Below are 144,179 nucleotides of genomic sequence, written 5' to 3' on the forward strand. Positions count from 1 at the left end.
TTGATTAATGTAATGCAGATTTTGATGATACATTATAAAAAAAGTTTTTTTATATGAAGAAAAACGAGACGCAATAAGCGATTGAAGTTTGTAATATCTTATGTAACATTATATTACATACCATTAAAATTCTTATAGAATTAAATAAAATTTTAAATTCCTTTTATTTATGTATTTATTATAGAGCGCGTCTCATAAATATATAGTTTTCCATTATTCAATTTGTTTATTACACAATCATACGATGAGAAAGCCTCAATATTGTAAGTTTATTTCATCGTGATCCATGTGTTAACCCAACGTCCAGCGAGCTCTTTGTCTTTTGTAAAACTATTATTTAGTTTCAGATAGAACAAATCGTCGCAGGATATTTTAAAACTTTTTTTTTGGATTTTTTTCCAAGAAAGAATTTCGCAATAGTAATGAAAAAATTGTTCTCCGACGAGGCAAGGTTCGGATTAAAACTCGGCGTGGAATGAGTTCAATACCACCAAGTTCTTTGATCGTATTCCGCGTAATTTTCGTGGTATGTGGTTCAACATTATCCTGCTGTAGGAGAACCCGGTTTTGGCCAATTTAATCCGGATGTTCCTTCAATAAAACTTTATCCATTCACATCAGCTGCTCCCTATATACCTCGGCATTAATAGTACAAGCATCTGGAATGATCTTGAAGTGCATCAAACCTTTAAAAATTCACCAGCAACACAACCAGACTTTCCGCTCCAATCGACCTGTGTTTCGACAAACCAGAAGTTTTTAAAAATTTAATCATTAAATGCAAGTCGCTCAGTAACCGTCACGTTTATAAAACTCAGCATAGTGGTTGTTTTATCCTTCTTTATAAGAATTCTTAAAATATATTATTTAAATTTTGCTCCAGATTTTAAGTACATGAAATATAAACACTGTTTAATTAGACATTTACTACTCTTCTACTAATTAATTAGACTTAATACAAACTTTTTGAAGTACTATTAGTTTAATTATTACCTTTTACAATTAAACGGACTCAAACTAAGCATTTAATTTAATATAACACATTTCATGCATACTAGTGCGGGCATTAGTGAACCAGAATTATTTGATCACTTCTCGTAACAAGCCAGACTTATCACGGAAAATCTAGTCAAATTGTTGTAGACACGATATGCGACACTAAACTTATTTTATCTTCTTTGTAATTTTGTTTCATTAAAACCAGAACTTGCGTCATCACACCATTGTGAGCTGTATTATAATATAAATGTAGTGCTTTGATTATACTTATATGTAAGTAATTGTTTGATTAAAATGGAACATTTTTCATTTTATATTTTCTAACTTTTATTAATATTTTAAACTTAAGCTCATTTGATTTGGTTTAAAAGTAGAGCAATTATTTTTCCAAAAACTCACAAATTGATAAGTACTCTATCTATTGAACACTTCTACTTATTTCTATTTAGCTGTCTGTTCTTTTCCCCAGTAGGCGACGGAAAATTTCTTAGAAATCCTATTGTTTAGAGCTAATAGATTGTTGTTTTACTTTCTTCCACAGTTATACGACTGTCGTTAGAAATTTATAAACATCGTAGTTTTATGTGTGTTTACAACAATCCTGGCTGTTATTTTAAGTTCACCTACAAATTGTGTATAGCTAGTTATGCCGGTTATATAATTTATTATGTATTTGCTATAGTATTCACAGGTGCATGATAGCACCAATCATTCACGTACTGATGGGGTGATGTTTACACTCGCTTTCATAATATTTTTACTTTTATATTAGACTTATTACATTCATATATGTTCAGAATCCTTAACCCATTATAATAATTTATCGGCTTTTCTTTTTCCATAATAATATTAAAATTGTTTTTTTTATGACCATCTTTAACCGATCAAGGCAGATATTGCAGTATTAATATATTCTTAATATTTTTCCTTATCATCTTTTCCAGATTTAATTCCAAGTCACGATATTGCGTTCATAATTTTACATGTTACGTCTTTAGTAATTTATTGTAAGACAACTGCCTTTAGTACATTTGTAATAATCTATATAAAATTAGAAAAAATATGTACAATGTATATAGTAGAGTTATAAACGTTCAACGTTCTGATATAAGATCGGTATAAAATAGATGTCCGAGCTGTGTCTCTTTGGAGAAAGGTAAAGCCAACCCATAATACCATTTGTCCTTCCATTTAATTCATAAATCCAGAACACTTATGGGATAAAAATTATTATCTGAATTGTATTTCCTTTAACTTTAATCAGAAAATTTTCTGACCATCTAACTGTGTGTCGTTACAAAGAATGATGTTTTATAAATATTAAAGTAAGGACAGTGATTCTATAAAATTGGTAGACAATAACGTAATTAAAATTTAACTTTAAATTTTCTTGATAATTTTAATAGACAATCATTTCATTACTATAATTTTACAATTATTTAAGTTGTTGTTATTGTGCTTGTAGTTTCCTCATGTCATCCTTTTTTTGGCTATTTAAGAAATATCCTAATATTTTTCTCATACAAATATATATTATAGTTACAAAAAATAAATAAAAGGGGTGTATACATAACATTTATGATAAATATTTCACTTCAAAATTATACAACATTTGTTTGTCCTTGTCAACACGGGAGGTTCCAAAAGATATTACTTAAATTTTAATATATTAATATTCGTAGAGACAAATGGTGTGAGCAGTGGAGCTTTAAATATAATTATAACTCAAAATAGACAATGACAGATGAGGGAAGCCCACCCAAATCACATCTTACAGCGACACTAAAATATGTCCCTTGAGAATATCAACTGTTAATCTCACAGATCACAAGCTACTAATAAAATACATTATCCGCGTGTCAGTCTACTCACATCTCTTAAGAATAAAAAGGTATATAGTAATTTAGTTGTCAAAAACACCAAAAATTTCTTTTATAAAAATTGCTTTTTATCTGCAATCATTAATATTTTACTGTTAATTTGAATAAAATTATTTTATACAAATTCAAATATCAATACGTTTTCCATGATTATTATTTTTCTATAATTGCCTATTTTTTACTGAACCAACTTCGGGCAGTACTGGAATTTTTGATTTAATATTTCTCTCGCACAATACGATATTAAAACTTACATAGTAAAATAGAAATACGTTTTATAATGGCAAGCGAATTGCTAATCGATTGGACAATATAACGAATATACATTGAAATTATAAAATTTTCTTAATTATCAAATTATTCTCGAGGATTAGGACTTTCAACGTGTTTGATATAAAGGTTTAAAAGAAATGATCTGAAGAGATTTCTACGACTGCTAGCTATCTTGGCTCCCGAATACAACATTAAACTCATCAAGCTAGGATCGGTCAAGGTTCAAAATATATAACGTTCTATCAGATCAGACTTGTAACTTTTCTTTACAGATAAATAAGTTAGGAGAATGTTTTATAAATAATTTGTTATATTGATCACGAATTAAGTATTGTCTAATGATTTGCAATAATCATATTGTTTTAATCATAATTTAAAACAAAGTAAATCACAAAACAATTAACATAGTCAAACATATTTCTTAAAATTATAAAATTTATTATATCCTGTACAAATGTGGTAAGCTTAAGTCATGTTTGCCACTCATAACGAACAACGATACATCACTATGAGAGATGACCATTTGTTGTTGTACACTGCTTCTCCTGAAAAGTGCCGTTTTTGAATCAGTTCCTTGGGTGATACCGTTTGAACAAGAGAAACCAACTGTTCATTAACAAGATCCAAGTGCGGGTATTAATACTCCTGCTGGAGGCATAGTTCTACCTCGGTCGGATGTGGAACTTTGTCTTATTATTTTATTTCGTCCCAATAACCGCGACTTTATTAACAGAAAAATATTCACATACTTTAATAAATAGAACTATATACTCCAGCGAGTCATATTTTAAGCAGGAGGGTAAAGTTGATACCACACTTCTCTTGAATAATAATCTGATTATTATATTGAGGGATATCGCTAATCTGAGCGTTTTGAATTGAATTTGAATATATCTACATTTACGAATAGAAATTAAAAAATATATTAATATAAAATTAAAATATAATTTTATATTTGCGAAATTTAAAGAGCATACGATTCCTTGGGAAACCAACATCCCCAAAGACCATACCATCAAGGTCAATAAATATTACGAGCTCACAAACGAGCTCAGTAAGAATATGTTCACCGTAAATTTGTACGCGGTAGAAGTGGGAGCGAGGGGTATAACAGCAAAATCTCTCTAAAACTAAAATACGGGGGCCTGTCCAGAACTAATATCAATTCAATCTCGGAACGTACTTCAAAAGCAGCCCTAGTAGGTTCGTTTCAAATTTGGTTAGGTAGAAAGAGGAGCTTGGATGGTGAAGGTGAGCGTTTGACGCGCGTTAGATAGGATAGGCCCCTTAAACCTACACCTGTGTCGCAAGTCCGAGGCACAGTTGAAGCTCGTCTCCTTGCGACGCAATGGACCCGGCATTCGCACGGTGTATCCATGGAATGCTTCGTCTCTTTATCTTATATTAAATTTCAAGTACATAATTTAAACTCAATGTGAATATGATTTTTTTAAATATTTTTTTTGTATTTTATTTTAAAAAAATTAATGAAAAGTTTTTATATGTCATCTTACAATTTCGTAATTGGAAAATAAAAATTTGACTTCGCAAATCTTGTTCTAAATCTGTTTTAATTTAAATTTCTCAGAATTGAAATGTAAGTCACAATCTACGTTAGCCTTCAGGACAAGAAGAAGTATACGGTTAAGTTGTAATTTTATTTTACTAATAAAACACTTTTAATTGAGCTATGACAGATTCGTAATCCAGTAAATTTGAAAATAGAATTTCAATAAGTTATTAAAATTTCGCAAAACTATAATTACTTTAAATATTGTATGGATATTACGGAAATACGAGTATGTACATCTAGATCTAGAACAGAAATATCTTTATAATTATATAGAAAAATTATTTATAATGAAGTGAATAGATTATAATCTTGTGATTTTTATTATTCGATACAGGAAGCATAGTATTAAAAAGTGTTATATTAGTATATATACAGCACTCATCGATTAGCTAAAAAAGATATTATTTAAATAAGTAAATCAGAATGTAATTTAAATGAAACTAATGTATTTTCGAATATCCGTGATATACCTTGATCACGGTTGCTGAAAAGTAACCGAAACGTCGGGATTATGTAGTTTTAAAATAATAAAATCCGCGTAGTATATCCGAAAATATATTAATTTTATTTAAATGTATAAAACTCGCGAAAGTCTTAGATCTCATTATAATCGGAATGTAAGCCAGGAACTTGATATCTATACTTATAATTTATCCTATACGGTTATATTTTCGAGATTATAATTTAAGCTCATAATAAGAATGATTATTTTATAACAATTCTGTTTTCTGGATCCGCTGAAATCTTATTAAGTGGCAAACTTACTTGTAATTTTAACCGTGCCTCTGTCCATTCTTGTTTCTAGCGTTGCTGTAATTTTCTCATTAGTTTCATTTGAGATCGTAACACGATCTTTCTGCGATTGCTACTGTCTTGGACGTTAGCAAAATTCATCATAATAATACCGTTTTATTTGCCCTTCGTGTCATTACTTTTAATTTGATTTAAATCTTACCTTTATTTAGAAACGACTGAATATATTTTGGCAATTAATATAATGTGTATTATAATGACAAGAATTTATAAAAAAATAAGCCTATTCTATTAGTATATTTTTATTTAGTAAGAAAATTATATTTTTATTGATTGCATCTCATTAATATTAAAATAATTAAATCTTATGAAACATAAAATATATTTCAAGTATCGTAACTTGCAAGTTTAATTATTTTAATTTAAAAATTGGTTGGGTACCAAGGACATTTTAGGAGAATTTTGTGTTAAAGACGTTAAGATTTATTTTTTTAAAGTTTGAGTCTCATATTTTATTCTATAGTTTTCTAGGAATCTGAATTTACTTATTAAACACGGTTACTTTTCTTTAATAATAAAATTGAAAAAAAGTAATTTTAAATTATATATATTTTTTGTCCTTAATATTATTCAGTCCAACAGATTGAAGTGGCAAGTTTAGTCATAAAAGTTTATTTGACTATATGATTATTTATGTTTATGACTTTCTTATATTCGTTTCCACTTTATGAAAACAAATTTTTAGTGGACTTATACGTATGTATATGCATTTTATTATACAAGCAAACATAAAATATAAATTTTATATACATAAGTACACGACGATGTCAGCCATCTCTCTAAAAAGCTTTTTGTTTGTTCATTTTGTTTTTCGTGATGATAGAAAACATGTCTTTAAATTTATTTCCTTAAAACCACTTTGCCTAAAAAAAAGATATACGTTTTTTACAATATAAGCAAAATAACATCATATTATGGTTAAAAATATATGCATCATTATATTTTACTTAAAGATTACATGATAAACATTTTATCTTGTTTTATTGTCAATGTATTTAGTTCTAGATGTCAAATTGTCATCTTAAAATTGAATTGTTTTAAAATCCTATCAGCTGTAGCCAACAGACTGTATTTAACTGATTTTAATATAAAAGTTACAGCTATGACCAATCAGTTCCTATTAACTTATATTTCTGAAATATTTATGCGCATTGCTTGCATACAAACCAAGGCTCTGAACTCTCCGACGATTGTAAAGTAAGACTGAAGACAAATACGAATAAAGTGAGACTGAATTTAAATATCACTTGTTTCAGATATATGTATGTATTTGAACTATCTTTATAATAATATTGATTCTATAAATGGAAAACGCAGGTTTTCTATATTAATAAATGACAAAAATGTACCTTAATCAAATTTCATTAGAGGGCTTTGTAAATGTTAAGTAAATTTCCCTTTTAGGAACTTTCCCGGATTTTTTTTTGGCCTTTTTCAATATATAGCCATATTTTTTTTGTTTCATTTAAATTATAAGCATTTAATTGAATTTATAATTTTCCGATTTAGACTTAAAATTCACGTTACTGTTGAAATGACAATTTTATATATCGTTAACAGTTGTTTCTAGAAAATTTAAAAATAAATCAACGGTTTTTCCTAAAATTTTCATAAAATAATGGCAAGGACTTTAATTTGAAATTTATTACAAAATCTCTGTATTTAAAATTACATTATAAGCTTTGTAAATTAATAAGCGCCACCGATTTAACACTAATAAAACAAAACTTGCATTTTCAATGATCTTCAGTCATAATCTCGCAGAATTATTTATTGAACTTGTGAATAAAACTGATAATACTTTAATAACATGCACTGTATTTTAACTTATTCTTTATATGTCGTAAAGATTTACAAAATGAAAGATTTTTATAGGTGATATGTTACAATACACAACCCAACAAATTGTTGTATCACTTTACGACCACTTAATTATTTTAAGTAAGAACCTGGTTTAAAATAAAATTAAAATCTCTTCTTACTTATTGTGTTTTATTTATAATTTTATATTTTAATTCATATGCAATTAAAATATATTTGTTATATAAATATAAGCCAATGGATTTTAATTTCTATAAAAAATGATTTTATCTAGAGTTTTAATAATCAAATGATATTAAGCATAGTTCAGTATAATAATTTTGTAAGGGCAGTAATATATTGCCGCAATCACTGGATAATATATGACACTCCCAACGTTTCATAACAATAGATTCCGACTGTATAATTCTTGTCAAAGACGGAACACATGTGTAATAAATAGTTGTGGTTCATGTATAGATTACAGAATATAAATTCTGTATACTCTGAGAATAGTAGAAATATATGTATCGATCAGTATTAAGCTGTGCAATATTATATCTGCTTTCCAGGAAAACGTATTATGCAATGTTTGTGCCACACTTGTAATTTCAAAGATCACCGATTTTAGAATAACCACCACAACAAATAATTATAACAAATAATTATTAGAAATAAATGGAACTTTTTTATCCAGATTTTTTTAGCTGCTGGCCACATTCAATCTCATTCCAATCTAAGGTAGATCCAATGAAACTGGACACTACTATATAAAAAAAATAGTACGTTCAAAATAATATATTACCAAATATTTGTTTGATACTATCTAAAATATACTTCAATGTAATTTGTATCTAAAATATTAAGTGATATTATATTTCAAGTAAGGGAACACGAAATCACAGAGTGCTGTATTTATAGAGCTCAATCTGGTAGGGAGATTATAATTCATAAATTTCATACACAACTCATCAGCTGGTAGTCCTTTAAAACTGTTTTATGTGCAATTTATTAGTGTTACTTTTTCTGCATTTCAAGAACTAGGAATAGAGTTCTGTATATTTCCATATTATAATGCAGATATAAGTCTAAACATAGTAGTAGATGTAGGGACCAGGACTTAAAAATTACAAAAAAAGACAACATTTCGATTCATCTAATAGAAATAAGATTCCAATTAAATAAGTCACATAAAAGATACAGTGACGAAGTAAGTAACTTAAAGTAACTAATGAGATCTAAGACTTTCGCGAGTTTTATTCATTTAAATGAAACTACTACGCAGATTTTATTATTTTAAAACTACATAATCCCGACGTTTCGGTTACTTTTCAGCAACCGTGATCACGGGCAGACAAGATGTGAATGTCTGTCAGTCGGTCCTTGTTATTTATCATCTACCGCCATCGATTTCTTAATTTTCTGGCGTACCGCTCTGGATGCCGGCAGAATTCACTTATGGTGTCGCGAGGTCCTGCGTTGTGGTCACGGACATGGGATTTTATATTTTTTTTTCCAGCCAGATTCCAGCCATCTTCTCTATTGAAATTCGGATATTTTTTAATTTCAATAGCCACGCGGATTAACCTCAGTATGTACCTGTCTTCACGAGCGAGGACTTGTGGTTTATCAAACCGAATATAGTGGCCTGGTTTGTCCATTGTGTGTTCACACACTGCTGACTTCGACGCGCGCCTATTTTTCATGTCTGAGATGTGTTCCTTCACCCTTGTACCGTTGCTCCTCTTTGTTTGTCCAATGTTTGATAAGCCACAATCACAATTGAGTTTGTATACACCCGCTTGTTGCAAGGGAATGGTACTCTTTATAGGTCTTAAGAATTGGCTCACTTTCTTATGTGGTTTGTAAACAGTCTTGATCGAAACCTTCTTCAAGGTGTTGTCTATTCTGTCAGTAATTCCCTTCACATATGGTAATTTTGCAGGTTATAATATTTATAATGTAACTATGTCTTTACACTGAACATACTTATATATACAATTTTGAGAACTTTTTATAACTAAATAACGTAACAGTTCGAGTATCGGGTAGAAACAAAATTAAGATTTCTGGAACCCAATTCTTTGAAAGAGAGTTAATAATTAAATCTACCACAAAAATTAGTTAAATGTATTATTGCAAAAATCTTAGTATATTACACCCTAAAAAAACTCATTACTTTCTGAAAAGTTGTATATTTTGGAAGTACATTGTGTTACTGAGTATCAAAACTTTCCAGTGGGTCTTAGGTATTAATAGAATACTCCGTTTTGAGAGCCGTAACACAATTAGTATACAAGAAGGCTTTTAGTAGCAGCTTTCAGGTCAACTGTGTAAAAGCAATCTCCTCAACATTGTTACTTAAATGTTTCATGCCAATATTAAACTTCTACATACAATGCAATCTTTATATTTTTGATTTTAAGTCACATAGATTGATTAAATAATACGACACTTGAGATAATAGATATTTTATTAACAATATATGAAATACGACGCCTTATTCCAATGTAATGAATGTGAGATGTAAAACTATGAATAGAGTTGAGAATGATCACATATGTTAATGAACCGCTCGCGCTCAACGTCATTAAGCACTCTTAATTGAGTGGCATAAAGATAGGATTTAAAATGTCATGGTATGCAAATAAGGCACGTGCCAGATATATCCTGTGGGAATTATTAATATGTGATGAGCTTTCTTTTTTCTTTACACTAATTTTTCAAATTTTATAAAATTTCAGCGTAATGATTACAATTGTTTTTCTTGCTTTTCATAAACAAACTTATACTTTATATAACTTAAATGCTGGCGTATTTTCACTGTGTTAAATTAAATTTATTTTTTTCCTCCGTTAAATTTTAACTTAACTTAAATTTAAAATATATTTAAATAACGCCATATCATAGATTGAACTCCACAGAGCTGTTACAGGACCACACACCTGTAAGTATGCAGACGTAGTTAGAAAACGTAACCTTCACTCATATTTACGGTGACACAAATCAAAGACAAGTTTTCTTCATAACACACGTACAGAACTTTCTGCGCTGTGCCGTTGCGCGGGCATCTTAATTTCAACCCTTAGTGTGGATAAAACATCCCTCGCGCTAACACGCCTGCTCGAACTACGACGTACTCGAGTGATGTTTCGTAAGCTTTGTTTGAAAGTTGATAAGAAATTGTAAAACTTTAAATAAACTTCGTCCTTACAAAAAAATGGTTTCGTGTTAATGTTGTGTTTGTTTTGGATTTTATTGAAACTCTCCGGTGTGTATATTTAATGAAAAGTAAGTAATATAAATGAAAGTAAAATTATATAAAATTGCTTGAGTTAAATAACAACTTCTGTATTTCGTGCTTTTCTCATCACACATATTGTAACTATTTAAAAATTCCGTATGAAATAATAAAATAAAAAGTTACGTTTGAAAATTTATACTCTAAAATGTTTCTAATTTTAAATACATTTAACAGTTAAATGATTATAACAGTTGATTCAATATAACGCCATTGCGGGTAATAAAGTATGTAGGATACATGGGGGTCTTTTATTTAGTTGTCAAAAATAACATTCTACCAAATACGATTTTCATACAATAGCTTAACCTTCACCTGTTGTTTGCTTTCTTTATGTTTGTTTTTAATGTTCTCATAGCATGTTTGGCCGCAGTGTTAAATATTTACCTCAAATAACGTTTTAATTCCTTCTGTAAATATAGCTACCTTATAAAAATGTTACAGCATCAGTAAATAAATTATAATTGTGAATTGTACGGAATGCCTGAACGCAGCGAGGACTTTGTATTGCTTACGTGACTAATTATAAATTTGTAAAGTTAAAATGAATGAGACTCCTAATTCTTGTACTAGATGAATTTGTATTTCTTTTTAAATTTACTTCATTCGTCAATAGCCGATACAATTCAGTGACATATTGATTTGATGGATTAGAACGAATACGGTTAGTTACTGTTGAATGTAGTGACAAATGAATATAAAATACTTTTGAACAAAAGCATTCATTCCTGTGAATTATACTGAAACAATAATAACAAAGTTTCTGCCTACTTTTAGTGTGTGACTTATTTAATATGGTATCCTTGAGCTCTCCAACTTGGCTTGCTGCCAAATTCTTTTTATAACCTTCTTTTGTTTTCCGTTTTTCTAATTCACATAAATTATTGCAAACGACTGTATTGTAATTAATTAAAATGATTTTAGTTGAATTAGCTTTATGAATATAGAAAAGGAATTTAAAAACGTTAAATAACATAAGCAACAGGAGATATATATAGATAAAAGTAATAAATAATAATTTTAAAAATCTGATTACTATCAGACGTGTACTACTAGTATGTAGACAATTTTATAATATCACCTGAAATTTTAAGATAAATGTTTAAGTGTTTTTATTAGTATTAAGTCTTAAAATCTGGGGATGAAATTGAATTCTCCAAATGGAGTATTCCAAGTAATGCTTCAATAAAGTTTTCAATAAAGAAATAATATTTTTATTTACGGAAAACAATTTTAAGATTATTAAACTTTCTCTAATTTAAAAACCTAATCTTTTTTTCTGATCAAGGACTTATATCTCGATAAAATCTTTTTTTATTGTTCGTGTTATATCTCATTTTATTTTGACTTGAGTTTTGAATTTCATGAGATTGACTTATATAACAGATCTATTTATTTTCAGAGACCAAAAAAAAACTTTGACAATAACCTTAATTTCGGTGACACATTTTTATGAGTACTTCAATTAGTTCAGCCTCTAAAACATGAACCTAAGTTACAAGATTGTCCCTCGTATAGCAAAGCTATAAAAATATAGCTTTGCTACAATTTTGGCCTTCATTTTATAACATTTTACCCTTTGGTTAAAATATTAACAAGGCTTTAGAAGGGACCGTGTAATCCATCACTTTCCTAAAGTCTTTTCTTTACCTACAAAGGTATTTTATAATTTACTGAGTAACGAATAATGGTTTTGACTTTATTAAATTGTTTAAAGTCATGTTCATTATAAATTGTGTATATCGATTCATTTTATAACTAGTACTGTTTGTTTCCAACTTATACCCGTAGTTATAGATGTAGGTTGTAATGCTCCAGGGCAAACAAAAAACCTCTATTCTTTAATGAACAATATAGCCAAGCTAGAGGTAATAAAGATCAATTTCATAAAATGTATCTGTGTTTCTGTAACAGAATATTTTCCCAAATCACTATCAATATTTAATAATAATCTGAACAATTTCTAAAGCATTGAGGACAAACATACTAACATATTTTTTATTTTTGTATAATTAGGCAATCAATTTACGATATATCACCGTTAGCAGGGAAATTTAATTTATAATATAATATTATATTGCTTTCTGGTAACATTATTATTAACCATTCTAACACCTATGGTAAGATTGTTATAAGTGTCCGCATTTTCTTTTGTTCGTTGTAGTATAAATATTATCATATAAGATTATTGTTACACTTTAAAGTATGTAATATTTGTAATAACAATTATAAAACAATTCGAACCTTTGTATTAATTATTTCAAAATTAATGCGTGTTGTAATACCGGCCTTATGTTTATATCGTTGGCTTGTAAATTTAAATTATTATAAATTTTAATAGATGTGATTTGATTGCAACAAACAGGTTCTTTACCTGTGAGAATATTTAAATGTACTTAATCTTAAATAATAGTAAAATAGTCCTATTATTTTTCCTATGATTTCGCTGCCGCTTTGACGCTATAATATAATTCCTACTCTGTCTCACCTGTATATTGTGTATTGCTTATTGGTAAAGATTTTAAACGAAAATTTGTCCAAGACCTAAGATTTTAGGAAAAACTCAGAGCGTGTTATTTTATATATTAGTATGAAAAATACAATTAAAAGAAAAATCTTGATAAAGCTTTTTCTAATGCATTTGCGGTCCGATTTGAAATTGATATAAGAAAATCCATTAGCAGATTTATTTAGTCTGAAAATGCTTGACCATTACTAAAATATATTAAATTTAATTAACATGTTATAGAAAACCAATATTAACGTTTCCTCTGAGTGGAAAAAACACAAAGCTGTTTTTCTTTTGGTGCTGAATCAACAGATCTTATACTTAAATGCGTTCGTCCTTCCCCTTCTATATCCCCTAATAAGTGCTCTATTTGAAATTCACCAAGTTCGAATTATGCAATCAAACAGCGCCGTATGTTTGGTTATCTGATATATAATTTAATATATATTGAAATTTAACAGATATAGAACTTTTAATTGTAATATGTAGCTGAAAATTGGCATTTGGCTTGGCACCATATAACTTTAATTAACTATAATATGTTGAGGATATATGGTTAGAAACTTTGTGTAATGCTTTCAGGCTCAAACAATTAAGGTTATTGAGATGATACTGACGACATCTCATAGAATTTCAATCCAGATGGCAAATTTTATTATTTTTTAAATGACATACTCCCGACGATTCGGTTACTTTGCAGCAACCGTGATGACGGGCAGACTTGATCGCGGTTTCATTTAAATGAATACTCGAAAAAGTCTTAGACCTCATAGTAGAAAATATTTCTTTACATTACTAAGGTTTTTAGTTATATTGATACTAACTATTTAGTTTCCGCTATCCGAACTTCACAACTTGTGACACAGTTCTGTCATCAAGATTCAAATTTTAAAGATTTTTAAAAAAGATTTAAGAAGCTGGTTTCTCTTATTTTTCACAATCTTTTTCTTCCATTTGCAGCACTTAATATTCAAGACAGTATGCTTTTCTGCCAAATCCAAGAGTTATTTCTTATTTTTTTGCATTAATGACATTTATACTGTATTTTTATAGCTGTGTTTAAAAATTTTTTGCGTAGATGCCAAGCGATTAGCCATTTATTTGTTCGTATGGGCAGAAAAAAATAGTGTACGTAAAACTTTGTTTCAAGGTTAGACCGAAGATTATTACACAAGTGATACTTTTGACATTGAGGATTATAGTGAAGTCACTGTTAATGAGATCCAAGACTTTCGCGAGTTTTATTCATTTAAATGAAACCAATATATTTTGGATATACTACGCGGATTTTATTATTTTAAAACTACATAGTCCCGACGTCATGTCATCATCTCGTCTGCCCGTTATCACGGTTGCTGAAAAGTAACCGAAACGTCGGGATTATGTAATTTTAAAATAATAAAATTCACGTAGTGTATCTAAAATATATTGGTTTCATTTAAGTCACTGTTGGTTTGACACAAATAGTAACTTGCGGTCAACTAACAAATAAGTCAGTGTTGCAAGTGTTGAAAAGAAAAATTCTATCGTTTTAAGATTACCTTTCGTTTCACATAAAATTAAAATATTGGAAACACAATTCTATCCTTTTTTTGATACAATGAAACTATAAATACAAAAAAAAAGTCTGAAGAAATTACTGAATCTATTACAAACAACATTATATCTAGAATAGATAAAAAATTAATTCCGATATTAGAAGAAAACAAAAGCTTACAGTTAAAAATAGAAAATCAGGAGAAAGAGATAGAATACTTAAATCATTATATTTGGGGTAGATGGAAAAAAAAACAACAATAGAATTAATGAATATGATAAAGAAAACTTTCAAAAGAGACTTAAATATTGATATCGGATAAAACGCAATAAACAATTTATACCGACTAGGGAAAAAAAGAATAGAAGAGAAGAAACCTAGCCCAGTCTTTTTTTCTTTCGTAAACGGATGTAAAAAGAATAAGATAATTAAAAACAAAAAAGGTCTTAACGAGATATATAACACTGAAGACTATCCAAAGGAAGTACTGGCCAAAAGGAAGGCGTTACAAGTGAGGTTGATAGAAGCTCTGTTGTTTGAACAATACTAGTTGCCTCCTAAATGCGATGTGATTAGATGTTATATTTATTACATTCAATATAATTAGTCGAGTAAGCTATTACTGAATTTAGTAGTCAGCCAAAGACTGGGTTAAATATCGTACGTGTTAATAGTCACCATTTTGGTCACTGATATTCTCAGAATTAGTTTGAATTCTCAGTATTTAATTTAACAGAAACTAAATTTGATGGCGGTTTACTTATTGCAATTACCTCGTCACTTTTACGCTTTAAGGATGTACGGAGTGGAGCTTTCCATATATGAACCTGCTAATAATCCAAATTTTAAACTGACACCTTTATAAGGCGTTTCAGGCGAAACAGTTATCACTATAAAGAATAACTTTGATTGCTTGTTAAAATTTAAATTTTTATACCACAAATGAAAACATTATCAGATTATTGTAATTTTTACTCGGAGAGTACTTCTTTGCAATTTCATATTTTTAGAATTTGGTTCCTAACGACTGTGTTCCTAATGAGTGGTTCCTAATGAATGTTCAAAATATTTTTTAATTGTCACTACAAAATAAATAAAAACGAGTAAGCTTTTACCTTAATATAATAAAAGGTTATTACTTATAATAATTAAAGTAAAGAAATTGTACAATATAAAAATCTTTTCCTACAAAAAAACAACAACAACGAAACGAAAAATACTTTCACGCTCACGTACTCGTGTTGTCTCAACTATTTGAATGAGAAAAGTTACTGGCATATTTAAAGCTTGAGTTAAAATGTGCATATTCCTATTTTTAATTATAATTGCATCCTCTGTTTCATCAGCATCCAAGGCTTTGCTATCATGGAATATTTTTGTGTTTTTATTATGTTAAGTTTCATACAAATTGTTTAATCGTTTTTCCTCATTACTAAACTGAAATCTTTTAATTTAATGCTTCTGAATTTACAGTTTTCTGATGAAGCTATATTTATTTGCTTTTAATTTGTTTTATAAATATTTGCAATCGATATATCCGTAGCCAAATCCGTAATCAAAGAAAAAAAGTGTTGGTAAATTAAAAAAATCTTCATTCTAAATATATAACTAACTTAGCACTTCTGTTAAAGTAATAATCAAATTCTTTCCCAATACTAAATACTATTTACATCAAATTAATAGTAAACATTAACATAAATACAGAAATATATCTTATTTATAATATAAATATGGATCACACTGATTAAATAACAAAAATTACGTTCAATTTAATAATTTCATTATTGCTTTTAATTAAACTTTTAACAAATATAAATTAGGGTTGGACTGAATTTATTACTACGTCTCATAAACAAATCTTTCCTGTATAAATGAGGGGTTGATTTAATTTACCGACGATAATATAGCCAACGAAAAATCTTCACAGTTTTGTTTGGATGAGACTTTAAATTATGTAAACTTATATTAAAACGCCTCATTCAAAGTGGCTTAAGACAAAGGAATTTAAGTTAAAATAAGGTTAATTATTGTTAAAACTGAATAAACTTTTTATTGTTCTATCCTCTTTTGTTAAAGATAATTTCATTTTACGATGCGACAGTAGAATTATCATGAAGCGCGTATAATGTGTTTATTTATAATTATATTGTAAAACAAAGCTTTAATATATTATATGACAACCGTCTGTGTAGTCCAAGTATTTTTTCTCAAAAGCTGGAATAACTAGAGTTATTATTTCATTGTTGTATAAAAATCGCGTTCTCAACTGTTTTCAAGTCTTGCACCTGATATATTGCTATCGATAAAATCATGTGTTCAGATATTTACACAGTCAGCATTTTCGAAGGTTTTGGATATCAATCTTGTCTTCACCCTTCCTCCCACGTTGTAGTTACTTTACAATTTATTGCAATAGTGGATATAGTAATGGTCTCGTTTATGTCCTTTTGGAGAAAAACTGATCTAGTTTATATAATATATTACACAGGTTTAAAAAATGATGCTCGGTTAAAGGGACATCTTAAGCTCCCTGTAAACATATACGCAATTTTGTTTTAAAAGTGTTTAAACAACACAAACAATTTAATAGGTATTCAATTCCGAAATACTTAAACATTAAAATTTTCTTTGCATGCTTAGATAGTGCCCTATAAATAAGACAATTGGAACCTTTTGCACTAAGAAATTCTTGCTAGTTGAAATTGAGAAAGTTCATGGTAACCTTACCAAATTTGGCTAATTTTTTGCGTTGTAAACTTTTTCATAGACCCTTGGTATTTATTTGATGCCCCAAACTCCAACCTTCTTCTTATTCTTTGCCTCCTCCCACGTTAGGTGGGGTCAGTTATCCTTATCTTTTTGCGCCAGGACGAGGAGGAAAGACATCTTGATTTTTCTATTTTACACTGGATGTAGCTCCAAATGTATCAATTTACTTCAATTTGTGACAATAGATGCGAATGATTTTACTTAATTCTAATAGCCTAGATTTTGTAAATTTTGTAACTGAAGCGGTTGTAAAAGATAAAGTGATATATCAGAATAATCATTGATTTCTCATTCTTGAAGGTCAGACATAAAAAAAAATATCGATTTAAAATAATAAAATTGTATCAGTTGTAATAGTTTTATTGATGTAACGAAGACTTTATTGTCTTCTCGATTAGAAGATTTTACATAAAAACAAACAAATCTATTACTTGACACATTTTATAATAATAATAATATAAATCTGGAAACAACATTGTGTAAGAAAAGCTATGAAAAAAATTTATCTATTCCCATTTCGATATTTTATTATTTTCCTCCTCAATATTTATATGAAAGTTTTGAGTAATGAAACGATGAAAGTAATACGGGGTGATTGAATTGGTTTTCAGTTTATTCAAAAATATTATTTATTTGCAAATATTCGCAGGTATTACGAGTGGTTTAAGAAAATTATCAGAATAGTCATTAAATTTTACAACGAGAAATTTACAGCAATATGATTAAAAAATAAACAACAAGAGACTACGTATGATGTTAAACTGACAAAATATATAAATATAAAATTATAAAGAAAATATTAACTGCGTAGTAATTCAGTTTTGATTAAATTAACCATTTTTTTCTTTGAATAACATTATAGAAAAGCATGTTTTCATCTCATTACAGAGAATAAAATGACAGTCGGGTACGTTTAATGTGAATTTATTTAATACATACGTATATGTGAATGTTATTGTAAGACTATTCTAAGACGTAAGATCACGAAAAGGCCGGGAGATTTCGAGTTCAGGAATAAGCAGTAGCTCCAAAACCACCTGGAGTTCATTATATTCCATTGAATAATAATAATAATAATAAACCACAGATTCCACGTCGAATAATATGTTTTGATGGAAAAGGTAGAGGTCAAATACGGGACAAATACTGGGTATTATAATTAATAACATTAAAAGACATTATACTATTGCAAAATCCTTCGAATAACCCTGAAGTAGATTACTTACAATTTTAGGATGCGGTCCTACTTCTAGTAGAAAGTTATGTATTATTAGAATTAATATAATATTGAGAACAATCCACCTACCACAAATATACTTGGTGGTATATTTGAGACATTATTACGAATATACAGAGAACTATCGATTCTTTGTATTTATACCGACTTAAAACAAAACAATCAAAAAAAGAGTGGACACACTCAGAAGAATTAATATTCAGATTTATTATAACAATTGATTTACAATAACAATAAATAAAACTCACACTTATTGCTAGGAATAGTTTGACATCACAAAATAAATAAATTAGTAAATGTATAGAAAAATAAATGTAGGTTAAAATAGAAAATCTAGAGCTACAAGGGATTTGATATCTTAACTAGAAAAACAGAATGTTGAAAATTCTGTAAAAATATAAAATTAGGTAATTCGAACATTATTTCAATATAAATATTGATGAGACCGATATTGATGTCCATCCATTAAATAATTTAGTTTAATACTCCACCGAAGATTATGCGATTAGGAATTATAAGCTATTTATTATAAAGTTTAAAATAGTAAAAAAATAATACAAGACAGTCACTACAAGACAGTCACTTTTTTTTTGTTTTCTAAAATTTTTGCTTTATATTTCTCTTTAAAATTGTATGAAATGTGAATTTTATGTTAATGTTTTATTATTTAAAAATACATTGGTATTTATTTGCAAAGTGACATATATTCATAAAATTATTAACGATTATGAACGTTTAAATTTTATCGAGACATTTTTATCTTGATGACCTATATGCGGGCCACACACAATAAATCATCTCATGGACAATGTGAAAGCACCCGGATCGTTCTCACACGATTTTCCAATTAATTCCAATTAATTAAATACGTAATAAAAATGCAGGCTTCTTATACTTAATATTTTTCAGCTATAAATATATCTACATATTTCAGGTTCAATGTGTGATTTTTTGTGTGGGCTTAATATATATATATATATATATATATGTATTTACAAAAACAATTAATGAATCAATAATATTTTATGATACAATTTCTCTCCTTATCTTTTATATTTCGTAGCTACTGGAAAGCATCGCGCGTGTCGTCTATATATAAATTGGAACCTTCAAAGTGCGTAAAATGAATACTTTATTTTTGCTTTCTTCCATCTCTATATTACAAAGATTCTGGAAAATATTTTCCAAATAAGAAAATATCACTTGAGTGAGTTCGCTACGAAATATTAACCCGTCGAATAAAGCATGAAATATTTCGTAGACGTTTCAAAATGATTTTCAATGTGTTTTTTTGTTCAGAATATCTTTTTTAAATATAATAAAATATATTTATATTTTATTATAATATTTTTTTATTTTCTTTACTATTACATTTCATACGTTTAAAAGTTCAGCACTTCTCTTCTTTTTTTTAAGAATGAATTGTGGAAATCAGATTAGTAATTTTATTTATTTTTATATTAAACCATAGTTCTTGAAACTAAAAGAAATCTTCTCGTTTAAATTCCAATAGTGTCTCAATATAAGACAAAGCTCAAAGTTCTTCAGGGTACAATGAAAAGGGCTATGCTGGAAGTTTGGCTACAGGATCGAATAAGAAATTATATTCGTAGAATAACTAAAATAACCGCCGTAGCAGTGACATTTGCTAAACTCAAATAGCTTAGCATATGCCAAGATACTTGAATTACCTATTTTACTTGAAAGATTGGCCTATGGAGTTTTAATTGTAACCACATAATATTAAATGCAGCGTAGATAGACCGTCCATAAGATGGAGCGACGCTATGGTCAGTCGGGCAGCATCTAGTTTAAAAGTTTAGGGTAGGCCCATTTTCAGCAGTGGTCAATCACCTAGGCTAATGTGATTAAGATGTTCAGAAAAGTTACAGAAGCTAAATTCTAACTATAATTTTATTGTTAACTAACATAAATTGAAGATGATATTAAATATTTTAATTACTGTTGGATTATTTAATATTTTTTACAGCTTTTTTTTTTAAATAAACAGGCACAATCTATGCAATTTTGTTATAATGTAAATGCAAATTTATATATTTGTATTTTTTACTGATCTAGGTCGGGTATTTGATTATTTTGGTTATTTAAATTTTAATTCCAAGATTCAATGGTTTTCTTGTACTATTTTCGTTCAAATTCAGTAGAGGTATATTTCTTTTTAAAATAATTTTATTCAATAGCTCTCATCACGATTTATAGTTGAAGTTACGTAAAATATTAATATAATAAGTTAGTAGTGATTGATTGAGTGAAAAGGATTTTGTTTAAATTTTCTATTATTCAAATATTAATTAATAGCAATTGAAACGAGTATTGAATTTTCGTATCTCTAACTGGGTTATTAATTTGAAAATATATTTGATTTTAATTCAAATAAATCGCAAATAATATACCACTGCGAGACCATATATACTCTACACGTCTTATATTAGGGCAGGTTGAAGTTAAAAAAAAATTGTAACAAGTTTAATTTTTCTTACCCTCACTTTAGCACCGCTATATTGTAACAAAAAAGAGCTTTAATTAAAAGCGGAATCAATTGTACCTTCTATATATTTGTATTACAGAACAGGGCTGTTCATGTCTTTATGAAATAGTGTTCTATAATTTTAGTCTTCAGACAATATTTTCTTGAGATCTACCAATCCGATAGCATATTCAATAGTTTTTAAGGTGTGCGATTTATATGTATTTGTTTACAGCCGACTTCATCAAAGACATTTTGATATTTAAATTTTAGTGTTATTGCTTAGTTTTTTAAAGCTTTGCCTACATTTTATTAAACACAAAATATAAAGTATTAAAAATCTAAAAAGTAACGTAATAAACTATTAACATTCCTAAATTGTGGGAGAGAATAAATGACTAGCTTAACGTTTATATCATACAGAAGTTAGAGTATTTCACGAGGCTTAAGAAAAGTCTGTTACCTGAATGAAAAAGAAATCCGCGAGCTGAGAGCAATCCCAGATGATCCGACGTTCTTAATCTAACTTTGAACTTTGATATCAGTTTAAATAAAATGGAATATTATAAAAAAAAAATTAAATTGCTGAAAATCACTGAAAATGTTACTCATATTTAAACTGTTGAAGGCTTAAAGGTGCCTGTATATATACAATTAAAATATTTAGTGAATTTAATATCACAAACTTTCTTTTTACATTCTTCATTTAAATCTGTCTGTATCAGATAACCGTGAAACCAATACCCAATTGACACTTTTATCCCTCCTTACCGCGCCACCATTAGTGTCAAGCATTTTTAATTCGAGGGTTAAACTTAATATAATATGCAAGTATATGTTCTAAATAAACGAAATATTTTAATTAATTAAAAACTTTTCATTTAAGATAAAATGTTTTAAGCTATTTCGTTAGTTAATGTTTTTAATATTTTTAAAATAGAGAGAATATTTACAACCTACCAGAATTTTAGCCATTCCTTTCGAGACAATTAAAATATAATATTTTTATAGTCAATACCCTTCCAAGAATATTGTATTCATGAAAAACTGTTCTAACACAAAAAATAAATATCAAAAACCTGCAAAGCTACAAGGACTTCTTCAACTGCAAGCTTTACAAATCATGCTCGTCATAGCAAACGACTACTCATAAAAGTTCTTAAACGCGAAAGTAACTAGGGTTGTTAAAAATATAACATTTCACATATATTCTCAAGAGCCTTAAGCAAACAGGTTTACAAAAATAAATAGAAGCTTGAAGTTATTGTACTCACAATCATTTTTGTTGAATTAACTGTTCATTAACAGTCTATGTATATTATTCAGAGCCCACAATATTTGCCTCCTCAACGTTATCCAGTGTAATTAAAATTTGTATTCAGCTTGTGTGCTTTACAAAATAAACGTTTATTTAAAAAATGTCCAATTACTTCCATGGTATTACGAGTACCAAGCACAAGTTTGCTTCATAAATCTATACAGTGACTGTTTTAATTAAACCTTACTTAATTTATGTAATAAACAAAGACATAATAGAATATCTAGTGAAATTTCAGTTGGTTACGTGAAAAATAATTTAAAATAACACCATATCGTTTGTAGAAACATTTTCATTCACTTATCTAACTTTTTTGTCCGAATAAATAATATACCGTGACATTGTCAAGCTCTCTGATACTTAAATTATTCGTATGAGTATTCGAAGGATATTTTAATAAGAAAATGGCTTAAATCGAGCAGCTTCAGCTACTAAAATACTTTCAAATGCATCAATTTCAAAAATTAAAATTTTTGAGTAATAATAAAACATACTAATATGCAATTTTAATAATAAATTTTTTGTGTAAATTTAGTATGCATCATATTATGTTATATGTAGTTCGGTGATAAACGAACAGTCAGTCCAACCCGATCAAGTGGCTGTTTAGATTACCGGGAATTTAAATAAATAGGGTTCAACAACACAAGGTTACAAGTAAAAGCATATGTTACAATTTGTAAGTTCTAAAGAACAAATTATAAGAAGAACAAATCATAGTTATATATTTTTTTTATTTTAAAACATAACTCCCCATTTAATATTTTCTATTTTTACGATTTATATAAAATATTAGATAAAATTTTGCTTCCTGAACATAAATATAGAGGTAGATTATTGTACAATATAACAGAATATGTCGTGCATTCCAAGGCTTCGGTGACTGGTTCCTCTAAGCAGGAATTTCATACGTGTATACCGTAGAGATGCACAGTTTTCTAAAAGAGTAGTTTTTAAAAATAGCTACTATTAGTGATATTTTTACTCTCTATATTTCGCACTTTTAAATATTAACACGCTTTTATATTTCTACCTTATAGAACGTTCAAAATTATTAAGTGAAAATGGCAAGAGTTATCTCGATCTTGTTAAAGTTAAAATTTTAGGTTCTAGGAAAATAATTCAGTTACTCATTATGAAAGAGTACACTCGATATTCTATTGCTTTTAACAAAAAACTTATAATTGACTTTTTTTTAAATAAATTTTTATTTGTATAAAACCTTTTATGTTATTTCCTATAATACTTAACATACAATAACTTTTATTTTTGCCACTTAATCCTTATTATTTACCTTTCATAAGTTAAGTAATAACAAACAGTAACTTTGGAAGCCCATTATCGTTTACAAACATTCTGTACTTAATTAAAAGCCTGATAGAGCTCCGTGATCGAAGCTACACCACACTGGACTCCAGCTTGATTGAAACAGTTTTCAAAATTATATTTTGCTCAGTATTCATATGTTTGTTATTATCTAATGTCGAATTGTATTAAAATCGAATCCTTACAGTCATTATTCATTTTATTCAAACTTTAACTATTAACATAGGTATTTTTTTGTACAATAGTATGTTGACACTATTTATTTTTTCCAAATACACCAAATGTTTAATAGCAATATATACTTTATAAAATCTCATTTAGACAGAACATGATTGTTTAAGAGTAAGTTATTAAACCTACAGTAAATTATTTAATATATCATCATGATCATCACCATCAGCCTATTGAAGCCCACTACTGAGCAAAGGCCTCTTATCACAAGGAGAAGTTTAGAGCATTAATCACCACGCTTGCTCAAGACGGGTTGGCGATTTCAATCTTATAATTTGAAATTATAAGACCAGGTTTCCTCACGATGTTTTCCTTCACCGTCCGTCAGAAGTATCTAAATACTCTTAGAAAGTATATATGACTCAGAAAAGATAACATAGGTACTTGCCAGGTTTTGAACCCGCACCCTTACGTGTGAGAGGCGGGCCTTTAACCTCCAGGCCACCGCGACTTAGTATATATTGATATTGAAATAAATTTTTATCCATATTAGAAATTTTATCCATATAACATACGAGAAAGTAAGTTAAAGCTTGTTTGATGTCATAAAGATTTTCTGTGATGAATTTCAAAAATTAAAGAAAATAACATTTTAAATTAAAACATTATTAAGTTTATGTGAAGGAAAAATGATTTTAGCCCATGAAACATATTCGCTAGCTCAATAGAATTAATGTGAGTAAATCTAAGATACTATTCCAAAATATGCAATCATTAACTAAATTATGACAACAGGAGATATTGAAAGACGTAATCTCTAAGTGAATATCTTTTGCGAAGTTAAATGCTGATATTTCTTTACAATTTATAAAGGTTCATTATTGTTTTAATAATTTAATTACTGTAAATGGAATTACTTGCTAGCAATTAATTTTGACGTAAATATCATTTGTAAATTGTATTTTATTATAAACGAATTAATTATGTAGTAATTAACGGTTACATTACACATTTGATACGCTACAGTCGTATTCATTTGTAAAGTTTCAATAGCTTATGTGTGGTATAAATTACAGGTCAAGTGAACAAACAGTAAAATTTTCGTACGCATGTGAATATATATTTAAACGAAATCGGAGATAGGATGACAATTTAAAAAATAATTAAGAAATACGAGCGTTTGCATGTGGGATTATTGTTACATATATGATACTTTATAGTTAAAAATCAGTACATAAATTTTTCATAGAATCGTGAACACTCACTTAGTAGGTACACATGCAACCGTCTTGTTAGTTCGACGTCAAACATTTTTCTTGACTGCAACTACTTTGAAGGCAAAAGTCTGAAGACGTTTTAATAAAAATTCAAGTTCATTTGAAACTACTTTTCACTCGAGCCATCTCTTACTTTCTGGCAAAATTTAGACTATGCATATAGCATTCTAACTACACAGACAAAGTATTTTAGAAACTATTTTTAATGTTTAAATGTATGTGACAATAGAAGGAGTTTTTTCTTTCTTTATCAACGTACTACCATACCTCAACATTATTTTTTCTTTACATTCCGAATCATAACTTTGGAACTGAAAACAAGAAAACTATTAAAATCGGTAATATACATAAAATCTGTGCGTCGAGAAATAATTACCTTAATGCATAATTATATCCTAATTGTGCTGTAATCGATTTTAATGTGAGTAGTTTTTTTTATTTACCATCTTCGCAATTGAAATATAAATAAGTTTTAATTGAGTGGATTTTTACTAAAAGCAATTTTACAGTAACGTACAGAATGGTTTATTACAAGTACAGTAAGATCATTAATTCCGTCGACACTTGAGTGAAAAGCAGTAAATTTTTTAATGTACTTTTCTGTACTGTAACGAAAAAGCTCGTAAATTTATTATAATACATACGTAAATAGATGCTCCGTAATTACAAACATATAATACAATAAATTAAAACGATTTAGTGATCAGCAATAAATGTTAGTGTGTCATGAATATTTCCATTTATTTGCATTGCTTTGACTTTGACTCTGGGAGGGTTACTACTGATTATTATTTATAAACTCCGTTTACTCTCTATTCATATATTATGTTACTAAACGTAAATATAAAAAATCTTACTTTAACCATCTCATTAATTCCGTTATATGATAAGTCAGGTTAGATATATCCATAATATGGTAGTAGACTAAATTTTATAGAGATAAAATCTATTCATGTGTTCTAATTGGTTTAAATAAGGTATCCAATGAGGAGGACTTTATAGGGCTAATGGGAGCAGACCACGAGAGCAGAGTGGACGTTCAGTAAAGTGGTAATGGTCAGAAATTCAACTTAGTAATTAATAGTGAAGATATTTTATTCATATGTTTTTTTGTTACTAAACTAAGGAAAATAACTTACGTAGGATTAATGTATATAACTTACAGATATTACTGGGTTACCGAAAATTTATATAAATTTTATGAAACTACATACATAACATACAATATGGGGTTGTGCTCGTAAATTTTATTTTAAAATGTTGAATAAATATGCTATTTGGAAGCGGCTTGTAACGAGTGAATCACGAACTAGGAAGTGAACAGTTCGAAGAGCAAAGGAGTACATTTAGCGAATGAAGACTTTCGTGAGCAAATTAGTATTTTTAGAAAAGTTTCAAGACACATAAATAAGATTCATTTTATAACTAAATTATTCTGTGGTTTTTGTTGCACTTAAGTAGACACTTTATAATTAGATATCAAACAATGAACGGGACACTAAATATCAATAGGTAATATAATAAAATGGCTATTTTATATGCTTATTTATATTTAAATCGAAATAAAAAATATTTAGTTTAACTAGAAGCCCATCTTTTGTTATTAGATGGATAGATTATTATTTAAAAAATGCAAAAAAATCATAAAATAGCAACTATTACGTTCATTACTTTAAAATATATAAAGAAGATAAACATAGAAATTATTTCATACGTGTACTGAATTACATATCACGACTTTTCGTGTTATAGTTACGAAACGAAAAGAAATGGTAAATTAATCGTCGTTATATAACAAGATGTTTTAATAAATCATTTTTGGCACATAAAATCCAGATGTTAAAACTTTTATCTTTCATAAGCTAGAATGATGTAATTATTCAGTTCAGATTTCTGGTTGAGATATTTTTTTCTTTGCGGTATATCTTTTCTTTAAAATCCATTTGTTCAAAAAACCTATACACCAAATCAGTTAGATTGCTGCTTAAATTTGAATTCCACAGCAGCCTAGAGCTGGAGCTAGACTGTTTGATGTAGAAATCAACTTACAGAAACCTTGAGATGGGTAATTAAGATAGGTAAATATAAATTGTGTAAATTATCATTACACAATTTATTGTATAAAAAATAATGCCTATTCAATCTTATCAAGTCTTTTTTTTTGAGGGGAGACGCCCTTGCGTCGGTCACCAGTGTAGTGATCACCAATAAGACAAATTCATGTCGCCAACAAAGCCGTTGGGTTCGGGCATGTTGTCTAATAAAGCCTTAATCTGAATAGTTGCCTTGTGATTTAAGCCAATTACAACACACCAAGATTTCCGTTGTGTCAGGCAATAGTAAGACTAATCATACTCTTAAAGAGTACCGGGATCCAAAGACGGGTACTCGGCTCGAATTCCGATATCAGTAGTTAACCCAATTGGTGACTCGGAATGGTTCCATCATGCTAGTTGGAAACCGGATGAAAGGATCATGTGATTATCTTACAATGATTTGGGAGTTCTCGCAGTGTCAAGGTCTGGCCCTCATTAGCTCAGCGAATCTGGCTATATTCCTGGGTTATAATTACAAGATTTATAATATATAATTATAAGATTTCACCTTACTTTTCAATTTATTCACTCTCTTCACAATATGGAAAGTATGAATAGAAGAGGCAAGTCTTCACAGCGGTAAAACTTCGCTCTCAAAATATACCTTACTAAAATTAGAAGTCTCCACTCTAATCTGCTGTCAGTCAACTACCACCTAGACTAGTAAGCCGCACTTGTCCCTATCTAAAACGTTTCGCACCTAACAGTCTTTTATATGTAAAAGATACACTAAATTTAAATTTATTTCAGATGACAAAAAAAGTGAAATAATGCCCAATAACTTGATAGATTGCCTTAATTTTTGACAGGTGATCCATTTTATATGGCATGCTATCTATCAAATAAATATTTTTCCATGTAAGTCGAGTTTATGAATATGGATTTAACAAACAACTTTAGTTCTTCTTCTTATTTTGAACTGGTATTCACAAATATTACAAGATAAGTACAGACAGTTTTAAGTTGTAATTAAAGTTTGAAATACAAAAAAAATAATCATTCCAATGCAATTATGTAAAATTGCATAGTTGAAAGCTTTTGAATAACTGGTAGTGTTTATTTAAGTAAGAGGATTGCAAAACGTTTCTGTTTGTTAATGAAACTAAAATTCCCACTGAAGTTTAGTTAACAGTAAAATAATAAAAGCAATATTATAATGGTGTAAAATTTTTCATAAAAACAGGAAAATGAAGAATAAAAGCCATGTATATCATTTCGGTCAGGGAATTTTGAACTTTCAATAAATAGTGAACTTTTCGCTTAGATCGATTTCTATTTCAATGTCGATTCCAATATTTGCGAACCATACAATGTTTTAGAAAAACGTTCACATAAATTATAATCAAGATCAAGACATAAATCCATTTTGTAGAAATCCATATTTTAGAAAGTGTCCTAAATTCTTTATATGTTAGAATTTTCTAAACATTATTAAATAACCTTTATTCAATTTATTTGCATATGTTGATTACCTTAAATACTCTTAGAAAGGAAAAAATTTATTCAATAATATCCGAAATTCCTACAATATAGTTGTACTTGATTAATAATAACAACTTATACAGTTGTGAAAACAAACAATAATCTCAATATCAAATATTTGTGATGACAGCTTCAGTGGAAATTGTTCAATCACTTAACAGTTGAAGAGTCCTGTAGAACACTGTTTATTATAACTATTTACTTTACTGTTACAAATAGAGTGAAGGATTGTAGAGCAACAATAAATATAAAGCAATACTAATTAAGAGCTTATCTTAAAATGATTTTGTTTCATATTTTAATATTAACAGTGAACTACAAAAATAATTAATACGTGAAGCGTAAATTTTGTATCTCTTTCAATGAAAATAATGAGGACGCAAGAAAGAGAAATTGAACAAAGTAACATTTTTTTTATGTGTCACATAACTACATACTCCATCCAACTGCTGAGCCGTAATTCCGAAGGAAGTAATCGAAATGAAAGCAGTAATTATAACCTAAGTCTTTTTTATATATGAGTAACAATATTATAAATTCATTATACTAGCAGGATAGTCATTACACAAAACCATGACTTGAACACATATATTATGTCATTTCGTAAAAATGTCTTCATCTATGTATATCAACAATTGCTACTCTTTAAAATAAGACTTATGAATTAATTATTGTCTGGTATCAAAAGCTCTGTGTTATCTAGTAACAATGATGATATCGAAAATATATACCATAAGCTTGTTTTGTTTATATTTTAAGAGACTTCTTATATACAAGAGTTAATTTATAACGATAACAATTTATAACAGCATGATAGGGCAATATACATGATTCTTCTTATAAATATGTTTACCAAAGTAATGCAATAATAAATTAAGTTTCATTAATTGTCGAAGTTTTTCAGACACGTCGTCAAGTTACGGGAGTACTTCAAAACATGCAAAGTCATATATAATTGATATGAATATTTGAGAATATTGATTGATGCTGGTATTATTGATATGAGAAACTTCATTGGACTTATTAATTAATTAATTGTAGGTATTATATGTGAAAAGCCATTAATTAAAAATTACAAAAACATTTAAATTTTATTAATTATTATGCATGCATATTTGTGTTGTGAAGAATATTTCAATAGTATACCAATACTGTATATAGATATTAAAATGTGTGTTTTTTGAGTTCTAATAAGTCAAATTAATATAATTGTGGATAACTGAAAGGAACTGCTTTATCTGAGATTATACCACTTTCTCCTCAAGATAAGCGTCATGTTGTTGATGATAAATTAGGGAACCAGATGAAATGATTGATGATGAAAATGATTTTAACAAGAGATCAGTGTCAAACAGTTTGTTTCAATGAAACAAATGTATTTGTGCATCGAACAACATGACACTTAATATAATTGAATAACAGGTGTATCATGGTGGTGTCGCTTATGAATGTTATGTTGATGGATGAAAGAAAATACCTGATCCCCTCTTCAACATTATTAGGAAAATCCACTACTCTAATTTCCTTGGGGACTGACAGGGATCCCATTAAAGTAATTTTAATACAGGAAACGGCTTGAAATTTGTGAGGATTTATTTTAAAATGTATTTTATGTTTATTCTTATGGGTCACAATTTATAAACGACTGATTTTATGTCTGTTAACAACAATGTTGCTACTTTTGCCCACCTTGATATTGAATATTCAGATTTACTTTACTGTGCTTCAAGTTAAATATAGTTGTTGTTTAATTCATTTATTTGCTATTTTTTTTTTTAAGAAAGAGACAACTTGTTGGCTTGAGTCATTGATGAATTTAATTTTTTTGGAAAAAGATTTATTAACAAAAATGCATTCGATATGAAAAGGTTTTGTTAAATAATATTTTTCTTTCAATAAAGATAAGTTATAAGGTATTTAGGTAGGATGGAATTAAAGATATGATTAAAGTAAAATCGGTATTAGTTAGTTTAAACCCTGACGCAAAAATGGAGGTATTTTAAGTTGATATCTGCCTATGATATCGTAGCCCCCCAATTGACCGACTTATTTTAATGTGGTTTAAATGAAATAAGTATTATTCGGATTTACTACGCGGATTTTATTATTTAAAAATTACATAATCCCGACGTTTCGGTTACTTTGCAGCAACCGTGATCGCGGGCAGACGAGGTCTGCCCACCTATGTAGTTTTTAAATAATAAAATCCGCGTAGTAAATCCGAATAATACTAGTTTCATTTAAATGAATACTCGCGAAAATCTTAAATCTCATTAATGTGGTTTAATTAATCTTATGAAAAACAAAAAACTATAAATACACTTTTACTATTGATGATCTTGAACCCATTATGTAATGTTAATGTCTCCCTTTAACTTATTTTCTTATATTTTTCTTTTATATCATATTTTTTCTGAAAATAAATTAAAATTTCAAGAATTTAAGAATTCATTATTTATTTCATCCTCTAATTGTATTTACATTTTCACATTTTTGTTTGGTTAAGTGAGAATGAGAATAACACCTTTCCAAAAGGTATAGAATAAGGCTAGTTAGCTTTGTTTTGCAATTTCCTGAAAGTCGCTTTAAATATTCATGTCAGTCACATACAAGTACCAACAAGGGAATGTTGACAATCGCTTTACCCTTTCGTTTAAATATTAGAGATGGTCTACACAATGAAAAGCTAATATGGCATGTAATTGCGCTATAATTAAAAAATTACCCAATACTTTTGTCAGTGGTTAAACATAATATTCAATGTTATTTTTTATACCTAAGGGCGTATACACGGTATACCTAAATAATTAATAAATCGGTACCCTATTCCTTTGAAATATTTCTACCTAAATATTTATCATTAGACAGAAAATATAAAATTAAAAAATACATTACAATTACCAAAGAACATATATTATTGTAATTAGTCACATTACAAAGAATAATAATTTATATTTATATCGGATTTAGTACAAGTTCGATGTTTTTAAAGCGATTGACGTCAGCAGAATTAACGTCACCGAACCCTTTCTTCTCGATTGTCGTCAGGCTCTCACGCTATTAAAGGTAACCTAAGTTTTTGGTACCCTCTCTGTCTAGCCTGACTCTATTTGTGAAATTTAGATAAATATTTTTCATAATATTAATATATTTTGCATTGATGTTTTGTTTCTTTAATGCTTTCCAGATACTAATATGATGTATAGAGTTGAAAGCTTTCTTATACTCTATAAAAGCTATGTAGAGTTGTGTTTGTATTCTACATACTTTTCGATTACTTGGTCAACGGTATGAATGAGATCGGTAGTGCTAAACTCGCTTCGAAATCCCGCTTGTTCCATAAGTTAGCATCAGTATATTTGTGAAGATATTCTGTCTAGTAGACAGGATGCGAAAAGTTTGTATAGGCAAGATATGAGACTTATCGGACGGTAATTTCCTGTGTACTTAGGGTTTCCCTTTTTAAACAGTAAAATAATTTCCGACTTTGTCCATTGCTGCGACACCAATAACTGAAATTATTAATTATTTGTTTTAATGTCGGCGATCTCTACATTAAAATATTAGAAGAAACACATTAACTAGAAGAAAAAACACATTAAAAAATAAAATTAAGAAAACAACTTACATCAAATAAATTATATCTTTGGTTTTAATACTGATTTTTGTAGGCAAAAACCAAAAATCCATAAACAATTTTTTTTATCTCATTGAGTTTGAACCAAAATACTTAAATTAATGTTTTAATTATGTTAAACTCCACGATAGACTTTGCAAATGAAAAATAAGTTTATATCTATTTTTAAAATAGCTCAAAAACACAAAAACTGTTCTGAAGGTATTTGGTGCAGCCTACAACATTGTTGAGTTATAATTGACATTTTTGATAAAGTGTGAAAGAAGATAATGATTTTTAGCATTGTCTTGCTCTAGGAGTTTTATTGGGCCGGAACTCTTGAAATTGAAAAATATTTTATTCTTCGCTATTTCAAAACTTCCCACATTGAAAAGATTGGATACAGATTAAGCACGTATAAAGGAATTAAAAATCGTCATACAAAATTTTAATATATGGAATCACGACAATGATCTTTAGCCATTGTTTGTCTGTATTAACCAATACTTCAAAAATATTTTTTACTAAAAAAATTTCAAATTTTATAAATATTTTTTCTGAAGTTATAATAATACAACAATAAAAATATTAAACCTAAAGTTTTGATATTTTATTACATGAACAATATATAGAAAGGTTCTCGAACTCATTCCTTTTCGGTAATTATGATGAAATTAAATTAATTTTATAACATCTTCAAACATCTTGGTAAAAATTTTAAAATATATTTTTAATGACCCATTACATTTTAACGGAAAGGGCGCAGGGTGTTGCAACTTAAAATCACTTATACGCGTATCAAGAAAAATAAATATATACGATATTACATATGAAAAAAAGGACCCAGGTATAATTTTTTTTGTACAATATTTCCAAAATAAAGTTATAATGAAATACGTTCGCTATCTTCAAGACTCTCGTTTGATTTAGACCGTAAAGTTTAAAGTTCGTGCATTTTATGAAAAATTCATACTTTTGATACGTTTCGAATCTCATAAAACTAAATGAGCTCTTTTTAACCAAAGCTAAATGTATCCAGAAGTGTTTGACCCCTCTTTACATATTTATATACATGTATTGTTATAGGTTTCTAAATTTAATTAATAGAAAAATAGCTTTACAATCGAAAAACAAACAATATCTCAATGTAAATAATCACTATAGTTATAATTCTTTCAACGACTTTTGTTCATGAACTCTCAATTTTATAGGTACAATTTATCAATTGTCTGGCTCGGTAACTAAAGTGTCCAGATTAATTAAAGTTTAGCCGATAATTTACTTCGTAACCGATCAGCCTTGTAATTAACTGAACGCAAACTTACTGTCGAAAAATACTTTCCTAATTGGATAGCTTTGTGCGGTAAAAGCATTGCGTAAATTATTTTTAGATATTCGTCATTGCGATCTCAACATTTAATAAATACTATGTAAATTTTCTATTAACTCACGTACAATATTTCCCGTGAAATAAATAACTGTTTAATAGAAACAAATCATTTTATCCGCAAACATTTTGTTCCTCCATTAATATTTAGGTTACATCCCTTGAATAAATATTGAATTTTGCAATATTTCCATCACTGTAATACGTGCCACAACCATGAGATACAAATATCCCGTTCGCAAACAACGTATGATACATCGATAGACGAGATTAGAAGAAAACTGTTTTGATGAAATATTTCAGTACTTTATACTATAGCTATTATAATACTTATAACATTTATTTATTGTATATTTTTTTCGGAAATTGTGTCTCTTCCTGTGAGACCTGCCGCTTCTTTGCATTTTAAATTATTTAATTTCAATTTGAAATTTGACCTCATTTCTTGTTGCCTGTAACTTTTATATTAATAAAATTTTAATTTATAAATATCAATATTCTTCCGCGATACATGCAAATATATCATATATTCTTTACTTATACTATTGCTGCTCTTTCACATGAATTTAAACTTATATTTAAAAGTAATATATTTAATAATGTCACTTTGTCAAAGGTCGCAATTCAAGTGTCCCTTTTCTATACATGTTCCTGAAGCTGAAGATTGCTTTCAAGCGAGAATTCCATAAATAAATCAAAAGATATTTTGAATTTTATCTTTTTGATTTTATTTTTTTGTTGTACAAAATAGCTTACATATATTGTGGTAAAATAAAGTAGAAAAGTAGCTTCGAGTTGAAATGAAATGAAAGATGCAGTAAGAAAATGTAAAATAAAAAAAAAATTTCGCAAATATCTTTCCTACATATATTTTTTTTTGCATTTCAAAGATCAAGCGCCCTTAATGGAAAACCCTATACAACTAAGTTAAATATTTAAGGTTGTGGTGGCCTGGAGGTTAAAGGACCGCCTATCATACGTGAGGGCGCGGGTTCGAAACCTGGCAAGTACCAATGTGATTTTTCCGAGTCATATGTACTTTCTAAGAGTATTTAGACACCACTGACAGACGGTGAAGGAAAACATCGTGAGGAAACCTGGACTTGTAATTTCAAAAAGTTTGAAATCGCCAACCCGTCTTGAGCAAGCGTGGTGATTAATGCTCAAACCTTCTTCATGTGAGAAGAGGCCTTTGCTCAGCAGTGGGCTCCGATAGGCTGATGATGATGATGATGAAATATTTATGTGTGGGAGGTAGACAAAAAGTGCATGCAAAACGTTATGTAGTCTAGTGTATATTTATATTTGAGTTATCCCCTATAACTTTCAATTAATGGAAAATAACATTTGAAATAAAAATAAAGAGTATTGCTGATGACCGACTACAGTGAAATCAGACATGATACAAGAAAATTATGAACAATTATAAGTAAATCAGCTGACTAGTAGAAAGTGTTTTTCTCAGCCAGCTGTAACATTTTCTGTTCAATGTTTCCATTAATCATAACTTATAACTTAACGGGTCAAATTTCTCATGAACGAAGGTAATTTTAAGGAAGAGGCTTTGAAGTAATGTAATCAGGGTTTACTATTTATTAGATTTTAAAACTTGACTTTCCTTAACTAAACTGTGAATGCACGCGGAAGTTGCACATAGTTAAGTAAATGTTGCTGTTTAAATTTAGGTAAACTTTATATTTAATATTTATTTAATATTTATGAGATGATACAGAATTTTAATAGGTATCATAATCGTTAACCTTTATGATTGCCTCCAATTTAAAATATGCAGATGATAAATGAGCCTCAGGCTATTAAGGCAACGTGGATTTAATTTATCATGAATATTTTTTCTCATACGAGGAACAGATGTTGTAAAATAATTAATTTCTACGTTAAAAATTTCATAAAAAAAAATATCACCCATTGTCTTATATCGATTATATTGGCACAAGTGAGATACTTCATTTCGTAAACATACGCCAAAAAAGATTTACATTATTTAAGAAAAAAGCTTTTAGCTCAGAAAGAGATAAGCCACACACAACTATGAACCATCGCAAGGAAACTGGCTTTCGGATAAAGAAATCGGTAGATCCTCTTGACGGTTACAGATGCACACACGCACGCACGCACACGCGCACGCGCAAGCACGCACGCCCGCGCATACACAGAAGACGTCGCCAAAACTTTTACAATCCTCTTTTTGCCTTTAGGGTTAAAAATAATAGATCCAAGCTGTTGCGCTACTTAGTACACTTTATTGTTTTTATTAGAACTTTGAAAGATTTTAACGAAATCTACATACAGTAACATAAAAAAGTATTCTCTCATTATTTTTTATGACTCGAGGTCAGATAACAAACTGTATAAATTTCCCAAAAATATGTTATGACGCCAATATTCTGTCTTACAGGTTTTATTATTTGTTGGAACAAAAATATAAGGCTCTTTAGACTTGAAAGTATGTTTTTACATATAACATATGTATTTACTTGTACCATGATTAAAAAAAAGTTAAATATGTAACTCAATATATACTGTTACTTAATTATTTCAAATAAAATTATTGTAATATAGGGTAAAAACTTATTTATGACATATCTACAAAATGTATGTCTGTATGTAACTGTATTTGGTCGAGTGAAATTTTGAAACTTAATATTGAAGCGGATAGCAATCAGCTAGACTGAAACATAATTTATATTAATTGTATTTTGGATAAAAACGTAAGGATAGGCATGTGACGTCATCCGTCATGTAACAAGATGGTGAAATAGATATTTTAGATGGCCTCGTACGGCTATCAAATGAAGGAACTCGCTAAGAGTAACTAGAATAAAATATATTTTTTTTATAAAGTTTTATAAATTATATAATTTAAAGTTATTAATATAAATTATTACTTTGCTATTTAGATAAACTTCCATCTCATATTTGCTATAACATTTGTCTGGGCTGGTAATTTTTTTTTTCACATTATGTCATTGCAGTCATGTTCTTGGCTTGAAAAAATTATAATTTATATTTATTAACTATGTTATCTAAATAGCAATTAATCTTTACGATGTTTAAAACCTTAATATGAGTGTCCAAGTTTGCTTCGATCCATATAGATGGTATATAAATGAAAATATTAAAATTTTTCAGTTACAAAAACTTAAAGACCTTGTTTAATGGCATCAAAATAAAAACAAGTGAAATGAGTCTCAGATGCTTATCAAATAAATAAACAGATTAATTGTCCAATGTGTGAGGTATATTTTTTGGCGTCTCGTCACATGAAAGGTTTTTGTTTAGCTACTTATCCAAATGTCAAGTTGTCTGAAAACAGAAGAGGTTTTTTTAGTTGAATTAGATAAAAAAAAATATTTAAGTCGTTTTTTAAAAAAATATTTTCTGTTGTTAGTTCAGACTCGGTAACTAATTAAATTTTAAATATTTATAAAGTATTTCGTGAACTCAATTTAAATGATTAAATAAACAAGAAAGATGTCTTGCATTTTTTTTTACTTACACTTGGAAAATTACGGACAATACTTTAAAAGTTCTTTAGTAGTCTAATTTCGTGTAGTATAATATTTCCAATATGTATTTATATTGTAAACAAATTCACGTCGTATTTGAAGCAACAGATAAAAAAAATTATTAGTATGAAATTTTCTAACATCCTTGTAGACGCCAGCAATTTGCCTTTAATTTCTGTCATAAAATAAATGAAGTACAATCAAACGTAATGGGGTTCCAGCTTGAATTACTTCTTGATAGCAATCTCGACAACTTTGTGGCAAATAGAAAGTTTCGTTGCTTTGTTGCTTCTCAGGTACAAGAGATTTGAATATTTCGTTTTTTATGCTTAAATTAAATTCTGGACATCGCAATTTACAAATAAATATGGAAAGTTGAAGTCGCTCACTTCAGGAAGGAAACTTTATTATATGTCCAACCATATACAGTTTTAGTTATTATTATAACTTAGGTGCATATTTGTTTATTTTATCTTTGTATTAAATTATTTATGTCTAGTCTTATTATGTAAAACATTGTTGCTATGTGCCATACTTTCTTTATGTCACTTTTTATAGAAATGAAACTTTAAATTTGTATTTCTCTACAATTACAACATATTATACATTTTTATAATAATCATTCTCTTGGTTTAACAGAATATAGAGATGAACAATCAGACAGAAGCTTATAAATTTGTTGTAAATTAAATCTTGGTATCAGTATTCGTAATAATCATAATAACATTGAAGTCACTCAACAAATACCAAAACTTTACTTTATGTATGAATAATCTTTATAAATTCTACTAGATTCCGTGTCGACCTCACTTTTGTGGTCGAATCGTCTTGATTTGTTGTATCCATGTATGTATGAGTGATATGTATAATCACCATAAAAAACTATTTTATGATGATATATAAAATGAAAGTAGTTAACAAAAATTATATGTTAAAACTATTTATGCATTCTCGGGACACATTTTCTTAAACATTGCAAAAAATTGACGTAAATTTCAAAGTATAATATAATGATTCAGGTTTTAAAGCGACGAAATAATTTTAGTTAATTTTTTATTGCCCTCCCACATATTCGTTCACTGTTTTTTGTCTCGTTATTCATTCAGTAAGCAAAATCCAATGGTGTTTTATGACAACGATAGAGAAAAATCAGTCTCTTGTCTCGTGTAATTATTAGATGTTCATTTTTGATATTCTATTCTAAATAATATAATTTGTATTTATATGTACGTGATGGTAAATTGTAAATACTTTCTATTATATAAATCAATTGTTGTTTAAATTAGCTTTCAATATTACGAAGGTCATGGAATTCTCGAGAAAGAAAATGAGATTTTCCGTTAAAACCAATATATCCTTATGCCAGCCCTGTTATTAACTAGAAATATCTATCTAAAACTCTCTTAAATAGATATTTTTTTAAAATAAAAAAAAATGTTTATTTAATTTTTGGAAGTGTATTTAAGACTAAATGATTTTCATACATCGCTTCCTAGCCACGTTTGTGATATGAGATGAATCTGAAAAAAAAAAATACCTTCTTTAACGAAATTTACATTCTGTTTATAAAGGTATCTAACTTTTTTCATTTCACTTAAGTTAGAATAGAAGTATGAATGAAATAAGGACACCAGAAGTGCATTTCAATTGAAAGCAAAGTTTGATTCAAATTTTAAGTCAGCTTCAGAAATACTAATTTAACTTTCTATTCGTTCAAGACTTGCTTTATATGAAGTTTTTTATTACTTTAATTCTATTGTAATGATTTTTAATACAATTGAATTTGTTTGTAGATTCATACAGATATTTAAAAAATATTTTTTTTAAACATACAAATTTTATCACAAAAAAATGGCCACAATACTCGTGCGACAAATGTTATCTTCTGCAGTAATTAGTACTAATGAATCAGACTTTTGTTTGAAATTGGGTGAAACCACACGGAGGTCAAAATATTAATGTGATATATCATATAATGCCACACCACTTTAATGAGGTCTTCATTTCATACCAATAAAATATGAATTGTGTTAAAAATCTTTCTTTTACCTTTTTATAACGAGCTCGTGTAGACGCTTCGTAATAACTTGTTCATAACCATAATTATTTCACGCTCACAGAGAAGTTAATAAATTTAAATTGTCTGTTGATAAATATGTTTTTTTAAGTAAATGTACAGAAAAAAACACTTTAATGAAAAAAATAAGATAGTTTGTAGCAAATTACTTCTAAGTCAGGTAACCCCTGAAAACAAATTTAAAGAGTAAAAAAGTACAATAGCAATGTCTGTACCAATATCAAAGAAACTATCAATTGTTTGTCTAAAGTTATCATCAAAATTGAGAGGTAAAACCTTGATAAAAAACACACACACACAAAATCTTGTAAAACTTTAAGTCGTATGTCTACTTGTTGGGTGGGATATCTCCAGAATCACATATGTATGTATCAATGGATTATTTACATTCATAGTAATACTATTGTGTCTGGTGATTTAATTGCCCGACCTAGCCAGTTCTGGGCTGTGTTTTTTGATTTACATAAATTTAATGAATAACTTTATCGAATACGGTACGTGTTGCCAATTTATTGATGGCACCTACATTATGTTTGCAGAACGTGATACCAACAAAGTCTGTGAAGAGCTACGATCGAATTTTAATACCAAGGCTAAGCGGTGTTACGTAGTACTAGTGTTAATCATTAAAAATACATAATTATTATTCATTAGAGAAATAAAATTTGTTCTCTGAATTTTTTTACTTGAAAATTGTAATAAAACCATATTATCTCTTACACAATTTATGCCTTAAGGCTTGGAATGTTACTCGATTTTTGATCAACTGATCAATAAATATTATAACCTCGGATTACTGAGAACAAATTCAAATGGAGTTTGTAGTTTATGAGTATAAACATTTTAAACATATTTTTTTATTGATAATTGGATAGTGCTTATCTATTAATCTCTAATTAATCTCCAGATTAACCAGTCATTTATGACGACTTAGAGGATATGTCAGTAAAATTTTATTCACTCTTTTCTTCAAGAAATCCAAATTGTTCATGCCAGGAAAAATAGACGCTTACTTCTTTTTTCTATCCTTTCCTGTATCCATGAGAAAGGATGAAAAGATCTGAACCTAAAATCTGAAGAAAAAGGATGTAGAACCGCCGTGATTTTAATAGTCCGATGAAAAAAGGTCATAAATTATGTTGAGAAATTTTCTGACCACACTTTTAAATTTTTTTGTCATAAAATACAAATGGATATCTAATTGGACCAAAAACAATATAAATTTATACTTATATTTCTATACTTTGAATTTAACTTAATTATATTTTCTTACGACTCCCTTGAGTATACTTCGACCTATCCTTACAGTTTGAGGCTAATTAATCCTAATTTAAAGTTATACTATTTAATTTCAATAAGAAAATAATACTAACTACTCAACTTCTCATTTTAATTATTTTCTGTTTTTTTTTTCCTTTTACATAGCTTAGTTTAATAAAAATTCTTTGACATTTTCGTTACTTTCATTCTCTGAACTAACTTGGGCTCAACGGAATTTCTACATACACATTGTTCATTAAATTAATCAATTCACAAAGTTTTTATATTACAAAATTAGATAACATTTTTATTATAAAATCTCTATTATGGAAGAAAATTTTGTCAAAATATAAAACAACTGTAGAAAAATAATTATTGGCAATGTCTTCAAAATAAACTACTTTATGAGAGTAATGTATCTAAATTAGAATAAATTGTCACTAGCGTATTAGAGGGCATGTTAGAACCCCGTACTTAAATTAAGAATAAAAAAAAAGACTTCTTTAAAGGTCGTCGGTTCAAATGCTGCGTATGTTTAATAAAATTTTCAGTATACACTTTTATTAGACGCAATATAGTTCTCATTTTTATTTAAGATAAAAGGCCACTGAGCGCAGTAAAGGAAGTCTTAAAATTTATAACTAATATTTGAATCTCTTGACATGATATGATGTGATATAAAATGTTCATTACCACTTAAATAAAAATATTTTTTTAATTTCTGACGGTGAATGACACAAAATCTTATCAAACATGTTTAAAAAATCAAATAAGGCGTTAAGAACTCATGGCTATTATTGAGATGAAATGTGATTTCTTTATACATAATGTTTATTTAACTTATCAATTGTTTAAACGTAGCATTAATTAACAGAAAAATAGATTAGTGAGCAATAGGATCCCCATGGAACTGAATCCGGCAACTTAATTCTTCAAAAGGCTTTTGGGAACAACATAGTCATCAGTCAAAATGGGAAGTTTATTACTACCAATATTCTGAATAGCTTCTATCCAGAATTGTATATCAGAGACTCTACCAGTTTAACTCTTAATACCAGCAAATCTAGAAAGAAGCCAGTAAATTCGGATGTATTATTTACTATAATAAAATTAGTATTTTTTTAATATCAACGATTGTAATAGTTTCAGTTATGACTTTTATTAGGAAAGAATATTTTGAAATACGACCAGGTTCTTGCAGTGAAATATTTAAAAATATATTAATTAAAATTTAACTCCAAATTGTAATCAAAATCGATTGACACAATGATAATGTTTGTTTTTCAGACCAAAATCAATGAGAAGCACAAATTCTAATGAAAGGAGCGAAGAAATTTTCCAAAGTATCTCTGAACTAACATAAAAGCGTGAATATTTTTAAAAGCAAAAAATAAAATTTTGCTAATAACAGGAAAGGAATAAAAATGAATCGAATATTATTTTCCTTTACGAGTAAAATATTATCTTCTGTTGCCTTTAAAGCTCATTCTGTTATTTTTTATTAGAGAGCTGGTTCAGAGGATTTTTTATTTTCTCAAATAAAAATATGTTTTTTATAAATCGTTGTTGGACTGACAATATATTATATCAACGTTGTATATAAAACACTTTTATTTAAAAAGTACGACATGTTAATAATTACATACTGGTATTTAGTTAGACTATTTTCTCCTGTTAGACTATTTTTTGATACCTATGTGTAGATTTATGAATTTGTAATGAATCCTATTTAAAATATTTTTTTAAAAGATATTTACGTCACTGTCAAACAAATAAATACTTCAAAACAACTTTGCAATGCTGTGCAGAAGTGAATACTTTTAAATGTAGTGGTACGTCAAATTTGAATGATAAATTGGCATTTCTGCAGTGCATCTAACAATTTTGATTCTGATGTATTGTGCAATAAATACAATGAGAAAAGAAAAACTATTCACATAAATTTATTCTCTAAATAAACTTTAATTATGTTACTACCGAGAAGCCTGAACTCGTTTAAAACACAATATTTTTCCAGCGGAACAGCTAATGTCTTATCTCTCATTGCATTCATTCTTTGTTTCGCTTACAGCATGAGATTACTTTAATATTTATTTTTATACTCGGAATGAAGACTGATTTATCTAAGCAAGTATATGCTTATCTTTTGCAGGAATTTTTAATGATTACATAAATTAAAAATTTTGTTCTCTTATATATCCTCGTCTTTTAGTCAATAATTACTTTGATGTTATAATACCAGCTAAGTAATTTAAATAAGGTTTATAAACTTGGAACAATACGAATTCCCGAAAGAGGGAACATGTAACAAAAATTTTTTATCAAACGGAAAGCCAGAATATTAGCCTCGGGCAAGGTAACTATCCCACACACAAAATTTTATTATTAGTATGGTTTCTACCTATGACATATTCCGTGGTGTTATTGCCCAGAATACTGACTTTTTGAAGGAACGTGTTCTATGAGTAGTTGTTACCGGCTGCTTTTTTAAGCCAAGTGCACTCAAAGCAAATTTTTCTCAGGACTATGTCTTCATTTTTACCTTAGTTATGCTGCAAATTAACAGATGTTATTGTTTATGGACATGATAAAACAGTTTTGGAGTTGTTAACTAACTTTGGGGGTTTCATTAAGTCCAAGGCTTATGGAGTTGCAAGAAAACTCGGTCTTTTTGCAAAATACAGCAGTATTAAAAAAGCAGCAGCTAAAAAAATTATCCTAGCGTGAGAGCTTTTTTTTGTCTTGTGTGTCGAATACTGCTGTCATATTTGGGCGGTCGCTACCAAATTTCACCTGTCTACTTCCGGAATTCGTGGCAAGTGCAAAAGGCTGATCTTAATTGATTCTTTTAAAACCAACCGAGACAGCCTTAAGCGCAGGCGTAAAATAACCAATCTCTTAGTATTTTATCTCTAAGAATTGTAAAACTTAATAAAAATATAGGAAAAACATTTGCCAATAATCGTACTTCAGCACTGTATTGAACATAGACTTCCTATGATAATTAATGAAATAAAATCAAAAAATAATATTATACTAAACTAATCATAGCAAAAACAGTAAGACCTACACTTTTGTTTATAATCAAATTAAGTCAGGCGTAATAATCAAATATAATTAGTATTTAAAAAGCAAACACACTAATGTCAGTCTAATGGAGAGAATTTATCTTCATTTGAGGCAGCCATCTGCTTTCTAGGTGTCCTTTATTCCGGTCGTAAAACAAATTAAGTGCAATCAAAACAGAACAACGGCCAAATAAAGTATTACATAATAAACAGAAACGACAATGGACGAGAACACTTTGTTTAAGTCACTAATAAAATTTCAAATGTATCTGTTATTTGCTCGCATATTTCTATATAAATAAATAAAAAGGCATGATAGAACTCTATCTTTATGTGTTGGAAACAAGGAATACGTCCAAAAAATTTTAATTATTTGTAACAAAACTTTTAGAATTATTTTATAACAGAGAATAATCACAGAAAAATTTTTTTTCGTATCTGAAATGTCCGTAAAATATATTTAGTTTTTGCAGCTATAAATGTTTGTCAATAAAATATCTTGTTAAAAGAATACTAAACGATAAACATTAATCAATTGCAAAACAATAGAACAGATTTTTAATTCGGTCTATTTCAAAAATTAAAACTACTTATTCCTAAAACCATATAATCTTTTAATGATATCCTTACATATTTTTTTTATTATATGAAATTTTATTGCAAATAGCAATAATTAACATGTACAATGTACATTTATAAAAACATATTAACAAACACGTAATAGCATGGACAATATAAAAAAAACTACGATTATTCTAAGGAGTTTCATCAATATAAATATAATATAAAAGAATTATTATTACACTTTTTGTCTGTTCGTCTGTACGTTCATTAACTCTTATCTCAGAAACCGATTATTTGATAAGGATGTGGTTTGTCACTACTGTATTGTGGCAAGTTTATGTATATTTGGTTTATGTCAACAATTTAATAAGTAATAAAATTTACTGAAACCTTATGATAGAAATGTTTTAAAAATGAATAGATAAGTATGAAAAAAAACTAACCGTTAAAATGATCAGTTTCTTAAGGTTTTAGTAACCAGTGTAAGTTGATCACACAGATATATCGTATATAACACGAAATAGGGTTGAGCTTCGGATGATGTCGTAGGTTGTACAAGTATGCGCGAGTGCGTGGGTATAAAGCGCTCTGAGAGTCGCGCCGCTGTCTGTAGATTTAAACTTTTCGCACATTATATTATGTAAGTACGGGGTAATTTGTATTAATATTTTTTCAACATTTAATAATTTTTTAACATTTGAAACAAACTAATACATGTTTTTTAGCTATATATATATATATATATATATATATATATATCACTACTCTCGTTTTTGATATTTAAATGGTTAGTTTAACACTTTTTTTAAAAAGTTATTAAGTTTAAAAATTCATAATTTAGTTGTTCGTGATAAACAGAAGTTGTCTAAATTATAAGTAAGGTAAGAAATTCCATATTGGAGCCCGTACATATTTTCAAAATATATATCATATTATTTCGGTGATAAGGTACTTAAGAAGAATCTATCAGATATCCAGTTGAATTTTGTGAGTCCCTGTGGTTCTGGACCCAGTGTAAAAAATAATTTTAATGGTCATCCTAGATACAACGCTTCTCAGTAAATAAAGTCTGTGAAAACCCTGACAACGGTTTAAAAATGGTCAATTTACATGAGTAACCAATAAAATAAGAAAGTGGAACAGGATGCGAATAGCTAAAAGTGATTATATTCCTCCAATTCCTTTTATTGCAAACTATTTTCGGTTTCGTTTTAACTGAATCCATTTCCCAGTATGGTAATGTTTCGAGATGAAGAATAATAAATTCCAAAGTTAGATGCTAATATTTGTAGATGTGTCACAAAAGCAACAAGTTAGCCTGTATGCTTTTAATTGCTTTTTTGTCAAAAACCTAACCTATGGAGTTTATAATCCAAAATAGACCAAAAGGCACATCAAGAAAACATTGCCCAAAATAATCGGCGCAGCCGAACCTACAGTCACAATAGTATTTGAATAAATATTGTCAAAAATATCCTCATAAAATCAATTTCACTAACGATTTATGATCTTCTATCAGAGTCATTGAAAGTTTTACATTGTAACGAATGTCTCGAGCAAGCAGAAGTCTAGCACGATTTGTGCAGGATAATAGAAAGTTAGCATTTAATTTAATATTATGACAATGTGATATTATATTATGACAAAATGATATGATAATTTGATTTTAGCTAAAGACAAATTTGTATTATATAGAGCAAAATAAACTGTTTTTCTGGTATTATTATAATATATTTTGTTGAGGAAATAAAATTCAATTCAGCGTTCTAAATCGTTAAGTATGATATTTTAAAGGTTACTATTTTTTCGCTAGCCTTTACTAGTTTTCATTCATAAATCATAGGCGGTATGAATAAAAATTCAAACAATTGCGAGTTATTTCTTAAAAACTAATAATGATATTTCGTTCAAACCAATTTTTTGAAAGTTTTCATTGTAATCTGCAACATATATTTTTTTTAGTTTTCTCACTTTCTTATTTTAAAAGTAAGGGGGGAGGACACTCATTTTTCCACTTTCAAACAATTGATTTTGACGAAAAATGTTTTTAGGAATAACCTTATTGTCTTTTTAAAATATAAACATATCTATCCATAGACACTCTATCTATAGACACCCATCACGAATAGGTTAGCTGATTTTTTTTTTAAATCAGTTACATGTATGGAGTGCCTCCCTTTAATTTTAAATGTATTAATTTGTATTCAAAATTCCAATAGCCGTTACCAGATTACATCATCCTACCAAGTTTCAACTAGGTAGGCCCAACAGTTTCGTAAATAAACGGCTGTGACATACAGACAGTTTCCGTTTTTTGCCATTTGGCTTCGGAATCCTAAAAATGATGATTTGTGAATTAAAAACTATTAGGGTTTATTTGATTAAATAAAAAGTCCAACTAAAGCAACTACTGATCCTTGTATCGCTGCTAGTTTTAGAATAAAGTTTCTGGCAGGGAAAAGTTGAGATCTGAACAGTATTTAGAATAAACTTTTGGTTTGTGAAAAGTAGAAATATGTGGAGTACTGTATCGAAATCAAACTCTTAAGTTGCCGCAGTTTAAAGTTAGTGCCGTTTTTTCTAGGTCTACTTCACATATTCCTATCAAAATAAAAGGAAATTTCAATTAATTTTAAATTATGAATTGTAACAAAAATCAATATGTTGTAATAAACGTGAACATAACCTTCCGAAAGAAGCAAAATGTTTAATTACATCACAAAAGAACTATATATTTATCTCTAAAAAATAATATAAGTTATAGAAATCGTCACTTTTGTTACCATTGAAAAATTTTTATTACACAAATATGAAAAAATCGCGCATGCGTATGCTCGAGCAAAATTTTGTACAAAAACCTGTGATTCAATAAAACTGATAATTGATAATATTTAGCGATGTAACGACATATCGCAAATTTCCTTTGAAGTTTATTAAATTCCTGTTTTGTTTGTGTACCTACATATCGTTGAATTGAATTCCGACGGAGATTTCGTTATGACTATCCTGATGAAGCTATATCAAGATTGAGTCCTATTACTTGGGTAACAAAGTTGAGTTTACTCCGTTTTTCTTTTCAAATAGTGGGCAAAATTGGAATCGGTGTATTTGGTATACCTACGTGACATGGATTAAATTTTCAAAGGGAAGTGTATATTTACAACCACAGTATAATATTTTATGACAATTTATGTATTTAATGGTGTCCATTAAAATGTTCTCCATCTATGGATTTGATTAAACAAATCAAGAAACATTATACATATATTTTTTAATATTCATGAAATATCAAAGGTTTTATTAATAAGTTAATACGGTTTTTAAGTTACAAATTCAATTAAGTACATGCCTTTTATGACTGAAAACTTTATTGGGTGAGCGGTACAATTAATGCTCTAAAAATCTAGATAAATTTTCGATTAGGTCCGCTGCAGGGCACCCTGCCAAGCAGTTTCATTGATAAAGTGCTTTAATTCATTTTTACATAATGGTTTGAGGATGTAGGGTACTACTTTTCACTTTTGAAAATAATTTAATTACATGTTATTTTTTAAGTTATGACTTTACTAGCTACTACTAGTTACTAGTTGTTACTAAAACACTTTGCATGATACAATTTTAAAAAAAAAGTATAATTTAGGTTACAGTGAAAAAATCTTTTTTCGAGGCTGACAGATAAAATATTATAAAATAAAGAACAACATAAATAAACGTTTTAGTATTTCTGCTAAGATGGGATCTATTTGCATAATTGGATTTTAAGTTTTAAATGCTGAGGGCACTGTGAAATACTTGAACCTTACTATGAACACGGTAACTGAAATTTTAAATGCAGGCTTAAAGTAATATATCACTTCATATAATTATTTATATTACTAGGGGAAATGGAATTTCTTTCAGGTTTGAAACTGCTTTAACCTTTTTTAGCGAAATTCGGCTGCAGGTGTCTACCTAAGTTCGAAAGAAGTTAGGACCTGAGTTATTTCTTTTTAAGTAACCGCAGCAAAATAAAATTAAAAAAGTGCGAGTCGGACTCGCCCATGAAGGATTCCGTAGCAGCAAGTAGACGATATAATATAAAAGTCATTGTAGTGCGTTGTAACTTTGGTCGATGTTGTATAAAAAAAATAACTTATAAATACATAGTGTTTGTATGAACGACAAAGTTGTATATGCGTTTTTTGAAAATGTGTTATTTCTCAAAAACTAATAATGATTTCTCGTTCAAACCAATTTTTGTTGAAAGTTTCTATTGAAATTTACAACATATATCTTTTTTAGTTTTCTTACTCTCTTATTTTAAAAGTTAGGGGGGGAGGACACTCATGTTTCCATTTTGGAAGCGTCTATCTTTCAAACAATTGATTTTGAAGAGAAATGGTTTTAGGAACCTCAATGTCTTTTTTAAATCCCTATCCATAGACACCCATTACGTATAGGATTGCTGAAAAAAAACAAAATTTTTTACCAGTTCCATGTATGGAGTGCCCCCTTTAATTTTTAAATTTATTAATTTTATTCAAAATTCGAATAACGGTTACCAGAATAATTCAACCAACAAAGTTTCAACTATGTAGGCCCAACAGTTTTGGAAATAAGTGGCTGTGACATACGGACGGAAGGATGGACGGACGGACGGACGGACGGACGGAAAGACGTACAGACAGACATGACCAATCTATAAGGGTTCTGTTTTTTGCCATTTGGCTACAGAACCCTAAAAATCCACTGTTCGTCTGAAGATAACCGGTCACCGAAGCTTTTGATCACCTATTATGCCAGGGAAGTCTTTCTGGTTTAAAAACTTCTGGCGATAAAAATTAATCTGAATATGATTTTAAAATTTAAGAACCACGCTTTTATGCGAAACTATTTTTCATAACAATGTAAGAGGTTCACTCTTTCTCTTAATGAAAAATGATGAAATAGAAACATTCATTTTATTAACAACTAAATTAAAAAAAAAAAACCTGCCCTACCCTTCGTTTTGCATTAACATTTAAATATTCTAAAAGATTTTCAAAGTTTTTACCTTGGCATACTTGGTATTACGAAGATTTTAATTACTTTGGGATTTACATAAAATTACAGAAATACGCAAAGTATGTTAGAGAGTTTGGAATGCAAAAAAATTAACGATTTTTTAATTTTAAGTCGTGAAAGAATACTATTCATAAGCGAAGAGTTGTTAATATGTTAGGTATAAATATTATTCACAACATGTTGTTTATAATATTTCTAAAAATTCTTCTTAACATTTATATTGCACTTAGAAAATAACATAAATATAAGATACTTAATACTTAATATAAAAGCTTTTGAGATATATCCTCGTAAAATGTATGTGTCATGTATAGCTTTATGAAAATATTATGCAATACTTTTATCCATCTACATCGAGAACACGAAACCTTCATTCGGGTAATCCCTGGTCAGATAAATTATAGGTTTGTATTCTTATATACCTTGCCTTAGTAGTTAATTATTCAATGTTTTATGACGATGAGTTCCTAATCAACACATTGTCAAAACAAATATAAAGAAGAAGAAAATTTTAAAAGTATTTCTTTATATCATACAAATGTACATCATACTTTACTGTAATGAAGAACTAGAACTCCAAAGAGACAAAAAGTTGCGTCATTTTAATTATTCTTGTTATAAACTCTGCGTTCACATAATAGAAGTTGTTAATGAATGTGTTATTAAATATCAGATGCACAATGGCTTGGAGGTTTCAATCCATTTCTAAGGTTAGCAATTATTTCATAAGGAAGGCGTTGATAAGAATTTACTGTTATGATAAGTTTTTCCTATTAAATCTACAAAGGATAAAAAATAATACCTTATAACAAAAATGTTTATTGAATACAAATAATCTTTATTTTCTTTACTTTCAAATTTAAAAATAATTGAATTGGAATAAAAGTGCCTTATTTAAATAAAATCAATAACCATTACAATCTAATGATGTATCTGGGGATCAAAACTTGTTGGTATTTTTGAAATTAGTCCACTGTTTTATAGTGAAAAGATTTAGGACGCCTTAGTTATAAAACTTAGAGTTTTGATTGATTTCGTTTCCAATTAATTCAAGTCACCATACTTAATACCATTCATTGATTACAAATAATATAACAGTAGTATTTTTGAATTGTTACATTTAACAATGTATTTTTAGTTATAAATAAAATCTTATGTTGGACTCTAAGATGTTAAGTGGCACGAGATTAACACGGTTGTAAGATTTAACATATGAATTAACGTGGCACAATATAACGAAGAACCCATTCCCAATTTTAAATATTTAATATTTATATTTTCTGTAGCATATCTTCGCTGTGGTTACCGAAGACCGTGTAATAAAGTAAATAGAAGTTATTCAAGATAATGGTCGCAGTGGAATATGAATGGAATATTTCTTGAAATGTATTCTTTTGTATGTCTCTCTACAGTCAAAAGTTCTGATTGCTTTTATTTGTGTAACAAAATCCAATCTATGATATGGCATAGAATATTATATCACACAATGATGTGACAATTAATATACAGGAAGCTTTAAAAGTGAACAAGTCGTCTTTACATAAAGTAGATAATGGACCAATGTAACAATAAAGGTGATAAAGGTATTTAAAAAAAAATGATGCAACTGAAATTTTATGGAATACACAGTTAAACTTCTAAAATAATTAATACATAATTACAATTTTTTTCATTATTTGGTGTAAAAGACATGACGTCGTCATAAATGATTTTCTAATATATTTTTTTATTTATTTAACTTTTAAAATTTTGATATTTTTAATATTTCAGTAAATATTTTCTATAAAAAAGGTTTATGATAGAATAAAGAAACATGTATTTATATTTATATTACTCATACATATTTTCCAGGCTATGTAAAAAATATGTAACCTCTTTTTAAATCTCTAATCTCATTTATCTTTCATCGCAACTGGACACATTTCTGTTACATTTTTCTGTTTTCTCTTGGTTATTGTTTTAAAATACTTCCACTTTTTATAAACTTTAGCTATTAAAGGAAAATGGTAATATTTTTCACCTTTATCTCTTCGGAAGAGAAAATTCTCGGTAATTTGTTTTTATTTCGTCATATTTATATTTTAAACTCGTGATATTATATATATATATATAAATTTCTGAATGTGAATAATTAAAAAAAAGTTTTAAGCAGTCAAAATTCTATATGGAATTATATCCATGACAACCAATTTAATTTGTAGTGACGATATACTCTGACGTGGTTGAAATTATTGTCGACAGATATTTGTAACTACGCTCTCTTTAACATTACTTCATTTACTTATAAGTAGGAAGGTAGTATGGAATATGATGTCTGTTATAAGCATATGCTAAAAAGAACAGGTCATCACTAAATATTACATAACAATTTTTATATTTATAACAATATTCCATTTTCAAATCGTTTATTTGGAATATTGTAATTAATTTAATCAGTAAAAAATATATTTTTTAAAGTATTATATGTGTGTTGCAAAAAGTGATGAAATAAAAAATATTCGCATCCGCAGTATAGACAATAATTAACCCGACGAAAATCAAAAGGTAGAGCAGCAGTGTATGGTTGCTATGACAACAATTTTCTTATAACATCTTACTAATAAAATTCAAATTAAGTCAGACTAAACGTAACGTAACAATGTTATATATATATATATGTAACACCGTTAATCTTAAGATATCTCTTAATCTCATTTGGAAAGTTTCCACACTTGCAGTCGATTGGCTACCTAATCGTTGACAAATTGAATTAATCTGGACGTGTAAGCGGCAAGGGTCATATTTGTGAATCGGTCATATTGTATTTATAGAGCCGTCATCTTATCGTATCTCATCATCCAGTAAACAATATTACTAAAAATATGTTCTTTTATTATATTACTTACAGTTTTTTTTGTATAATAAATTTTATTATGGAAGTTAAAAATTGGTTTAGTAACAGGTTTGTTAAAGCAAAAATATATGGAAGTTAATTCTGAAAAAATTATTTATTTCATATTGCACAAAGGAATCTCTAAGAAATTTATGCAAGTTAGATGTAGAGAGGTTGGTCACTTTGAATATTTTAACAACATTTGGACTGGAGAGGTTGATTTTAGATTCTGGAACTGATAATAAAATTTAAATGTTTAAGAACTTTTTATTTCATTCTTCATACTAAAATACACAATACAAACACTTCACCTAGGAGAGCAGTTAATACTCTATATATATATATATATATATATATATATTGTATTTATTATGACACAATAGCAGAACCCTGGAAAAAGTTAACTAAATAATAACTGTTTCATTAATATGATAAGAAAGTAAGGGACTTAATACTTATTGTCCCCTACCCCACTCTATATTATACTTAACAATATAATACAAACTTCACCTAACAGTTATTAAGTAAAAGAAAATACCGTATTCTTTTTATTATTTCTTATTCAATATATAATAAATCTAAATTTAAAATTAATATTTTTCCCTCACCGGTCGTTTTACCCAGATGAATTAAATGGTAAATAATTAGATATTTTTTAAACCAAGACAGAAAAATTCATGTCCAAGATCAAGTTCTTCTTCTGGAGGTTACAATTTTTTTATGCTTCTCTATTTATTTGTGGGAAAATATATCTGTATAATTTTTCCCCAAATCTGTATATGCAATGATGGTTTCGTGAGATAAAGACTATGAGTTAATTTATAGTAGTAGAAAATGCGAAACTTAAATCAATATCATATTTTCACAAATATTACAAATTTTTCATGGACAGGAGTTAATTAACATAAATTTGTATGGAAATATCCAGAACATGTTAAATATATGTCGCCATGAACTTTCATGCATTGCGGGAATGTGAAGTCAACATTCAAATAAACTAAAGTTTAGTGCTAACATTTTTAAATATTTCAAAGTAGCTAGCAACATGTTTGGTCAAGGTTGCTAGCGAGAATGTAACTTGAATAATTTTTTAATGAATCAACTGAATTAAAATGAAATCTGTTTTACAAAATTAACATAAAAATATGCGAAATGTAATCATTAAAAACGTAAGTGAAATGTTTTTTATTTTTCGATCTTCATTTAATTAGTTTTTATAGTTTAATAAAAGTCTTTGTTGTAATCCTTAAGATAGATAATGTATGGAAAATATGATGGAAAAAATCATATATTCTTAAAATTATTCATTCTCACCGAAAATCGTATTTATACTAGTATCATCAAGTAGAAACCAAAACCAGCCTGTCCGTTCTAAAACCGCAATCCTACAGAACTATTTTATAAATTCTGTCCGTAGTAAACAAATGATATCTACTGAGCTAATCTATGGCTGTTGAAACCAAATTATGTCACGATGCGATTTATTGAAGGAAGTCATTGGAGCGTACATATGAAGTTCGTTTGTCTATAGTTTATGATTGAGTGGCTGAGATCTATAGCGTTTATCATCAAACAGAACACGCTTTATCTTAACAAGATGAACACAATGCCTTATAAATAGAAGCATCCTAAAATACACGTCTCTAAATTGTCACCGAATTTTCGCATTTAAGTTAAAAATATTATTAGCTATGAATGACTTTTTTAGTAGAATATTTTTTTTTCACTATTTGAAGTGACTTCAATTCACTTGACTGAGTACCGCAAATAAAAATACATTGGTAACAATGTTCGCTTATTTTTGTTTTTGTGTCATAGAGTCACTCAGTGTAAGGATAACTGTTACGTAGGCTATGTATGTATATAAAAAGCCACAAATAATAAATGTAATGAAAAACATTTACATTATTTTGCTTAATTATTTGAATCATAAATGTTCCATTGTTCATGAGTTTTGACTAAAAATCTTGAATTTTTACGTTTGGCTGACCAAGTGGCAATCAATTATGAAAATTTTGTCAGACTTCCGAATGGAATATAAAGATAGACGGGAATGTTTGCTGACTGTGAGCAATATTGAAAAGAACTTCAAATAAAGCTACGCTAGTCGCTTTGACTCCATATATAACTAACATCGAGGGGCAGAAGAAATTGACAGAGAAAAGACGCTCAAAAAGAAAAAAAACTTACAAAGATGTATTAAGTAGTATAATATATGGCAGTTTGTTAAATATATTGAAGCAAATATAACCCATCATTACTACTTATTGTTTTTCATAACCTTGGCGACGGTTACCTTTTTTGTATTGTACATATATTACATAAAGCCTTATCCTTAAAAACATGTCATAACAAAATCAATAACTATTGAATTATATATGTACAAATTTCTTTTTGGCTTGGCTAATCTAAATAAACTCTGTTACCGTAAAACCTAGACATAGCTTACTTCATTCTGTTTTAAGTATTTTAAATACCTCTTTTATAAGTCGTATCATTGTTTTTACAAGGTATTAAAATCGTACCGTAATCGTAATCGTAATACATTATATATAGAAAGACACCCTGCATGATGAAAATCAATCGGCCTTGAGTATTTTGGCTTAAAATAATCCGCACAACTATCTGTAGATGGAATTTTAGTATTATTTTACTAGCAGTTTTTCTATTTTCTTAAACAGCCTTACTTTCTTGACTACAAACAAATAAACATTGAATTTAATCGTTAACAACATAAGATTGAGATTTTATACTTTAACTTGTAGCTAAGAACACTTTTGAAACTTTATTATTGAGGAACAAATTGTCATTACTAATTTTAAGATTATCATAATTTAATAGAACATAATATGATATAGAATTTGTATTATTCGATCCAAGAATATAAGTATTGATTTTAAAAATTCACCAAGTATGTCAACCAACAATATAATTTTATTAAAATTGCTTACATTTTTAATGATTAAATTAATATTAAAAGAAAAGAGTTATAGATTTTAATGACGGGGAATTAAAAGGTATTCTTATCTTTATTGTAAAATCTATTATAAAGGTCTTTTTATAATCATGGGAATTTTATCCAATAAAACCAAAAGCATCCGTGCTTCTTCTAAATCTATATCGGTGTCTTTTCTTGTGGGTTTTATTGAACCAGTGACCCTTTTATATTTCTCAAAAATACTTTATATCAAATATATTTTTTTATTTTATATGTTTAGGTGAAATTCTTTGCATTTATTTATGTTTTTACAAAAAAATATTTACTGGTTATACACCAAACTCATTATACTCTACAAGTTACGTACACTCTACACATAGCGTATTACAAAGTACTAACATGTGTATTTTATATTACATATTTTCGGATGGTTTAAAATAAATTGAGTTTTTTTTCAAGTACATATTTTAATGACAGTGATTAACAAAAGTCTAAAATAAAATGTTATATTTTATATAGAAACAAGATTGATTAAAACTTTGTTGAAATTATCTTTTATTTAAATTTAAAAGAAAAGACTCTTAATTTAAATAAAACTTTTATTTTTCGGATTATACCACGCGTATTTTATTATTTTAAAAAACTACATAACAATGTTTAACAATGGGGTAGGACTAGAGGGCCCTATCTTTTGAAGAATTCTGACCAGGTGTTCAGAATGGTCTGTGGGGGAGAGGAGACTCTCTCCTCTCTTTTCGAAAGAAAGAAAATTCGGTATATCTTCTAAATAGTGTCTAGCAATCACTCATAATTGTTAAACCGATTTGAAATTATTTTTTTTTGCTATCAAAATTCCGCATCGATGATGTTTGTGAATATTTTGCGCATTATTGGTCTTATTTACTTGATACTAATCAAGATAATAAAGTAGTAAACGTATAAAACAATAATGTATTCTTTTTTATATTTAGATATTTCTCGCCAACATTTCTTTAAATCTTTCAACTCATGAATAGTAAGTGTTATTTCTTTTAAATTAATATAATAATTTTCATTAATTTATATCATGAGACAGCCTAAAACTTATTGATATTCCATTGTAAAGAGATACTTCCAAAACTCGTAAATGCATATGCTCAGCAAAATTCCCAGAAACTTACCTGCTAGTTTTAGGAAATTGTTTGCAAACACAAATTATAATGACATCCGTATAGATTGCGGTGAATAGATAAACTTTAGCTATCTAAGTTGGAACAAGCCTCAATTAACAGCTTGAATTTATTAACATTATTTCTGAGTCAAAACGAAACTTAGACGATTACACTGCATTGTGCCTTCATTTAACTTATTATGTAATTGTATTAATTAGTCCTTGTGATATAATTAATTCTTACATACTTAATATCCAAGTTTTTTTTATTAAATATTATTTCCCATTTATCCTAACTGACTTGAAAGTTTAAAAGGATTTCAAGGAATGAATGGAAATTAAAAATGATTAAAACACTTCCTTCTACCTTTACCTTCTACCTTTAAGATCTGGTTTTTCAACACTTTGTGACATTTTGACCAGTTCATAACAAGAGCCTGTTCAGTAGTAAAAATTTAATGTAATTATATTTTTCTTTGACACCATTAATGACAAAAAATGAGACTTATCCCTCAAAAAAATATCTAAATATGTATGTATATATATATATATATATATATGTATAATATGGTGATTTGAACCTAACCCCCTGACAACGCTCTTAGTCGTCGCTTATTTATCAAACGTTACGTAACGCTATGTAACGTTTTGTTACAAAGCGTAAGATCGCGTTTTCTTTAGATATACTTCCATATATTTTCCTGGAGTTCTCTTATAACAAAGCTATCTCTGATTTAGTGTTATGTATCAGTACAGGAGGAAGACTAAATGTAGACTTTTTTAACTATTTATCCGACAATGAAGATCTCTGGCACGACAGTGATTTTTTTCTATCTACGGTACTGCCATAAGTCGGTCAGACAAAGGGCTCGTACCAATACAGTGAAATAATCAGCTAAAGATTTATCTTGTCAATTTTGTCACATAGTGTACCAATAATACATTTTCTAAATTACTTTAAAATACATCATGTTCAATTCAGTTTCATTTTCAAAAACAGTTTGAAAAAAATAACTTTAAATTTTACAATTATGTACATAAACAAATTGAAGAAAACTAGGTTTGGGACTATAAGTATGATTTATTAAATATTTATTGAAGTCAAAAAAACTCTTGTAAAATAGTAATTTTTTGAATATAGAATCTCCAAATAAACTCCACCTCACCTTGAATTGTTTAACAAAATTTCGATACGTATATTTTTACTTTAAAAATAACACACATATTTGATAAAAGATCGTTCTTTTATAAGCGTCTTCTATAAATTTATTTTGTGACAAATGTTTATAGAGCGTAAATGGGTTGATACTGAGATAGTGGCCTTCAATATTTTCGAATTGGTCTCCACATTCCAACGGGCGGGATTACAGTCAAGCACTATAAGATCGAAATTTAAAAAATATATCTATAGAACAACGCATTGCGTACTGACGGTGCACAGAGTAAGGATAAAGCTTTAATAAACTTGTATTTTAATGGAAGTTGTTTTGCTCAGAACTAATTAATAATATAAACAGGTCACCAGCTTCAGAGAACATGATAAAAATTTACTTTTGGCGAAAAAATGTTTCTGAATCATCTATTAATGTAACATTGTGAGATTTATAATTAAATTACTTTATTTTATTCAGCAAGCAAGGTTTCTAATAACTTTGATGGAATATTTAATAATGAATTAGTACGATATCCAATATTACTTGTTTCAAACTAATTAATAAGTTTTACGCTGATAAATGTATACATTGTAAGATGTGTTTATTTAAGAAATACAATCTTTAATATTAAGTCTAAGTCTGAGTTCTAAAGCTTTATTTCTCGTTAGATTCGTTTGTTAGTGATCGCATCTTTGAGGTAGTTTTTTTGTGATAATTTTATCCTAAAATGTTGACAAAATTCTACATATTTACCCATGTCTTTTTTTTAAACACTTTTTAGGCATTTAAAGTACTTACAATTTAATTTATAATGACAAATTACAATATCATCATCATCATCAGCCTATAGGAGCCCACTGTTGAGCAAAGGCCTCTTCTCACATGGAGAAGGTTAGAGCATTAATCACCACGCTTGCTCAAGACTGGTTGGCGATTTTAATCTTATAATTTGAAATTATAAGACCAGGTTTCCTCACGATGTTTTCCTTCACCGTCCGTCAGTGGCGTCTAAATACTCTTAGAAAGTACATACGATTTGGAAAAGATCACATTGGTACTTGCCAGGTTTCGAACCCGCGCCCTCAAGTATGAGAGGCGGGCCTTTAACCTCCAGGCCACCACAATACAATACAATATACTCGTATTATATCTGTATTGTAACTTTGTGAAATTGTAATTGATGATATTAATTTAATTGTACAAAGAAATTAACATCAATCTGTCTTGGTTTTATATAACATATACCGTATTTATAAGGAAATATAGCCACCAAACATTGATTTATCCGTTTTTAATTTCACCGTCTCCAACAGCCAATACAACAAACAAACTTTTCCATTGCCAATATTACCTCATCTAACATATTTACCCTCGATACGGTCGTGGTGTTTGTTGATACCGTATCCGTGACTATTGTAAATATGACTTTCAGAGATTGCTTCAATAACTTACGAAGTATATAAAATATTGGATATCAATACCATACACATTTTAAATTAAAATAGGACAACTATTTAGGAATAGAACGATCCCATACAAACAGACGACAAGTCTCATATGATGCCAAATTCTAACAATAAATCGTTTTAATAGAGCAATAAAACTCTTTGTTAGATTTTAAATCAATACTTCTAGGCCTCTACAACTTCAATTGTGGATTTGGTATTTAACCTAAACATATTATTTAGGATTTAATAAAGCAACGATTTATTTTAAAATTTTGAACAAAATGTTAAATATAAAAATTATGTGTTCATGTCTGCTTGATATTGTTTATTGTAAAGGTAACATAAAACTTGTTTTAGTTTATTTGAATTAATTTAATATTATTTGCGGGATCTTATATTTATAAAAAATATAACATTAACCAAAGATAAAGTACTAGTACTAAGTTAATTAATATGCTAGACTTTTTTTAAATCAAATAACTCAGTCTAAAGAAATACGGAATTAAAGGAATATCTTAACTTAATAATCATAAAATTCTATATAAAATAAAATAAGTTCATATTCTATTGTTTTTGAAGTGAATTGTGGAATCAGCGTCATGTTAATTTTTTTTTATTATCGTTGAATGATATATTTTATTGAAATTGGTTTTTATTAAAGATCAGCTCAGAAGCTTGGTTATAAGATAAAGTATATGTAATAGTTATGCCAAAAAATATTATATCGACTGATAATTATTTTTATCCAAACTGTGACAAGATATTTTTTTGTTTGTTTTTTACAAAAAAAAAAAATGAGTAATTTATGATAAGATTTTCGCGACTTTTATTCATTTAAATGATACTAATATTTTTCGGATACGCGCGTAGTTTATCCGAAAAATATTAGAGAAAATTATGATTATCACAACAGATAAATATAGAAGAATATAATAGGCTAGTAACCACGAAAAGATGAAATAAAAGTGAGTCGTCACCTCACCCGTGATCACGGTTACTGCAAAGTAGTTGTAACGTTGCATAAGATTTAGAATAATAAAATAGGCGAAGCATATCCTACAAATATAGTTTTATGTAAAAGTGTATAATGTAATTGAAAATCCACTAGATTCCGTAAAAATATTTTTAAGATAAGATTAAGCTGATCTCACTGTCCAGAAGTTAGCAGAGTCAAGATTCCAACACCACACTCTAATTGTGCAGACTGTCAGACTTGACAACTCTACACTTTTGTAATGACATGTGACTCGAGTATTTCGTTGCATTCAGACTAGCGTCAGGTGGAAAATTTATTTTCACTTCTTTATTTTTATTGAGTAAGAGTAAGGAAAACTTATCAAAAACCGTTGAAAATGGCAAATGTGACTTTATATTCATTTTAGTTAAAATAGTATAGATCTGATTCTAGGCATACAAGAGTAAAACACCACACTGGCATGCGTCTGGAAGCTTCTGTTGCAACAAATCCATCTTGCGTTGGATTCGTGATCGGATAGCCAATAGTGGGAGGCCACGGACTGGGCGAAAACGTTACCGCAGCCTCCTTCACCCTCGTGACGAGGTGACGCTGGTTTTTTAGTGGGTAGAATGGACGCTTTATTCCCAGAAGTCCGACATAACCACAGCTGCCCTCCCCGGGCCGAGTGGTATGCCAAAAGTATTTTTCCAGCGTCACCAAAAAAAAAATAGGCATAAAAAAGTATTTTTTATTATTTATGAGGTAAAAAATCTATGTAACAATTATAATTTCTAGTGAAAATTAATTTTCCCGTCATTCAAACACGAAACAATATTAAATATAAAACATGTATGGTGAGGTATTTTTAGTATATCCATAAAAATGATTAAAAACAAATTTTGTACTTTTAAACTTGACGAACAACTTTTGTTGTATGTACATTATTTTGTTAATTGAAAATGAAGAATTTTGGTTGACGAAATTACTATGAATGGCTGTTTTAATAAAAAAGTAACAAAGTCGGCATAGGCAAAGACGGCATACCGACTATTAATAACGTATTATCTAATATAATCTGTTAGTTGTCTTAATATTTTATTGCTGATAAAAGATTGTTCTATCAAATTTATTAAAGTAATATCTCTTGTAAATAAAATATTTATTCCCTGTTTCGTATTTTTGTACGAATCTTTTTATAGGGAGGTTTCATGGTATATCCTTAACGGTTGGCCATTCTTTATGTAAATATATATATATATACATACATATAATGGTTGAGATACATTGTATGTAGCTATCATATAGATTTACATTACAGATTATTCGTTACTTACATGAATCATAACATATCTGTGCAACTATGTATGTATGATTCTTTCATTAGCTTGTCACATCGCTTGAATGACAGAAATAGACAATGAATATAAAAGTGTTCATTTTAATAATGAGGTCAGAAGGGACAATTGTTATCGAGAATCAATCGATAATAATAATTGTTTAATTAACTTATTATTTAATCACTTCATGAGATAAAATTATACTAGTAAATTAGTGTGAAGCACGGGGCTTGTTCAATTTCATTAAAAGGTTATTAACAGTAGACTTAAAACGTTGAATTTTATTTCATATTAAATTTACGAGTATTAGAAAATTTTTCTAGAAATATAATATGAAATTTTCATCGCGACTGTAGCAATTTTGTCTATTACCGACCCGCTGGCTCCTTATTTAATTCAACTCAAGATCTCAACAAGACGGTCCTTTACAATGTAGTTCAGTCACTTCCCATGATATTTATCGAATATTCTTATCATTTAACTTCTAAGTACATACTAAGATAAATACTAAAGGTATGATATCCTATTTTTTACTTAATATTGTTTATTACATGCGACTTATTGAACGTATCTTCCTTTCGCTTTATAATATTAAGTATTTTTTATAAATGTCTCTTATAATATATTGTATTCCTTTTTTTTGCCCGCATTCATTTAAACTTTTGCATGAATAAATAGTTTATTATTTCAGATATTTATATATATTATGATATTATATAAATATATACTGAAACTAATATATCTTATTATGTTAAATATGTGTTTAAACCAAACAAAAAAAACATAAGTAAATTCTAAAAATGACTGCTTAAATTTTATGTTCATAAAATTTTGAACTGATATATATATATATATATGTCTGTGGCATTGTAAGTCTCAAACTGGCAACCAATTTTGCTGATGTTTTTCTTATTTGAAAACCAGTTTCCTCGTTTCAGTTTCTTTAAAATATTCAAATTTAATCATGCATGATTGTTAATCAATTTCAAATCCGTTAAACGTATATTATAACAATTAAACTAAGATATGGATGTTTGACTAGAAATCTAAAGGTTTTGTGACGAAGCACGTCGTAGCAGTTTAATTAAAGTAGAAAATTTCTAGATTGTTAATGAAAAGAAAAGATAAACTGCATTAAATTATAAACTTCCATCGATGTAAAAGTGTTGTTCCCATACATCGACAAGTAATTATATGTAATCGTGCGTTTCACGGCAGCCAGAGGTTCCAGGATATTTAAATCTGATACTTATATATATATAATTGTAACTGATAACCTATATCGAAGACTAAAGATTTCCCGGATATTATGATAGCAATATCATCCCATTGCTTGTGTGGTATCAGGAATCTTCTGGTTTACACGGCCAGGTTTCACGTCAATGGCGTAACATTTCCAAAGGTTTCGCGTTAAACTTTCCAAATGTTTCGTGTGCGTAACATAGTCACAGTTATTTATCAACTGCAAATACGTAATTATTTTGTTGTATAAATATAAACCTTATATTGTATTATTTACACTGTTTCAAGGGTCAAGAAATGTTTATTATATCCACGTAAACACGTCTATGGGTTACTCTGAATAAGGGTCCTGACAGAAGGTCAGGCGGACGACGAAATAATCCTTATAAGAATTCCGGCTTTGCTGACTACGAAATGAAATGTCTAAGTAGATGAGTAAAAATGTGGAAGGCGGTCAAAATAAATACTTACCGTGCCATGCAAGGAAATGTGAAAAACGTAATATGTACCTAGAAGTATTTAAGATGAAAAAATTTAAAGTTACACTTAAAAAAGTTTGTAATAAAATATAAAAATAAACTATTAGTTAGATTTTGTAAATATATATGTGTTTTATGAACAATCGGTACATGCCTTTTTTATTTGTATATTTATGAGCTTGTCCAAATCTTAAAAAAAAATATTATACTATACTTTACCTATTAAAACTAATACCTATTTGAACGAAGAACAAATACAAAAGTAAAAATATAATAATATTGTGATTGTTATTAAGTTGTACGATATTTCTTAAGCAAAATCTTTTGAAAGTCATTATAAAAATTAACAGAATTTATTGTTGCAGGTTAGAAGATGCCATTCAACGTCAACGAACCACCAACATTTGCTAATCATAATTTACAATACTCCAATAACAACAAACATCAGTCGATCAAGAGGACACAAATAAAATGCAATGAAAGCAAAATCATGACGATGATTTAAAATGGAAACGACATGCAGTCAGTGTTACAACATAACAAAGATAACGGCATTCACTCTAAGACCACCGGACTTTGAATTGATTAACAGAACGAACGGTTTTCTCAACTATTCTAAAGAAGACTCGTTTAGTGAATTTGTATTTGACATCGATAGGACATTAAACGAAACATTTGCAAATTTGACTTTAAATGAGTGCAGTGAAGTGCAGTACAATCCATGGGCTTTATCGCTGATAGTGTTTCCTTTATTGACGTTATTTGGGAATGTGTTAGTTATATTAAGTGTAGCAAGAGAGAGGAGTTTACAAACAGCAACGAATTACTTCATAGTTAGTTTGGCAGTCGCGGACCTGCTAGTAGCAGTTGTCGTTATGCCTTTCGGAGTTTATTATCTGGTAAGTATTGTGTTAAATAATTATTGACAAACTCAACAATATTTTCAATTATATAGAGAGATATGTGAAAATCATGGACATGTTAAGATTAAAACACGAAACGGGAAACTAAATCGTTCGGTGGAAAAACCTTTTGTTTCTTCCAACAACAACTTAAAGCACACTTTAGTGACGAATAAAATAATGTTTTGCTTCAATTTGATCCTAAACTCTGCATATGTATGACTTATCCGTGACTTTATTCAATGATCTTGCGATTAAAATAATACTTAATAACATAAAATAATATATTTTTATAATCAGTCCAATTATGAAAGATATTTTTATAGGAGGCTTATGATTTATGGCTGGTTTTATTACGTGTTTTTATAAGCAAAAATACCTTGAGTAATAATAAGTACTATATAAAAATCATTTCGTCATCAAGTTAAATGAACAAACACATTATTCTTGCTTTTTGAGAACAAGCTAAAAATGTGCTTTACTTTTGAATAAGGTGTATAGCAATGGCTAAGCACTTTAGTTTTATGAATAAAAAATGAAGTAATTTCAGAACCTTTTTAAAGCTGTAGTGCTTTTACCACGGCGTTCTTCGTGTTTGAATAATTTTAACTTTTGTGTCCAAAAAGTAATTTGTTTTCAAAAAGTTTTGAAGGAAAACATTTAAACTACGATTTAACCATTCGAAAGTCATAATACCGTTGTTATTGTGTAAGCAGTTTCTATATATTGAAAAAAATATATATTAGTGTACTAAAACTTTAAAATACTATCTCATTGACAGATATTAAACCTATTATATTAGAAAGTTTAAATGACTTTAGTGTTTTCTATGGTTCTTACAAGTATTTTAAATATCAATACTATAGGTGCATATTTTTTCGCATATTCACTCGTTTTCACGTTTTGTCTTGACCCTTCCTCTGTCTCATTAATTAACTCATTTTTAATAGCATATAGTTTTTATTTATAAAATTCGATCTAAGTAAATACCACATAAACATATAAAAAAATATAACAACAAAAAGGAGTACTAGTGAGTTATTTGAAACATCAGTTAAATACTTTTATACGACTTACCCTATATTTTTTTGTATAAACCAAAATAATATATAGTAACCGAATGATTTTATTTATAGGTCTAACATTAGCAATATCTTCTTTAAAATTCAACATACCTTGACTTCAATTTGCATATCAATTCTTAGGATAATAGGATTAAATGGGAAGGCGGGCTCGTCACCGGATGCTACCCATTGAATGACTCACGTTCCTGGAGCACTTGATAATATTAGTTACAAGGATCTTACAACATTAAGATAACTTATAATGCCATGTTACTTTTAACTTTCACATTTATTAAGATTCGTTGTGGTTGAAAAGCTCAAATATATAAACATATAGCAAATAAAAAAATTCAGTAAGGCTAAGTTATATATGTCTTCATCGTACAACCTTAAGCGAACGGTGAAGCTGTCAAAAACATAAGAACAACAACAATGGTGAGTACGGATTTTGACATTAAAGCATTACGGCTTGTCGTTTATAATAAAATAACATGTAGCCGCTAATTGCTTTCGAAGAATATTTTATTACAAGAAGTAGTTTGTTTTACAACATTAAAAGGATTCTAAGGAACCCTAAAATAATTTTGTATATGACGAAGAAGTATGTTTATAACGAAAATCATTTCATACGTAAAATAAAATTCATCATTATATCGTCTTCAATGATCAAGAAATATTTATTTGACTGTGTGAGATATTATGGCGCAAAAAATTCAATTTTAGTTTGAAATAAATAACTATTGAAATTTTGATAAAAACGCAATTTTCATTATTCATAAAATTTTATTTCCAAATCGACTATCACGTAAATGCAAGACCCATTGCAAAGTTTAATCAATGCAAATGCAATGTAATTAAAAACTAAATTGTATTTTCTCTCAAACAAACCTTACTGCCTACCTTATCATTAATTTATCTAAACTAGTGATGATATTGAGATACGGATTGAATTAGGTCTAACCTTTGAAACTCTCCTAACTACTTTGTACGAAATAGAAACTCAAAGGGTTGAGACCCTCTTGTAAATTTCGTGACCTATAAGTTCTTGTTGTCTATGAACTTAGGTATTAACATTTCATGAAATTATAATAACTGTACCTTCATGTTTTAAACATAAAATTTTTACTTAATTTAAACACCTTATTTTATTTAATATCTTTTCTGGAACACGTGTGAAATAAGAATCAAATAAAATATTAGTAAGGATATTCACTGTATAATGTTTTCTTTTTCATAACCAATACATTTAATCCTTGTTTCGTTTCGTATTTCTTGAGTGGAAAATAAATATGGTTTCTAAAGTTTTGAGGTTTGAAACAGTATTATAAAACATAAGTTACTGAGGGTTAATGGAACACATTTAGCAAACAACAGAGAAACTATTTCATCAGAGCGATATTTTACGCACTCTCCTAAAGTAATATTTCACGCATTATCATGAGCAGAAGTAATTAGCAAATGGAATCACATTCCGGATTTGTACAAACATTAACAAAGCAAACGTACGTAGGGATTTATGGACGTAGCTTACATTTGAAATTTTGTTGTTTGGCCTTGTTGATTGTCTATTGCAGTGTAACCGGTGCAGAGAGCAATGTATTATGTTAATGGCCATAAAGTGATGCTATACAACCAAATATGTAATTAAAATGTGTGAAACTAAAATAAAACTCGTAAGTGTTCATATTATTTTGTAATAAAAGCACACTTTAGGCGAGCGAGGTGGGAGAGGTATAGTTCTAATTGCTCTACCTTATTAAAAATATTTTGCATGTTTATAGAATCTTTAAGAATAAAATTAACATTTTTATGATTTTTCTTTATAGTTTAATGGCGTGTGGGGTTTGCCAGCTGTTGTATGCGACTGCTACATCGCCATGGACGTCACTTGTTCCACTTCCAGCATCTTCAACCTTGTCGCCATATCTGTTGACAGGTAGGTGATGTCTATATTAGCTTTTAATTTATAATGTTCAAGTAAATTTGTTAAATGTGAGCAATTTTTTTGTGTTCAATTAAAATTTCAAAAGTGCTTTATCTTACAAATTATAAAAATAGACTTTCTAGTGCCTCTTAAGTAGTAAGGACAAAATATCAAGGCCCCTATTAATAATTAATAATTCGTTGGAGGTTGCCACCGAATCTCATATTCTTGCCAAAAATATAATTTATAGCGGTGCCGCAGAAAAAAAATATGCGGCTGATATTACTATTTTTTTTTGTGTAATTTTATGAACGGTACATATTTTAACATGTTTGCCTCAAATAGAGGGTCAAGGCTAAAACCAGATAAAAAGTTATTCCACTTAAATTTACTTATTATAAAATGAATTCAAACTATATTTTCATAATATTTACATATTTGGTCAGATAGATTTATGCATATATTTTATACACTATATGTATTAGACTTATAATATTCTCTTAGATACATCGCAGTAACTCAGCCAATCAAATACGCAAAGCACAAAAGCAACGCTCGCGTCTGGGTTATGATAGCAGTGGCGTGGACGGTCTCCGGCGCTATAGGCTCCCCAATAGTGTTGGGTCTCAACAACACTCCCGACAGGAGCCCTGACCAGTGTCTATTTAATAACACGGATTATGTCATATATTCGTCATTGGGATCATTTTACATCCCTTGTATCATCATGATGTTTCTCTACTTCAGGATATTCACGGTGGGTTTATTTGAATATATAATTAAGATCTCCAGTCCGTTCTGGTTCATATAATAAATTTTTGCTATTACACATTTAAACTGGAACTATGTTTCTCAGGTATTACGACGCGATTTTATTTTTACATTTCACCTTTTCCCCAAAGCTCTCTGATCACGTTTGCTGTAATAACGATTGCTGTCAAAGAATCAAAACGTCGGGAACTTATATCCGACAAAACATAGTTTCGTCTCAAATGTCATATACATTTTAAAATTTTACTACATACTTATAAAACGTGCATTTAATGTCTAGCATAGATCTTTAGATTCATTGAAAAATTGATTTACTGAAAATTGATTAATTGATTGATTTAATATGTTTTTTATTTAATTCCTTTTTTTAAAATTTCAATAATATATTTCCTTTTTTTAAAATTACAAAACTATTAAGTTTTCATTGTGCTGTTAGGCGATCAGGCAACGTGCGAAAAAGCAGCGTGTTGCTAAGAAGACCTCATCAGCAGTCAGCTCGGCCGTGTCAAGTGGAACAGCTGCAGTTGTCATTGAGAATGTTGTACATGCACATCGGTTTATAGTTCCCGAGGACAGACCGACAAATACAGCATCTGGAAGCAATGACGACGACGATGACAAGTAAGGAATTTTTGAAAAGACGAATTAATTTCAACTTAAGGCTAACGTTCTTCTGATCTTAGTACAACGAACTAAGAGTCATACTTGTCATTATTGGTATCAAATTATTTAAACACTAAATTAAAGGATAACGAGATAACTTTTGGTTTTGATAGATCAGAAATGGGTGCGTTTGAAGATTTGGCTACCACCAGATCAGCCAGATTTATGCTTGCGGCAGTTGTTGAAGAAACTGGGTTGTCAGTATAAATACTTATCTTGTAAAGCTATTAATGAAATTTTATAGAACATAGGCTTATCAATAATTCAAATGAAAGACCCACTGTCATCAGAAGCCGTGGAATCCTTACTTTATACAAAGAAATAATCCATTTTGTGTGTCCTTAATGCAGAATAATGGCCAATCTCGCGTCACCAATTCCAATGATGGACCCAAATACTAACAATGACTCCGGCTACGTGCCCTCTAATATGGAGGCGGATAAAGAACACTCCCCGCTACCCTCGCCGAAAGTGGAAAAAAAGAAAGAAAATAGTATACCGAGAAAACCCGAACTCAAGTAAATCTTGGTTTCTTATTTCATTCTGATTTGACCTTATCAACGTAGGTAAATTATTTTTCTAGTACATTTGTTCGCATATATCATACAGATGTCCTGAAAACTCTTATTTTAACATTTAACATTTGTATTTGTGAAGTATGACAAACTTGACATTATGAAGCTATGGAACTATTAGTAAGAATGAGTGATGTGACCTTTGAGTATTGGAAAGGTCACAGGACCTTTTATTAATTGAAAGTTTTGTTTATTATTTATAGAACTCATATAACTATTGTACTACCATGAACGTGATTTCTGTGAATTGGTTAAATTAAATTAAACTAAAATATTGAACTGTAATAAGAATCAAACTCAGCAGTTCAGAACTTAATTTTGTGAGTTCTTTCTCTTTCTATCTTTTGATACAGCAATTTGTTACAATGTATTCAAAGTAATTAAATATTATTTTTTTTAACTAAAATAGTTATTTTAATATAAATAGGTATCATAATTAAATAAAACGTCAGTGTCTTATTTGTATGAGCGTTTATTTTTCATAAAAAAATGTGAAACGGTAGTCGTAAATTTAAAGAAGCTACATATCGTCTGAAAAGAGCTTTATTATAGGAAAAAGTTGAGTCGTCTCAGCAACAGTTCCCTGATCTCCACGCCGCGACGTCGCTTCCGAAGTGCCGCGTCAGCCGCAAGATTTACAATATTTAGAGCGAATCGAGCTGGAAAACTAAGAGCCAAATCTTTCGCTAAGAAAGAAAAAAAGGCAACTCAGACGCTAGCCATAGTTCTAGGTAACTTTTCTTCTATTATTTTTATTGTGATAATGTAATACATAAAAAAGTTAATATGCTCTGCGTTTGTAAATTTCGGCTGTCATGTGAATAAACGAAAAGACATGAAACTTTCATGATCTTGAAAGCATAGTTAGGTAAGAAAACTTAACTTTTGTTAAATAATCGATAAAGTTAATAATTTTACTTACATCTCCACATTTGAATGTGACTTCGGATTAAGTACAGACTACGCGTTTTATTACATTACATTCTACCGTCGTTTCAGGTACTTTACATAAACCGTTATTTTGGGCAAACGAGGTGAAAGTGTCTGTCAGATAGTTTTGATGTTTTGTCATCGACAGCCCATGATTTTTTCATTTTTTTTACGAACTGCTCTTATATACGGAGCTAAACAGTGTTAAAATTCTATATAATCAGTGTAAGAAAAATAAAAAAATATGTCACAAGATTCATTTCAATAATAGTAATGGCAACAATCATAGTATATATTAAAGTCCAATAAAAAAAAGTCGTGGTGGCCTGGAGGTTAAAGGCCCGCCCCTCACACGTGAGAGCGCGGGTTCGAAACCTGGTAAGTACCAATGTGGTCTTTTCCGAATCATATGTACTCTCTAAGAGTATTTAGACACCACTGACGGATGGTGAAGGAAAACATCGTGAGCAAACCTGGTCTTCAATTTTAAATTATAAGATTGAAATCGCCAACCCGTCTTGAGCAAGCGTAGTGATTAATGCTCTAACCTTCTCCATGTGAGAAGAGGCCTTTGCTCAGCAGTGAGCTCCTATAGGCTGATGATGATGAAAAAAACCAAGTGACTTCAAGACTCATGATTTACGGGAGATGACCAAGACTAACTGATAGACACTTTTATCTCGTCTGCTCGTGATTACGGTTGCTGTAAAGGAATCAAAACGTCGGGTCCAATATTATATAGTGAAATGGGTAATTACATATATCCAAAAACCATAGTTTCATTTTCGAGTGTTTTGTAAATTATGTATTTGGAGTATTCTGATAATTTACTAGTACTGATAGATATAGATTAGAAAAAACGCTTCTGAAAAGACAAGGGTAGTGCATTTATGAAAATATTGATTTTTTCTCAGGTGTGTTTCTCTTCTGTTGGGTGCCGTTTTTTACGTGCTCTATGCTGGATGCAATTTGCACGAAGTTTGGCTTCAATTTCTCTCCTGGAGTGACCGTATTTATCCTCACAACGTGGCTTGGTTACATAAATTCTTTTCTCAACCCGCTTATCTACACTATCTTCAACCCTGAATTCAGAAAAGCATTTCGAAAAATTTTGCATTGTTTGTAGGTCATTAACTTTAAAAATTATAATTTAATGCGGGTGAAAATGGTTGTGTACATTTTTTAGATAAAGTAGTTTATTTCAATAATTATTATGTTGTGCTTAAAAATAAATTGCAATATCTACACAATAGCAATTTTTAGATATTTTTAAATGACTTGATATAAAAATGTCTGTTTGTCTTCTGTTCCAATTTCCTTCTCTTTTTAGGGCTTTAATATTGTAATAAAATTTAAATGACATTGTTTTCACAAAACGAGAACAAAACAGACAAGCAATATCAATACAAATATCTGTAGATTGTAAATATATTTATACATATATTTAATTTTTTATTATAAGAGCTTTCAAATATAATTTTAATTAATTAATTAAGTTTTGAAATATTATTTGATGTTCGGACAAACTTGCACAAAATATGTTTCTTTAAGTTACTGAAGGACAACTCTGATATAGTTGACACACTTAAATTAATTCCACAGTGCCTTAGTTTAGTTTACTTAGGGGAACTGATACGGTTTTCAAATTCTTTTATTCAATGTTTAATTTTCCCCTACATGGGTATACATTATTATCATTATTTTTGAAATCATGAATTCGAAAACTTTAAAAGTTATCCCAACTATAAAACTCATACTAAGGACAAGGTTAAAAAATACGCTTACAATACCGTTTCAGACTTTTAATGTATAGTTTTAAGATATGTTTATAAGATTATTATTTAAAATTTTACGTGAAAAAAAATATAAACTCTTTAATTTACTTTTAAAAAAAAGTAATAAAACTAAATATTTTTTTTGTATTTCAAGATGTAAATATGTGTAAAAATTGTAGCGAAGCATTTGATGTTGAAGTAAATGTATTTGAAATAAATTTATATTTTTATTTACATACACCACCAAAAATATATAAAAAAATATTTTTTTATTTTCATAATTTTTCACAAATTAACAGTCTAGTCTTAGTCTTTCGGTAGCCAGAGCGCAAAGGGAATAACCACAAACGAGCGATCAGTAGGTTTTTTGAGAGAGGGCACTAGGGCTATAAAAACAAATGTCAAGCCTTACTCCATCCTTAAAGTGGCTACGGATTGGACTATAATGATGGATACGTATGAAAAACAATACTGTGATATTTGTGTTTCGGCCTCCAGACCAGACATATTTATGTATTCGCGAATTTTAAAGCTCGTTGTGATGATAGAGCTTACGGTTCCTTGGAAAACCAACATTCCCAAAGACCATACCATCAAGGTCAACAAATATTACGAGCTCACAATCGAACTCACTCGAAATAGATTCGTCGTGGATTTGTACGCGGTAGAAGTGGGAGCGAGAGGTATAACGGCTAAATCTCTCTACAACCTACTAAAAGACTTGGGCCTGTCCAGAACTGACATTAATTCATTCTTGGAACGTATTTCGCAGGCAGCCCTAGTAGGTTCTTTTCAAATATGGTTAGGTAGGGAGAGGAGCTTGGACAGTGGAGGTGAGCGTTTAACGCGCGTTAGTTAGGGGCCCCTTAAACCTACACCTGGGTCGCAAGTCTCAGGTACTGTTGAAGTTTCTCTCCCTTCAACGCGATGGACCCGGCACCCGCACGGTGAATCCATTGAATGCTAAGAGGTTTCGTCTCTTAGTCGATTGTCATGAAATCAAATTTAGATAAGGTTGCTTTTGCAAAAAAAAACTTAATTACGTTAAAAAGCCCTTACAAAAATTAATGAAATGCTCATACAAATCTTATCGTCTTATAATAAAGTGCTTCATCGTTTACAATTGGAAAGCCTGTCTAATTCCAAGCTTGTTTACACATGAAAAGATTCATTTTCGTTTGTTTATTTGTCTACGCTCCGATGATTATCATGCCTTCCATCAAAATAAATTCAATGCTATGAATATATTTTGTATTTATTTTAAACATTACAAATTTATTTTGTAAAATAAAAGGTGTTTTGAAATAAAAATAACAAAACATATTGCTCATATGCTTTTTCAATTCAAACAGATTTCTTTCACAAACAGGATAAAATACTTTGGTTTGGAAAGCTTTCTCTATTGTTAGGTAAAGCATTTTTTAATCAAATCTAAGTGAGAAATTCTTCTACTACTCCATTATTATTGAAAATATTTTTCTAATTATTTATTTAGATATAAGGTAACAAGAATCGTTATAATAAATTAATTCAAAGACAAAGTCCAGCAAAGGACACAATGAATGAAGAAAATCACGGCATCCAATAAGTAAGTTTATTTTAAAAACTAACATATGATTAAAATGCATCCCTCTACCTGCGTTAAATGTGGTGAAAAATGTTTTTTTACATTACAAAGCTACATAAAGGTCTTATAAGGTCATGTTACACAGCAACAAAAGTTTCATCTACAAATTAGTACAATTTCATATAAAAATCCCCTGTTTCTCTTATATTAACTTGTCATATTTTGTACAGTATTGTTTTGTTTCTCTACCTTCTTTGTGAGTACACTCCCGTGAAGTAACATACTATTTGAAACTATCATTCAATATATTCAAATCTAAATTACAAATTTGGTTTAAGGGTTTCATTCTTTCTAGAATATGATAACATTTATGGCGGCCACATTGCGTGTAAGACTAAAACCGTCATGTGCTAAAATACGCTTAATTGCGTGAAATAAGAAGTCCTTCTGCGGCACAAATTTAAGTTTTGGATTCACTATAATAAATAAATATTTCTTATCTTTTATCTCCTGTCAATTTGTCGATGTTCCTAAAATGGTTTATAGTGTAACCCGAAACACGTGTACGGGTACGTATGTGTATTTACCGTAATACTGCTGAAGCATAAACTCGGTGCTATAATTTGTCTTGAAACCTTACCCCTGGCTATTGAAACGACATATCGCAGAAGATCGTTAAATAATCTGCCTTTGAAACTTCTCGGGTATAACATATCCAATTTCACTCACGCCGGACGAATAATATACTTCAAATTTTTATTATTAATAATAGATTGGTTTTCCATTTTAATCTAGTAGTGAAAAAAATATTGATGTGTGAATTATCAAAAATAACAGATTTTAATATTGTTGTTTAAATGCTGAAGAAAGTCAAAACAATGTAGGTTTTATATCAAACGATGAGTAGGAGAAGGGCAAAAAATATATACAAAAACTACTTTAAAATATGTTAGTAACCAAAATAGAGGCTACCTATATTATTTAATAAACTGATGTCATCCTACCTCCTCATCGTCAGTGCTATCGAAATCTGAGTATTTTCAAGTGAGCACAATAACTAAATACGTTTCTGCTAATTAAGAAATCGCGTTAATAATCTTTGCTTTATAATTAATTGATTGGCTTGCTTTGGTGAAAAATTTCGAATAATCAGTATTCAAATTAAAATATAGATAAATTCATTTAATATCATCCGAGCCTCGTCGAAATTTTCACTAAGTGTATTATTATAACCAAAGAAAAGACTCGAAAAGTATATCTTTGAAGCAAAAAAATTGTTTCTCCGACACCAACATAAGTCATTATAATTGTTTTCTTATCATTTGCACTAAAATAGATTTTCCTATTTTTATTTAATACAATGAAATTTAAATTTATCTGATGTATGTATTAAGTATAGATTCGTGTAAGAAGTAATTGGTATTATAACTGGAGAAAACGAATAAAGACCTAAAACAAAACTATTAAAAGTGTGAAGTAAAAGTCGGAGAGATCTAAGAGCCGGTTTTTTGTGAACAATATTAAATCAAATAACTGTAACTACCCTCAGACTACAGATTAAAGTTTAAAAATAAAATTAAGATATTTCTGATGAGTGAGAGTTATAAAGTCTTCACTGACCCAAACTGACATTTAACCTAAGCGTTGACACGATTATAGGTCTGCAGTCTCAACAAGAACACTAATACAAATCATATACATATGATAAGACAGTAAAAATAGAATGTCTGTACATTAAATATTTTTCCAAAAATTGATAGGAGGCAATCAAAGAAGAGTCATAGAAACCAAAAAAACAATTTTTCGAATTTTTGTCTGTCTGTCTAGTACGTTATAACTTCAAAACTACTCAACGGATTTGAACGCGGTTTTCACAGTTGGATTACAAATAATTAGGAGCATTGTCAAAACTTTGATCGTCAAAATCAGTTAAGGAAAAAAGAAGTTATGGCCAATTGAAAATTTACTTCAAGCGCTGCTTCAAAACTTTTAAACACTACAACTTAATATTGATTATATATATTATATATTAGTTACTAAAAAAATATGTTCCAATATATGTCAATCTCAATATTAAAACTTATGAGAGGTAATAAAAATAACAAATAACGCAGTGCGCGCAGTCGCGGTTGAAGTGTTGAACACTGTGCTCGGTAGATGGCGTTGATAAAATACGGCATCAACCTAGATCGCGGTGTTATGATTCTCCGTTGTGTAATCACTACTATGCGGTTCAAAAGTTCAATGTTCCTGCAAAAAACGCCTGGCACAGGCCTAGCGTTATTAACGAACCGACAGCAACCCAGGCCCCTAAGGCAACACAGGCCCCTAAGGCACCCATGGCCTCTCAGGCAACACAGGCCCCTCAGGCACCCGCGCACATACCGGCAACCGGCCTCGCAGCTGACTTGCAGTTAGTCTGTGACTTCGCAAGTCTTATAGACCCCGCGGAGGTGCAGTCGTTCGCCGCCAAGCTGAGGGCCTCCGATGGCAATCCTCAGGCCCGCATGCTGGCAATGTGCCAGTACGCGGGCATGTTGAGTGCCATGGGAGCGTTCAAAGCCAATGGCAATTAGGACCTACGATTAGGCGTCCCAGACACCCCTCCTAGACCCTGACAGTAAACATATGACCGACAGTACAGACATAAAAGTCCTTAAGACACACAAGCAACATGACACAAACACAACGCCTTCGCCGGCGAAGACGAGGTCCCGTTCCTAACACGTCGCTCCGGCGTTCTGCCGTCGGGGGACGTCATGTATTCCAATATCCGATTCATCCTCCACTACAACGACGTCCTAAGCCGAGGTCCGGCCTCTTAGAGGCACCTTTGGGACGGGCGCAACCCTCCGTCGGGCCCTTCGGGCCCGAATTAAACGGATAGGTCCCATCAGGCCGCCCACCCCTCCCGGTGACGCTGTAAAAGCCAATAGGGCTAACAGCTACTGTCAACTCGAAAAAAAAAAAAAAGTTCAATGTTGTTTGTTGGTAGTGGTTGTCTATCATTTGTTATCATCTCTTTTCTGTATGTTATTATTTTAAGTTTGTTATATATTATATGGTTATGCGAAAAGCGATAAACACGCGGGCAACAGCTTGTTTTAAAATAAAACCAATTGATGTTATTTAAATAGTACTTTTAAAATTTTATTAAAGTTATCCGAATGACTTGATACGACTTAATTTACTAATTTGTAAACAAATACTATGTACTGTATGAAAGTAATAAACAAAAGTATTTGTACTAAAAGTTCCTTATTGCTTTTGTTACAATTTTGTTATTCAAAATGAAAGTACAATAATTGATCTGAAAATTTAATAAAAGAAATTACTGCCGCATCATAATCGGTTACAAAACACCCTTTCAGGAGTAATATTAATTGATAAAACATGAACGTTAAATTATAGCGGTAGATAATAAAGTTTAATTAACATAAAACCACTGTTACAGGCTTAATATTAAATTAATAATATGATATCAATATACAAATATTACAGTAGTCAATTTAAATTAGCTTAAACAATATCATCGTGAACCCGGAATTAATACAGATCATTTAAATCACGATATTATTTCATCGGAACGGTAAATGTCTTATCGTTCGCTGCATTCGTTCTTTGTTCCGTTCACAGACTCGGTTTACTTCAATAGATATTCTTTCTGTCGTGTTGAAAATTATTTGTTCTTTGAGACATTATTTCTGTTGTATTTTCTTGAGTCATAACAATCTCGTGTCAAAGATAACTCATATTCAATTACAGTTATGTGTCGTCACCTACTTAAAACATAAGGTGAGATGGCACCTTATAATTTTTGATATCAATAAATTATAGCATATTTTCATAAAAGAGTGTAATAAAAGATAAAATTTCTTTCTTATTGATAAAAAAAATATATATCAACCTGTCCCTTAGGAATTGACCTGTCCAAGTCTTTTCATGGCTGAAAAGGTAACCTAAAGGGCCAATAATTTCAAAGATACATAATACCTGATTACCCGAAAAAGGAGACGACCTTCTATAACTATAATGATATTCATGTATGTATCAACAATTTTCCTTTCAAAGTACTTCGAAAAGATATACATCCTTTGATATTGATAAATTGAGCCGTAATTATTACTTTTTCCCTCTTATTCAGGAAGCTCTGTTATCATCATCATTTATATTTATATTTTTTTTTAGGAACTGCTACTTTTTTTCTGCATTTTAAATTTTAAAACGTCACATTAAATAAGTTAATAATATGAAAACCAAATAACAAGCAATGTTTAGTATTGACATTTTTTTTATTTTTCTTTCTGGTTGAAGGAAGAGTGACTGTTAAATTAAAAAGAAATTACATTAGCCTAATATGAATAAATAATTACAAGTCATTCGTTGTCAACAATTTCATATAACATGTTAGAATGTTTAGAAAATTAAAAAAAAGGTCGCAAAAATTTGGAAACTTTTTAATCAAGCACATTAAATAATATTGTATCCAAATAATAAAAAGTTTAGAAATAAAAAAAGGTATCAAATAAAAATTGCAAAGGCAATTAACTTCATTCAAAGAATGTGATCACCGCTCCGGGTGAAGCAGGGACATATCGAGACTATTTAAATGAAACCAGTATTTTTCGGATAAACTACGCGTTATTTATTTTTGTTAAAAAACTACATACAAAACTAGTTTTCATGAAAATATTTTACGTGAAAACAAAAGCCTTCCTCCACAGAGTTAAATATTTTGTCAGATTTACACAATAAATGACCGGTAATATTTGTTTTATTTTGCTTCGAGATTAAATTTCCTCCATGATCTATGAACCTTTACACAACAGTGAAAGATGAAATGAATAATTCAGCTAGATAACACTTATGAATAATTTACATCTATAAATGTAACATAGTTTCAATATTGTATACGGAATTTTGATATCGTTTTCATTGTAATCGAAATTAAAATATACGTGGTATAAAACTCACCAGACTTTTAAATTTGCATATATTTATTTATTTTTTTCTGAAATATATTTTGTTTTGGTTACCACCTTTAAGGGAATAAAAACTGATAGTTCGCTCCTAACAATTGAAGATTTTAAGTTATAATATTTTCAGGCTTGTCTAAAACTATACAGCCATTTTTTGGATATTTGTCATCCTGAAAGTTTCCTTTTATGAATTTAAAATTATAAATTATGTTTTTTTTTTAAGTCAAAGGTAGCAAACAAGTAGCTACCGTCGCCCATGGGCACCCGCATAATCTCTGGTGCCAACCTTGGTTTTTTAGCAATAGGGATAGGGAAGGGTGAGAATAAGGGAATGTCAGGAAAAGGTAGGACCCTTGATTAGGGATGAGGGGGAGGGAAAAGTGGGAAAGGGAGGGAAAAGGGAAGGGTTAGGAAAGGGTGGGAAAAGGGAAAGGGCAGCTGGTTCTCTCATTCATCGGACGAAACGCATTAAAAACTACTTCACACCGATCTTCTGTAAGAGGTTGGTTTCTCCGGTCGAGCCAAACCCATGTTTGTTCTGTAGTTATGTACCTGACTACAGCTAGACTCTACCACCTACAAAATATGTAATGTACATATAATTTTTCATATAAATATAGGTATTGTAAATACTTATTTAGTTACACGAATATTTTTATTTTTCGAATGATTTACTATACAAAGATCTTGAAAAATACTTAATAGCCACATGTAATATTATCTCTCTAAACAACATGATCAATTTTACTCACGAGGAATAGTAAAAGCAACAATCCAATTCAAACATCTGATGTACTTATCAAGAATTGTATCTCTTGAAAATATTTAATTAATTTTTCTATAATGTTACTCAGGTCTATTTAACGCGCATAATATAAAAACAGAAGACCTGAATTTCTAAAAAAATACTAAGTAGGCTTTGTATGATGTGACCGATAGTCAAAGCAATACGTTTAATAAAACTTTAATCATAATATTTGTTTCTCCAGAAACTCACTTTAGATCAAGTAATTAGACATTCATTTAAATAACACTTTAAATAATTGATTCGTTTAAAGAAATCATTAACACCGTGACACTAATTATGTCACAACTACTATCTAAACTGGAATTCTTAAATTCTCAAACAATGATTTATTTAAATGATGCGCCTATATATATACATATAATTTATTTTATTCCTGTATAAAAGGTAGCTTTCATTTGATAGTTTGATTAGACATAAAGTAAAATTATCTCTGTAAGGTATTTATTTTCATTGCTTTCATTGTAAAAGAAACAAGAAAGTATAAATATATTGTTGATGTACGTTTTATACACAGAATGTGTCAGTTACAACTAAATGATAATGTGACTAACGAAGAAAGTAATACAATAACTCGTTCGATCGGGTCCTTAAAAGTTTTTTAATACATTCAAAAATATTCACGTCCCAAAATATATGTAATATCTTGACTAACTTCAAGGTTTTTTTTAAACCAGTTATTAAAACTTTTACTTGTGAATATTTTAACTTTGATTAAGGTAAGTTTATGTTCATTGAGGATCATTCAAAATAAACTTACTAATATTTTACGGCTTCGAACCAGAACATTTTTGCGCAGTTACGTGAAGTACTTTTGTCATTCCTTAAGCTGCAAAACTTCATTTCACCCTGAAAGTTCGGGGTGAAACGCGAACGGGGGATTGTGTCGGTAAATAAAATAAGGCTTGAATCAAACGAGTTTTAAGTATTATAACACTGATGGCGTATATTACAAAATTTAATTTTTCTTGCATAATAAAATGGCTAAAAATATAAATTTATAAATTAATTATACTTTAAGCCTTTAAACTGCTTAAACCAGCGACTCTCGTCAGGTCACGATATTTTAATTGGTAAAGTGATTGGAACGCAATATTTCAGAAGTGACAGGCAAGAAACGTGTTTAATATGTTTTGATTACATTTTAATTTAAACAGTAATCTCGCCGACGTTTGTAGGTTGGCGGTAGCCAGAGGATTAAAAGACATGTGGCATTTAAAACATCACTTCTAGATTACAAAATTGTAAGTTATATGAAAACAGTGGCAAGTAAAATTTAGCGTTCATTACTGTACACGGAACTAGACTACTCAGAATATTTCTGGAATAAAAATACTTTTCCCATTACATAACAGACTTCAGCAATTTGATATTATAAATGTAAGGGACTTCAAAATCTCAAGAGTACAATAGCTATTTTAACACATCGATAACTCACAATGATCCTCTATAGAAAGCTTTTTTCAAGCGTAAACGGGGATTTGTTATACCTTTTGTAAGTGAGATATTGGACTTTTAAATCGTTAACTTAAACGAATTAAATATTATTATTTAAATATACTTATTGTGAATTATAATAAAATGACAAGAAGAAAATATTAAATTTTAGTTTATGTTTTCCTATTTCTTGAAAGGAAAGGCAGACACACATTTTTATAGTTCAGTATACGAGTATTTATATGAATATTAATTCTCTGAAATCGGATAGTATAAAAATCTAAGCCAATAACCTGTAATATAAACGAACAATTTTGATAATTTGTAGGAATTAATTCTAGAAAACCTAAATATAATATAATATTCAAACTAACATAATTAAGTTAAGAGTAACAGAAGCTCGTGACAGATGTTACCCTGAGATATTAATAGTTTAGATAATTATAATTATACTATTTTACCCCCATGTGTTTATGTAAATGACCTTGTAGTATACTTTGCTACATTTCTAAATTCATTTACAATCGTAGCAAAAAAGGATATGCATGTAAATTTGGTTATATTTATAATTTATTTTACTGACTTTATCTTACATGAGCTATAGCACTTTATATTAAATAAATTTTGTCAGTAAAATGGTTTTGTTCTCTATTTTATGTTAAAAAAAAAACTGATATAAAAATTTAAGGTAAATATGTGACATCACTAACTAATAGGAAACTTATCTTTCAGATTTATAAACTACTCACAACACTACCTTAGTAAATTAAGAGAGAGTGACGAACCCTCTTAGCATTCGATGGATCCCCGTGCAGGTTCCGGATCCATCGCGTTCAACAGTGCCTGGGACTTGCGACCCAGGCGTAAGTTTAAGGGGCCCCTAACTAACGCGAGTTAAACGCTCACCTCCACTGTCTAAGCTCCTCTCCCTACCTAACCATATTTGAAAAGAACCTGATAGGGCTGCCTTCGAAGTACGTTTCAACAATGAATTGAAATTAGTTCTGTACAGGCCCAAGTCTTATAGTAGGTTGTACAGAGATGTAGCCATTTTTCCTCTCGCTCCCACTTCTACAGCGTACAAATCCATGACGAACTTATTTTGAGTGAGCTCGTTTATGAGCTCGTAATATTTATTGACCTTGATGGCATGGTCTTTGGGGATGTTAGTTTTCCAAGGAACCGTAAGCTCTATTATCACAACACGCTTTAAAATTGGCGAATACATAAATATCCTCTGAGATTTTGTATTGTTCATCATAAGTATCCATCATTATAGTCCAATCCGAATTCACTTTAAGGATAGAGTAAGGCTTGACGTTTGATTTAGAGCCCTAGTTCCTTCCCTCACCAAACTTCTGATCTGTGGTTATTTCCCTTTGCGCTCATTGTTATTTCATAACGTTTATCGAAAATTTTTTTTAAAAATAAGTTAGACTTTTAGTCCAGAGGATAACGCAATGTAGTTGTATTTTGTTGACAATTGTCTAAGTATGTCTCTAGTGCATATTATACATGGTTTCAATAATTTATATATTAATGATTTAATGTTACAATTTTTTTTTGCTTTTAAGCCTAATATATTTTGGAACAATTGAATAAAGAACGTGTAACGTATGTTACATACATATATATTTTTATAGATTCCACATTAACAATATTTTTAATTAAGTATATTTGGGAAAAACAGTTTTATTACATTTTCATTCTAATATTTTATGTAATATTATTACAATCTTCAATCGATTGAAAACTATATAAAATATGTACAGTAAAATAACTTTTGTAAAATAAAAAATATTATTACACTTTATGCTATTCGAAATAAAACAAGGACACAATAAAAAGAAAGTACAATAGGCAGCCTTATCGCTAAAAAGCGATCTCTACCAGACAACCTTATAATGACAAGTAAAAATGATAATTTTTAGAAGATTTATTTAGCTGACATTGTTTAATTTCAGAATATTATGAAAGTATTATTTCTAAGAAGTGATGCTTATTTTATTTAAATAAAAAACGCAAGTTATAAATAATTATAATAATTACAGTGTTAGGTTATTTTGTTTAATACTATTTTTATGTAAAGCTTTATGCAAACAAAATACCAACTTCTTCATCTTTCATTCGTTGTTATTTGTTATTGTATATATATTTTATAGGTCTACAAACTATCTTCATTTTCAAAGAAAAAAATCCCTTACTTACAGACATAAATTTGTCGAATTGTATTCCTGACTGATTTTGTCGCCTTTTTGTACGAACACTAAATCTTTTTTGTCACAAACAGAGTAGATTTGATTTTATCTATCAACAGCGCTTCACCAAACTTTTGATTACAACTAAATTAACGAAGTGCTTAAAAATATATATTTGCTTCGTTCTGTGCTTACGGTATAACACCTTATTTAGTAGGCGTGAAATAACAAGACTATAATAGCAAGAGTCTGTTTAATTGAGTGTCTATTACTGTACTGAATAATACAATCATGTGACATAGTATTTATACTAGGCACACTTCCTTACACACTTTGTATAATGTTAATATTTTATCACTAACTGCTCCTAAAATAACATAATATATCAAAAATTTATAGTCGTATAAATATGACATATTTCAAGTACAAAAGTAATATCTTTTTTATTATTGTAAATGTATTTATGACTAGACTAAGTCAATACTGCATTTCCATACAAGATTAATTTTCTAATTAATAAAACAAATATAATTAAGTGAGCACTTATTTTTTTAGTAGTAACCTTCAAAAGAAACGCTGACAAACTTTAAAATATTTATCGAACTATTACTTTTAATTGTAAGTTAATAAAACAACGCACTTCGTTACTAAATAGGTGACTCTTACTTAAATTTGAAATTTCGCCATCACTACTATCAAATTCTTATGTTTTCTTCAAATTTATGGAAGATTTTATAGAATACCAAAGTTTTCTCGATTAGAAATTTGTCTGAACTCTGTCTCAACCTTCATTAAGAATGACAACAGACATAAAAAACTATTAGGCTGTTTTCAATTGAGCGAAAGTAACATTTAACATTTTAAATAGTTAAATAACTTATCGCTGATACTTACATAATATAAAAATTATAAGTTGTGTTCATGATGTTGTTCTTGGTAGATCTTATAGCACAGTTAGGGTCACATAAATAAATAAACGTCGATATAAGCAAATGATTTACAACAATTCTTCAAGATAGAATTTATTTTGCTACTGAACAAAACAAGAGGATTTTTTGGACAATAGAGAAAAACATTCCGCTCTGCAATCGTGTTAGTTTTGGAAGTGTTATAATATTAAAAATAATCTAAAAAAAATTTCAAATTCTCTTACTATATTGTCTTTGGTATCAGAAAATATAGCAAACAATAATACAAAAGTTTTTATGATAAGCAATGATTTTAATTACAAAGATCATGAGAACTCAAATTGCAATGATAATGTCAAGCGAATATTATACTTGTCAGTCAAAGTAATTTAACTGATTTCAATATAAAATAACATTAAATACAAATTAGTTCAGAGCTTCAGAGAAAACTGGAAAAAAATAGATCTGTTAATTAACAGGCGGCTCCATCTGTAGTCATTTCATTCACATCTGAGTGTCATAACTGGAGTGTCTCATTACATTCCACTCATTTTATACTTTTTGCTTGAACAAGCGAAAAAAACGGCTATAGAAGTAACACTTTTTTATGTTCCCCCGCGTATAATATCTAACACACTTTCATTAAATCAGCCCGTGAACACGGCTGCTGTAAAGTAACCGAAACGTCGAGTAAAATGTAATAAAATCTTGTAGTCTATTCGAAAATCGTAGTTTAATTTTATAACCTGGTTAGAAATTAATTACATGTTGCATTACAGCCAATAGCTGATTAAAGGAAGATGAAAGTCTAACGTTTGAGTGGGAGAGACTCATATTGAGGCGCCAATATATGCAACCGCTGAGTGTGTAGCATTTTATTTTATTTATCAAATAATTCGGACTTTAAAGTAGATTGGAATAAACACTAATAGCAGGATATCTAGGCTACTATAGATTTCACTTTTTAAATTATAGGGTTAATATCCAAAACGTGCCTTGAATTTGAAGCAGTTATCCCAAAATCCTTTATATAATGCAATTAATTGCAATTATGCAATCATAACAGCTATTTCTATTTTTTAACATACACAGAGAAACACTATGATACTATAAGAGTTATTTAATCGATTTACAAATCGATGAATCTGTTGTTTGTCACTGAACTGCGAAAACTATATCTCTAGAGAATAATACAGGTCTGCGACTGTGAGATAAACTTTCCTCATTCAATGTCAAAACTTCGACTTTTATCTATTGTCAAACATTTGTGTTGAATTTTAATAAACAATGTCTTTTGATTTTATTTGAGAACACTGAAAACTTTAATTTGTAAAGTGAAATTAGATGAAATATAATGTACATTAAATTTCGAATGATTAAAAAAGTTTGATAAGCATATTATTTCCGGGAAAGTTTTTGAAAAAGCATTTCCTTTATTATTGTATAATATCTATAATTATTGAACAAAATGTTGAGTAAATTCATTACTCTCGATTATAACAATCGAGATCAAGTGGAGTTCATTAAATAAAAAGTACACTCTAAGAATGAAAATGAATTAGTACTAATCTGTGCTTCTTTTTGTCAGTCAAGATGAATTTGTTTTTATAGTTCATATCTTTTTCCTGAAATCTTTAAAACTCCAAATAAAATGTATAAAATTCTTTCATAATATTTGGCGCTAATGTGATATTCAAAACAACATTTTAAATAATGATATCTACGACTTTCGAATATATTATGCGTTTTTTTATTATTTTAAAAACGACATATTCGTAAGCAATCCGGCAGGATGTATCATATGTTCTGCCCCGGAGCAAACTGTCTCGACAAAACATCTCTAGTCAAAAATCAGTTGCACCTTCGCAACAATAAAGACCTATTGTCTATCGTGCAGGTAAGGGGAACGCGACCGTAATAATGGATACGAATATTTATGTAAAGAAAATAATTGAAATTCTTGCGGATAGTTCCATTTATAAAAAACTTAACATAGACCCGACAAATAAAGTGTTGGTAGAAACAAAACTCTTAATAAATAAATATAATATGAAACTCGATATAGATATGTACTAGCAGTTACAGATGTATATAATGTACAGATAGATGTACTGACAGAATGGGCGACATCATGAAGAAAGAAGCTATCAAGACTATATATAGGGTTTTCTATTAAGGGCGCTTGATCTTTGAAATGCAAAAAAAAAATACATGTAGGAAAGATATTTGCGAAATTTTTTTTTTATTTGGAAGGTCTATCGACCCCATTATGTATGAAATATGACATCATTCAAATGACCGCCACGGCTTCGGTTGGTGGCGCGCACACGAAAGGTCCAATTTTCGATGACTCTGGCGCACAAATCGGGCTGTATTTGATCGATGGCGTGGCGTATGTTGACTTTGAGGGCATCGGTGGTTTGTGGCTTGTTGGCATAGACCTGCGACTTAAGAAAACCCCACAAGAAAAAGTCCAGCGGGGTCAAATCGCACGATCTCGGTGGCCAGTTCACGTCGCCTCCGCGCGAGATGACCATGTGCAGAAATTGCTCGTGCAGAACTTCCATCGTAGCGTGTGCTGTGTGGCACGTAGCGCCGTCCTGTTGAAACCACATGTTGTCCAGATCCATATTCTCGATTTCAGGCCAAAAGAAGTTGGTTATCATCGACCGGTATCGCTCACCATTGACGGTGACGGCCACACCATTATCGTTTTCGAAAAAATACGGACCAATCACGCCTCCGGCCCAAAATCTGCACCAAACAGTCACTTTCTGCGGGTGCATTGCCACTTGGTGAACCTCGTGTGGATTGGTCTCGTCCCAAATACGGCAATTTTGCTTGTTGACATAGCCATTCATCCAAAAATGCGCCTCGTCGCTGAAGATGATTTTTTTGCCAAAATCGGCGTCAACTTCCAACTGCTCTAATGCCCAGTCAGCGAACACACGGCGCTGTCTATGGTCATTAACCTTGAGCTCTTGGGTCAGCTGGATCTTGTACGGGTGCAGGCTCAAGTCACAACGCAAAATTCGCCAAGTTGTCGTCTGCGAAAGGCCGAGTTCCTGTGCGCGACGCGGAATTGACTGCCGCGGGTTTTCGAGGACACTGTCGCGCACAGCGGCGATATTCTCGGCAGGTCTCGCGTTACGTTGACGCACGGGAACCGGCTGATTGTTAACTGACCCGGTTGACTCGAATTTGTCCACCAATCGACGGATAGTCGACTCGGCAGGACGATCATCGCGACCGTAAAACGGGCGAAGTGCGCGGAACGTTGCTCGAACTGAAGACCCATTTTCATAAAACAATTTTATGATTTGCACGTGCTGCTCGACACTGTAACCTGCCATGGTGGTTTGGGAGGACGGAATGAATATAACACACTGCATTTGACAGCTGTCACTCAAACAACATGGCCGCAATCAGCTGTCAAAGTTCAAGCGTCCCTATTGGAAAACCCCATACAAACTACATAAGAAAGTGAGATGAATTAAGAGTGTCATTCCTTTACAACAACAACAATACAAACTTGATTGTGACTGAGGTTTGTCATATATTGGACAGAAAAAGAGGAGCGTCGGTACCTGGGTAAAAGAATATGTCCCGGACATTAAAAATAGCATCGAAGTCAGCAGTATGTGAATCGTCTGTCTAGGATCACGTTTGCTGCAAAGTAACCGAAAGGTACGGAGTAGTACATCCCAAAATATTAGTTTTATTAAAAATTTTAAATAAATAAATACATTTCCGACACTTAATTTCTATATAATTCAATTCACATAAATAGAATACACGTGCTATAATTAATTGATGGACTTAAAGATTAACAATATAATTAATAATCTATTGCAAAATTTACCGAGCAGCTACTGTGAGCTAAATACGAATAATTCGTATGTACAATTAAAACACTATTTAACATATCACGTTACAAAAGCACACCCTCTTCTCTGACTATAAATTAAATCAAATAACATATCTTATAACTGACACATAACCCAACAGTACCTATTCATTTAATTACATGTTCCTCTAACGATTGTAAACACAACTCCTCTACGATCCTATATAAGGCCTGAGATTTCTTAGAGCATTTTTGAATTTATAACATAAATCAAATAGCTAGTTATGAAGGATTTCAAAAATACTTCACTCAATTAATAAACGAACTAAAAAAGTTTTTATACCGTTATAGATCATAACTAAATTAAATTTTATATGAATATTATAAATCCGATATTGTTGATGTTACAGCACCGGTTCATCACTGACAAAAACAATGACAACTCAGAATAACCGTAAAGCCAACAATAAAGTTTACTGACAAGAATTAACTCTGCTATAAATAACTTTACATTTGATTGCAGGATGCAATATATTGTTACTGTGACAACATTAAAAGTTCACGCAAGAAAATCAAGAACTGACCTGTTTTCATAAGGGTCAGTTAAAATATAATTTAACCTCGCACTAAATTTCCGATGTAATTTTATTATTTTTTTTAAGGTTAAAAAGTCATTTACTGACAGAAAAAAATGCACATAGACCCAGATGGAGCTGCAGTAGCCACTTTCAAGATCGTTGATGGTGGATAAATCGAAAGGTAGTTACTGTAGGGTAAGAGTATTGTCTCGTTTGAAAAATCGTTTCTTCTTATAACCGACGATACTTTCATTATTTATTAGTAGTCAATATAATGCGCCTATACATTTTTAAATATCACTTCATTGTCTCCAATTCTCGTTTAAAAGTTTTTATGTTATAATTTATACCGTCATGATGTTGTTCAAAGAAAAGTATTATTTAATTAAAAATGCAATAAAACTTCTTCAGAATCTAGGCTTTTCTTGGGTTTTATATGAATTTACTGTGACAGTTTCCTTACGATTATAGCCTCTCTTTCCACTTACCATTAGGTAGAGTGGATTATACCCAGGCTAGACGAGTTATACTTATGGCAATACAACTAATGATAAAAAAATATTATTACTATGAAATTTAATACCAGTGATAGTTAATTTCAGACATTATAACAAAGCAATATATCCAAAACGCCAAACTATGTTTTCTAAATTAATATTACCTATGAGATCAAAGAAATTTTACATTACACAAGACAGCTTAAGATAAGTTGCTGTCGGTTGTTCTTAAATTACCTTTATAATATGTGAGCAAGTTGCCGTGGCTGACATTGGAACTTAGAGTATCTTAGAATCGTTTACACGATTTCTGGTTTTTATATACAAATTTAAAGTATTAAATAAATAATGAGATCTAAGATTTTCGCGAGTATTCATTTAAATGAAACTAGTGTTATTCGGATTTACTACGCGGATTTTATTATTTAAAAACTACATAATCACGACGTTTCGGTTACTTTGCAGCAACCGTGATCACGGGCAGACGAGGTGTGACACCTCCACCACAACGTCGGGATTATGTAGTTTTTAAATAATAAAATCCGCGTAGTAAATCCGAATAACATTAGATTCATTTATTAAATAAATAAATATATATACATGTTATTTATATACATGTATGTAATTTTTCTCATACAAGTTTTATAGCAAATCAACTGCTACGGTTCTAACAAAAATTTTACGAAAAAATCAATTTTAGTTTTATTTCTTAAATTAACTAACTACATTTAAAGAACATCTCATAAGTAACATACAGAAAGCAAATGTTTGTGTATATGAATTATAATTGTTATTAGGATGTCTTAAATAAAATTAAAAAAGGAAGTACAGTATTTTATTACAAAAAGTAAATATTTTTATTAATATAACTTATAGGAAGTATTCAGAGAAAATAAAATTACAACTCCTTTCCTAAACATATTAAGCCATAGAATAATGAAGATGACTAAAGAAAATACGTGAAAAAGTTTATAACACGACCTTTCAAAACATATCAAGGCTCTAATTAATGAGAGATTTGTTTGGTCTTAATGTTATTTGGGTGTGAAGGGCCCTTCAGAACGTTTGGATTAATTAACGAAGTGTAATTAAACCAATCTGTAAATGAAACATATATCACTTTACTTCACAAAATAAGACATTAATTATGTTATCTTGTTTCTTGCGCGTCAATGTAAACCTTTTTATAATTTATACTCTATATCGTTTTATGTAACTGCTAATTGGCGGGAATACATATAAGTCTTTGGAGCGATTTAATCTCAATTTTATGGGTTTTGTAACCTTAAAAGGCTGAGAACTATTGAAACTCTTAATGTTTCTATTTAAAGGTCCTATATTTAAAGGTCTATAAAAATTAAATAAAACAATTTTGGAATAATTTTCCTCCTTTGATATAACAATAAAAAAGCTTTCTCGATATAGAATGCGAAAAAACTTGATAGTAAACATATTAATAAAATGTTATATGCCAATAAATAATATATAAAGTTAATTGACCCTATGTGGTGTTTATATTTGACTAGGTACCAGCCCCGGCTACGCACGGGCTCTTTACAAAAAAATATAAAATAGCTTATTTAATTTTGAGAATTATTAAACTTATATTATGATAACTTTCAAATGGTACGCCCGATTTAAATGACTTAAAAAAGAAATTTACAGATACTGATGTAGGCTTAAAAACGAAGTTATTTATTTTGATAAGACTTAATATCGTATTTATGTAAATAGCTTTCCAATAAACGCTTTAGTAATGCCAATTTTAAAAGTTGTAAAATGGATATAGTATGTTATCCTTAAGGTATAGACTTATGCCACCGCGGACTTTTCTGTAGACCTAAATAAGATTCACAATTCCACCACATATTATTTTGTTATATCTGAAAAACTTTAGGCAGCGTTTCGTTAAAAGCTCTCAGACGGCTCATATTTTCCCAACATCTTCAACAAATATCGTTAATACACACACAAGTAAATACAAAAACTTAACAAATTATATACTAAAACCTTCCTCGAGAATCACGCTATCAAGTGGTGATAACTGTTTTATATAGGGTTTTCCATTAAGGGCGATTGATTGATCTTTGAAATGCAAAAAAAAAATACATGTAGGAAAGATATTTGCGAAATTTTTTTTTTATTTGGAAGGTCTATCGACCCCATTATGTATGGAATATGACATCATTCAAATGACCGCCACGGCTTCGGTTGGTGGCGCGCACACGAAAGGTCCAATTTTCGATGACTCTGGCGCACAAATCGGGCTGTATTTGATCGATGGCGTGGCGTATGTTGACTTTGAGGGCATCGGTGGTTTGCGGCTTGTTGGCATAGACCTGTGACTTAAGAAAACCCCACAAGAAAAAGTCCAGCGGGGTCAAATCGCACGATCTCGGTGGCCAGTTCACGTCGCCTCCGCGCGAGATGACCATGTCCAGAAATTGCTCGTGCAGAACTTCCATCGTAGCGTGTGCTGTGTGGCACGTAGCGCCGTCCTGTTGAAACCACATGTTGTCCAGATCCATATTCTCGATTTCAGGCCAAAAGAAGTTGGTTATCATCGACCGGTATCGCTCACCATTGACGGTGACGGCCACACCATTATCGTTTTCGAAAAAATACGGACCAATCACGCCTCCGGCCCAAAATCCGCACCAAACAGTCACTTTCTGCGGGTGCATTGCCACTTGGTGAACCTCGTGTGGATTGGTCTCGTCCCAAATACGGCAATTTTGCTTGTTGACATAGCCATTCATCCAAAAATGCGCCTCGTCGCTGAAGATGATTTGTTTTACCAAAATCGGCGTCAACTTCCAACTGCTCTAATGCCCAGTCAGCGAACACACGGCGCTGTCTATGGTCATTAACCTTGAGCTCTTGGGTCAGCTGGATCTTGTACGGGTGCAGGCTCAAGTCACAACGCAAAATTCGCCAAGTTGTCGTCTGCGAAAGGCCGAGTTCCTGTGCGCGACGCGGAATTGACTGCCGCGGGTTTTCGAGGACACTGTCGCGCACAGCGGCGATATTCTCGGCAGATCTCGCGTTACGTTGACGCACGGGAACCGGCTGATTGTTAACTGACCCGGTTGACTCGAATTTGTCCACCAATCGACGGATAGTCGACTCGGCAGGACGATCATCGCGACCGTAAAACGGGCGAAGTGCGCGGAACGTTGCTCGAACTGAAGACCCATTTTCATAAAACAATTTTATAATTTGCACGTGCTGCTCGACACTGTAACCTGCCATGGTGGTTTGGGAGGACGGAATGAATATAACACACTGCATTTGACAGCTGTCACTCAAACAACATGGCCGCAATCAGCTGTCAAAGTTCAAGCGTCCCTATTGGAAAACCCTATAATAGGTGCTGTAGTTTTTCCGTTTATCGCGAATAGACAGACAGACAGACAAGACGAAGGACTTCGTTTTTTAATATGTATATTGATTTTAGCTTATATATATCAAGAGAGTTAGACAATGTTGTTTCATTATTTATATAAATATATCCAGCTGCCATAACATGTATGTGTAGAAATGAAGTAGTAAAATGTAATTTTAAAATTAGTTAATTAATTTCCTAAATAAGCAATTCATGTATTAATCAAGGCTGTAATTCACTTTTTCGCCTGGTTTCAAATACAAGAATAAAAGAGAATTTAGACAACTATAACTTTGTTTTAAAATCATGAATTCGACATTGACACAATGAAAATTAGGCTAAAATATGGTCCTTTGTACTTTGTATTCTTATAAATTATACTTAGTTGCTAAAATAAAGAACGTCAAAAAAATAATAAACGAAGATAATTAAGATTTAAAAATTATGTTATAATTGACATTGCTTCTAGCCCAACTTTAAATTGTGAGTCCATTTTAGGATTTGATTTCAACGCGAGATTCAAAATCAACGGAACAAACTTCATCAACAAACTGCTTTTTGTAGAAAAATATTCTTGCCAGATTCTTTTAATTATGTTATGAAAGCTTTGACCTTTGGACTAAATACTTAAAGTAAAGTTCATATACTTTTCTTAATTCTTTATAAATGTTTCTCTTAAATGTTTGTACCGTGGAATTCAGAAAAGAATCCTCTTGTTTTAAGTAGATTTGAAAGTGACAATAATTTGCGTGACTGTGAAAATGGGGTTCATAAAAATGAATACTTCAGCTATAATTATTTACTTACCAGAAAATATAGAAAAAGTACTAGTTTGCTATCTTGCAAAATGTATATTTTTTTATTATAATAAGAGTGCATTGAACTCATAACAATTTTTGCAAGGCACTTAAACGTTGAGGGTAAAGCATTTTGTACATAAATTTTTAAATCGTATTTTGTATGATTTAAATATTTGTGTTTGTATTTTAAAATAATATGTAAACCACATTAGTTTTTTTTTTCATGAACAACCTTAGCTTACTGTAACTATATCTAAAGGAGCAATAAAATATTAATATCCCATTTCAATTTTTTATTTATATCATACTTACATTAAATAAAATTTATAAAATGACAAAAAAAAATTTAGCAATACAAGAAATGAAGAGAAGAACTTTTTACGGTATATCAAGAGATGATCCCATAAAAGCAGCTTCTAGCGGAATTATCAGGCGTGTTGATGTTTCAATAAATTTCTGATTGTTTGATTGATGCTGATTTGAATTATAACGAGAGGTTACTACATATTCATTTATGACCCTAATTTTTTTTTTATAATACTTAATAAACAAAGTAAATTGTAATACTTTACGATGATGATTGGAGATATTTATTTTGTTATGTATTGGGGACGATTAATTTTTAAAAAAATCATTATTAAGTCAGACAAGACCAACAATAATTATATATATGGGGTTTTCCAATAGGGACGCTTGAACTTTGACAGCTGATTGCGGCCATGTTGTTTGAGTGACAGCTGTCAAATGCAGTGTGTTATATTCATTCCGTCCTCCCAAACCACCATGGCAGGTTACAGTGTCGAGCAGCACGTGCAAATCATAAAATTGTTTTATGAAAATGGGTCTTCAGTTCGAGCAACGTTCCGCGCACTTCGCCCGTTTTACGGTCGCGATGATCGTCCTGCCGAGTCGACTATCCGTCGATTGGTGGACAAATTCGAGTCAACCGGGTCAGTTAACAATCAGCCGGTTCCCGTGCGTCAACGTAACGCGAGATCTGCCGAGAATATCGCCGCTGTGCGCGACAGTGTCCTCGAAAACCCGCGGCAGTCAATTCCGCGTCGCGCACAGGAACTCGGCCTTTCGCAGACGACAACTTGGCGAATTTTGCGTTGTGACTTGAGCCTGCACCCGTACAAGATCCAGCTGACCCAAGAGCTCAAGGTTAATGACCATAGACAGCGCCGTGTGTTCGCTGACTGGGCATTAGAGCAGTTGGAAGTTGACGCCGATTTTGGCAAAAAAATCATCTTCAGCGACGAGGCGCATTTTTGGATGAATGGCTATGTCAACAAGCAAAATTGCCGTATTTGGGACGAGACCAATCCACACGAGGTTCACCAAGTGGCAATGCACCCGCAGAAAGTGACTGTTTGGTGCGGATTTTGGGCCGGAGGCGTGATTGGTCCGTATTTTTTCGAAAACGATAATGGTGTGGCCGTCACCGTCAATGGTGAGCGATACCGGTCGATGATAACCAACTTCTTTTGGCCTGAAATCGAGAATATGGATCTGGACAACATGTGGTTTCAACAGGACGGCGCTACGTGCCACACAGCACACGTTACGATGGAAGAAAAGAAAGATCAAGCGCCCTTAATGGAAAACCCTATATATATATCAATATTATATACACCCAAGAAAAGTAATATAAAAAGCAGATCGACATCTTACGATTCAAAATCCTTTTTTTAATAAATGAAAAATCCCAATTTACATTACATTACAAAATAACAATGGCGTCGTTAATGTTTCTCACTATAACGGGGAATCTGAATAGATTAAAATAGACGTGTTAAAAAATTGTATTGCATCTTAAAACCTCATAAACAGAGCAAGTAAAGTTAACTTATATAATGTAATGTTAACTTTACTTCACAACACGTGATGAATTATTAGACTGATATTACCCATTGTAAAAATAAACATAAAAAACTAGATAGTTTTTACAGAAAACAATCAGTTTATATAGATGTATTAATAATATAGTTATGAAGTAACTTAAAAAATATAACAGACTTTTCGTAAGGTACAGTTGTAAATAAAACAGGACTTTGAAATCAAGTGAATCCCTTTATTTTATTTCTTTTTTGGATTTATCACGCGATATTAACATCCTTTACAATAAATGAAGAGATATTATTCTCTAAAATTTTTGTTACGTATAATGTTAATGTTTTATTCAAATTGTTTTTTTTAAATATCTTATTATAAGATGACTGTTCCGACATCACTAATAGTGAAGTGAAATTAGACATTATTCTAGTACCCATAGTACAGAAATAAGAAAGAAAGATGTAAATGAAATTAAAATGGTTTCACCAAGATTTTTATAAAAAAATATTAAAAAATTAAAAATACATATATATCCGGAAAAAATAATAAACAGAAGCCTTAACGTAGACCTCTTAGATAAATATTTTTTACTTAAATAATAAAGTGTATTAAATGATGAAAAATGTCATAGAAATGATAGGACACGATATTTGATACTCCAATAACTAATCCTATTAAAAGGGTTTGTAGTATAGAGCGCATATCGTTATCGAATATCTAAAACGTCATCAAAAAGCGACCTGAATCCACTGAGTGAAAAGTAGACGCTTCAGAATAGTTTGAATTTCAAAAGCGAAGCGAAGCAATACTTACATATCATCTCTATTACTCACAAGCTATTTTTAAAGAAACTACAATATATTTATAACTTGTATAATGTATACAAAAACGCCTTGGTGTCATTAATCATTTAGTATTTATTTTGGTATACTTGAAACGTTCAATCGAGTGATCACCAGGGACTGTTTTTGAGTAGGGAATTAAAAAATTACTAGATTTTTTTTTAAGTAGTCAGTTATAAAATCCATTATCATCAGTTAATAACTGATTCATTTCGTATGATTGTTTCTTATTCAAACCACTGATATATTTGCTTAAAACTGAACAAAAAAATCATAAATAAAAACATTTTTTACAGTTACGATGCAAACGTTTGTACTCTGTTGATAATGTTTCTATAATGATGCACTTTCAAACAATATGTTATTTCATTTTCATCTAACAGTCATCATTTAATGTATATGTACTTTTTCCATATTTTTTTATTAACATTACTTTACTCTAAAATACCATTTTAAAGAAATATTGAATAGTTTAGAGAGTAAACAGAGTATTTTCGATGTAAACTGGATTTTATTTCATTTATAAATAAAAAATAAAGCTGACTTTAAATACCCAACTGTATTTTCCGAATTGCGAAATAAGTTTTTGAATCTGTATGTACAAATCACATCTGTATATGTGTGTGACGCGAGTTTATGAAAAGATCAAAAAGAGGTTTTATTAACTTACTTTGATGTTACTTATAAATATCTTTTCTAACTATTGATTGCACACGAAATAACTAAAGCAGAGAAAAAGTTTTTGAACGATAATTACCAAAAGTTACTTTTTGTTAATGCGGATCTAACATAGTTGAAAAGCTAAAAGAAGTTGATATTGTGTTTTTGTAGCAGCGAAAGGAATTGTGTTTTTGTTTGAAATCTTGACTCCCTCTTCCAATAACCTTTTATGACAGCGATTTAACAAGTCTTTCAAAGAACAAGTGTGCGTGGATTACACAATACAGCTCTCTGTAACTATCAGCCTCTCGAAAAATAAAACCCTTGACCTCAATTGTCGTCATGAACACAAACAAGGACATTAAGGTTTACTTTTCCGATATCTGAATCAAAAGTGTGAGTAACTTATTCTATTAACTAACTGATTTGATCTAAAAAGATTGGAAATAAAAAAGTAATAGTTTTAAAAGCTTATTTGTACGTAGGCCATATAAATAGTTGGATTTGAACGTAGGCCAAAAACTATAAAAATATATTGAAGAACTTTAAAAACTCATAGGAAATCCGAAAATGTTAGTTTTATTTAAATGAATATTCGCGAAAGTGTTAGATCTCATTCTATTTAACAACTTTCAGCTTATAATATTAATTTAATTAAAAAAAAAAACAGATTAATTAGGGTAGTCGTAGTATTATAGATTTATAAAAATATTAGAAAATATTTTCATTAAAATTAAAATAGAAAAATTTCATCATTCATTAATGCCAAAAAAATAAAGTAGGAGTAGAATTTGCAGCCTTCAGAATATCCCGTTTCATTTGCTACAGCTTTAGACTATCAAAACCTTCCTCGTGTGTATGAATTAAGTATTCTATATAGATATTTAATTGCCTCATTAGGGAAAGGTGAAACGTATTAGGTTCTCTCAATAAAAATACTAGTTAATATATGATTCTTTCCTGTTTGAATATTAATTCAGGTACTTCCTCGACTTTGATTTTCTCTTAAAGAATACAATGTTACTTCTATACTGTAAGCTCTCATACTTGAAATAAATTTGGAGGTGGTAGAGCCTAGCTGTGGTTAAGTTTCTGCAGCTCGAACAAGGGCTGCCTCGACCGGGGAAGTACCACGCTCTCAGAGAAGAACGGCGTGAAGTAGTCTTTATTGACTGCGTTTTGTCCGATGAGTGAGAGAGCCAGTTGCCCCTTCCCTTCCCCCCCTTCCCACTTTTCCCTCCCCCTCTTCCCTAATCAAGGGTGGCAACACATCCGCAAAACTATGTTGCGGATGTTCATGGGCGACGGTACTACCTCCATCAGGTAGGACGTCTTCTCGGTTGCCCCCTCTAGCATAAAAAAAATATGTCAATATCTATATTATCATTTATTGAAAGGCACCTGCTTTTCTAATTCTCGATTGAATAAGACATGTATTACATGTACAAATTGTGTGAAAGAGTGAATATCTGTGTGTGTGAGTTAGTACTCAATTCATTTCGGCGTAAGACACTCGTCTTACGCCGAAATGAATGAATCTTTATTGACGAAATATAAATATTTTACCTACAAAATAATTAATGGAGTATTTTTATGTTTTCTTTTATTAGTTAATTTGTGACAGGTTTTGGGATCATCAGTTTTTGCTAAAACGAACTTCGATTATAAATATATGAAATAATTAATAACAGTCTAAAATAAAAAAAATTAGAGTCTTCAATGTGGAGAAACCTTCAAATACCGTATTAATCTAAAATATTCAACCTAAATAGCTTTATTTTAGTATTCAATAGTATTTCGTCGAAACTTATACTAAATAAAACTGCTACTATCTTTTTAGTATCCTAAGTGATATACATTTTTATAAATAATATCATAATGACACGAAACCTCTCAGCATTCCATGGATTCACCGTGCGGGTGCCAGGTCCATCGCGTTGCAGGAAGAGGAGCTTCAACGGTGCCTGGGAATTGTGACCCAGGTGTAGGTTTAAGGGGCCCCTATCTAATGCTCCCGTTAAACGCTCACCTCCACCGTCCAAGCTCCTCTCTCTACCTAACCAAATTTGAAACGCTCCTGCTAGGGATGCCTTCGACGCACGTTCCAAGAATGAACTAATGTTAGTTCTTGACAGGCCCAAGTCTTTTCGCAGGTTGTAGAGAGATTTTTTAAAATGTCTATAATAATGAAATGTTATGAAAATTTCACCTCATTTTAATTTATCAAGTTTTCTTCAAACCGCAATATTGAAAACCTTTGTTATATAATTAATTATTTATTCTCTCCTCTTCTTTATGTTCAAGGTGAGCTATAATATTTCAATAAATAAACCAGGTAATTAATGCAGTTTATTTGTATATTAGAAGATGAAAACGTTAGATTAGTATAAGCTGTTAATATATGTAAATGGGGTAGGTTACATATTGGTTGTCCTCGTAAGAAGCTTAAAATGAAAGAGACAAAAGCTAAACTTGGACGATATTATTCCTTATGTTACACATCCTTCATGGTGCTGTTTTTGTATAAGTGACGTATGTGTTTCTTTACTCACCCGTTAACATGAATATCACATAGTATGATAATTTTTAAGTCAGATTTCTTACATAGTTATAATGTTTATTTACGCCATAAAATTTTTCATATTAAAATTATTATAAAGAAGTACTCTTAAATATGTAGTTTAAAATTTTCTCTTACCTATCACAAGATAATTTTGAAAAATAATATTGGTATTATAACTACACTAAGATGCTTGCCTAAAATAGCTTCTTACATAAATTAAATAAAAAAACTTGACCTTGTCTCTAACCTTAAAAATGTGTTTAAAATTTTTCAAATAGAAAAAAAATAATATACGATTTGTAGTCATGAATGTTATTAAAATTTCAAATCAAGTTTTCATTAAACAAGAAAACAATCTTCTATCTTCATATCTCCCACAAGAATTTTGTAACTAAGTGTGTGAAGGTTGGACTTCCTAAATACAGAGTCTAATATCATTCTTACTCAGCTTACTGCGCGTTCCATACTCTCAATGCAATGATATTTGGCTTGAGTTTTATTGCTAACATAATTAGGTACGCCCGCTATATAAAATTTTCAAATTAATTAGAAGATACATTAGAAGATTTATTTTAAATCCAATTGGTTTATAACTAAAAGAAAATATGTTATAAAGAAATACACAAATGTAATACATATAAATTATATTATTTACAACGTATTTGTTAAAGAAAAAGCTTATTTAAATACATATAAAATTGTATAAATGAGGGAGTGACGAACTCTTATCATTCCTAACATGTTTCATCTCTCAGATACACGTTTTCTTAATGAATGAGGTATTCATTTCGCTTTAATAAAATTGAATCCAGCAAGAAAATTCTTTGTACAACGAACAAACAAACTTTTCTAAGAAAAAATAAATCAGAAGTTCTATAAAAATAATTTTATTAGTGTAGGATGCAAAAAATACATATTTATCTTAAGCTATTTATATCATTTCAACCTACTACAACTACAACTACTACAACTACAACTACTATCTTATACTGCTACGAAACTAGTTAGTCGTGGTCCGTGTCAGATTAAGCAGTGACCGATAGTTTCGGCTTTTTCAAAGAAAGCTTATTCTCAACATAAACCTTGATAGTAACATAGTTAAACTCAAAATAAAACTGATATATCTTCTTCTTCGAGTATCTGCGGTAACGCATATAAGGTTTATTAGACAATGCTTATCTGACCTTTGACGGTTAATAATAAAGATGGATACGTAAGATGCATTGTTTCATTATTATCAGTAACAATGTTTATACTTAAAATACATTATACTATGAATTTTAAGTAATAAATATGAATATGTTATATGGTGGTAGAGCCTAGCTGTGTTTAAGTACAGTACAGCTCGAACATGGGCTGGCTCGACCGGGGAAGTAGCACCTCTCACAGAGGATCGGCGTGAAGTATTCTTAATTGGCTGCGATTCGTCTGCTGAGTAAGAGAGCCGGTTGCATTTTCCCTTTTCCAACCCTTTCCTCTCCCTCTTCCCCAATCAAGGGTGACAACGCATCTACGAAACTATGTTTCGGATGTCCATGGGCGACGATACTAACTCCATCAGGTAAGCCATCAGCTTGCCTGCCCCGTTTGTCATTTAAAAAAATATATGTTACACTAGTCACACGCGTATATTTCAGAAAGACAGCTGCCTTAGAATTCTTTCAAAAGAAACAATATTGTAAATTTATCAAAAAAAAACTAAATTTTAACGTGAACATTAAATAAATTTTATAATTTTCTAACCATCGCACTGTACAGACTTATATCGAATAAATCATCCATGGTTCCTCAATCATCAACGGTACTAAGTTTAATTTATAAGACAAATTTTAATTAATAAAATAGTTTTGAAGCAGTTTTTGTTTTTTTTTTGACTTTTCGACTGTACATAAAATAACTCACATATTTTTACAATATCCTTTATTAGGTATTAAATAGTATCATTATACATAATTCCTATTATTTGAACAATCAATAATTAAGAGTAGTTAAAACTAACAGCTGTCACCTGCATAACCATTTGCGTAGCCACCTGTGCGAGTGCAGTCACAACAATGAGTGTCGGGTGGTATAAATAGAGGCGAGGGTAGATATTAAAACAGTCTTACGCGTGCCATTGCAGGGATCAGACGTCTTTAAAATAAAGGATTCGTCAAACCCTGATCCTGCAAGCCTGACGATAACCAAGAACTAAAGCATTGGTAACATGAGTTATTCTGACGTCACAATGTAATAAACGATGAAGTGGTTTTAAATGTAACAATTATGATATGATAACAAACTACATACATATTTAACAGTATTGTTTTTTTTTCATCAACATGTGAAATAATTCCAAATAACAAGTAAAAGTATTGAAACTGTTTTCTTTTATTATACAATTTTTTCCTTGTTACTATAAACTGCGTGGGTAATTAACTAGCTGAGTGTTAAAACATCGTTAAGTGTTTCGCAAGAGTTTTGTCTTGGCATAAAAAATGCATTAAAAGGGTTCGTTTTAATTAAAAGTGTATCTACATAGATACTTCTGTGATATTTAATAAAAGAAAAAATATATATTAACTATTTCATAACTTGACCTTTTGTTTAGACAAAGGAAAGAAATACAATTATTTAAAGTAAAGTTAAAATATTTGGAAAATGATGTTATACCCCGTGTGAATAACTTTTTTAATATTTTTTTCAAGTTCAACAGTTAAAATATAAATAAATATTTAAGAACAATGAGTAGACGGAGAACTTTTTGGTAATATGCGACCATCACTATTTATACAAATGTTATATTATAAATGACAGAGAAATATTTTATTGCTTTCTTATTAAAATAATTCCAAAATCAGTAAAAAGCAAAGAATTAAGTAAATTTGCTTGTAAATAATAACGATTTATTTTAATTAGTTTATTTTGTTCCCTCGTTTCTTGACTGAAAATAATATAATGTTTTCAACCCCAAATTACTTTAAGTATTAAATTAATTTCAACAGCTACAGCAAAACTTCTATGATAAATCGAATAAATTATTTGATGAGATTGCTAAGGGTAATAACTAATAAGTTACAAAGTATATCTTATTACATCCCAAACGTTTGAGGAAATGCAAATTCAACTTTGTAAGAAATTTCTTTGAATCGAAATATATTTTCTAGAACAGAAAGGAAGTTCAAGTTTATTACATCACTTATATAAAAATCTTATAAATTAACCTAAATCAATCCTCATATTCATTGTCTCTCATTTCTTGTTGAATTTTGATACTTAACATTTCGTGTATGTTTTAGTTTCAAGATATTATTTCTGATTAATTAATCCAGCATATGACGTCATCTGCAGTTTTTTTTAATTAGTTATAAAAAAACAAACAGCTGTGTTTGTATGGAAGACATTCTTGTTTCTTTTTAATGAAAGAACCATCAATGAACTCATTCTATAGAAGTCCGACCCTGAAATAAAACAACAAAATTCCATTTGACACGATAGCAGTCACTAAAAAGAGAATACACTGAAGTACCATACTAGGACATGGCTCCGGTTTATAGCTCTTTAAAACTTTAGGTGGAATACTCTCCGGGCCACTAGCAGGCTAGACTAGACTATTCTTTTAAATGAAACTAGTATTATTCGGATTTACTACGCGGATTTTATTATTTAAAAACTACATAATCCCGACGTTTCGGTTACTTTGCAGCAACCGTGATCACGGGCAGACGAGGTGTGAATGTCTGTCAGTTGGTCCTTGTTATTTATCATCTACCGCCATCGATTTCTTAATTTTCTGGCGTACCGCTCTGGATGCCGGCAGAATGCGTTCACGGTGTCTTGAGGTCCTGCGGTGTGGTTTCGGACATGGCATTTTATATTTTTAAGAACGGGGTCCCAGGTGTTTGATAGATTCCAGCCATCTTCTCTATTGAAATTGGGATGTTTTTTAATTTCAATAGCCTCGCGAATTAATCTCGGTATATACTTGTCTTCCCGAGCGAGGATTTGAGGTTTATCAAAACGAATGTAGTGGCCTGTAGTGGAAACGAATGTAATAAACCTCAAATCCAAAGTAACCGAAACGTCGGGATTATGTAGTTTTTAAATAATAAAATCCGCGTAGTAAATCCGAATAATACTAGTTTCATTTAAATGAATACTCGCGAAAATCTTAGATCTCACTAGACTATTTTTGTCAAGGCTACGTAGAGTTACCTTCTTATTAGAAATTAGACCATAGAAGAACGGAAGAAGTGAATTTCGGGAGAAAAGAGATGCGAACTGTGTTGCGTTTTTGTGTCTTGTGCTTTTTTTGTGTTCTGCATTTTGTGTTGCGTTTTTCTATGCCGTATGGGCTTATGTCCTGCCACGTTTGGTCAGATGAGGTAGTGAAGACTGTTAGATATTTGTTTCGTTTGCTTTGCCAAATAAACAGAAAGCTTTACTGCATGAAAAATGATTACAAAGTCTTTCGCTATAATGGCTAATATGATTGGAACAAGATTTCTTTAATACCTTTTTATAAAACATTTTTTTTAGACTAAACGTTGGATAAAATCTGTTTATTTGAAACAAACATCCGGTGTTTTACTTTTTCGAGTATATACTTAGAAAACATACGCGAAAAATTTGTGCTTTTTAGCCTAACCGCATAGAACCTTGAATCATGTTCAAAATTTTACACTATAAATGTCAGAGAAGAGAATAAAATTTGTTCTTTTCTGGCGTATCGCTTAAGTAATAGCGTCCTTGCTTCATTTTGTCCTATCACGTTTGCTAAAAAGTAATCGAAAGCAAAATGACAAAATAAAATATTAAAAAAAGGCGTAGTTATTCGAAAAGACTTATTTTTTGAAATCAGTTGTATGGTCGTTCACATTTAGTTTAATTTACCAGTTTAGAAAAAGTTATCGACACGGCGAAAAACCCCGCTATTTTCTCAGCGTGGTCACTTAATATGTTAAATAGAAATAGTCAGGTTTTATATGGGTATTAAAGTCTCCTAAAAACTCAAGGAAACAACTGCTCAAATGTTGGCCCAAATTACCAGCCTCACTGAGATGTTTAAATAGCCGAGTAGTCTATTGACCAACCAGCATAAACAAATTTTTTATAGTATAAAATTTTCTCTTCTCTCATAATATAAAAGCATTTTATGAAAGTGAGATAAACTCTCCTATTGCGTTTCATATTTGTGAACCCAAAATGTCGTGTTTTGTATTCAAGTTTATTTGTGAAATCGAAAAGTTTGTTTAGAGATTTGTTCTGTTCGGAAATATCTAGCAATGCAAGCAATCTAATAATTTCGAATGTAAGACGCACTTTTATTATTTTAAAATACAACCATACGAAATATTACTTTTATTTAAATCTAGCAATGTTTTCACCATAATGGACTGCCTTTTAAAAAGTTGCTCTTATATCATACCTGTAACAGATTTTAATGGCGTCATTCTCTGACGCTGATTTAGTGGCTCTTTTCTGTACTGTAAAATTAAAAACAACTTGACATCAATACAGATATAACCATAGTTTATTTTTATGCTGGATTATTTTCTACAAAGAAAAACGAAATGTTTTGGAAAAAACATACTTTAACTTTCTTACCTTATAACAGAATCATTATAATAAGGAAGTTTTGAGAGAAATTTTTAATTTTCGGTTACACAAAAAGACACAAAACTGGAATAAATCGAAACGCTTGTAAACGAACCATGTTCTTTATATAACTCCTAAATAAGTTGTTGCTTATTACGTGCTGACTTGCGAACACAGTCCAAAGTCTCAGAAAATAACACAAATAATGAAATCTTTGGAGAGTAAACAAAATTGATCCCTGTTACGACTAAGAGTGAATGCAATGTTGTTATGAAAAAAAATGTAAGGCGAAACAAATTTCGTTCAAGACTTCCGAGTAATTCTTTTCCTTCCCCTGATTATATTTGTAACATATTTGAAGTTTCTCAAGAAGTCACTATAGAAACTGTCATGAACTCTGGCGTTTTAATTCAATTCTATTGAATTTTGAATAGTTTGGTTTTTCTTATTATTTATCCTTCAAAAAAAGATATAAAAATTATGTTTGAAACATTTTTTTGCTAAAAATTTATTATTGTTTTACACATAATTATTTTCTATCTCTTTCATTTCATAATTTCATTTCCCAGGCCGACAAATCTTATTCTAAACTCATATTTTTATTAGTCCCCGCACAACTATTTACAACATCCAGTTTTTCCGGATATGTCTTGCTCGTCTACTTACGGAAGGCAGGTTTTATATTCCGTCAATGGAAAATACGTCGCGGACAATTTGAAACCTACGCTCACAACATAGTACAATCAGAAAACAATCATTGGATTGTGTTTCACGGTCTACAAATCCTTTAAATCGATTGAAATTTCTAGTTTATATCCGTGTGTCAAACGGTTTAGTCAGAAGCTTCGAGAGAACTATATTTTACAAATCAAACTTAAAAAGTAAATAAAAATCGATATAAGTTAAAATCGCTCACAAGTATTTTGTCGAAAATATTCGTTGTTGGTTTTTCTCGGTGACGACTAAAGCACAAAATAAATCGATTTATCTCGTAATATAAGTTTGGTCGTATAAGGTAGTACACAAGAGCAGTTTTCGTTCACTACTAATACATTGTATCTGCCTTTACAACTGTTTTGCTTCAGTTAAAGTTGTTCATTATACACCCACCAAATTAATCCCTTTATATTTATATTAAGATTTTTTTTATTACACTACCATAATTAGACGAAGAAATTTATTTTTATAAACCTAACCATATCAAATTAATTAATAAACATAAATGTAAAGAAATACAATTAAAAATTTAAACCTTTATTTTTATGACAAATTTTCATCTTCGTTGCTTAATTTTATCATTTTATCACAACGCTTATAATTTGGTACTTTTGAATAGTTATTGTGTTTTTTTACCATTTTACGATAATGTATAAATAGGCACTTTTTTTAAGTTTATCATTTAAAATAAATGACATTATTAACAAAACTCATGTTATTTTAATTACTCCTTAGTATATAGACATATTTTTACTTTAATATTTTCTAAACCGTTATTTGGTTAAAAATGGCAATTATTATAGGTATATATACGTGATAAACTTACATATAAATACGTGATAAACCTTAAGATTAAAGATTTCATTAAAACAATTCTTACAACTTCAACGAAATTTCGTTTTATTGTTGTTTTGTCGGAATAAAATTGAAAAAACTAGTAATATATTCTTAAAACGTAATAACGTCAATCGCATTTCCGAGTATCTCATTTTGCCTCAGTCAGTACGTCTGGTGAATATAAAAAGGTTCACTATACTTTGTCAAAGGAAATATTTCGTTTCTTTTATCCCTTCCTTAAGTCGTCCCATTCGAACACCACAAAGCAATAACTCCTACAATAATGTCAGCTTTGTAAGAACGTTATTTTACTACTTGAAACACTAAAGCAGTTAAAGTGATTTGATTTCTATTACTTTTTTCCCCTGACTTATAAAAATTGAATTTATAAATAAATAAATTAAATATTTTATATTTTATAAGGACTGGACTATTCTGGCTAAAAGCGACCACTGACCGACCATAAACGGCTCAAACATGCTTGAAAAAATATCATTTCAGTAACACTTGTTCAAGTGTATGTGCATACAGAGAGTTACTTCTGCTATAGATGACGCAACGGTAGTAGTTGGCTTTATTTTAGCGATAAAAATACTGAAAATTCAGAAGAGCCACCCAATTATAGAAACTAAAGACTGGGTAATTTTTTTTTGTCCCTGTATTCTTTACTTTTTATTTGCCAAAGTCATGGCTCATCCCTAATACATATATATATATATATATATATGTATAAATCCTTCTATTTTAACGCGGACTCCATGCTTCTCGGCAGCCTCATTCATTTTGGCGCGAAACTGACGTGCACATGTAGGTGTCAAAAACAATGCTGAAACTTGTGCAAAATGAAAACTGCTACCACACACTTCATGTTAACTTGGGCAAACGCAATATTGCATAAGTTGGGAATTGAAATTTGGAACTTTTTCAAGAACTTGTACATGACGGATATTTGTGAAGTTTTGTTCCAATACATATTGCAGTGTACTTGTGCAAGTCAGAACTTGCGCAGGTATACTGTAACGTGTCTGGCCGGCGTTAGACCGCAAGGAAATTATATCAATAAAAATTTAGTCAAACTGTCCTTGCATACTGCATATTGTTAGTAGAAGGGAATATAGACGCAGGCAGTGTTCAATTCCTTTGTTATACTCATGAAACTGGAAGTAACGATAGTTCTCTCCTTTGCGAGGAAGGTCTGCAACGAAAGGACGGAGATCCGTCGTTCGATTTAACGGAATAGTACTGGATACAACTACTTATATTATTATAATATATTATCACAATTTATATGTGATATTAATTGATCTTAAACATTAACATTATTATTATATCTTATTTAGTGTTATAGTTATTAGAAAAGTATAGTAGTGGTTGCAAACACTCACAAAACTGAAATAAATGAAATTTATTTATTTTGTAATAAGTATATTGATTGTCAAAAACAATTTCGTCTAAATGAAAAAAATATTCATGAACACGTAAGTGATGAGCATACTGTCTTATAATTATTATGAATCATGTTGATGAATATTCTAAAAATTTAAAACTGAGAATAAAGAAAATTAAAACGCTGAAAGATACTTACTCGTCCGTTTAATTAAATGTTTGTAGTTTTATTTCACTTTTGCTTCAGACTGTCTGTTAAAGAGAACACCAAAAGAATTTAAACCTAAAAAGTAGTTAAATTAACACAAGCGGTAATTCTAAATGTAAATTAACAGACACTAACAAAAAACAATTACAACACTAGAAAGGAACGGTCCGGTTAATATTTTATAAATTGTTATTATTTCTTTCCTTCCAAGTTTTTTTTTTGGCGGAAAAAATAATTAAACTAGTTTTAAATCAAAATTAAAGGAGACAAAACCCTGCATAGAAATGAATTTTAGAGTTTCTTAAATAAGACGATCAAGTACAGCTTCCTTTTCCAATTTTTCTAAATTGGCGCAATCTCCTTAAGTACGTCTATTTAAAGTTTGATAAAAACATTTATTAAAAATAAAATGTGGGTCATAAAGAGCAGAGACAAAATTTAACACATTTTACTACTAAATAACTTGAAAGATAAGTATTATTAAAACATACTGTACGTAGTTAAAACATACATATATACATGATAATATGAACGTACTGAAAATACCTGATTTTTAACTAAATGAAGAACAAAACTAATTTATGTCAATTTAAAACAGATTCATTACCTTTTCAAACCTCCAACTGAAATGACATTTTTTTTATTGTATTTGTTTATTTTAAATTAATCCATAATTATTACTCCTTCGTTGGGGAACCCTTTAATTTTTGCAAAATTTATAACATTGGTGAGATTAGTTTAGGAAGGCCGCCATCTTGGTCCTGAATTAAAAAGCGTTCACATATCATCACATTATATAAATAGGTGAACTGAGAGCCCGTGACAGGAGGCAGCATACTTGCGTCGGTTACACTGAATGATAAAATACTAAATTGTTTAACTTTTGCGACACGAGATCAATAGCATATTTAAAGTACCTATTCTGTGTTCTAATTTATTAATTGCTAACATTAACTTATTTATGCGTATTAATAGATGCGGTTCATCTTTCTCTCAAGTATTAAAATATACCTACATAAACACAAATTAATTGTTAAGAGATAACGGAGGAGCTTTGTGGATCGGTCAACTACTACCCACGCCATTCGAAGTACTCGACGACTGTGCTAACGGTTGATTTGACTTTTCTTAGAATAAAATCGTAGTTAAACAAATACTACTGTTAGTTTAAGCCTTATTTTATAGATATGGTTGTATTGACTGATATTTTTAATGAAATCAAAATATTTCTAATTCATTATTATAAAATAGTTATTGAAACTATCCGCTATACCAACAAAATGTTATTAAATTAATAACTTGTTAATTTATGTCACTGATGGCATGTAATTTTATATATAGTATCCCGATCTGGAACTTTCATTCTTATGCGTGATAGTTCGGGCGATATCGAAAACATTTAATTTAAACTGATCTTTGTAAGCTACAGAATGACCTGGGAGCTCTAGCCAGACATAGATAGCAGAGATTGGTAGATGTTTTAAATTCCTTCCAATTATTTTAATTCCTAGAAATGTATATTACATCTATTATAATATTTTATTCATCAATATTAATTTTCGGCAAGCATTCCCAACAATAAAGGAGTAACACAACTGGTAATATCTATTTATGCATAATTTCAATTCCCTCATAATATGATTATTGCTCTTAATATCAATTCACAGCTCACTTCACTTATTTAATATGAGAACAGCATGTATTTGCAATCCGTAAATCGGGATAATGACTTCCTAAGACCTTATACATATGCATATGTTTCGGTACACAGCCTAGATTAATAATTAATTTAATTTAATATGAATTTTTTGACGAAGACAAAACAAATCAATACATATTTATATGTCTAGATTAAATTTTATAAGTAAGACTATATAATTTTTATTAAAGTTTAATAAACAAGTCCATGTTTTCCACGTAAAATGAATGAATTCAATACTTAATTAAAATGTTTCTTATTTCAAGAACAGAAAGGAGATACATATATGATAATTAAAGTAATTGATTTGATTTTTGTATATTCATTACGTTGACTTTCACTGGCTATTTTCATCAGTATCCGATTCTTATCTGCTAATTTTTAATATAATATTTATATAAATTTGTATCTTTACTGAACTTTCAGGATTCGTTGTGTTAAAGGGTTGACAGTTTTGTTTAGTTAAGATATTAAATGTTTAACAATTCCGGTTTTACCATATCTGCGTCGTATTCAACAATATATTAATTTGTTTATGTATTTTTATTTGCAAGTGTTCCCTAACACATAGTATCGTACTGTTAATTTTGATAATTCTTTTGACATCTATCTACTCAAGTTAATTATAAATCAGTTACATTTGTAATAGTAGAATTTGATTGCGTCCACTTTTTTCTCACAATAGCAAGAAAGACAGTAACTTTATTCTTCGTAACAGTCTCTCAAGGCTGCCGTAGTTGTTCCGTAGTACCGAAATGTCATTGACCACTCATCAGGTTACATGTCTCGATGTTGTGATTATATTGATCCTCAAGAAGCATTGCAACCTCTTGGAACTAAACTAGATATCATTGAAATCATGAATAATCTATATCAGGGTACTTAAATTACAGTTTACATAGTCCTTGTACTATTTGCAATACCTTTTTCCTTAAAAGGCATAAATCTATGTATATCATTTCAACTGGATTACTTTTTTTATAATATATATTCTTCCATAGAAGACTTCTTTGTTTGTAGCAGCGGGCTAATCTCGAACTATTACTTTGAATCAGCAAATGGTCCACGCGGAATTTGTACTTGCATTCGCTACGGGTGCCGAGTCGGCCCTACATTGTATATGCCATGTAATCTTCTTACTCTTACTCTTACTGTTATAGTAATGCCGGTAGCTTTTATCCGTTATCTAATAGGAGCCACATTAGTTTTTCTATATGAACATTACCTTAGATATCAATACATTAGTAAAGATAATCTTTATAAAATTATATCAGTTTAAATTTAATGAGATCATATAAAACAAATCAATTAAAAAACCAAAAACTCGTTTTGTTAGGTAACAATATGAATAGTATTAGAAATAATTCTATTGAGAATGTTTATTGAAATGAGTTGTTATAGTTGTTGTTGAAATGAGAATGTTTATTGAAACCTTGACTCTCTGTGAAACATTGTTCGTGAAAAGTTTTCATAACAGTGTAGATGCTTACAATATTTTAAAGATAAACCAGTTATTCCGTTCGGATGAGTACATGTAGTTGTCATTTTTATTCATTTCTCAAATAAAAATTACAGTTTACTGAACATATACATTTTCTATTTTGTTCAAGAACTGTTTCCTAATATTTCGAAAAGTGGTACTAATAATGAAATTTCAGAAATAAAAATAATGTAAAAACATTTAAGATTTTAAAACTATTCATTCAACCGTAGGGTCAAATAGGAGTATGGGATAATTGTGGTTCGTTGCAAAGTGATTTATAAAATGATTAGAGAAAGAGCGTTCTAAGGAAGTGCAGTTAAAGTAACCTATTAGAGCATAATATTAAGATTTTATAAAAGGATGTTTCATTGAAACTGTCTCTGAGAATAATTTTCGTTATTCAAAACTTTATTGGAACCCATATTGTCTTCATGCTGAAGAATAAAGTTAGTTGGATTGTATGTTGTCATACGAAAAGTTATTTGATACGATAAAGACATAATAGGTGTACATAATTTGCACACAGCTTGCTAGTTAAGCAGGACTGAGGTAGCAACCAGCTTCAGTTTCCAGGAAAACTACTTAAACAAACACGATAACAATGTCATAACTGAAACTTATAACGTATACCTAAAACTACATGATTTTCGCAAACTTTGTATTAAAATGTCATCATATTTCTTGTTTGCTATCAAGAATCTTCTGCTTCGTACGGCCGAACGTTCGTTCCGAGGAATCAATAGCGTCACTCACTGTAACATATTTTATCCATAAGATAGGGTTGCCCTGGCGATGCTCATTTAATATTTAGTATATTATGTTCAAGTACGTAACCTTCCCCTAAATATTTTTATAATAAGTATGAGAATATTAAAAGAAAGGCAATTTTTAATTTGTCGGTAGAATAGAGACCGTTCCAAAAAACTATACTAATGTGAATTGGAAGAGACTATTATGGTTGTGGTTTTTCTTTTACTCGTTTAATTTATTCGTAAGTGGATGTTTCTATTTAAATGCATATAATATACGCTCTAATAAACCATATACCTGTGAAAATGCAAATGAAATAGATGACATTGCATTAGTTGTAATAACTACTTATTCAGTGCAAAAAAATAAATAAACAGACAAACTAAATAACATTAAAGTAACATTTTAAAACTTACTTGAAAAGTAACGAGTAATTAAATTGATAACAGGAATTCAGAGCAAATAATTTTAACTTACGTGTTTATTTAAGTCGAACTTTTCGTCCTTTTATCCTTTTATTAGGACTTCAATACTTTTATAAGGACTTAATAGACAAAAAAAATATAACCTTTATATGCAACAATATATGTCAATATTTTTGTTATAGTACAATCATACCTTATTCATACTAGTTTGAGAACAGTTTGAAATATATTTTATTGAAACATATAAATCAGTACACATAACTATAATGAGATTCATAATTTTTTTATAACAATTTAACTTTCTACCAACTGTCACACAATAGTGAAATATATCCACGATGACCATGCTAGAGCACTACCGCCGCGCCATCTAGGATATTTATTTTATTATTATTTTTTTGTTCTTCATATTATAGCTGTCATTTTTTAAATGTCATTATAAATGCTACTTAAATTATTTGTGTCTGTTCTTCTTAATACTGTTAATCGTATTATTTTTTTATATGAATCATTTCACTAATGTTTGTACCCCAATTGTCCTTCAATGTCCAAAATAGTTGTCATGTCAAATTTGAAATTGCGTCCGGTGGTCAAATGTATATTTGGTCAAATGTATATCGGTTTACAATCACATCTATATAGTTTAGTCTTTCTTTTTATTTTTGTTTGGTTTGTCCTGTGTAGAACTTGGCACACTCACACGGTAATTTGTAAACTACTTAAGATTGTTCACATTTATCAACTTTATCCTTTAACCTCGTGTAGATGGGATACAATTTCACTAAATTATAAAAGACAAGTTTTATAATTTTTTTATTGAAGCATTCGTAATTTAATTTGATACGGAGTTGATAAATTGAATACTAATAACTTTTTAATTTCCACTCTATTATCCTGTATATTTTTATCTCTCTTCTAATTACTAAATATCGCGTGAATTAGGCCAGACGGAAAGTTATTATTTTACAGCAATTTTCTACCTTGCCCAATTTTTGGAGAGGAACTGTTCGCAACTCAACGAAAAGGATCTAAACACGAATCCTTTGATGATTATAATTTATTGAACTCAGAGGACGGTTAAAGTAGTAATTGAGACATCTCCCCAAGCTAGTGGGTTTAACATACCCTTTGGTTAAGATCGAGCCATCATCCTTACGTATGACCATCACATCTGAGAAGGCAATTGATTATTCTTTTCCATTTCCATGTTAAGCTGAATCTCCTTGTTGTTGCTATTAAAGATATTAAACACTGTGTTCACTTTATCCTTTGCGATTCCCATGCTCGTATCATCAACATGCACCTTCACATTACATAATTCACCAACTGGGTGGTTAGTATTGCAGCTGAGGTCATTGTCGATGTACTTTACTATTGTATGACAGTTGGTAGAAAGTTAAATTGTTATAATTTTTTTTTAATATCATAATATGTGTACTAATAATTTATATGTTTCAGCATAATAAATTTGAAACTGTGAAATAGTCTGAATAAGGTATGATGGTACTATAAAAAAAAATATTGACATATATTGTTGCATACAAAGGCGAAGGCGAAGACGAAACGTTCGACTAAAATAAACACGTAGTTTGAAATTATTTGCTCTGAATTCCTGTTATCAATTTTAATTATTAAATGTAAATAAAATACTTAGATTTTTTTTTTGCGTTTGTAATAATATAAAAGGTAGATAATGTACTGGACCCTTTAATAATATTATTAAATAAAATTAGAAATTACAGATAATGTATATTCTAGAAAGTCTCTAATGCCAAAAATCGTTATACATAAGTAATTCCAAATAAAAACACCGTAAAGCATAAAAAAATCATTTAAAATTAAGTAGATAAGGTAAAGACATATTATAAAAGAGAAATATTATAAAATCCCATTAATGTCTTATACGCTTAAATGTAAAAGAAGCAGTTCCTTGCTATTTATGATTACAAAAAGAAAGGTATAATTTGAAAGTATATATAAGTATGTATATTATATCTCTTCTGAATTATTTCATTGCTTGCGTAATTAAAATTGACAATAACTGAAGTAATAATAGCAATAAAGCAAGTAATTAATATTTCAATCGTGTAATTTATTTCGTAATGAACTTGTTACAGGGCGGTATTGAATGACAAGAGAGAGAGAAGCGACGCAGTGACAAAAATGAGAACTAATTTATTTTGGTTGCGTTTCATTAACAACAATAACCCTGTAGCTTGTTTTGACATTATATCGGGGAAAACGAACTTTTTAGTCAACAAACTTACTGAATTAATATGACAAAAATCTGTATATCAAATGGGATTTCTTTTTCAAACAAGCTAATTAAATTTTCCTATGACTGTTGTGAAATTTTGATTTGATATTTCAAAATATATTTAGAAAAATATTTAAAAAATATTTCAAACCGATGACAAAATCTAAGTTTTAAATTCCACGTAGATCTCATATAGGAATACACTACAGCTTATTTAATGTAAACGAAAATTTATCAGAAACATAAAATATAATAAAAGTAGAATTATAATTAAAATTTGAACATTTTTTTTTAATTAATACATTCTTGTACTACAATTATAATGAAAGAAACCATACAAATATAATGGTTATAAAGATCAAAAAGGGTTTTTATATAAAGATTTTGTATTGATCTTGTACATTTTGTGAATTAATTACAAAATAATAGACTATCATTACGTCACCTTACATTTTGTCATCCGTCTATTGCATTATATTGGTTTTTGGAGTTAAAATAACGTGAAACGAGCTTGGCAGAGCAACCAACGCCATTAAGCCAATCTGATTGCCAATATCTGCTAGATATGTCACATTTGTTATCTAACTCTCACAAGCAAGTGTTCAGCGATAATTGTGTATTTTGATGAGTGACAAATAAATATTGGTGAAGATTTTAACACTTGTGATTATATTTGTTATATATTCTTTCGACTATTACACTGTTTTAAATTTAAATTTCTATTTCGTTATTATTTTCTTTACTTATGATTTTCCTTTAAGGTAACACTTGTTAAGATTGAAAAAGCGATTTTATTACTCAAATAATTATCCTAAAATCCAAAAACCAAAATAACTTGCAGACTGGCTTCAAAAAAAAAAATCACCAATATCTTCTTACATACATCTTCTTACTTACAAGTCTTTTTACAATTTTAAAGTTTAGTCTTAACCCATTTAGTAACATAAGATTCAATTAAATTTAGCCAATACTGTCTCAATTGCTCAAAGTTTTAGATTTTTTTGACAAGAATAACAAAATAAAAAAATGTATCGAAGTATTAAAAATACTGTATCAGAATTAAATTAAATATGGGGTTTTCCAATAGGGACGCTTGAACTTTGACAGCTGATTGCGGCCATGTTGTTTGAGTGACAGCTGTCAAATGCAGTGTGTTATATTTATTCCGTCCTCCCAAACCACCATGGCAGGTTACAGTGTCGAGCAGCACGTGCAAATCATAAAATTGTTTTATGAAAATGGGTCTTCAGTTCGAGCAACGTTCCGCGCACTTCGCCCGTTTTACGGTCGCGATGATCGTCCTGCCGAGTCGACTATCCGTCGATTGGTGGACAAATTCGAGTCAACCGGGTCAGTTAACAATCAGCCGGTTCCCGTGCGTCAACGTAACGCGAGATCTGCCGAGAATATCGCCGCTGTGCGCGACAGTGTCCTCGAAAACCCGCGGCAGTCAATTCCGCGTCGCGCACAGGAACTCGGCCTTTCGCAGACGACAACTTGGCGAATTTTGCGTTGTGACTTGAGCCTGCACCCGTACAAGATCCAGCTGACCCAAGAGCTCAAGGTTAATGACCATAGACAGCGCCGTGTGTTCGCTGACTGGGCATTAGAGCAGTTGGAAGTTGACGCCGATTTTGGCAAAAAAATCATCTTCAGCGACGAGGCGCATTTTTGGATGAATGGCTATGTCAACAAGCAAAATTGCCGTATTTGGGACGAGACCAATCCACACGAGGTTCATCAAGTGGCAATGCACCCGCAGAAAGTGACTGTTTGGTGAGGATTTTGGGCCGGAGGCGTGATTGGTCCGTATTTTTTCGAAAACGATAATGGTGTGGCCGTCACCGTCAATGGTGAGCGATACCGGTCGATGATAACCAACTTCTTTTGGCCTGAAATCGAGAATATGGATCTGGACAACATGTGGTTTCAACAGGACGGCGCTACGTGCCACACAGCACACGCTACGATGGAAGTTCTGCACGAGCAATTTCTGGACATGGTCATCTCGCGCGGAGGCGACGTGAACTGGCCACCGAGATCGTGCGATTTGACCCCGCTGGACTATTTCTTGTGGGGTTTTCTTAAGTCGCAGGTCTATGCCAACAAGCCGCAAACCACCGATGCCCTCAAAGTCAACATACGCCACGCCATCGATCAAATACAGCCCGATTTGTGCGCCAGAGTCATCGAAAATTGGACCTTTCGTGTGCGCGCCACCAACCGAAGCCGTGGCGGTCATTTGAATGATGTCATATTCCATACATACATAATGGGGTCGATAGACCTTCCAAATAAAAAAAAAATTCGCAAATATCTTTCCTACATGTATTTTTTTTTGCATTTCAAAGATCAAGCGCCCTTAATGGAAAACCCTATACTTTATATAATGGAATGACTATGTCAACCATTTTATTTTCTCATAAGTATCTTTAACAAAGCTTAGTGCTTTATAAACACATTTTTTTGTATAATAATTTCTTTCGGTGTCGTTTTCAAATTGTACATATCAAAAACAAGAAACGAAACAGAATTTAAAAACCTTTTTTTTCTTGTAGATTATTAAGTAGTCTTTTTAATTTAAAAGTAAAAAATGGACTAAAAACTAATCACAAAATTGTAGAGCATGCTACAAAAGAAAACATGGTTATGCCTAAACCAAGATGTGAATTAACTGTTCAAATAAATTTTATTTAATACATAAGTATTTAAAATAAATGAAACATCTAAAATCTTAAAATATATTATTTTTGTAATAAAAGTTCTAACTTTTAAATATATTTTTCGAAAATGAATAATCAGATCACAAGACAGATTTTTATCCCTTGTTTGTTTATGCATTTATCTGGTCTTAAATTAGTTATATAAATGTTCACTTACTAGATTAGTAATAAAAATATTAAAAGTAATAAAATGATCAAAATCTTAAGAAATAAGCCACAAAACGCTTTATACCACAAATAAAAGGCATTTTAACAGGACTTTAATCAAAGATTTTGTTGGAATAAATGGACAAGGAAACGAAAATTTTAAACTTGGATATCTTAACCTTAGTAAAGTAAATGTTATTATAGCATATATAATTATTAAAGGAGACCCACGAAATAGATTATTGCAAGAATTATAAACGGATTTTAAAATCTTAATTGTAGTTTAGAGTAGTATAATATTATAATCATTATTACATAGAATTTCATCAACATCATTGTTATTCTAAAAGTTAAATAAATACTCATATTATTCACAAAAATGTTTTCATTTGATTGACATATAAAATATAAAGACTTTACACTACCCACAAAATTCTTTTTAAAACTTCGAAACCATAACAAAAAAAGTACATGAAAAGTCTGTCGTTGGGCAAATACGAGTACATCACGAGTTTACTGAGGCTAAAATAACAGGAATAGTTATTTCATAGATATTTTCATATATTATATTCTTAATTTTTATAATTTTCATGTTTAAACCCATTCATTTAACCTGTATGCATTTATTCAGTTGTTTTTATTGTGTTACTACGACATGATTCCACTGGTCGAATATTTATATTAAAATTTTTGGATATCTTTTGAGTTTTCAAGGGCTGAGCTATGTAAAAGTTACCGCCGATGTTGTATTCGTTTATTTATTTATACATATATATATAAATTTATATGTATATTAACTTATGTATTTTACGAAGTTAAGTGTTTCAACAACACTAGGTCAAATCGGTAGTTTAAAATTATTTTGATCGAATATTCTGTTTATTGTTATTAGAAAATAAGTATATTTATAACTGTGAATTTAAATGTCTCTGAAAAATCGTTTTTATAATTACATTATTGTAAAAGGGCGGAAATACGAGAAATAAACATTTTTCCTTTATAATGATCTCGTTTCATGGATTATATAATTCTAATAAAATAACGCCGGCTAGCGAAAGTAAACCTGAATTCTCCAACCCGTGAGTAATCTACGTCAAAATATTTTAATAGAATTGTTTAAACGCATGATGTCTTTAATATTATTATCTATAATATTCCTAAATTTGACCATTGGAATTGAGAGTCCCCTTGAAATATATTTGACGGTTCCTTTATTCTAAAAAGATATAAATTTTCTTTTTCTGTTTCGCTGACATATGAGGTTTTTCTGTACTAAATATTCTTTATTTAAAGAATACAGGCAATTCCAGAAGGTTTTTGATTTCTGGTTACAGTTTCGATTCCGGGCTCGTAGTTTAGTTTTTATGGTGCCTATTGATAACTCTATGGTCTGTGAAGGACTTCGACTTCTACGCGTCCTTTGTCGACCGCAACAAGCGTACTGAACATGCGACATACTAATGTCTTATCATATGTTTCCTAATTGATATCCATTAGTTGCCAAGACTAGACACTTTTCTACAAAATTGTCTAGTCTTAGTAACGGTCTGGTTCGAAAACCTTTATTCTTAAAAAAAAGTGTATTCCACATGTTACGGACTGTCAATAAAGATCCAAGTGTGGGAGTGAAAGATGTAAGTATTGTTACATAAAGGAGCAAAATGTAAATTTTCCAGTAGCTTTATAATGTGATAGTCTATTATAGTCCTGGTATATATATGTTAGCCGCCTCTAGAAATATATGACTGAAAGGAGGTAGCGGTATACGTGTCAATCAGAATTACCCGATTCATTTGATAGCGCCAATTTTTTCCTAACGCACAGTACATCTTCTGGGAACTGTTGCAAATATAACAACACGTGAACAATGTTGCTTACATTGTTCACAATTTTATCCTTTCAAACAAAAGGCTGATAAAAAATCTGTACAGAATACATATGCAGATATAGGATAAAAATACATAATAATATAACTATGATTCAAAGATTGGGATATGAACTTTAAGTTAAGAAATTAAAGTTGAAATATATTATCTGATTAAAAGAGTTGAGGCCGAAAAAAATTATCCCATCGACGAAATATTAATGGATGCAAGTATGATATTACATTAATTAAGACGTATTCTAACTTACTCCCAGAGATTTATACGTTCTCAAATATCTCGAACGCCACTGGGAATTATGTCCTCCCCCGTCTCATCGCGCCCATGGTGCAGAGGGTGGCTAGCTATAGTATAAGGTCATCTTAAATATATGTATCATATTTAACAATTACTATTGGTTTGTTAAGAAAATATTAATCTATATTTTCTAAAGTTTTCAGTATAAAAAAAAATTTGGAAATATCACAAACAAAAGCAATGTTTTTCAGATGCAATTAAATATTTCTTTGGTCATGGTTAAATCTAATACGCATACCAACATACCGAAGTGTGTGGCCTGATTAAGTGTGACTCGCTTTTCGGAATTTTGCCAATAGCATATCAACTAAAACCTCGAGATAATCATCTTTGGCAGTACAGAGGAAAACTGAGAATTCTGAATAAGTATCCAAAGTTTCCTTTTGCCATGACAAATAGCCTGGCCTCTTTAGTTATGAACTCAAACCTCACACCTTTTAAACAGTGGCGTTAGGTGTGCTACTGATACCCTGACGCGTACACTTTGCTTTCGACAACATGGTATTAAATTCTCCCAGCAGACTCAGTTATAACCTAACAGATAGAATGGTGAGTTTACCAAAACGATAAACGGCCCAACGACCTGCCTGCTAAGGCATGTGTCCTAGCCTAGGAGTCTGTCAAACCTCGGCTCTCGAAACATGGACTCTTCAGTGCATGTTTCGAGAGGGGCCAGTTCCTGCTGTTTTGGAAGACAGGTAAATTGGTCCTCGTGAGGAAGCCGAATCACCCTGCGGACTCTCCGTCCACGTACTAGCGTAAAAAAAGATGGCTAGTGTATGGATGTCGCTGAAGTGCTCTGAACTGTCAGCTGGTTTGCTGTCTCAAAATATAGAGAAACGTTCTTGAATAAAAATAAAAACGTCTTATCGATTCCTTTTTTGTCAAATCCTGTCACACAAATAGTATTAACAATTTATCCGTCTTGTGAACCTAATCCAAGCTTAACATAATTGTTTCGTTAAAGAAAATATTTTTAATGTGGATTTATTTTGATTTTTCGAAATTTACTTAAGAGAATATATTTATGGATGGATTGCCCCCACTAAGCAAAAATTTTAAAATAAATTTAATGTACCTTTTATGGCCTTTTATCAATGTTATTATAATAATAAACAATTCTATACCCTAGTATTATTCGGATTTACTACGCGGATTTTATTATTTCAAAACTACATAATCCCGACGTTTCGGTTACTTTGCAGCAACCGTGATCACGGGCAGACGAGGTGACACCTCGTCTGCACGTCGGGATTATGTAGTTTTTTAAATAATAAAATCCGCGTAGTAAATCCGAATAATACTAGTGTCATTTAAATGAATACTCGCGAATATCTTAGATCTCATAATTCTATACCCCTTTACAAGCTCATATCTAACTTGCAAAATTTATTTAAATATCAATGTTAGTCGTTTGGGTGAAATCTTTAGGTCAAATGGCAGTTTAAAAAAATCGAACAGTAAAAATTTGGTATTCAATTCAAAGGTTTTTTTTTTCAGGATAACTTGAAAGATAGAGTGAACTCAGTCTAAATCCATTTTAAATGCTTAAAACTCAATTTTAGAGAAGATAATTTACCGCATTCGGTTTTTGACCCATTGGCTGGAACAATGTGAGAGCGTTCTGTTTGGATGACAATGCTTGGATAACTTTTTGACGTGACTGTTAATTCACCAAATTCATGATGACGTACTAGTTTTTTTGACGCACTTCTTTTAAGGTGTTGAAGTTTATTCGAGATGGAGTGGTTATTACAGAGTTTTGTTTTTACCTTCAAAAACAAATTGATCGTTGAACAGCTGTATTAGATACTCTTTTTACGACACATACAATACAATAATAATACAACAATACATTATAGTACAACAATACAAGGTAATAAGTGTTAGAGTACAAAAGTGTTAGAGTATCAAAAAAGAAAATATCGAATCAAATACTCGGATTTTCTAATATATTTTTTAATAAATTCACCTTTAAGATTTCTTATTCAGTAACTTAACTTATTTTTTACAATTTTTTTTAGTTTTCATATCAGTAGGGAATATGTTATAATATTAATTTGCATACAAGCATTTTGTGTAGTTATAGTTATGTTAATATTTGGTAGATCTAGCAAAATGGATCTCTTATTGCCAAGAGCTTAGTGTTATAATTATTTATACATAGCTTTTTATTTACGTTTCACTGAAGAGATGGCAGAGGCTTAGTTGAATTTTCATAGGCACTTCCATGAGGAAGTGCCTATTAAAATTAATATCATAATTGTTGCATGAGCAACAATTATGATATCAAGTTATTTATTCACTTGTTTTCCTACATAAATAGATCTCACCATAAATTATGTTTTGTGAAAATAATTTAATCTGAGTCAATCTGGTTGCTGAAGTTATAAAGTTAACTTCTATATCCTGAACATAAGTTTAAATCAACACATTTTTTATCAAGCATGCGTAATGAACTCTTTATTTCCGCCAAGCTGACAAGTGTCCCAAAATACGTTGTGTCCCAAAAACGTTTTGGACCTCCACATCCGAGTTTAGAACATGTTGACTCCACATAGGAAGATAAATGAGGTCTCTTTTTTGTTAGAGAATAATTTATGAGGGTAAATCCACCATTGTAAAAACTGCTATTTTAATTATAGTATAACATTAGACTGCTATCATATTTAGTAATTAAAATTTAATGAGATCGAAGACAAATAAAATTTAATGAAATAAATTATAAATTATCCTTGTACATGTCTGATAGTAATTTTTCGATGTCATGGACAATAAATCTATGTTCGAAATGATTAATTTAAAAAAATATGTAAAAAAATTGATCTATTTTATTTTACACACTTTAATCATTATGGACATTTATTTGTATAAAATAAAGATCATATATAAATATTAGAAAGTATTTTTCATAAAGCTTTTTTTTTATAAATAATTTTTACAGCTGACATTATAAAATACAGAACGCATTTTATTTTGTTACTTTTTACATATACAACACTTCAGTCCGTAATATTCAATTTGTGTCCCAACAAATTTTACAGGCAAAATAACAATATAGATAAATTGATAAAAATAACAAAAACTATGTAGAAAGGGAGGAAACGTACGAGAGGAAAGATAATTAACTTTATATGAAGAATCTGATCACCGCTCCGAGGAAAGCTTGGCCGTATCGAGACTAACTAAATTATGTTATGAAGAAAACTAAAATAGGGTCTAACTCGCAAAAATTTCCTCTTCCTCTTACATAAACGTCTTTTGTTAAATTTGTGAAATAAATTGCTGCCTACCTTTATTTATCTTGATTCCAAATAAAATTCTTTTACGACTCTTATGGATTTTTTATCAAAGAACCGGGAGTTTGAAGACGAAACTCCGTTAGTAAGTGGTACCAAAATATAATTAATTAACAAAAAATATTGCCAAGCGCTCTATGTGCAACTGTCATTAAATCTAAAGTTTTTAAACAAGTTTAACTAAGATGACAGTTCATGAATTATGCATATTAACGCTAAGATTGCTTCAAATAACATTAATCTAAAAAAAACATAATTTAATTGAATAGCAGTATTATATGAAATACACATATATACATTTCCAAGGGTTAATATAATATTAAAATATTTACTACAAATTTATTAGTTATGCGTAAGAAAATTTTAAAGAGTTACAAGAAGTAATAATCTGTGCTATAATTGAATTAAAAAAGTTATCTTAATTATGTTAATGTAATGTATCATAACGCGCTCTGTATTCTTTAAGAATTAAAAACTGAAAGTTCCAAATAATATTTGGTCTAGTATAGGATCTGAATAAAATTTAATGAAAAAAATCACAAAAAGACGCTTAGAAAAACATAGAATTATTATAAACAAAAATACTAAGGATTCACTAATTGCTTCCACCAGATATCCGTTACGTATAAGATAAAGACACGTAGTTTTCACACCGGCTCTATAATTGATATTACTAATCACTATACATTCATAGCATCATTTTATTTAATCACTCGAAGTTTGGAGATGTTGACAAAATTAATAAAATTTATCAATAAGTTAAATTTACTAAAATATAGTTTTTAAATGTCTTGTAAGTATTGATCAGATTATGAGTTATAAGAATTCTTGGGCAAAAATTATCGTCAATCAATTTGGACATTTTTTTTATCTATATATATAAAACAAAGTCGTGTTAGTTACACTATTTATAGCTCAAGAATGGCTGTACGGATTTGGTTGGAAATTGGTGGATTGATAACTTAGAACCAGGAGACAGACATGGGATAGTTTCCAATCCACTTTACCAAAAAGGAAATAAATATAACTTAATAAAAACTAATATCTGTTTATTTACTGACTTTAAAGTGAAACAGTTAGCACGATTACATTTCTAATTCTGAAACTGACGTATACGAAGTCGCGGGCAAATCTAGCTACAAATATTTATCATCATTTTTCATATTCATACCAACATTTATCATATTTGTAAAATCCGCAGTCGTGATAATTAAATATGTAGAAATAGTATATATTTTAGAAAATTTATTAATGCTTTGATAAATACGTGGAAACAGTAATCTAGCACAATATTTATCATTTTAAAAAGCACTATATACCTTAACAAATTTTTGTACATAAATAAAAAAATAAATCAATAGATTAATTAGATTTATAAAACACGCTGCTCTTTGGTAGGTACAGTTTTGGAAAATGCACATAACATACCTTACACGTGGTGTTATAAAAGATTCATTATAAATTTATAAACTTCATCCATTATAAGATTGTTATATTTTACATACTGGCGAAAATTTCTATTTTCATCTGAAAACAAGGAAATTAATTAATTACGTAAAGCGTGATGCGCGGCGGTCCCAAATCGGAACATGTTCGCTCGCCGGAAAAACCTGACTTTTCCCGATGATAATATCAACGAGACAGAAACACAAACTTGTACTCAAGTGAGGGACATGATGTTTTATCCGTAATTGGATTTGGTTATTTCTTGAATTGATTTTAAAGGATTTTCGGTCAGTGATTTATTGAATATTCTAATCAAAAATTCTGTATATGTAAACTATAGTATTAACTGTATTTTGAAGGTTAAATAAGAGAACTATTGATCTTCACTTTTCAGTTCTGTGGGTGGTATTTTTTTTTTTTTTGGAAAAGTTTTTTATTTTGCATTTTTATAACAATAATCTACTTTATAATTTATACTATTTCACAGTAAATTGGTATGTATGTATGTATCTATATGTATATAATTAGTCTAATAATAAAATTTTCTATTGTTATATTTTTGTTTGTATGTTAAGTACATCTCCTGTTTTATTACTATTTTTATCTTTTTTCCTCGATCAAAAGGGTATCTAGCACAGATCCCTTAAGAGAGAAGTTATTCTTGTGGAACGAAACTTCTTAGCATTCAATGGATTCACCGTATGGGTCCATCGTGTTGCAGGGAGAGGAGCTTCAAAAGTGTCTGGAAAGTTTAAGGGACCTTTTTCTAACGTTTGTATTAAACGTTCACCTCCACTCTCTAAGCTCCTCTCTCAACCTAACCAAATTTGAAAAGAACCTACTAGGGCTGCCTTCGAAGTACTCGTACGTTCCAAGAATGAATTAATATTAATTTTGGACAAGCCCAAGTCTTTTAGTAAGTAGTCACATTTCTTTTATAATACTGTAATTATGAGTATTTTTTGGTATATAAATAAAAAAAGTATGAATCTATAAAAAGTTGTGTGACTACGTTGGTCAAACGTAAAAGCAGAGAATATATATGAATTATTTTTTTGGATTCAATATTACGGGCTATCGCTAAATTTGCAGTTGACATGGACTATAAACGAACTTTCAAGTTTTTAGATATCATGATGTTATAAAAAATTTCATTTGAAATTTATAAAATATATTTTTTGGGTACAATATGTTACTATGAAAACCCTTATAATAGAAAGATCTTAAAAAAACGTTAAAGTTGAAAATTATTTCAGTAATTATTTTTTCTTTATAATAAATTTAATTAGGTACCGTTGTTATTAACCTTAACAAACTTAACAGTTAACTTATTATAATAGTCAACAATATATGATTGTATAATAAATTAGAAACGAAAAGTTATTATGTTATTTATATTGAATTTAAATCAATTTGAGGGAAATTTGATTTGGTGATTTTGTCGGATGCTTCAATTCGCGTGTGGAGTGACTCGCACTCAGTGACAACAAATTATACGTCTTATTGGAAAGGCATTTATACTAATGGCACTCTTGATAATGAAGCAAAATTAGTCCTATATTAATGGATTTCAAATTGATTTACAGTGGAAAATTTTATTTGCATAAAGTTAGTGAATTAATAAAATTACATATATACAAAAATAATATTATTGGTTATATTTTACACTGTATTATTAAATCTATGTCGTGGATGTAAAGAGTGTATCTTTCACTGTTTTCCAAGTTTCTCTCCAAGGCACTAGCCGCATCTTCTCAACTATGACAGCACTCCATATAATACTCTAGACACAGGCTTTACAGAGACTAAGAAGGCGAACAATTGGAATAACAATAACAATTCACATTTCAATGGTTTTGGAATAGCTTCCGAACACAGCGCATATATTGTTTTGATTAGATCAAATAATGTTAATGAACCTTGAAAATGAATAAAACATATGTGAATATCAAATTTTAGACCGACAGTACTGAGTTAACAGGATGGAATTGAATATAACCACACTTAATTATGAGTATATGATACAGTTTTATGTAAACAATTGCCATCATACGATGGATAGCAATGTAAAATTTCTCATATTCCGAACGTATATGATATATGGTCTCCAATATGATCAGAACTTGTCTTTCATATAAATCGCTATGTTTGTTGATGTCTGTGTGTCATCTCTTTTTTTTTCAGCTTCATAGCCAGCTTTCCGTTTGTAACTTCTATAAATTTGCGAAGCTTTTTACAAATTGTTTGTACGTGATAAAACTTATTATAAAAGCGGAAAATCTTTTGAATAATCTTTGGTTTATTTTCTTTCCTTTCAAATATTTACTGATTTAAATAATCTCCATATATTTTTATTGAGATTCAATATAATAATTGCTAACATGGACGTAGAATTTATGATTTAAATTGACTTCGCTGAATCTGAAGTAGACCGTTTAATCTATCGCTTGTATTTGTACATACCTATATAAATATATAAAAGTTTTTACTGTTTATATGAACATGTTTAAAAGGAAATGACTGAAAATATATTACATTATTGAAGGGTAATTTATGACATTACTGATTTCAAAATCTCGAGCAGAATCATTTTTTTTTTTAATTTTACTGAAATAAGTAACAAGATACCACAATTGAGATTGCGGACAAATAACCTCAATAGTGGGTTTTTTGTAATGTAAATGAAATAAATTCTTTAATAACACATACTCAGTAATTAAATACATATAAAATATTTTAATCCAGACATATATATATAGGTATATATATCAATAATATCATGTATTCCTGAATTGATAATATAAATTATCAATTCAGGAGTAAGCTACGGAATAACGAATACCATGTATCAGACCACAGCCGTCTTTCAATTGATTTATTTCATTCTGTTTCTTATCACACAATGTGATCTGTTTGTCTCAAATGGTGTATCGTAATAAATCAGATTTTCTATTATTCAAATTTATATTCATGAATTGCGATTATTTGATAACTAATATTCAAAGGATATTTTTAGAGAGATAATAGTCAGGTTAGTCGTTCCTTAGATTTTTACATTTTAAGTACTGCAAAGCTCATAAATATTAAAATTTTCAGCACGAATATTTTATTATACAGAATTAATTACTGACTTTTGAATGAAATCATGCCAAACCATTACTTGGAAAAATAAATATCGCGATGTACGCCTGAGAGTTGAAACTCTCATCAGAGCATTTAAAATGACGATGGGTAAAGAAAAATATTTTTAATTTTAATATTTTATCAATTTAAAGAGTTCGAATCCTTGGTAAGTACTGTATTATAAAAATTTCAACAAAAATATTTTATACACAGGCACTCAAAGAAGAACAGCATATCAGATGAGGTATTTCGATTTCCTTTTATGTAATAGAAATTCTAAAAGAAACATATGATTTTTAAAGTTCTTATAGTTTTTTTGTTTTACAAGAACATATTTTATGGAACCAAATTATTTATTTAATCAATGATTACTAAAATCCTTTTTTTTTCCTAAGATTATTTGATATAGAGTTAAGTTTTAAAATTTTAAAGAATATTTGTATATAGAAGAGATTGTCAAACGTTATAATATTTATATTTTGATAGAAATAAACATATTACCTATAAATGTAACTTTGTGGAAAAAACAATACCATTAAAAATCTCTACAGTTGTTTCACGAGACATGTAAGAAAAGTTTTGAGATTTAATTATTTGTAAATTACTTAAATGAAACCTTCTTTTGAGATTTTAATGTTAACTTAAAATTAATACTGTAATCATAAAATAGAGTGATAATTGTAAGTAAATAATGGTTATCAAACTGAGATATATATTTTAATTTTATTGTACAGCCTTAGCGGGGTGCGAGTACGTAAAAAACTCATTGCAAATAACAGATACTAATAAATATAGCATTTTTACAAGACATATTAGTGAGAATAAAATTGTAAGGTCAGTGGATGTGGGCACATTGGCGCAAGAATATATCAAGGCTTATGAGTTAGCTGGTTTACTGCCGCATTTCACTTAGCAAGAAATCCATAGTCAGCTGTAATTTAACAAACGGTTGATAAAAATTCATACTTTTAAAAGACTTATTTATAGATTTCTAGACTTTTCCCTAATGTTGCTTTAAATTAGGAATTAAAAGAGATGTTTGAAAATAAATTTTAAATCAAAAGTGAATTAACTGTGTCTTGGGAAGCTTTTAAATTACGGAAATGGCATATTGCGATAATTTGAATAACATATTTCATTGCATTAAACTACTAGGCCTTTATTTCTAGAATTTTAATATTTTATACTACTTTAACAATCATTTCTATCAACAATGTCGACACTTATATTCTTCTGAGAACTGCTGTTATGCTCGTTTAAGTCGACATAGTAGTCAACTTAAACGAGCATAACAGAATTCTAAATATTCTAATCTCAACATTTTTAGCCTATAAATAACATCAATTAACAAATCCGTTAAATTACACTATTAGTGTAATTAATTGTAAGAAAGTACAAAACATTCCTTTGAGGAAAGAAAAGAAATGATCTATGCTGTCAGATGAACTTAGAATGGTAGTTTAAAAATATTTTTTCTTCACAGAAGAATAGAGAATAAAGTAATTATGAAAAACCTCCGACCATTACATTTCACTTCGTTATTTTTCTAAGTTTTTCTTAAAGAAAATGATAATTTGTGCCATTATTAGCTGCTTGTCCACATAAATGTTTTTAATATTTTGTACAAGGATACAAAAGAATGAAAAAAATATGAAGTACATTTTCATAATGATGAATTTTTTATACAAAATATCTGAAATTAACAATCATACTCACATAATATATCTCATGGATTGATTTGTATCGATTCCAATCAGCGAATTCACAATATAGCACGTTTAGAATCATTCGATTCCCGCATTTAGTTCCACAAACGAGGACTTAATGAACAAATCCAAGTAAGTGCTTAAGTAAGTGAAGTAATCTTACACCAAGTCTTTGTTAGGATCAAGCATTAGAAACCAACAATATGATTCATCAATTTGTTTATTGTTTATTTCATTTCCATAGAAAGATTGTTTTAAAATATTATTTAAAAAAATATTAGTGTGAAAAGAGCAGGCTTCTTGGAATATTTAGTATATTTTTTTTATTATTTAACCGGATGTAGTTTTTTATTTTAATTAACAATACCTTATTCGATAAATATCTAAATGAACATTCAAGAGACCCTTGTTTATATACATCATCATCATCATCATCATCAGCCTATCGGAGCCCACTGCTGAGCAAAGGCCTCTTCTCACATGGAGAAGGTTAGAGTATAAATCACCACGCTAACGCTTTAACCTCCAGGCCACCACGACTTTATATACTGTAGGAATATGAGAGGGTAGGAGAGACTCAAACGACATATAAGCAGTTGTCAGAGGACATCAGGGCTCTTTTTCGTTCGTAACGCGCGTTGGTGTGATAGTTTAGTTGTTAGTAGATTTTCGAAGTGTGTTTAAATCTTTCGATTGTATTATATTCGGATTTCATTAACGATTAGTTTAAATCAAGATAGTTGAAAGTTATTCATTTAGAATTGCTTTTATTTTTGTGTAAATTTAATAAATTAGTAGTGGAATTGTATCGAATGTTATTTTTTAAAAAAGTCAATTCTTACCTAGTTTCTTAGAATACATATATTTTATTTTCTATTTGCATCTATAATTAGAAGATGAACTTAGGCGTATTTCTAAATATTATTTTTATTGTTATATAAAACTTATTTACGGCTTTTTTTTAGATATACTGAAGCAGTTTATTTGATATTGAAAAAAATAAGGTTGTTAAATTTATCATAGTTAAGAAGAGAGCTTAGGATTTTAAAATTAATGAGATAAAAACTTGGATTAGATCGCGCTATGTACTTTAAAACACGCTTATATATGTGTATATAAGCATATCCATATATTGCAACTCAAACATTTAAAATGGTTACATTATTTAATTAAAAAAAATTATAAAATAAAATACGAATTAAATATGGGCCAAATATTTAAGTGAAAGATTTTAATTTGATATTTTTTCAATTATTTCTCCATTAGTCATCTTATAATCAAAAAATATATTTTATTATGAAACAAAGCTCATAAATACTCTAGACTGTTTAAGTTACGATTCGCTCAGTCATCCCCATGTAGGGCAACCAAATCCATCAAAATTTTATCGTCATTGCCGGTGTAATAAAACCCTCACATTCTATACAAATAACTTTTCTATATATAGGGTTTTCCATTAAGGGCGCTTGATCTTTGAAATGCAAAAAAAAATACATGTAGGAAAGATATTTGCAAAATTTTTTTTTTATTTGGAAGGTCTATCGACCCCATTATGTATGGAATATGACATCATTCAAATGACCGCCACGGCTTCGGTTGGTGGCGCGCACACGAAAGGTCCAATTTTCGATGACTCTGGCGCACAAATCGGGCTGTATTTGATCGATGGCGTGGCGTATGTTGACTTTGAGGGCATCGGTGGTTTGCGGCTTGTTGGCATAGACCTGCGACTTAAGAAAACCCCACAAGAAAAAGTCCAGCGGGGTCAAATCGCACGATCTCGGTGGCCAGTTCACGTCGCGAGATGACCATGTCCAGAAATTGCTCGTGCAGAACTTCCATCGTAGCGTGTGCTGTGTGGCACGTAGCGCCGTCCTGTTGAAACCACATGTTGTCCAGATCCATATTCTCGATTTCAGGCCAAAAGAAGTTGGTTATCATCGACCGGTATCGCTCACCATTGACGGTGACGGCCACACCGTTATCGTTTTCGAAAAAATACGGACCAATCACGCCTCCGGCCCAAAATCCGCACCAAACAGTCACTTTCTGCGGGTGCATTGCCACTTGGTGAACCTCGTGTGGATTGGTCTCGTCCCAAATACGGCAATTTTGCTTGTTGACATAGCCATTCATCCAAAAATGCGCCTCGTCGCTGAAGATGATTTTTTTGCCAAAATCGGCGTCAACTTCCAACTGCTCTAATGCCCAGTCAGCGAACACACGGCGCTGTCTATGGTCATTAACCTTGAGCTCTTGGGTCAGCTGGATCTTGTACGGGTGCAGGCTCAAGTCACAACGCAAAATTCGCCAAGTTGTCGTCTGCGAAAGGCCGAGTTCCTGTGCGCGACGCGGAATTGACTGCCGCGGGTTTTCGAGGACACTGTCGCGCACAGCGGTGATATTCTCGGCAGATCTCGCGTTACGTTGACGCACGGGAACCGGCTGATTGTTAACTGACCCGGTTGACTCGAATTTGTCCACCAATCGACGGATAGTCGACTCGGCAGGACGATCATCGCGACCGTAAAACGGGCGAAGTGCGCGGAACGTTGCTCGAACTGAAGACCCATTTTCATAAAACAATTTTATGATTTGCACGTGCTGCTCGACACTGTAACCTGCCATGGTGGTTTGGGAGGACGGAATGAATATAACACACTGCATTTGACAGCTGTCACTCAAACAACATGGCCGCAATCAGCTGTCAAAGTTCAAGCGTCCCTATTGGAAAACCCTATAGCATAAAGACAATCATGATTAATTTTATTTTAGCTCAAACATAGCTCACAATGAATAAATTTAAAATACTCGGTAAAGAAAAATACGGTTGCTTTTCTTTAATTAATACCACGTTAAGTATCATGTGAGCGTATTTTTTATTCAATTTATTTTTATATCGCATATATTGTTTATTCGCCATAAGATGATGTGCTACAACAACCATACCACCTGTGTGAGCATCATTGCTGACAAATTTTGACTGTAGTCAAAGCAGCGCTTTATGAGAAAAAAAATATTTTTTGTATTTTCAAACGATATATCAAAATTTAGGATGTTAGCAATTTTTTTTTTCTAATATTCCTTCTGAGTCCTTTCTAATAATAATTATCTCAATTTGCATAACATTAAACATAATTTCTATTCCTTTTGTTAGTTTTAGGCAATCGAAAAATTATTTCATTTATTTAACTATAAAAGTAAATATTACTATTTGTATCACTACTATAGTATTTTTTTTTGTCTATAACATCACTTGCAAACTTTTACCTGATTGATGGCAAAAAGTACATCTTGAAGTTCAAAACAAGTGACATTTTATAAAACCAAATAATAAACAAAGTTCTCAAAACCTCCCACTTGACAATTTCCATGAAAACTTCTTGTCTTCCTCTTAACGATGATGGATGAGGTGAGATCGTTCACGACACTAGAATAATTTATAAATAAAAGATTACTTAACGACTGAAGATCAACAAACGATCGTAATGAACTAAAATTAGTCCTAAATAAAGTAATAAAGTTGGATCGTTTGACAGAAGTTAAAATTTTATTAAAATCGTAAGCGGTTCATTTCAACTACAGTCAAAGTAAATCCTAGTAAAATCACGTCTCAAACCTAGGCTCTTCGTTCTTTCGTTCGAAATAAAAAAAAAGTTTTATCATATTTTATTTTCACAGTTTTTATAAACATAATGTCCCTCCCAGAATTACATCCAGACTTCAGAGTACAATTGTAATTAGATATTCAAACACTTTTTTTACAAATGATGTCTCTAGACAAACTGAAATGTCTTAGAAAGCTCCTAAAATAAAATTATAGCTATTACATTATTTATATAAATGAAAATTATAATTTTAATGAATTTCATTTATTTTTAATTTATAAATTAAAATTTGGATCAACGAAATATGTTTGGCAAAATTTTATAAAATGGTATTCATACTCACGGGTGTAAATAAGTATCCCAAAAATACACAACAAGTAAAATAACATAAATTATAGAAGTGTCCAATTGAACCCGAAACACTATAAGAAGTTTATTGCGTTTAAAACGAAAACATAAAAATACTTAAATCGAAAAAGGACAATATTTTCTTTGACGATGTTCTTATACTTTTAAAGTGTTCGCGCACAACAAATAGAAGTTTAATCGGGATATCTGTTTAAATCATATTTTCATCAGTTATATAAATCTCTTCATATGCACAACATGTTATTAAAAATTCTGTTTCTGCTATGCTATAATGTAACAAACAAAATAATAAGTAAAATTAACAAAACCGCTTCTCAGACGGGGACTATAAAAGTTCTTATCTAATTTCCTTTGAATAAGAAACATTTTTCCGTGTTTATATCACCCACAGGAATTCCGTAAATAAAAGACGATTTGACTTCGTAAATACAGAAGGTAATATCATTACTAACAAAGCTTGTCGTGAGTTAAAGATTTTCTGTAATGTATTTATATTTAAGTAGTAATTACTTTAAAACATTTCAATAATATTTTAAGTACCTCACGTTGCCTCGTAGTTGGCACTAAGTAATTTGGAATTATCAACTCTGCAGGGTAATCTATATATTATGATTAGGGCAAAAGTTCTTAATAAAATTCTGGACATACTTAAGTGTTATTGAGAGGTGAAATTATCAGCCCAAGAACATTACAAGTCTCTTATTTATAACTACTGTATAAATCTATAAATACCGAAATATGCAATGTCTGTATTTACGTATAGGAATGTATTTATATAATCCGATTGCTCATAATTAATAACAGTGAAATACAAAAAGCTACGGCACAAAGAGAAGTAATTATTTATTTGGATAATTTATTTATAATGAAACCTGGATTTAAATCTGCGACTAATGTATCATTTACAATTGAGTTGGGAATTATTTTTAAAACATTACATAAACTTTATTATGAATTAAGTAAAGCAAAAAGGCTTTGTCATAATATAAAATTCAATTTATTGATATCAATGAAATTATTTGTCTGATTTGATTTTAACAATATAAGTATACAAAAAGAAATTTTGCTTTTGAAATTTTAATAACCACTTTAAATGTGACTTGGGTCTCGTGCCGTTTAAGGGTCCATTGTAATATAATTTATGAAAGAGATATTTATAAGAAAAATTGCAGGAAGGAAAATGTTCCCTTCAATAAAAATGTAGTAATATGATTCTTAAAATTTGTTTGAAGTGGGTGATTATTTTTTGATATTATTGTAATAATTTGGCTAATTAAACAGGGGAAATAACTTTAATTTTGAGAATTGTTCTCTGTTTGAATACACATTATTAATGGATTTTAATTTACAATTTAAGTCTACTTCAAGATAAGTTTTAAAATAATAGTTTTTCATTTAAATAAGCAACGTCAATATGGATTTGCGACAGTGACATGATACAATACTATCAATAATGAAGTATCTTTTAAAAGGAAGTACTTTTGTTAAAAAGATTTATTAAATTACCTTATTCTATTGCAGTGTCCCTTTCCTTCATCCGCGTCCGTTCTATAACCAAACTGTATGTTTTGTTAATAATACTCAATCCTATATATCCTAATACCATTTCCACCGTAGAATTTCAACATACTTTTTTCAAAACGTTTAGAACATAAACTCATTTTAATATTAGAGACAGAGACGAAACTTCTCAGCATTCCATAGATTCACGGTGCGAGTGCTGCGTTCATAGCGTTGCTGGAAGAGGAGCTTTAACAGTGCCTGGAACTTCCGACCCAGTTGTACGTTTAAGGGGCCTCTATCTAACGCGCGGTAAAACTCACCTCCACCGTCCCAACTCCTCTCTCTACCTAACCAAAGATATTAGCAACTACGAGACGAATTCTTATCACTTGATTTTTTTATTTTTCCTCATTTAGTGACTTAATTATAAACTTGTTTTTCCTCGTCAAAAACTTGAATTTAAAGTACCTAAGATTTCTTTCGTTTGATGAATAGCAATGATAAGTATTGAACGAAACAACTGATCGTACATTTACGATGTAAGAATTATGATTTATAAATTACATATGTAAAAGAAATAACTAATTTGTTTTTGATCCTTAATATGATATTCTCGGAATATTATATGTCAATAAATATAAATGATATTTCTTTACTAAAATTTCTCTATTCAGCGACCGTGTTAACAAAACTTATCATATGAAAAACAAATTATTCTTACCTGTAGAAAAACTCTTAACATATATGTGATATGTGTTTAAATACTGTATTCTGTTCAGTATTTTTATATGCAACTATAACCTTTGATTGGCTTCGATACAAAATAGTTGGCCCATAACAATGTTTTCTGTTACAAACTCATAATGTTTGTTAACTCTGTTTATGACAAAACTTGTATAGATATAAATATTTGTTTGTTTTCCCTTCCAGTATTTATTTATAGGTCACATCAATTCAGTTTTATTTGACCTATTAGTAATATTCAAAATGATTGGAAATAGGATTACTAAAATATAATCCTTTGCTTTTTATATTCGAATTATAAATATCTATCGCACATGAGGTATTTTGTGTGCGATGAAAGTAATTTAATTGAATAAACAAATTGAATTAATAGAAAGGACTGTGGGCTTGTTTGTTTATCACTTCAACAGGCAAAGATATATGAATATTTTTCATATTATTATAATGTTTGAGTGTTCGAGTTTACGTCTTGTAGAAAAGGCGCTAAGAACAGAAACATGGACTAGGACTATAATAACCTAAATTGATAAAGTACCAAAAGACTTCTCTTATACATATTTTTATTCTAAATATTTTAACGTCAGTATGTTATTAGTATATAGGCTAATGTGTGTTCTTGTTATATGCTATATGTTAACATTATATATGACAATTTATATGAGACTTTAGATTGGATCTACATATAATTTTTTCTAAGTTGCTTCTCATCAATTCTTATATACAACGTGAGCTATACATTTTGACATAACCAGCCCCTTCAATATGTAAGACACATTGATGGATATATCTGATAAAGAATTCATTAGATTTCCTTTATTTGTCTATGTATGTTGATACGATCCATGTTATATAACTTGAAATGAGTCACAAATAAGATACCAATAGCCGTTATTCTTGTACAAATCATTATGTTTTTTTTACATTTCTATTTAAACAGTAGTTAGCAGTAGTATCTTTAACAAGATACTAGTTTTATTCGACTTACATTTATACATACCTATAAATAGAATTTGAGTGTCTGTTTTTAAGATAGAAACAACCATTTTTGATTTTGAACAGATTTTTATTATCAGGTAGCTGATGTTATGAGGAGTAACTTAAGTTACTTTTTATCCCGATCCCTAAATTAAGTTATAAGTATTTTATTTTCTTCTTTCACGCAGAGGGAGTCGCGGGTAACAATTAGCTGTTATTTAAAAATTAAAATAATGGAACCGTTAGATAGTTTAGAGAACTATTTATTTTACTAGTAAAGTGTTTAGAAATTTAATTGTCACAATTTCGCCATACTATACTAGCTGTTGACCGCGGCTCCGCCCGCGTGTTGTTCGCTTTTTGCATAACCATATATATATCATACTGCAAAATTGACCATAACTTCTTTTTCCCTTTACAGATTTTAACGAAACAGAGTTTCGACAAAGCTCCTAATTATATGTAATCCAACAATGAAAACCGCGTTCAAATTCGTTGAGTAGTTTTGAAGTTATACCGTACCAGACAGACAGACAAAAATTCCAAAAATGTGTTTTTGGTTTCTATGACTATTCTTTAATTGCCTCCTATCAGTTTTTTGGAAAAATATTTAGTGTACAGACCTTCGATTTTTACTCTCTTACTATATGTACAATTGATGTATAGATGTCAAATTTTTATTTCAGAGCAAACAATAATTTCCAATAACTTTAGGTCTGCTTAAATATATCCAATTAATTGAGTTTGACTAATATTTTAAGTCACACTAATACTATCCCGATCCGTTATAAATAGCCCAGGAAACCACAATGCTGCTTTGTAACAATAACTAAAATAAGCTTTACAAATCGTTTCTGAAACTTTCAAGCGGTGGCAGTTAATTACTAATTTAGCTCAGTGGTTGTTAGTTTCAAAGAGAGAATTTCATAAAAGATGTAAGATTTGAAAGAATAGCATAACGAGTTAGTTATGCTTGAAGTCCTGAATAAAGATTTAAAATATTAATAAGAAAATAGAAACACAATTTTTATTAATACGAGACTGTTATGATTTCTGTTAATATTTTATTATAAACATAATTATTGTATGTGTTCTTCTTTAATTGCAATTAAAATTTGTGAGTGATCTCTGTCTTATGTTTTTTTTTTAATAGGCATAAAGTACTATAAAACGGAGAATATTATATTTGTTTCGAAGTTCATTGCCTAAAGCCGACGCGATGTATGATTAATTGAAATTCATATATTGATAATTCAATGACTCACTTCCAAAACTGAACGGAATTTTCATAAAAATCTAGTTGAAAAATTTTTGAAAAATATTTTCCCTTTTTTGTCTCTATACATATAGAAATTAATGAGGAGGGATTATGGGTTTATGTTGTCACATAGTTCTTTCTTAATTTTTTTAATCCTTTTTATTTTCTATTTGTAAATGTCTCGATCGTGAAAGAAGGTAAAGTGGTTAACATTTATCTGCTAAATGAATATGAAACTGTAACAGTTTAGCACAAAATAAAAAATACATTTATTTTTAATAAAAAAGGTATCGTCTTTTCTCCATTTCGATTCTGAATGAAAATGTTGACGGATGCGAATCTGATTGATTTACATATTATTAGAATATTCATATGACAATTTGGATAGGAATATATTATTTAAGATTAAGATATGATATTTTCGTAGTATGTGTAATAAAGTATGCTCTTTCCTGAATGTGACTTTTTCTTGGTCTCCTCATTAAAATCAGCATTGTTCTATAGTTATATATAACATGAGATATTTTACATTGTTATTTTGTAATAGTAACTTTTAAGATGGCACTGTGATTTTCACCATATAATGTTAATTTATTATTACCCTTAAACAATAAAAAAAAATTTATACTGTTCTTTTAAAATCAATACTTTGATTATGTTGACAACTTAAACACATTAGTAACAAATTATTAAGAATTACTCACTACATTACTTCATTAAGAGTCATCTGGAAAATAAAACACTCCTTCTTTTAAATATAACCAATATTTTTCGAATATACTACGCGTGCTTTATTTTTGGTTAAAACTACAAACTCCCGACGTTTTGGTTACTTTTCAGCAACCGTGATCACGGGACGCTCGTCTGCTCGTCTCGTCTGCTCGTCTCGTCGTCTCGTCTGTCGGAGAATTAAAATATATTAAAATATTAAATCATAGCATAATTCGAATTTAATGTTATTAATTGTAAGGTTTCGATAAAAGGATTGTACATAATATTTTAAAAAGTTTTAAATGAGTAATGACATTGATGATGGAATAACTTAGCATATTACGGCGCTATAAGTTAACTCAGTATCCTGTATATATTACTTGGGATATGGGGACATGACTGAAATCTAATAAATTTCTACTAAATGATATTTGTTTAAAATTTCCCATATACTAAACGATACAGTCAGTCATTGCGATAAATTGTAATCTTTTATAAAGAGCTCATAAATATATATTTTTTTAATCATCTTTTTACCCCTAATGGCAAATAAAAGGATGCTCTCGGTTATTTTTAATAGAGATTTTATAAAAGAGAAAATGAAAATTAAACATGATTTGAGAAGGGTAAATTATATGTAAATTTAATACAAGTATCCCATTAACATTTGTTTATTAACATCTCGTTTATTTACAAATCCATTAAAAGTCACTAAACGACTTGTGAAGTGTTTTTTTGTAATAATACCTTGTAAAGTGCTGTATATTTTTGATTGTTTTAGTACTCGGAATATATGATAAAAAATTTGGATAACTTAAAAGTAAATAAAAGTTTTGGATATACTACGCGTCGTGTTATCAACAAATTGATATGTCATTGAAATTTTCATCTCATCAGCCGTGATCACGGGTGTTGCAAAGTAACCGGAACGTCGGGAGTATGTAGTTTAATATAATAAAAAAACGCGTAGTGTATCCGAAAATATTACTTTTATTTAATGATTGCTCGCGAAAGTCTTAGATCTCATTAACTTAAAAGAAGTTACAGGCTTAAGGTAGTGGTTTCTTTACTTAATTGAAATCCGCAGTTTCACAAAAACGGAAACAATGGTGTCATTGTTTGTATATTTTTTAGTTCAATTATATTAAGACAACAAAATAAAGAAATTTATTTTTTATGACAAGAAATGATTCAAATTTACTAAGTAGATTTTCATTATTGTTAAAATATAAAAATAATTTATTTTATAATTTTGTCCCATCGCAATCAAGATGAGGGATTAAAATAGAGAAATTTAAAAATAGAGAAGTATAATTCTTTTCTCGAATAAAAGTAGGTACAAGTTTTTATTTTATGCAACTGTAAGATGCTACATGTTTCCAGAGGATCGATGATCGATTAAGCATAATTGTGTTCGAGATCACTTTCAGGTAAACACAGTGTAGGACACTCTGTAGCACAAGGGACCGACATTTAGAGAAAAGTGGCACATGGGGCTAGATGCAGGCTGCCTAGGACCATAGGAGTTGAGGATGGTTAATAGCGATGGGCTTATTTGTTGGATTTTTTTGATGTAACAAACCTATATTTCATTAGTTGGAGCCATATATGGGAAACGTACTATCTGAATAGAAGTCTATTCTTTTTTCATTGAAGACATTTCTAGCGCAAGTGGAAAGAAATATAAACGCCGAAAGACTGTGACAATATCTATTTTGTTAAATCTCAATATTTATTAAAAATACCGCAGACTATTGTTAAAATACCTACTCCTCGATCACAAGTCCTACGTACTGTCGAAGTTTCTCTCCCAGCAACGCGAGGAGCCGACATCCATGGAATGTTGAAAGTTATCATCGTTGGAAGTTGGAGACAGTTTTTTGTATCATAATGTTAATTTTTTTATAGAATGAAAAGTTGGCAGTTAATTTCATGAACTTTTTTATTTTAATTCATTTGTAGCGTAACTGTTATAAGCTATTTTTTATTGTTAAATAATTCGTTTTAATTAAGCTTAAGCAAAAAATCTTTCTCTATCCTCGAATTAGATGACTTAGCTAGATGATATATAAAAATATAAAATTTATAGTCCAATAAAATGTAACCAACTTTATTTATACTTTAATATATTTCTATTCAAAATTTCTGGCCACGCGTAGGCTCGTCATCAGGCGCCCGTGGGAAATGGAAAGATGGATTGATGGATTGCGAAGGATGACATGAGTAAGGAAGGAGTGAACGTTGAGATGACGGCTCATAGGCGAGATTGGAAGAGAACATGTTGTGACCCCCCCATAAAGGGGGACCAGGGCAGGGAAAAGTAGAAGATATTTTTTACTACCAACTATAATTACAATATCTATGCATCTTTTCACACGATTCTCCAACATAAACTTTTCACTAAAATCAACTCTGCGGTTTATAGCTAACGAACTTCATTTTACATTTGCTTTGCTCACAAACATTGTTATCATAAGAATTAAAGTCTCTCAACAGTTAATGGTAATTTTTATCGTATTTTTACGATTTAATTAAACGAAACTAATAAAATCAAAGTATTTCACTTGTTTACGACTGCTGAAGCTTCGTACATGTCCTTAGCTTCATTATGAAGAGATGTCTATTTGGGTTGAAAGAATTGTCGCCCCTATTGTCGGGAACGTTGAAAATAGGATTCTTAATCAAAGTAAATGTGTGTCACGTGTGAATATATAAGATTATTTTATTTTATACGTTCTCTAACCCTCAACTTAATTATTGTAGAAGTTAAAAATATTTGTTGATTCTAATTATATTAAAAATCTCTTTACATCTTTAAGAGTTCAACTTTAGATCACCTGGCGAAAAATGTTGAACTTTTCATCTATACGTATATAAAATAAGTATCATATACCTTCACATGCAACAGAAATAATCTTTTATATTATTGATGTGTTTAATTATTGGATAAACAGAATTATATTTAAAATCTCAAAATATAATGAAAAACTCATTGAATTGAACAGAATATTTAGAAGTATAATAAACACATAAATATAAAGATTACACTTCTACATTATCATATAAAAAATCTCTTTATTTTTAATTCAAAAACATTTGCCAACTCTATATGAAACTTATATGTATGTATAAGTTACTAGTTTAGTTGGTGACATCCCTTTCCTATCATCAGTTTAATAAGCCTATCTATATTATGTCATAACACGGTATTCGTTAAAAAAAAATATTATTGCGATGTTCTGTAAAAACTATGTTGTAAAACTATCGAAGTCAATTAAAATAATACCAATTCAGCCATATTTTTATTTTATAGATTAAATTTGATATGCCTTTTTTGTGGATGTACATCTCTTAATTCCAACAGGACTTACTTAAACTTTGCTATCTAATTAAGCTTATTTTTTCTAGTCAATGGAAAAAACATCATTTTTAGAACAATATATTTAAAAAAAAAACACGAGTGACGACGGAGTAAAAGGCAAGTTCGTCATATTCTGAACTAATACATTCTTGGAGCGTAATAGTGTCAATTGTATCTTTAAATATCTTATTTTCCCTTTGTAAGTATATTTGGTGAATATAAAAAGATCAGCTTTTCAAAGGAAATATTTCTTTTGTCCCCTTCTTAAGTCGTCCTGTATGAACACCAGAAAGCAATAACTCTTACAATAATGTCAGCTTTGTACGAACGTTACATTAGTTACTTGGAACAATGAAGTCATTTATCTGTTTTTTTTTAAGTATTACTTTTGTCTCTGTCCAGTAACCATTAAAATAACGAATTCAACCTATAAATATTTTACATACATACAGCATCAAGGACAATACTCGTATAATACAGTACTCTACAATTGTTATTGCCATTTTAATTATAAAAATTAATAAAAGATATGCCTTGTTAGGGGTTCAAATAATTTCACAATTTCAATAATTAAGCAAATAATTTTATTTGTCTATTATCATATTGTTGAAATTTTTGTGAGCCAAATGAGGAACAAAATTTATGAATACATGAATATTGGGAATTGAGTTTAAAATATAATGAGGGATGCTTTAACGAAATACGATAAACAAAAAATAGAACAGTGATGAATTCGACGAAGTACAATATCCTTTTATTCATGAAATATATTTTCCATTTAATCATTACCACTTCAAAGTCCTGAAGCATCTGTTTAACCTGAAGCAGACATGTTCCATTGAAGCGAGAAGATTGGGTTTTAATGAACGACTTTTGCCAACTCACTATAAAATACAGAAAGACATGTTGCATATTGCTTTTATTTGAAATTAAATTGAAACTAATACAGATTTCTTTAAACAAACTTTGGTACTAAATTGAACAAGCAGATAAATTAAAAGAGTTTTTCAAGTTTGCTTGAACTATTGAAAGTAAAAAATTATTCTCTCTTCCAACTTTTCAAAATTGGTGCAATGTATTTAAGAATGTCTATTTAAACTTTGGCGAAAAGATATTTTAAGAGTAATATATGAGATAGAAAATGCAGAGAATATTTTTCAGGATGAATTTTCATCAATCCAGAGAAACTCTCATTACTTATATTAGTCATTTGCTTCTTGCCAACTATTTACTCATTACTTTATTTAATGATTCATTCATTTTACTTCGAATAAGACAAAATTATGTTGTATTATATGTTAGATAATTTTAAATAATGATAACTTATGTCCTATGTTCATCGTAGTTTATTATTAAAAAAATTCTAGAGACATAGAACACAACTTAACTTATTTATTCGAACTATTATTATGAACCTACAAGACAGACCAGCATCAGGCTCCTAACCGTCAACTTCACGAACACATTAGGCATCTTGCATATTTTTGCACAAAGGTCTCGCGACAGATACGTGTTTGTTATTGAATTCGAAAATGGCATTATGGAACCCCTAGTCCCGGTCAGAGTTTTTAGGCTAAATAATGGAAACAGATGATGGAACATCTTGCTCATTTTGAAGTAGACTTATATCACGTTAATAAACGAAAGGAAAACCGAACACAGAGTAAGTATCGCTAACACTAGATGCGGGCCTTTGAAATTACTTCCAAGTTCCACGAGGGACACCAATGCCACAAGATGGCGTTGTACTTTTAACCTACAAGTTAAGTAGGTTGAAAAACTTATAGGTAGTCTGACTGCAACTCGCATTAAGGTTGGCTCGACCAAGAAAGTAATGCAGTCACAGAAAATCGAGTATAAGAATCACAAAGATAAAGCTGAAATATTAAGCCCAGGTAGGGGCATAAGCAGCGTAGTATTCGAAGACAGACACAAAAGCAAAAAATGAACAAAATTGAGCAAATGCAACACGACTTAAATCTAAAAAGAAAAATACTATTATAAATAAAATAAGGTGATAATATAAATAGACTTTAAAATTTATATGGGACATAAAACGGAACAAAGGGTAAAATTTTTATGTTCGTGTTATATAAACAACAATATATACTTATTGAAAGACACTTTATGAATTTACCACACATATACATATGTGTCTGAATATTTTCTATTAAAAAATATATACTTCGATTTGGATTTAGCAAATATTTCTCAGAGATATTTCAAATTTTCACAGTGGATTTAAATGATATTTAAATCTACAAAATCCTTGAAGAAATATTAAAATGTAAACAATGGTTAAAATACTCTTTATAAAAAAAATCTTGAAAGCTAAATCTTGTATATGTGGCTATTATTTTTTACATTTCATTTTCGTAATCAACCTGTGAAAATAAATCGACAGACAAACGTCACTGTAAAAGTTCATATAGTTTATATTTCCTACACAAAGTAACAAGACGACATCAGTGAATATTATTTACTAAATGTTCACAACTACACAGTTGATATGTTCAGCGAACGTAACAGATTACGGGATATAATAAATAAATAGTAAACTCTAAGCTTCAATAAAATAAAACTTTGTTTATGAATCAATATGTGGAAATGCAAGGAATAGCAACGAGAGAAACTAATGTTTATTTTTTAATATTTTTTTATTTAATTTAGGCATTTTATCACCTCAGTTAATTATATCACTCACTTAAGTTTTTTTTATAACATAATCTAAGTTTAGGTAAGTTTATGTTTTATATCCCTATTCATAATTATGACTGTCTGTTAAGAAAGGGCAAGTGTTCTTTAGGAATTTCTTTTTTATTTATTTTCCAACAATTATTTGCTACAGTTTATTATATTTATCAATACATATTTATTATAAAACACGAAAAGAAGATGACTTCCAATTCCTTGCGAAAGAAATTTCGTTTTTCACAAAATATACTACATACATTTTGGCTGAACAAAGATTTGATATACTTTGGGATAAACTGTTTATAGGAAACCCACACATATGGATAGATATCTCAATGGTAACTCACATCACCACCCTTACAAGCTAGCTACCGTTGGCAAATCTTTGTTACAGAGAGCCCAACCCTTTGTGATGCTAACGATCTAGAGGCCGAGCTGCAACATGTAAACTATCCTCTCACCACCAAAAACCTGCTCGTGTTTTTCCAGCATCGCAAGAACCACTTGAAGCCACCCAC

At 29.9% G+C, this 144,179-nt stretch overlaps 1 protein-coding gene across 5 annotated transcripts; it reads left to right on the top strand.

Annotated features, from left to right (window-relative positions):
- The first annotated feature begins 10,474 nt into the window (after positions 1–10,474).
- On the top strand, positions 10,475–71,791 carry LOC116770741 (dopamine D2-like receptor). Of its 5 annotated transcripts, none has more exons than XM_032662337.2 (10): positions 61,655–61,761; positions 62,779–63,044; positions 63,335–63,868; positions 66,762–66,871; positions 67,364–67,616; positions 68,067–68,251; positions 68,407–68,490; positions 68,644–68,811; positions 69,421–69,599; positions 70,713–71,791. In XM_032662337.2, exons 3-10 carry the CDS (start codon positions 63,476–63,478, stop codon positions 70,922–70,924), a joined length of 1,584 nt encoding a protein of 527 aa, XP_032518228.1. In that variant the 5' UTR covers positions 61,655–61,761; positions 62,779–63,044; positions 63,335–63,475; the 3' UTR covers positions 70,925–71,791. The 5 variants fall into 5 exon arrangements, with proteins under 5 accessions (XP_061377031.1, XP_032518228.1, XP_032518229.1 ...); XM_032662338.2 differs by having other exon boundaries at positions 62,779–62,988; XM_061521047.1 differs by lacking the exons at positions 61,655–61,761; positions 62,779–63,044 and adding an exon at positions 10,475–10,629.
- Positions 71,792–144,179: the final 72,388 nt, after the last annotated feature.

This window comes from Danaus plexippus, chromosome 7 (assembly GCF_018135715.1).
Source record: "Danaus plexippus chromosome 7, MEX_DaPlex, whole genome shotgun sequence".
Classification (NCBI taxonomy): domain Eukaryota; kingdom Metazoa; phylum Arthropoda; class Insecta; order Lepidoptera; family Nymphalidae; genus Danaus; species Danaus plexippus.

Coding starts and splice junctions, on each gene's coding strand:
- LOC116770741 (XM_061521047.1), top strand. CDS start 63,476: ATGGAAACGACATGCAGTCAGTGTTACAACATAACAAAGATAACGGCA. Junction 68,491..68,643: donor GTTGTTGAAGAAACTGGGTT/GTCAGTATAAAT, acceptor TCCTTAATGCAG/AATAATGGCCAATCTCGCGT. Junction 69,600..70,712: donor GACGCTAGCCATAGTTCTAG/GTAACTTTTCTT, acceptor ATTTTTTCTCAG/GTGTGTTTCTCTTCTGTTGG.